This window comes from Ylistrum balloti, unplaced genomic scaffold (genome assembly GCF_031769215.1).
Source record: "Ylistrum balloti isolate Yb309-2 unplaced genomic scaffold, AGI_CSIRO_Ybal_v1 Utg370680, whole genome shotgun sequence".
NCBI classification, from domain to species: domain Eukaryota; kingdom Metazoa; phylum Mollusca; class Bivalvia; order Pectinida; family Pectinidae; genus Ylistrum; species Ylistrum balloti.
Genome location: NW_026782410.1, coordinates 139,434 through 244,390, shown reverse-complemented (window position 1 = coordinate 244,390; position 104,957 = coordinate 139,434). Strand labels below are relative to the sequence as shown.

The window sequence follows — 104,957 nt, the reverse complement described above, 5'->3', positions numbered from 1 at the left end:
TGGATGTGGATGGAAAGGGCACACAGGACATGAGACCTGGTGGCCCCTGTCTCTCCAGATACGCGACAACTGTTGTCGGTAGCCACACTTTGGACTGCAGGATACCCCTAAAGGACTGCAGAGCCAAATGAACAGTCTCATCTCGAGTACACTGATGTGCTCTGAGAGTTATTCGCCAGACCACTCCCCCATCGAGGTAAGCTCACATTCCTGTCATGAACGCGTCCATGAACAGGATCATAGAGGGGATAGGCTTGGTCAGAGGTACCCCATGGAAAACGTTCTCCTGAATGGTCCACCAGCAAGAGAACTCCCTGACCGACTGGGTAAGCGGGATCCAGGCCTCCTGGATGACGGAACCCAGTCAGACAGGAGGAACATCTGGAGAGGTCCGATGTGAATCCTCCCTAGGGGGACCACATATGCCAAGGAGTTGAGATACCCCAGAAAACTGAGGAACCAATGTACCTGGACAAGCGACCAAGTGATGAAAGTCAGAGCCAGAGCCCTGACCTTCTCAAACTTCTCCAGAGGTGGAAGGGCTAAGCCCCGAACCATGTCAAAATGGTTCCCCAGGAAGAAGAAGTCCTAATATGAAGGAACCTCTGACTTCTCTCTGGAAGGAATGAAGCCGACTCTGAGCAAGAGTTTCAGGACCAGACGAGTGTCCTTCACTAACGATTCCCACACCAAAAGAGGCATGAGGGAGTCGTCGAAATAGATGTGGACGTCTATTCTGCAGGAGTGAAGGAAACACCAGCAGCAACTTGGTGAACACCAAAGGAGCTGTCGTGAGCCCCAAGGGCATCTCTGCCTTGGCAGCATGGTCCCTACTTCCTCCTGGAGCACCCGTGCCCTTTCTGAATCCCCGGGAGGAGGAAAGAAACAAAAACGGCCAGGAGGCGAGGGACGAATCCTGAAGAAGGGGAATACCTAGACCCTCCCTGACCACCGACAAAAGCCCAAGCGTCCTCTGTAATATCCTGCCACTAGGAAAGGAAAGCAGAGAGACGTCCGCCCACAGGGAGTTCCGGATGGGGCAGATCGAGCCCCTGCCAGACCAGAGAATCGTCTGCCCACCCGGAGCCTGAGCCTGCAGGAGAAGGACATGAGCCCGGGAAAGGAGAACCACCGTCCACCCGGCCATACCCTTCGCCTTTAGCGGCCAAGAAGCAGAAATAGTCAGGAACCCTTCTTCTTGCCCCCAGGAGGTTTCTTACCCTTCCTACCCTTCCCCTTGTTGCCGTTGAAGTGAGGTTGGGACTTGGGCTGTGCAGAAAACTGAGCAGCCGAAGACTTCGCCTTCTTCTTAGGAGGCACTGACCCCTGCGAGGCACTGGCCTTCTCAGCCTGAAACCTCTTCACCAGAAGTGCTGAGGCGACCGAGTCCTCCTTCATATCCTTCTGAACCCAAGGAAGAGCTCCCCTGAACAGGGTAGAGCCCTAGAAGGGGGCATTCAACAAGCGGAAACGGTAGGGTTACTGGACTGGGCGGAATTTCAGAACTGAAAACTGCCTAGCCAACACGGCATTGACGAGCAGAGAACCTGCAAGGCTGCCGTGTCCTGTATGTCGGCCGTTCTGTCTCGGATAACCGACACTCAGGCAAATCGGATACCCTGTATAGACAAACTGTCAGGAAGTCTATGTATGACAGAACTTGGATGGAGAGGTGCAACATTCTCTCCATCCTGTGGTGCTCTTTGGGATCGAGCACCACCTGGTCCACTGATTTGCCGGGCCAGGCAGCCAGCTGTCTCAACTCCAGCTGTGCTGGTTGAGAGGCCAGCTGCCCATCATGTGTGGCATAGTCGGAAGCTGAAGCCTCCGACAATTCACCAACACCGAGCTGCAGACCGACAAACCCGAGAGCACGGGTAGAGAAGGAGTCCTTCTCTAAAACCGGAGCCCGGGCCGTGGCCAGAACCGAAGACATGATATTGCCTTCTGGCAGACACCGATCTGAGCGAACGGAAGCCCGAGGAGCCACCAGGGAACCCAGAAGGATGGTGGATTCAGGCGCCGACGATGCTGAGGCGGTGGGCAAACCTCCGCCCTGAGAATCCGGGAGATGTTGGCCCGGAGGACTCGCATCCCAGAAAGCACATGCTGAGCCTCAGCTTCAGCAGTCTCAGGGCCATCTTCCCCTTGTGAACCCTCTTGGCCCAGGAGAAAGATGAATGACATCGTCTTCCTCTGCCGAGCCCGCACCCTCGATGTCCATCTCCTCCTCAATAGAGACCGAAGTCCCCTTGGGAGGAACAGGGGCCGCCAGAGGAGCCATCTCCGCAGAGGGGAACTCCTCTTTATGGCATTTGGACGCAGCGCGACCAACAGCTGTAGCTGTAGGCTTGGGTCGGAGACCCGAAGCCGACCCCTGGGAACAGGAGACCGACGGGTCCGCGCTGGAGGCGGAAGTCCTTAAGGTCTGGCAAACCTTTATAGGACCGGCCAACAAGGCCCCCGAAGTAGCAGAACATTGGGGGGATTCCGCACTGCTATAACATCTCCTAGAGGAGAGACCAACCCCTATGGGTTCCACGAGTGAAGACCCATGGGGTAAAAACCCAAACCCCTGAGGGAATGGGAACGGTCCAGCGGGCCGGGAGTGACCCCAGAACTGGCCAAGATGGCCTGCCTGAGTCTGGGGCTGGACATCCTGTCCAAAGGACCAGGATGAACCGCCACTCCCACCAGGTGGAAACCCAGACATGTACAGGCTAAGCCCGTAACTGCTGAGTAACTGTTGGTACCCAAAACCATCCGCAGGTTGGCCTGGGCGACCCAGGAATAAGTGCCCGCAGGCACCCCTACTCCCTGAGCCCGGGGGAAAGGGAGACCGGAAACCGGACTCCTGGCCTGAAGCCCCAAACCCTTGGAGGAAAACCCCCTGGGAAACCCTGCACTGGGAAATCTGGATTGGGACGGAAGTCCCAGAGCCAGAAGCCTGTGAGGATGGGAAAACAGACCCCGCGCTGACACCAGGATTAGTGAACTCAAGTGTCACTAATCCCCGTAGCCACAGACAATCCTGACAAAAAGTCTGTGGCCCCTGAACCTATACCCGAAGGCACAGTTCCGGAGTCAAAGCGGCCCCCACCAACGACGCCACCTGGCGTGCCGAGGTCCCTGAAGGAATCAGAGACCTCGACCGGAAGTCCCTTTCCGACGGTAACACCGCCGCCTATCGAGAGCTACCGGCCAATTCGACCCTTGACTGCGCCGAGTCAGGGTCGGGCTGCCCCCCCCCTACTCCAGGACGCACCTGGACAGGGGGAGCCACCCCCTGCTGAAGGGCGGAGCTCGGTGGAACGAGAGCACCCCCAGCAGGAACGCTCTGGTTCAGAACTTCAGGAGGGAGGTCTTAAAAAGCTTACTTCCCTTACCGGAAGAAGAGGACGAATCCCTCTTCCGGCGGAAAGTAAGCTGGAAAGGCATGGGAGCCTAAGCAGCAGACTCCATGTGCAAACAAAGTTCACATAGTGAGGTCTGGCTGTAATGTCGGCAAATGGGACAGGTATCATGGGGTTCCCATTATCTATAGAAATAGGAACATCCATGCGCTGACCCCCGACGTAAACCCGGCACCTTTATCCAGCATCGAAACAATAAAAAATTGTAACAATGAAAACAAGGATAAAAAGTTTTCTAACAATCAAAAAACTACGAACGAGATCATAAAACCTACCGTACGCAGCAAGATTGTACTGCAAAAAAAGAAAACGGTCGTACAAAACGGCCGACAAAGCAGCAAGAAAACAATTTCAACTTCACGAAAATCCGAGTGACGAGACAAGTAGTCACTCACTCGAACACGCGGAGTAAAAACACGGCCGGAAACGAAGTTCTCGAACAATCAAAAAACTACGAACGAGAGCACAAAGCCTACCGTACGCAGCAAGATTGCACTGCATAAATAAAACGGCCGTACAACACGGCCGACAAAGCAGCAAGAAAACAAATTCCAACTTCACGCAAATCCGAGCAACGAGACAAGTAGTCACGCACTCGAATACGTGGAGGAAAAAAACGGCCGGAAATACGGTCAAAATAAACAAATGACAATACTTAATTTCACAATATAAGTTGGGAGATGGGTTTATAGACTACTAATAGAGTAACAATATACTCAAACGACAATGGCAGTACGAAGAGAAGGAGTAAGAAAAGCACTTAGCTCAGACACCTCCGCACTCGTCGGCAGCCATAAAGGTAAGAGGAAGGGAGATCACTCTGCGTTCCTGCCGTGATGGCTCATGGATCGTAGGGAGGGCGGGATTGTTTTTCTTTTGAATCTTTTGTTGTTGGAATACAAAGATGGGTGTAGGTACTGTATTTGCATACTAAAGTTATGGTAATTATTACTGAAATGAAATAGAAATTTTACAAAATAAGTTCAAGGTTCTGCAAAGATTTCCTTCTTTAGAATTAATCCCCACGCTCAGTAGACACTGGAGCCACTTCAGCCTTTGATAAGGATTCTAATCTAACTGTTGACAACTTCGATATTGGTATCTGTTGGAGTTACCTCCTAGTCACGAAAACATGCTTTTTATGCTTTCAGATGTGATTCTATCCCAGGTCTTTTTACACAAAATACGCAAATAAAAGTATTTCTGTCTCTGATTCTGTTGGTTTTCCATCATGGCATTTTATCATGGGAGAATAATTTGATTAGTGTAATGACTTTTAGAGATTTGTAAATGATGCCAAGATTACATTCGCCTTGTACATGTAGCTTAGTGGTTCGTGAACATCATCATTACAAATTAAGCTACTATGTAGTTGGATAGGCCAATGTTTAGTTGTATAAAACAATGTTTAGTTGGATAGGCCAATGTTAAGTTGTACAGGCCAATGTGTAGTTCTATAGGCCAATATTAAGTTGTACAGGCCAATGTGTAGTTGGTCAGGCCAATGTTTAGTTGGATAGGTCAATGTTTAGTTGGATAGGCCAATGTTAAGTTGTACAGGCCAATGTGTAGTTGTATAGGCCAATATTAAGTTGTACAGGCCAATGTTTAGTTGGTCAGGCCAATGTTTAGTTGTATAGGCCAATGTGTAGTTGGTCCGGCCAATGTTTAGTTGGATAGGCCAATGTTTAGTTGGTCAGGCCAATGTTTAGTTGTATAGGCCAATGTGTAGTTGGTCAGGTCAATGTGTAGTTGGATAAGTCAATGTTTAGTTGGATAGGCCAATGTGTAGTTGGTCAGGCCAATGTTTAGTTGGATTGGTCAATGTTTAGTTGGATAGGCCAATGTTAAGTTGTACAGGCCAATGTGTAGTTGTATAGGCCAATATTAAGTTGTACAGGCCAATGTTTAGTTGGTCAGGCCAATGTTTAGTTGTATAGGCCAATGTGTAGTTGGTCCGGCCAATGTTTAGTTGGATAGGCCAATGTTTAGTTGGTCAGGCCAATGTTTAGTTGTATAGGCCAATGTGTAGTTGGTCAGGTCAATGTGTAGTTGGATAGGTCAATGTTTAGTTGGATAGGCCAATGTGTAGTTGGATTGGTCAATGTTTAGTTGAATAGGTCAATGTTTAGTTGGATAGGCCAATGTGCAGTTGTATAGGCCAATGTTTAGTTGTACAAGCCAATGTTTAGTTGGTTAGGCCTGTGTAGTTGGACAGGCCAATGTGTAGTTGGATAGGCCAATGCGTAGTTGGATAGGCCAATATGTAGTTGTACAGGCCAATGTTTAGTTGCCAGGCCAATGTTTAGTTGTACAGGCCAAAGTTAGCTGGATAGGCCAATGTTTAGTTGTACATGCCAATGTTGAGTTGGTCAGTTCTGTCCTAGTGTGGAGATCATTTTCTACAAACAAGTTTATTCTGAATCAATAAAATTTAGTGTTAAGTAATGACGTTTTCTTACGACTCTTTGGTATAATCAGGTTCGATCTTGTTCTATGATGTTAAGATTGTTTGGCGTCTTTCAAAAATTTATGTTATCATTTCAATGCATGAAAACCCAACATATTCTGTGACTCCCCTTGATTAGAGTCAGATGTGTATGGAATTATTGGGTAAATTTCTTTAAAATTGTTCCTTTGAGTAAAATTGGATGTGTTTAAAGTTGTTACTGAATAATCCATAACTTAACACTTACTTAACACAAAGATTTGATATACCACGTATACATCTACATAGAATTTCTTTGCACTATAACTTTGGTATACACAGAGATACTGTTGGAGATTTCATTATCCTTATTCAAGCAGTAACATTTGAACACCTCGGTACACTCAGGATAATGTAGATATTTTTACAACTTTGTCAAGGCAGTTTGGATTGTATTTTAAAAAACAGATATTGAAGATGAGTTCAATGACATTTTGAAGGCAGTTTGGATTGTACCTTGTGAACATAGAGGTACTAAAGAGGAGTTCTGTGATTTAGTAGGCAGTTTAGATTGAACTATTACCTGTGATATACACAGGGATAGAAGATTTCTGTGACTTTGTTGGCGGTTTGGATCATACTTTGGTATACAAGGATCATAAAGATGATGTATCTTACTTTGCGAGAATATTACCTCATATTACCTGTCTTGGTTTTAGATTTCCACAGGGAATATGACTTTATATTATCCACAGAAATAAACTCATATTGCAAGTATGGATTCCATATGTCTACCAGAATATAGGCTCATAAGTTCCATCACAGGAATATAGCTTCTTATTTCCTGTCTGGATTCCATCACAGAAACATAGCCACATATTACCTGTCTGTATTCCATCACAGGAATATAGCCACATATTACCTGTCTGGATTCCATCACAGGAATATAGCCACATATTACCTGTCTGGATTCCATCACAGGAATACAGCTTCATATTACCTGTCTGGATTCCATCACAGGGATATAGCCACATATTACCTGTCTGGATTCCATCACAGGAATACAGCTTCATATTACCTGTGTGGATTCCATCACAGGAATATAGCCACATATTACCTGTCTGGATTCCATCACAGGAATAGTGCCACATATTACCTGTCTGGATTCCATCACAGGAATATAGCCATATATTACCTGTCTGAATTCAACCACAGGAATAAGCCACATATTACCTGTCTAGATTCCTTCACAGGAATATAGCTTCTTATTTCCTGTCTGGATTCCATCACAGAAACATAGCCACATATTACCTGTCTGTATTCCATCACAGGAATATAGCCACATATTACCTGTCTGAATTCCATCACAGGAATATAGCCACATATTACCTGTCTGGATTCCATCACAGAAACATAGCCACATATTACATGTCTGGATTCCATATGTCCACAAGACTAGAGAATATTAGTTCATATTACTGTCTAGTTTTCTAATCTATGACACTCAATCATTACAGTAATGTGTATGATATTTTTAGTTCCTGAAATAAAGTTGCAAACCTAACATCCGTCAGACATTTATTAGCTCCCATCCAATATTCTGATTGTGTGCATGATTAGAATTTACAACTTATAGAGGATGTACAAGCTGTTCAGTCTGTCTTTCTGATACCTGCTGGAAGTCATACATTATCTCAGAATGATATTAAAAGAACAGATTTGGGAAACTTCATGTGTGCGTTAAATATTGTGTGTTTATAGTTATAGTTGTGCTTGATCAATCTCTTGGTCTAACCAGTGTGGTAGTGAAATTCTTATTTTTATTTTTGTTGTTCCAAAAATTCCAAAGCCTTTCAGATTGTCAAAACGTTACGCCTCCCTAGATGGGAGATCTCAACAATTATTCCTCTGTTCTGTTTAGATGCAGAGGCTACTAAAAACTTTCAAGCATTATAAATGATTTGTAAATCAATTCAAAGATCTGATAGAGGTTAAACCTTCAATGTGAAGGTATATATGTGTGAAGATGTCTTATTGATAGTCCTGTTTAACCTGGTAGGGAGATCAGACCGATTTCCTACCCTAGCTGTCACATTTCTTTTCGACAAGGAGAAGCAACCTGTCAGCAAGAACATCCAACTGACTGCACATGAAATACACAGTTCAGATATCATTATACTCTTGCTGTTTCGAGACGGGAAATGAAATAAAGGAATGGATATGTGGTTGATGGGGCATGAAAGTGTTCTTTTTATAATGTTAAGTAATAAATGTTCAATGGTTAACACAGTGTGTTATAGAGCAATACAACATTTTCATTAAAAGTTATTATTGATCGTATTGTAAAAATAATTTTTGACAATAATCAGTTGATGTTTGAGATGTGTTAGCTAGTATAAGTCTGCATGCATAAAGGCCTACCTCAAAATAGAAAATGCCTACTAATAGCATCTTGGTTTAAAAATCAGATTATATCACTCATAATGAAGCCCATGATAAATCTTAGACCCACTACAATAATATTTTACAGGTTTGGGTCAGAGATGAAAGTAATAGCAGGTTCTTTCAGAATGTTAGAATTGAAATTAACCCCTTAGTTTTGACCTTTCACAAGGGCTATATTCCAACACAGTCACAACTGGGGTACCAGAACCATTGTTGAGTTACATAATCCTCCAAGACAGAACAGTTAGTGCTTTCACCTCCTAATGTCATTATAACGATGGCTGATTTAAAGGAAACAAATTTGTTAGTTCTTTTGCACTATATAAAACAATTTTTAAAAGTGTTTATTGGTTTCATTGTTTTTTCCTATGAAATTCAGGATTTAACCAAGAAACCCGTTTGTTTCAGAGAAAGGTTCCCCGGGGAAGAGATTGCACGGGGTAGAGCCACTGGGGTTTTATGTAAAGAAGGGGAATATGGATGGAGCAGTAGACAGACCACAAGGTACCACAGGCATGACTTTAACCAATCACATGCATGTCATACCATCTCCAAGGGCATGCTTAAGCACAATTAATGGGCATGTTTTGCACCATACAAAGACATGTTTAGTACTTGTATCATCAATAACTCTCTAGAGTGATATATTTTTACTTTATCGTGATAAGTATCATGTGTGAAACTCAGCAGTAAACTGATCCTAATTGTGAAAAATACTTTTATTCCTTGTTATCATATCCTACCAAGCAATAACAAATGTGTCTCTGATTGTATAGTACAAACATACATTACAGTCAATATCTCCATAGTAACATGTCTACATTTCCATAATAACATTTCTACATCTCTATGGTAACATGCCTGCATCTCCATAGTAACATGTCTATATATTCGTAGTTACTTGTCTACATCTCCATAGTAACATGTCTACATCTCCATAGTAACATGTCTATATATCCGTAGTCACTTGTCTACATCTCCATAGTAACATGTCTATATATCCTTAGTAACATGACCACATCTCCACAATAACATGTCTACATCTCCATAGTAACATGTCTACATCTCCAAAGAGTACATCTACAAAGAGTAAGTTGTCTATATCTCAATAAAGGAACATGTCTACATTTCCATTGTAATATATCTTTACATAACTCCATAGTCACATGTCTAATATCTCCATGATAACATGTCTACATGTCTCTATATCACCATGTTTACATTTGCATCTCCATAGTAACATGTTTACATATCTCCATTATAACATGTTGATTCATATTTCAATAAAAGCATATCTTCATATCTCCTTATTACTGGTAATATGTCTACATGTCTCTGTCTTTTAAGTAGCATGTCTGCATCTCCATATCTCTATGACAACATTTCTTAATCCATAGTAAAGTTTACAATTGTCTATAATGCCATTGTATCATATCTTAAGAATATAGTAATACAGAAATAGGTCTGTCTCTCCATACTGACATGTCTGTATTGCAAGAGTGACATTTCTAATTATGAATATTGATAGTAACATGTCTTTCTCTCAGTTACTTTAGTGACATATCTCCTTGATCCATAGAAACATGTCTAAATATCTCTGTAATAGCATGTCTACATTGCTGTGTAGTATTATATCTACATGTCTCCAATCTACACGTCTCCATAGTAACATATCTATATGTCTCCATAGGAACAATTTTTTGTTTATCTCTCTACAGTAACATGTCTACATCTCCACATAATAACATCATTTCTGTTTGTCTTCTAAATGACATGACTACAGGTATCCATACTATTGTCTAAATATATTCATAGACACATGTCTTTATGTTTCCATAGCAACATGTCTACCTATATCCACAGTAACACATCTATATGTCTCCATATTAACATATCTGCATGTCAACTTCAAAATATTTCTATATGTCTCAATGATAATTTATCTACAAATGTATATATTACCATGTCTACATGTTTCTGTAGTAATATGTCTGTATATATCCTTAGTAACAAGACTACGTATCTCCATAGAAACATGTCTACATGTCTATAATAACAAAATGCATGCATATATTTAATATGAAAGGAACTTGTTGTACAATGTATGTAACTGTTATATGTCTGTTTTAATTAGCAAGGTATTTTTTACACATACATTTTTCTGATCCCTTACTGATGTGTTTTCAGAAAATTTTACTTTAAATTAATGAATATGTTTTCTTAACAATGTCTGCTTTCTATGTCTGTGACTTAAAGTCTCGTCTGTCTTCACTTTTCAATGTTCTGTGCAACATGTACTCAAGTTTTTTTGTTTTTTTTTTTAATTTATGGGAACCTGTTGTTACCTTAAAAAGTGTGTTGATCAAATGCAGAAGTGGAGTGTTATGATGACCTAGTTCTCACTGTAGTGTGATAGTTTACCTAGCTGGTTTACTACAGTGTTTTGTCATCAATTTTTCATAATACCATATTTCAGCCTAAAATGGCACACAGGCAATAGCGAAAGTTGGCCCCATTCCCTTTACCTTAGTCTGGTGAATATGCATATTACAATTGTAAGGTTGTGATACATGACATCAATATTCTATTTATCTACTATGACACTACTACACAGGTCATACCTATATTCATTTACAAACATTCAAATTTATATTTAAAGTGAACTTAACTTCATATATTGTGTAATGATTACATAATGATATATGATGACAAAAAATAAAGTGTCTTTTTCTTTTCTTTTACAATTTATTTTGAAAGAGATGCAGCAACTGGACACAAATGTCATAAAAATGCCATGAATGATTGTTACATAACGTACATTATTGTGTCGTGGTATACAGCATGCAGATGTACACTTATTAACAACACCTTGGAATTAACAACACCTTGGAATCAAACTGATAACACATAAACAACATCAGAAATCATAAACAGCCAACTTTTGTTATATTTCAATATATGTTCTAAGTAATGTTCACACGGATATTTTTGCATGATAATTGAAGTAGTGGGGAAAGGGATAACCAGAGATATCTCTGTCCAGATGAAATCTCTGTCCAAATCTCTGTCCAGATGAAATCTCTGTCCAAATCTCTGTCCAAATGAAATCTCTGTCCAAATCTCTGTCCGAATCTCTGTCCAGATGAAATCTCTGTCCAAATCTCTGTCCAAATCTCTGTCCAGATGAAATCTCTGTCCAAATCTCTGTCCAAATCTCTGTCCAGATGAAATCTCTGTCCAAATCTCTGTCCAAATCTCTGTCCAGATGAAATCTCTGTCCAAATCTCTGTCCAGATGAAATCTCTGTCCAAATCTCTGTCCAGATGAAATCTCTGTCCGAATCTCTGTCCAGATAAACCCTTCCAGACAGATGACAGTGAAACTGAATGAAGGTTATAACATCCGAGACTGTTAAGCCTTCTTGTATGTAATTAACTACAAGTGTTAATTGGATGTTTGTTTATTTATGAACCTTTTGTTATCACAACGTAAGCAAAACAAACATGTTCTGGGACCACTGTTTTGATGTGTACAACAGTTTACCCTTCTTGTGCACACCACCCATACTATGTGCATCTATACATGTAAATCAGTCATTTCACCCTGTCTAGCAGATAATTTCATTATTGTAAGATATGTATTTATGTACATGTGAATATTTGTACTTGTATATGCAGATACTATCGTAACATTACCACATTTGGCCAGCCAAAGTACCTACTTGATAAAGACATTTGTATTGAAAAAGTATCGGAATCTCAACACGTCTTCATGTCCTTTTGTTTATATGTTTTTACTGCTGAATTGTCACTGGAATTCATATATTCTGTTAATTATTCTGGATATCTGCAGAATTCTCTTTTTTATGTTATGATTGTTTCTGAGGAGCTGAAATCAAGAAAAATCTTGAACACCTGTATAATCATATTCCATGTTATATGTTATCAGAAAATTATTTCATAACAGTAACAGCTGTTCTTATCATGATGTACGTACATATGTAACTCACCATACTTTGATGTGGATTTTCCATTATCCATTAATATAGTCTTATTTAAGCAGTTTTGTCTGTTCAAGTTTTGTCTATAGATATATAGTGTTCAGTTGAATATTTCACTTTCAATCAAGAGTGCTGCTAAAAACAGGATTAGAAGACAAGTGCTTGCCTTCTACACTACTGTTTACAGGTCAGCCATGGTCAGTCAAAGTAAAACTTTGATGTCGCATGTACTACAGCTCTGTTCATCTTATTAAATTTCTCAATCCTGTGTGACAAGTACTTTCGACTGCCGAAAAACAGGTATTGGGATATATTGAGAATCGTGATTTGAATGGTAGTGATTTTTAGATTATGATGTAACAGAATTTAACCAAAACGGAAATTGTGGCCAAAACCCTTTAAGAAGTTAGATAATTGAGTTCACATTGGCACTGTGATAGCAGACGTAGTTTAATTCGAAAGGATGATGTATGAGCTAGCTAGCTCATACCTGAGTATTGGTCTTAAGACCTTAAGTGTGATGGAAGGCCTAGGTCACGAATTTTAATGTTAAAGACTTGTTATCCTCCTGCACTGCAAGTGTGACAAGGATCCAGGACTAGTCTTCACTGCCGATTTGCTACACTGATGACTGACTATATATGTGCCAACAAGGCTTTCATTAGATTTACTGGATCAAGTGTGAACAAATAGGCACCATTAGGAGAAATAATGAGAAACAATTACTGCTTACCAACTGGCAATATATAGCATATCAGGTGGAGAGATGTGTGAAATCACAAGCTAAATCAGCCAACTTATTGTACAGAAAACTTCAAGAGATTTGCATTTATGAAGAATTGAATCCTCTCTGGAACACGAATAAGCATTGTCCATTTTTTTATGTTTTCCTTCCATAACATAAACAATTGCCATGATTTTGCAATGTCACATTATCAAAGAGGAGTTACTCTCTCTATTATTAATGTCAAAAATATTGCAATCTGTGATTGAATTATAATTAATTGATATAAATTTATATCTTTAGTTATTTTTGAAGTTATTTTTTCCATAATACAAAAAAGGGAGTGTATTCTTGGCATCTGCAACTACTTCATAGTTTATTAGTCTACACCCTTCAGATAGTGGGCTGTTCAAATTGTGGGCTGTTCAAATTGCATTTTTTCCAATATAGCACATGGTCCATGATCCATCCAGCTGTCCCTTAAAATGGGTGTTATTATTATTTTTTGAGAAATACTGGATCGGTCATTTTAGAAGGCCAAAGGCAGCCATTTTGGACTTCGACAGTAATAGATTGCTATTGCTGTTTCTAGAGAAGTACTGGATGGATAATTCTCAAATTTCATATCTACATTCCCTTTGTTCCTATTTTTTCACTGATTCAAGAAACAAAATGGCTATGAGGTGGCCATCCAAAATCTTGACAATGAAAATTTGTTATCACTATAGTTTGACATATTGGATGGATCCATGATATCAACATTTCCATTGATCTGTAGGTCTCACTTTTTCCAGCTGTTTTGTTTTTGGGACTGATTAGAATGTATGTTCATCAACACTACTTTATAAGAGGCACTGAATGGATATATATTTCTCAACTTTCATGTTAATTACCATTTCCATGGCCTCTAGTTGTGCCTTATTGATTTTGGGACATATCAGAAAAATAAAATGGCTGACAGATGACCATTATGGATTTGGAAGTTAGACATTATTGTCACTAATTCTTCAGAAGATTTTTGAAATTTCATAAAACAAAGGAGAGAAAAGAAGCATAGGGGTTTGTAGATCCCCCTTTTTAAAAAAAAACATGGCGTAAAGATCAAGCGATGATGGGCACCAAGATTTCTCTGGGATCTCTGTTTTTTGTATTATGTCAAAATAGATTCAAATAGATGAAAGTTAATCCTTAAAGGGATTCATATATTTAATTTTTCAGATATAAAAGAGATGTTACAATAATTGTATTTACTGTAGAGATGAATGAGATTTTATAAGAGAAAAGGCAATTATATATGTGATGTAAGCAAAAGCTCCAATGTTAAAATATATCAAGTGTCAAAGATGTAATACCCAACAAAGTAAAGACATTTTCCACTATTGTTTTCGTATTCCTAGCATATCGTCTTAAGACTGGAGGTTTAAGATTTAACCCACAATGATGATGTATTCTCATTCTTTGAAAGGAAGAAATGATATAGCTAGGCTAAGGAAAGTCGGAATAACCTTGGATGTTCATTAACAGGAAACGTACAAATACTTCATACTCGCTTATAATCTATCTAACTAATTGAAATTGTTGGGCTTGTGTATATCAAAGATGTAAAACACATGTATCTTATACTGAAAAGAAGGAACTTCGGATCACTTTTCTTTGATCGTTAGCCATTCATTACTGTCATCTGATTTTTAAAGCAATTTTCAGACTCACAATTTCTGAAGAACCACTGGATGAATACCTCTTACATCTGGTTACCTTGTAACCATCTTGATTTTGACGTTTAAAGCTTCTTGTCAGGAATTTTATGACCAGGATTGACTTTGCTTATCGTACTTGTGACTAAAGGATTTCTACAATGTACTGATAGAAGCATCAGAAAGGTTATGCACATCTTGGGTAATGTCAAGATTTTATTGTTGTGCATCAGAAATGAACTTGTCACTCGTTCAGGAAAGGGCTTTTAACTACTTACACATAACAAGCAGAATCTTTCCATTCATGGTAGCACTTAAATTTGTATGTTTTATTTTTGTATATATTGAGGGAAAAGACTTCAAAGTAAACATATCTTGAATGTTGACCTTTAAAGTTTATCATTTCTTTTTCGGAAAGTACAATTTAAGCTACAAATGGTTTTTCATATTCTTTATGAAGCATTAAGTAAGAGAAATTACAATAGGTCACAAGACAATATCTGATATGACATAATAACTAACTCAAATATCCAACAGCAATTTTAACCTTAATGATCCTACTGTTATTCTCTAAAATAAAATTTTTAAAAAGACCATTAAGATCAAACATGTATAGAGTTACAATGAGTATATCTTTTGATGTTTTCTTCTTTCATGATGAAGATATGAGTGCTGTTAATATTCTAGGAATTGGAATTTATATGTTTCAATCATGAAATATGCCTTCAGTAACCCAAAATTAGATATATATTAAGTCTTTAATTTTGTGAGATGTTGCATCAGGGTTCCATTAGAATCATATAGAGTAATATTCCATTCCTGTATACTAAAGTTGCTTTAAGTGTATAGGATTTGTAAACAAGAAAATTCTTCTCTCTGAGAGCTGGAAAACCTGTTTACTGCTGGCTGTAGAAAGAAATCTATGCAGCATCTTGAGCTGATGATATCTCTTACAAGCATCTAGATAGTAATCTAAAGTAGACTTGTTCTATTTTATCAAACACAATGAATTAAAAAAAGTACAGTTTTTCATGGCAGTGGTAGAATACATCTAAAAGATGCAGTAAAATATTCAAGATGTGGTTTTTATTTATGTTGTGTATGTACACTCCACTATGTAAATAGAATGCAGCCTTCCACAAGCACGACCTAACCGTATAAACAGTACTTCAGCAATACTCAGAGGTGTGTCACAGAAATTACTATTCTTGATTCTTTACAAGATAATGGGTCATGTATATCCATGTACATTTATTTGTTAATCAATTCCACAGAGTAGAGTCATTTCCTGGCAGAGATCTGAACATCTTTTAGGTTAAACTTCAATATCCCATTTACCTGTCTACTTAGGGTTTTATATATACATGTGTATTCTGTGGTTTGCCTACAGGAACTTAACAATTTCTGGCTAAAAGCTTCTGTAGAGATTAACTTGGTTCACCTTTTTGTATAGTGTCACAGCAAGAGGATTTCTTGTCACATGGAAGAGTGCTGAAATAGCTCTTGTCTGCTGGCTTTTGGCATCATCTTCTAGAGATAGTGCCCTGAAGTCTCAGAAACTGCACTTAAGTTTTCACCTCTTAAACAAATAACACATAGAAACCATTGGAGACCTCTCAGTTCTAGAAAGGACACAAGAGAGTGGTGGCACATTTACTTATTGACAATAAGGGAAAACACTCTTTCAAAAAGGACATATGGGGAAAGTTGACCATTAACCATAGATACCATGGGAAAACACAATCTTCCAGAAAGGGCACAAGAGAGAAATGGTCCATCAGCTCATACTGATACCATATGTTGTAGAAAGAGCACGTAAGCTGATACAAAACTATGTGAGAAAAATGAAAAATCAAGAAAGCGTTGACTAAAAACCATTTATAGTTATATACAGCACCACAAACCATCTATAGTTATATACAGCTCCACAGACCATTTATAGTTATATACAGCACAACAAACCATTTATAGTTATATACAGCAACACAAACCATCTATAGTTATATACAGCACCACAGACCATTTATAGTTATATACAGCACCACAGACCATTTATAGTTATATACAGCTCTACAAACCATTTATAGTTATATACAGCTCCACAAACCATTTATAGTTATATACAGCACCACAGACCATTTATAGTTATATACAGCACCACAAACCATTTATAGTTATATACAGCACCACAGACCATTTATAGTTATATACAGCACCACAGACCATTTATAGTTATATACAGCACCACACACCATTTATAGTTATATACAGCACCACAGACCATTTATAGTTATATACAGCACCACACACCATTTATAGTTATATACAGCACCACAGACCATTTATAGTTATATACAGCACAATAGACCATTTATAGTTATATACAGCACCACAGACCATTTATAGTTATATACAGCACCACACACCATTTATAGTTATATACAGCACCACACACCATTTATAGTTATATACAGCACCACAGACCATTTATAGTTATATACAGCACAATAGACCATTTATAGTTATATACAGCACCACAGACCATTTATAGTTATATACAGCACCACACACCATTTATAGTTATATACAGCACCACACACCATTTATAGTTATATACAGCACCACACACCATTTATAGTTATATACAGCACCACAGACCATTTATAGTTATATACAGCACCACACACCATTTATAGTTATATACAGCACCACAGCACCACAGACCATTTATAGTTATATACAGCACCATTTATAGTTATATACAGCACCACAGACCATTTATAGTTATATACAGCACCACAGACCATTTATAGTTATATACAGCACCACACATTTATAGTTATATACCATTTATAGTTATATACATCACTACAGACCATTTATAGTTATATACAACACCACAAACCATTTATAGTTATATACAGCACCACAAACCATTTATAGTTATATACAGCACCACAGACCATTTATAGTTATATACAGCACCACAGACCATTTATAGTTATATACAGCACCACACACCATTTATAGTTATATACAGCACCACACACCATTTATAGTTATATACAGCACCACACACCATTTATAGTTATATACAGCACCACAGACCATTTATAGTTATATACAGCACCACAGACCATTTATAGTTATATACAGCTCTACAAACCATTTATAGTTATATACAGCACCACAGACCATTTATAGTTATATACAGCACCACAAACCATTTATAGTTATATACAGCACCACAGACCATTTATAGTTATATACAGCACCACAGACCATTTATAGCTATATACAGCAACACAGACCATTTATAGTTATATACAGCACCACAGACCATTTATAGTTATATACAGCACCACAGACCATTTATATACAGAACCACAAACCATTTATAGTTATATACAGCACCACAGACCATTTATATACAGAACCACAAACCATTTATAGTTATATACAGCACCACAGACCATTTATATACAGCTCCACAAACCATTTATAGTTATATACAGCACCACAGACCATTTATAGTTATATACAGCACAATAGACCATTTATAGTTATATACAGCACAATAGACCATTTATAGTTATATACAGCACCACAAACTATTTATAGTTATATACAGCACCACAAACTATTTATAGTTATATACAACACCACAAACTATTTATAGTTATACACAACACCACAAACCATTTATAGTTATATACAACACCACAGACCATTTATATACAGCACCACAAACCATTTATAGTTATATACAGCACCACAGACCATTTATAGTTATATACAGCACCACAGACCATTTATATTTATATACAGCTCTACAGACCTTTTATATACAGAACCACAAACCATTTATAGTTATATACAGCACCACAGACCATTTATATACAGAACCACAAACCATTTATAGTTATACAACACCAAACCATCATGGATACAGTATCTGAGACTTCACCTGATGACAATTTTGAGTAAAAATTAGCTAGTGTGTGCCTTCAGATGAAAATTTGACAGATGAGAATCAATAAGAATCAGTTCCAATCAGTCTAGTGATAAAACCTATCAAACTTCAATAGAAACAGAAAAGATTTGAGATGATCTTATTCAAACCATGGAAGATAAATTTGATTAAAGTTATATTAAAGGGAAGGATTTTCTTTTTTAAAAAAGACGTTAACTTTGCTTGCTGAAACATCAGGATATATTAGACATTCTGTCCACAAATGTTAATATTACAGCAAATCTGGAGAAAGCCCTTCTTAGTCTTGCATTTGGAAAATATCAAAAGTTTGGAAAAACTCCAGATGTTGTCAAACAGAAATTCAATAATTTGCCAATCTGTGTTGAATCTGAAACAATCACATTTCATGCATATATTCATGATTTTCAAACCCAGTCAGTTTACCTTTTTTTGTCTTAGCACTTGCATTTTTATTTATTTTTTCCTTTTTTTAAATTAGCTGTGTTTTCAGTTGCCATAGCACCTTGAATAAATCCATATCTTTTCTTGTGAACAAGATCATTTTATTTCGAAACACTTTCTACAGGTTGGTTATGTCAATAGAATGAAAGATCAGCATCAGTATGCTCCACACTTCCCATTTTGTCTAATGAAGGTGACCAGATAGACGTCAAAATACCAAACGCAAATCTTCTACTGGCTGTGTTATAAGATGTTTCTTTTTAATATAATTTTATGTACGTTATGAAAATAACAAGGCAATAACATATAAGCTGTTGAGAATTTTTAGTTTTTGAAAGACTTTGATGAGTTGTTCAAATATTGATTTATCAATTTATTTTCAAGAAAAGTAAGGAAAATTACTCAATTGTAACAGTTTCATATAGTTTAAAACTTTCCATTTGGTCAAATTTAATGATTTCATAGCAAAGTTGTAGTTTAATGAAAAAACATACTCAGTAGCCATACACATTGAAACTCACATAAGATTCTAAGACAAAATTTAACATATTTTTACACAGTTTTCAATATAGCTACATGGAGAAAAAAACATTTTTCGAACTATTTTGTTTTAAAAGCATATCCTTTGATGTTGCGTATTGACCATTTGTGTGTCAGTTTAAATACTCATCATGATCTGAGACAGACTAAAGTAAAACAAAACAGTGGATTTTGTAAAACTGTGTTTTGAAATAATGTTCTGTTACAGACAAGTTGTTTATTCACAAGTCATATTTGATAGAAAGCATTTCATATATTTGTGATTAAGACAACACTAACCATTTCTTGTAGTCATCAAAAGTAGATCTATGTCTCTCTGTCAAGATGTATCTTCATCACAACTGTCATATACACGATCTATGATATATACTAAACAAAAAAATAAAGTTAACACTACTTTGTTCTGTGATTAATTAATTAGCCCCTTCATAAATCCTTACCAATCATGTACAAATAAAGTAATTGATCAATCTGATAAAACTGCAGTCATGGTTCATTATAAAACTTTGCGTTCAGTTGATTTTATTCGACTGTAAAGGACGTTGGGGTCAATTTCAAAGGTAACACCAATCAAAGGTATGGCCACCATTTGCGAAGTAAACAGCATTGCAGCGTCGTCGCATGGAACTCGTAAACCGGCGGATAATTCAAGGAGATATGTTGTTCCATTCAGCGATCAAGGCTTGGGCCAGCTCCTTCAAGTTTGACGGCTGATTTTGACGTTCTCTCACGCATCGCCCGAGAACATCCCAGACATGCTCAATCGGTGACAAATCATGGCATCTTAAGAATAGCAGAACCACTGGTCTTAAAATTTCGTCCCGATATTGAATGCCGGTTAAATTGCCATTTGACACAACAAGCCTGGTACGAGTCCCCCAACAAATACCACCCCAAACCATTACACTTCCGCTGACAAAGCGGTCACGTTCTGCGACGCAGCAGTTCGCAAAACGCTCCCCTCTTCGCCTCCACACTCTGCGCTTTCCATCACCGTGTTGCAGACAAAACCTGGACTCGTCTGAAAACAGAACATTGTTCCATTGTCGTAAGGCCCAACGACGGTGAACATGGGTCTAGTTACGCCGATTATTACGGTGACGTCGCAACAAATTTGGTCCAGTGTAGGGACACCGTGCTTTCAATTGGTAGGCCCTCAACCTGTTGCAGACTGTTTGGGGAGACACATGACGCCCAAACAATGTCCTTGTAGTCTCTACTGCGGTTACGAATTGATTGCGCAAGTGTATCAATCGTTTACACCAGTCATCCCTGGCGGTTGTTTTATGGGATCGGCCTCTTCGAGGACGATCGGATGTTGACCCAGTTTGGTTTAAACGACTTACCAAGTGGCAAATTGTCTTAACACTGCAACCAAAATGCCGTGCAACTCGATAGCGAGACTCCCCAGCCTGGATCATGCCTACAGCCCTTTCTCTCTATACTTGTGACAGTCGGGGCATAATGATAAAGTTGATAGATAGCAAGATTCGGTGATTTCTAAGTCTTAAGGATCTAACGAACAGTTGTCAGTTTGAATGTTTATGAAATTCAAGCGAAGATACAAGTTAGTCGCAGAAAACCTCGTGCAGCTCTTTCGCTAATACAGACTTTCACGCTTGAATGATTTTGGTAACCCCCTTGGATTTTGTAATGTAAAACATTACCATTTTCTAATATTGCACAAACGTCATTTTGTTTTCACTCATTTACAGGTATTCGCCAAGGAAACATGTTAACCTTTCTTTTTTTGTTGAGTATATGTCTCTTTGTCAGGGTATACCTTCATCACAACTGTCATATACAAGATCTATATATGTCCCTCTGTCAGGGTATACCTTCATCACAACTGTCATATACAAGATCTATATATGTCCCTCTGTCAGGGTATACCTTCATCACAACTGTCATATACAAGATCTATATATGTCCCTCTGTCAGGGTATACCTTCATCACAACTGTCATATACAAGATCTATGTGTCCCTCTGTCAGGGTATACCTTCATCACAACTGTCATATACAAGATCTATATATGTCCCTCTGTCAGGGTATACCTTCATCACAACTGTCATATACAAGATCTATATATGTCCCTCTGTCAGGGTATACCTTCATCACAACTGTCATATACAAGATCTATATATGTCCCTCTGTCAAGGTATACCTTCATCACAACTGTCATATACAAGATCTATGTGTCCCTCTGTCAGGGTATACCTTCATCACAACTGTCATATACAAGATCTATGTGTCCCTCTGTCAGGGTATACCTTCATCACAACTGTCATATACAAGATCTATATATGTCCCTCTGTCAAGGTATACCTTCATCACAACTGTCATATACAAGATCTATATATGTCCCTCTGTCAAGGTATACCTTCATCACAACTGTCATATACAAGATCTATATATGTCCCTCTGTCAGGGTATACCTTCATCACAACTGTCATATACAAGATCTATATATGTCCCTCTGTCAGGGTATACCTTCATCACAACTGTCATATACAAGATCTATATATGTCCCTCTGTCAGGGTATACCTTCATCACAACTGTCATATACAAGATCTATATATGTCCCTCTGTCAGGGTATACCTTCATCACAACTGTCATATACAAGATCTATATATGTCCCTCTGTCAGGGTATACCTTCATCATAGCTGTCACATACTATATCTGCCTCCCTCTGTCAGCTACTAACAACTCAAATGAAATACCGTACCAGCCAAAGATCGCTCCTATGAAATAATGTAACAGTAAATATCTCCCCAAGGAAATTCATCTTTGTCAGGAGACAACACAAATGCAACATGAAACATCATGCTGACAAGGAGCCATTCCAATCAAACATCACTCTGACAAGAAAACCACTCCAATCAAACATCACTCTGACAAGAAACCACTCCAATGAAACATAGTGCTGACAAGAAACCACTCCAATCAAACATCGTCATAATGAGAAACCACTTCAATCATACATCACTATGATGAGAAACCACTTCAATCAAAGATCACCATAATGAGAAACCACTCCAATGAAACATAGTGCTGACAAGAAACCACTCCAATCAAACATCGTCATAATGAGAAACCACTTCAATCAAACATTACCATGATGAGAAACCACTCCAATCAAACATCACTATGATGAGAAACCACTCCAATCAAACATCGTCATAATGAGAAACCACTCCAATCAAACATCGCCATGATGAGAAACCACTCCAATCAAACATCGTCATAATGAGAAACCACTCCAATCAAACATCACCATGATGAGAAACCACTCCAATCAAGCATTACATCATAACTGCATGACTACAATGATATCAATGAGACCATTAATTCAAGCACTTACCGGCCATTAAGACCACTATAGTTAAATTAGTGTAGAAAGACAGCTGTTAAAAGAGACCAGCTTTCTGGAAGAAACAGATAACTTTCATGAGTTTGGTATATTGTCAACAATGTCATCCTTGGAAAAACCAGCTATAGATGTTCAAACCATGTAATTTCAATACCAGGGTGATAATTATTGTATATGGTAGAACTTTGTTTGATAGATCAAATTGTGATGAACACACCAATGTAGTGTCGTAGAGTTTGACATTTCGATTCCTAGTGAAAATCTAACTATTCAAAGTTCAAATTGCATGAACAGAAGTTAAGTGTACTCTTTATTGCTTAAAGGCATAAAGCTACAGGAGCATCGACCACAAACCAATTTCCTGGAGCAGGGGATTATCAATGAGTAGCATCAGGTGATGGCTACTGAGTATACAACAATGTCGTGACATATAAACCTGGTTATTGAAAGAAACATAACAACTCCATTCAATGGCACCAAACTCTTGGACCACATTCTCACAGCCATCTGTCACTAGCAATGGAATATAGAGCTCCAGTCTTACAACCCTTTGTCATAGGCACCAGATTCAAGGACTCCAGACTCGCAACTCCCTATCACCAGCACTGAACTCAAAGTGCAGCAGTCTCACAGCGCACTGTCACCAGCACTGAACTAGAGGACTACATTCTCATATTCCCCTGTCACTGACACCTTGCAGGCTATGGGGCCCCAACTTCATGTCCCCCATCATTAGACTTTAGGACCACAAACTCACAACCTCCTTTCACTGGCATCAGACTCTAGTGCTACATTCTCACAATTCCTTGACACTGGCACCAAACTCTAGGACCAAAGACTTACAATTCTCTGCCATTAGCACTGAACTGTGCAATCCCACAATCCTCCGTCACCGGCATAGCTGACCTTTAGGGCTGCAGTCTTACAACTCCTTGCCACTGCAAGTGCTGAAACTGTAGGGCTGCAGTGTCAGCTCTCATAAAATCTCTACATAAATGTCCACATACAAATACATCTATAAATCCTGAACTGGAAAATAAGCTTATTGTTGAATAAATCCACCTTAATTATTCATTACTTGTGGTTTCACTAGTTTTTGTTTAAAGCTCTTCAAATGCCATTTGGAATAGAAAAATAACCTTAATTTAAGGGTTATCTCTTCTTTACAGAGACCTCACCCAATACTTATTGCAAATTGACACAAAGAAGACTTATTTAGAAGCACTAAAGGTAACAGCAGAGGCCTTACAGTACTCGGCATATCGTAGGTATGAAGGTGACCTTTGCCTAAGACACATGCTACAGCACATTACTCACCAACCTGACTTTCTCAATAAATCTCCCTCTGCTGGTGTCTACACCAACATCCGAGGATATCCTTAGCCCAAGAGAGGACTTAAAATTCACAGTCACTTCTAATGAGACTTAAAATCTTTCTTGTCACACTCTTTCTCTATTGGGTTATAGGTTTATAGGTGGAAACCTTGCACAAAATTCTGTAGTTTTTTTGCCCTATAGGTATAAAAAGTCTGTTCTCACAACTGAACATGTTTGCACAGCATGGGTGTACCTAATTAAAGATGGAGATTTCAATGGTTTATACTGGTCTTTAGTGGAGTATGGAGGAAATCACAGATATACTGTTCTATAGTCTATTACTCACCTGCTGGCTGTAGCACTTTTTTTTATTTTATCTACAACAAAAGTTAAGAAGTTTGAGTACAACTTATTTTCTATGTTCTTAAAAGTTCTGAACTTTGCACACGACAATGAACCAGTATTCAGTTGTCTTATGTTGTATCAGAAAAAGTTAAACCTCTTTACTTAAAGTGTTAGAACCAACAAAATGAACTGATTGTTCAAGGGAAGCAGTTCATCAGGTTGGTCTGAACTCTGAGGGACAATATGTTTGATTGATGTTATAGATATAACAGCCATTTTTATAACTGTTTTTTTAGGTCACCTGAGTTTAATGGTGACCTTTGCAATCACCTTCATCAGGTGTCGTGCCTCTGTAAACAATTTAACATTTTCAACTTCTCAAAAAGTCCAGATCAAATCTCATTAAAATTTTCCAGAAGTCTTCCTCGGCCTATGATGAACCAAAATTGTGAATTATACAGTCACCACCCTACATGGGCTTGAAAGGTAGGGTTGAAATGGGTCAAATTGACTCAGATTTCAAAATGTTCTTCTCAACACCCAGGTATGGTAGAGGTAAATGCTCTGGAAGCATGTTAATTGCCAAAATGAGTCTCACATTTCTTCCTGGAGAGGAACGTTTTTACTTTAATTTTCATAGAAAAATTGAATTTTTGAGCATAACATTGGTTTGTAAGAATTCTTAGTATAGGATGGCAGTTTTGATGGCATGCATGTATTGACACTGGCTTACTATATTCAGTGTCACAATTTCTGTTTCCTGACCCTTGATAACTATCCTTTAACCTTTATATTTAATATTGCTTATCTCAGATGGCCGCCAAGGCCACTAGACCTCTTGTTTATCTAAATGCCAAGAAATTGATACATTTGTCTGTCTGGATGTATGTAAGACATGTTAATAATAAGGAAAGCAGCCTGTTTACATCAGAAAGCTGCAGGATCAGAAAGACACCTCATCAAAATCATTTGAATGCTTGCAAGAGTTCATTGACTAGTTTTGACTGTTGATCAGTTTGTTATAATTTTTAAAAACAATTTTTCTGGGATTGGGTTGAAAATGCTTAATCTAAATTTTCATAGAGTGGTAACAATATGAATCAAATAGGCATCTGATACATGTATAACTGACATTAACATGTGAGGTTACAAGAGGTCTAGCCTTGCCTTGCTCCTTTCAAGAAGTGTAGACTTAGAGCAGTGTCTCTGAGATGTCAACACTGTTCATTCTGAATCTTCACCAAACCAGTTCGAGCTAGTGTGCTACTGCCTGATGATGTCCTTTCTAAAACTTAATAATGTTTTACTATGGTATCTATGAGTTATTGCTCTTGTGCCCTTCATAAGACCCCAGTGTTCTCCAATACTGTCTACTAGTTAATCAGCTACCGCCCTCTAAAAGCCCGTCAGGTGCTGTATAACGGTAAATGGTTTGTGGTGATTTCAGATTTTTGGAGCTCAATAACCATTAATGTTTTATGAGCAGTATAACATAAATGGTTTGTGGTGCACCATAAATAATTTGTGTATTGATGCCTTAAGCCCTCTAGGTAAACTAAGATATCCTTTGATTGTACCCAAACTAAGCACATGTGGTGAATGTAATACTTCGATGATTCAATGATTTTTCAGCTTAAAAATTGTGACATGTGTATCCTTAATCATAAATGGTGTGGCACACATCTTCACAGCAGGGAACAAGAGTTATACTAACTCAGATGCTAATACAGTCTCTATCATGTTTGAGCTTGAATAGTTGCTAGTTCATCCCCAACACAGGAAATCAGTGGGAGGCAGTCTGGCCTTTTCGGTTCACACCACCCACCACATACCCAACATTTCAGTAATTTGTGCGACTTCCATTATAATAAGGGATAATTTGGTGATTTTGGTACGGATTTCTGTCTTATGATGTCAACAATTGTTACCTATGATTTTACTATCATTAAAGATAGAACCTTCCCTAAATATGTAGAGAATGTGTTTCAGAATATACTTAAAATATCTTTGAGGTGGACATTGAAATACTCCCTAATAGTTATGAAATAATAGATGTATTTATCAATGCTTTTCAACTTCAGCATTTCAACATCTTCATTGCTACCAAATTGATGATGCTTAAGATTTTAGTGTCATTAATCATTCATTTTGCCTTAATTTCACAGATGTTGAGTTTTGATTGATAATTTGATACCTGTTGTTCTTTACCTTTAATTGTCTCACTTCCTGTATTTCAATCTTACCCAACATAATGTTTCCCTTTCTTAACTCAGTAATTATTTTCTCCATTTCCTACTTTATTTACTTCTCTTTTCATTGTTTTGAATTTATCATCATCCATCCCATATACTTTTGTAACTTATTAGATCACCTCGCCTGAGTTAACAAGTGAGTCTTATGACCAGGTTCAACAAGTTTCCCTGTAAACAACTTCATCTAAATAACCGAAAGGCCAAGAGTGGTGCTATTTGACTGGAAGGTCCCTTGGATGAAGCCCAACAAAGTTTGCAAAAAAAAGAGAAAGAAAAAAAAGAAACATATTCAAAGTCAATGGGACCAGATTGGTTACAACGTTCAAACGGCTTCTTCTGATGAACTTAGATATCTAGAATCAGGATGTTTGACAGCTAGATTCCTGGAATAAGTTTTTACCCATATTTAAGGACATAGGGGTCAAGTTGCTAAAACCTTTCAAACAACTTCTTCACATTGACCATGATTTTGAATATTGATTATGAGAAATTATTTTTACAAGCATAGATTACTGTGTAAGTGCTCATTGTGCCTCTTCTTTTTAGCCCACCTTCTGATCATGATATTCAAATTGGCCTGTGTCTGCCGTCAGTTCATCTTTAATCAATTCTTGTTTTCGATATTTTTGCAGAAGTTTAGAATGGATTATCTCGAGTTTCTTATGTAAATTTTCTTTAATTCCCGTGATGTGCATTGCCAATTTTGCGATTGATCATAAAAACAAAATGGCTGACAAGTGGCCTCTTTGGATTTTAACGATCAAAGTTTGTTATCACTATATCTTGAGAAGTGCTGTATGGATCTTTCTCAAATTTCATAGGTTGGTTACCCTTACTCCCTAGTTGTGACCTTTTGATTTAAGGATTGATTAAAAAAACAAAATGGCTGATGTGATGACAACCTTGGATTTAACAGATGAAGAATAGTATTTCTATTTTTAAACAGAATTTTCGAATTCCATATTCCTAAGAGCAAATACAGCGGAAAGCATGGAAAATTGGGAAAGCAATCCACATTCAAAGACCAATGAACATCAAACAACGGTGGCATGATAATATCTCTCCGGGTGGATCTCTTGTTATCTACTTCATCCCCCTCTGTCCACAAAGTTTCCCCATATCTTATCTCCATTTGATTCTTGTAACTATTTACTGTTGTCTTTTCTTTATCTCCACTCATCTATAACATTTCCACTTTCCATTTTTTACCCCACAGCCCGAAAGGGTGGATCACGCACGGCGTCCGTCCATCTGTCTTGCCGTCTGTCTGTCCATCCGTCCACAATTGCATGCGGCTTATTATCTCAAAAACTACATCACTGGTCATCACCATTTTCACTGGGGATGTTGGGCCTATGGACCAACACAACCCATTCTTGAGATAACTTTTCACTTACCCCAACCACACTTTTCCAACTTTATAATAAGGCTGTGGGGTATTGCCCACGTTTGCGGAGCTATTTTTCCTTCTTATTATATGTCATGCACTCTGCCCATTCCAATATCTCCATCTTCTATCTATCAACCTGGATTTTTATTCCTAAGCATTCATGTGTTTTCTATTATATATATATATATATGTATGATTCTTTCTGCTGTATCTTCTCTTCTTTATGTTCCCTCCTTGTTCTTCCTTCTTCTTTGCCTCCTTATATTTCCTTCCATATTTGTCTTTTCTCCTAATCTGTTGCAAAGTAATTAAAATCCCAAACATAAAGAAACAATATCTCAATCTGTTCCTTTTCTTTGCCACTCATTCATTTATTCTCTTCCTCACCATACACGCAAAAGATTGGTTGGTTTTCATACAGAGGACAGAAATATGGCTGACATTCCATGCATGGTGATAATAATGAGGTTCCCAAGATTTTAATTTACTTCTGAAACCATAGGGATTCTTGTCTGGACAATCAATTGATAAGAATATAAGTCTGATGTGTGATTGGGTCAATATTGTCCTATGTGTATATCCAATCTGATCAAAGACTAAATGAACCAATCAACAGTGTGGGCTACTAATTAGATTAATGTATTCATGGATGTCTGTCTCACCTAGCATCACAAGTTTGTTTTACCCAAATATCCTTTTTTTTTGCAAATATTCCAATCATTTAAACAGAACTCTCCCCATTGAATTTTTCTCTTTAGGAGTGTGTATAAATGCAGAATGATTTTTATTTTTCACCTATCCAATGGGGTTTTCTTATCATTGTGCTTTAAATTATCCTGCTCCATTCTGTTTTAATCAATGTCATGTCTTGAGAACTTCTCAACAGTTTTTGTTCACATTTGCCCAATAGTATCAGGTTCTACACCCAATATAAAGGAAGTTTACGGTCAACCGGTCACTGGTCACATGGGCATGTATAGCAGACATTTTCTTGTAGAAATCTTACATTGTATAAAATGACAGCTGTAGGAAAAGAACACTGGTCAATATTTAATGACTTCATTTCTTAATGACAAACTGATGATATCAGCTTACAAATATTGTGTCACATAATACTCAGACAGTCTAATATTTTCAATATTAATTGGCATGACCAAAAACTCAGTTTTAAGTAGGACAGTTTCCATGTTAACATGATTTCAGACTAGTTGTCATGGGAATGCCTGTTGCATGTTATATTTGTCTACTTCATGTAAACTTGAAATGTAACACCGCTGGAATATAGGTCACAGCAATTCTGGAGAATTAGAGGAAAAGTGAAATAAGAGTACAAGAAAACGCACACAGGAGATGGTCCAGTTCTATATAATGTTACATATACAGTGATGTGCTTATCATGTCATTTATGGCCTTTCAGTTGGCTTTGCTAGCACAAATCAAACAAGCCTGGTGTGCTCTCCTACATATAAAACATCTAGTTTGATTTAAATTTGATTTAATATAGATTGATTGAAATAAAAATCTTTCAAACTGGGTGCCAGGATCGATGCCATTATTGCTATGTTGGAAAGGCTGCCCATTTCATTCATGAATAGATTTTGATTCACATACCACACCTTTAAATAATAAACCATGAAGATTGCCTTTTGAATCTTTATACCCTCCTGATTATAGAGTCAAAGATATACAAAAATTAATGAAAACAAAGTACTTAAGACGAGGTGAAGCTTCTGTTGGTTGCACTTGGGGGTAATTTACCATAAACAAGGTAATAAAGAAATAATTATAGAACTGCTGAACTATAAAATTTCATGACTTTTTATTGAAATTTTAAGCATGTTTACGCAGTGCAACTATTGTATATTTAAGCTTACAATATTTGATGCTTGGATACAATGTATTTCATTATTCAGGACATATTCTCAACTATTGTGAAAAACAGTGTTCAGAACTGATGTTTTCATCATTTAGGTAAGCATGCAGTAAGAGGCTATGATCGATTTAGAATGGATGTAAAGTAATCAGAAAATGGAGGTGGTGTACTTATTGGTGTTACTACCAGCATCAGCAAGCTGTATGGATCCATCTCAAGGAGAATGAGTACCAGCATTCCACAACTAAGATTACCTACCAATGACTTACAGACACATTTTATTAAATAATGGAGATGTAATGTACAATACAAACTTATAAAAATACAAATATACGTTGACACAAAATGACAATGCATTATCCAGCACTTTACTGATCTCAGACTCTCCAATATTCCAAACATGATGGCTCCATTCAGTCTCTATCAAGGCTGAAAATCATACAAAACTATGATATATCAGTATACCTGGTGTGCTGTAAGTATTCAAGACCCGTGGTATCTGTGTTATTATCTGTTGTCAGGTGTGAAATTATTGCTTTTATGTGTGTGCAGCATCACTAATGTCATACAACAATTATTACTCTTGTGTGTTATACATCATCACTATAATCTCCTTAATCGCTATGACATGTGTTACCGTCATTATAACATGTGAAATCATCACCATTAAGTGTGACATCATCAATATCAGATGGGACATCATCACTATTAGGTGTGACATCATCACAATTAGATGTGACATCATCACTATTAGATTGACATCATCATAATTAATGTGACATCATCACCATTAAGTGTGATATCATCAATATCGGATGTGATATCATCACAATTATATGTGACATCATCACAATTAGATGTGACATCAACACAAATAGATGTGACATCATCCCTATTATGTGTTACATCATCACTATTAGGTGTGACATCATCACAATTAGATGTGACATCATCACTGATATTTGTTATATAAGATTTCTCTTAGGTTTTAGATTTCTGCGTGACTATATTTGACATGAAATCCATTGATTACCTTTGTAGAAACGTTTACTAATAAGATGCCATGCTTTATTACCACCACTATCTTAAGTGTTGTACTGGGACTAGAGTTCATACTAATCAAGAGCTCTATGACGATGGCATTCAGGAATGATATATTATAAAGTTTAAGGTCACACAATGTAGGATGTTCAGTTGTGTACAACTCAAGTAGCTGTGACTCTGATGTGTACCATTCCACACTGTTACATGTAAACAAAGGGAGATATGTTTCTAGTATTCTCGTGGGATTGTGAATCAACTCTAAAAGGGGATCTTGGATTTCTTTCCACAGATGCAATGGTAGGTTGTCTCCAACACTGCTTTATTTGAACTGAGTACATGAGCCAAAAATAAAGATGAAACTGTCATAGTGTAATAGGAACCACACAAATGTTATTAGTTGCAGTGTTGCTTTAGTAAAAATTCTCAGTGCTCGATGATATGTCGAGGTGTTTTTGTCCTACACGGCAATGAAGTCCCTACTTCTGAATCAGTCGAGTGCTAAATGTTGTTTGCAACTGTTTAATTCTATATAGAAATGTTGCCTTCCAACTCAATGTCCAATGCCTTCTGTTTTAAAATACATTTAAATACACTTGTGACAACATAAGCAATGCATTCATGTACCAGATTAATCAGTAGAAAGTTAAAAGACAATAGTCATGGTTATAATGTTGATAACTGACATTCCAGGGAACTCAAACCAAATGTACATTGTTGCATTCTAGGAAAATAAGTTCTGATTTTAACGTATATTTTGACTTTTCATCAGCAGCCATCTAAATACACTAAGTGAGGGTTTATTAAAACCAAGCATTGACTTCATTAGAAGGCTATAAATGTTCAGGTCTCAGTTTTTATGTCCATGTCCTTTTATGGGAGCCTATAATAATGTTACACATGTCCATCACAACTTGTCTCAAAAAAGGCAATATCCTGTTACTTTTAAATTAACTTTGTTTTTTTGGAGGTGGTAGGGATCTCAGAGGATAAGGCTTCCTAAGTCAAAGTCAAGTTCATGGCATATTACATGTTTGGGAAAGCAACAGTTACATGGAAACATGCATCCAAAGCACTGAAAGATTTTCTCAAAATTTAAGTTAGAAATTGGTTACTGGTTTTGATAGATGTAAAAATCAATTCAAAGATGTATTTACCGTTCCGAAGAAAATATCATGTCCTTGAATTAACATTTGTTTATTTTTTATTTCTTTTTACAATTGTTTTCCAATGAAAGTAAACTCCATGCAGAACACTGCACCCGGTTATTGACCGAGATAGACACTGACCACGATGGAAAGTCTGACAGATGTGATCGATTGACAGATAGGGCAAGTGCTATATGCTACCAGCCATTTTATTGCTGGGATATAAAATGGCAGACAACAAAATTTACATGAATCAAACACTGATGTAAATAATTCCAATAAATTCTATACAGTGGCTATCCCAAACTGAGGACATATTACACCATCACTCCTGCATGGTATTCTTGTCCAGCTCTATATTAAATGATCAGTCAAGTAGGATTAGCATGTTATCTAGTTAAGTGGATTTACACCTGGCGGCCAACTAAATGATTGATGACTTCCTGAACATCAGTAAACTTCATAAAAACCCTGGTTTTTCCACTACTCCCTTCACCAGCCCTGAAACAGAAGTTGTGATTATAGCTAACACTGTGGTGTTTTTAACCTTTAAGCCAACTTAACAAACATGAGACTATATAAGCAGACAGAATCAATTTATATACATTGTGTATGTGCTAATGTGAAGTTTGAAGTTGATGGAAATAAACAACTTTTTGGCCACTCTGCAGGATGCTTGATCAGTGTAAGAAGCTAAAAATACACCAGCCCTGCTGGAAAGCCAACAAAACACTTTTTTACGATGGATTTAAATCAATTTCTGTTTAATGATGTTTTGTAACAGATTAAACTATCGTAATCACTTTGTTGAGTCTAGACCAGGGGCTGCCTCGAACGACTTGCTCACTGCCAGCCACAGCAGTCTGACAACTGCATGATTTTCTCATTATACAATAATCAGTATATAAAATGTGGACACCTCTGTAGCAATATTATATATCAAAAGTCTGGAAATAGCTTAATGATATTTGATTGTAGAATATTGCTTCATATTATGTTAACATAGATAGCAAATCATACCTACCTATACCATGCATGTATCACATTTTGGGATAGTTTTACAGATGTTAAAAGTACTGAGTCTGTTTCTTGTTCTACATAACAGGATAGTTTTACAGGCCTGTAGATTATGAGTCTGTTTCTTGTTCTACATAATGGGATAGTTTTACAAGTCTGTCAGAGTACCAGGTCTGTTTCTTGTTCTACATAACTGGATAGTTTTACAGGTCTGTAGACTTCTGAGTCTGTTTCTTGTTCTACATAACGGGATAGTTTTACAGGTCTGTAGACTTCTGAGTCTGTTTCTTGTTCTACATAACGGGATAGTTTTACAAGTCTGTCAGAGTACTGAGTCTGTTTCTTGTTCTACATAACGGGATAGTTTTATAGGTCTGTAGATTACTGAGTCTGTTTCTTGTTCTACATAACATGATAGTATTACTGGTCTGTCAGAGTACCGAGTCTGTTTCGTGTTCTACATAACGGGATAGTTTTACAGGTCTGTCAGAGTACTGAGTCTGTTTCTTGTTCTACATAATGGGATAGTTTTACAGGTGTGTAGAGTACTGAGTCTGTTTCCTGTTCTACATAATGGGATAGTTTTACTGGTCTGACAGAGTACTGAGTCTGTTTCCTGTTCTACATAATGGGATAGTTTTACTGGTCTGACAGAGTACTGAGTCTGTTTCTTGTTCTACATAATGGGATAGTTTTACAGGTCTGTCAGAGTACCGGGTCTGTTTCTTGTTCTACATAACGGGATAGTTTTACAGGTCTGTCAGAGTACTGAGTCTGTTTCTTGTTCTACATAACGGGATAGTTTTACAGGTCTGTAGACTTCTGAGTCTGTTTCTTGTTCTACATAACGGGATAGTTTTACAGGCCTGTAGACTTCTGAGTCTGTTTCTTGTTCTACATAACGGGATAGTTTTACTGGTCTGTCAGAGTACCGAGTCTGTTTCGTGTTCTACATAACTGGATAGTTTTACAGATCTGTCAGAGTACTGAGTCTGTTTCTTGTTCTACATAACGGGATAGTTTTACAGGTCTGTCAGAGTACCGGGTCTGTTTCTTGTTCTACATAACGGGATAGTTTTACTGGTCTGTCAGAGTACTGAGTCTGTTTCTTGTTCTACATAACGGGATAGTTTTACAGGTCTGTAGAGTACTGAGTCTGTTTCTTGTTCTACATAAACTTTGATTTCTCCTACATATGGTATATATTTTGATCATTTATACTCCACTGGTAAATTGCAGGAATCTCTTCGTGATAACTTTGACCTCTTCATCAATATCTATTTTCTATACTGTCAACTGGTATGGCTTGACAACATGAAACAATCCACACAGGAAATCTATACATTTAGCATTTCAAAAAACAAAAACAAAAAAAAAAACAGACCTACAAGTTGCAATGTCGAAATAGATTATCTATGCTTTCATTTTGTATTCCCAGGTCAACTTAATGCAAGCTACTCTGTCTAATTTATTGCGTTGCCAGCATGTTGAAGCCCAAAACTTGTGAAGGCTGTATACCAAGGGTGTTGTTGAATTCCACAAGTTGCATCACTTGTATGTTCATAGGTCATGTATATATACAACCTATTTTCAATTTAGTTATCGAAACACTGATTAAAAAATGACAGAAATAGTTTGGAAATGCTTATCTGATCAGCAAGGTCATTGATACATTGGTTAGTTTGAATTATTTTTGAAAAATTGTGGTTACAGTAAGTATCAGATTGAATCGCATTGCATTGAGAGAATCATTCTCACTTGTGTGGGGACAAATCTCTATTCAGCTGTCATATAAAGTTAAAAAAAGATGTCTCTGTTGAGCTGTCAAATGGAGTGAGGAAGTCTGTTGAACTGTCATGTAAAGTTAAGATATCTCTGGTGATCTGTCATGTACAGTGAAGATATTATCTCTGTTGATATGTAATGTAAAGTGAGGGAATCTCTGTATGACTGTTGATTTGTAATGTAAAGTGACAAAATCTCTGTTTGACTGCCATGTAAATTGAAGAATTCTCTGTTTGACTGCCATGTTAAGTGAAGAAATCTCTGTTTGACTGCCTTGTAAATTGAAGAATTCTCTGTTTGACTGCCATGTTAAGTGAAGAAATCTCTCTTTCACTGCTATCTTAAGTAAGGAAATCTCTATTGATCTGTCACGTATAAAGGAAGAAAATACTGTCATGTGAACAGAATCTTAGTTCAAATCCAAATTAGATGAAACTAAGATAAAACTGAAAATGTGAATAGTAGAAACATACATACATTGAAACCTTCAGAAAAGTACAAGGGCAACAAGACCAGGTGTTTCAGAAGAGTAAACAGCATAACATGATAAATACTTTATCTTTGTGATGGTGTTAGTGGTGCTAGGAGATTGGAGAACACCACAGAAACATGATAAATACTTTATCTTTGTGATGGTGTTAGTGGTGCTAGGAGATTGGAGAACACCACAGAAACATGATAAATACTTTATCTTTGTGATGGTGTTAGTGGTGCTAGGAGATTGGAGAACACCACAGAAACATGATAAATACTAAATCTTTGTGATGGTGTTAGTGGTGCTAGGAGATTGGACAACATCACAGAAACATGATAAATACTTTATCTTTGTGATGGTGTTAGTGGTGCAAGGAGATTGGAGAACATCACAGAAACATGATAAAAACTTTATCTTTGTGATGGTGTTAGTGGTGCTAGGAGATTGGACAACATCACAGAAACATGATAAATACTTTATCTTTGTGATGGTGTTAGTGGTGCTAGGAGATTGGACAACATCACAGAAACATGATAAAAACTTTATCTTTGTGATGGTGTTAGTGGTGCGAGGAGATTGGAGGACATCACAGAAACATGATAAATACTTTATCTTTGTGATGGTGTTAGTGGTGCTAGGAGATTGGAGAACACCACAGAAACATGATAAAAACTAAATCTTTGTGATGGTGTTAGTGGTGCTAGGAGATTGGAGAACACCACAGAAACATGATAAATACTTTATCTTTGTGATGGTGTTAGTGGTGCTAGGAGATTGGAGAACACCACAGAAACATGATAAATACTTTATCTTTGTGATGGTGTTAGTGGTGCTAGGAGATTGGAGAACACCACAGAAACATGATAAATACTAAATCTTTGTGATGGTGTTAGTGGTGCTAGGAGATTGGACAACATCACAGAAACATGATAAATACTTTATCTTTGTGATGGTGTTAGTGGTGCAAGGAGATTGGAGAACATCACAGAAACATGATAAAAACTTTATCTTTGTGATGGTGTTAGTGGTGCTAGGAGATTGGACAACATCACAGAAACATGATAAATACTTTATCTTTGTGATGGTGTTAGTGGTGCTAGGAGATTGGAGAACACCACAGAAACATGATAAATACTTTATCTTTGTGATGGTGTTAGTGGTGCTAGGAGATTGGACAACATCACAGAAACATGATAAAAACTTTATCTTTGTGATGGTGTTAGTGGTGCTAGGAGATTGGAGAACACCACAGAAACATGATAAATACTTTATCTTTGTGATGGTGTTAGTGGTGCTAGGAGATTGGAGGACATCATAGAAACATGATAAAAACTATGTCTTTGTGATGGTGTTAGTGGTGCTAGGAGATTGGAAAACATCACAGAAACATGATAAATACTTTATCTTTGTGATGGTGTTAGTGGTGCGAGGAGATTGGAGGACATCACAGAAACATGATAAATACTTTATCTTTGTGATGGTGTTAGTGGTGCTAGGAGATTGGAGAACACCACAGAAACATGATAAATACTTTATCTTTGTGATGGTGTTAGTGGTGCTAGGAGATTGGAGAACACCACAGAAACATGATAAATACTAAATCTTTGTGATGGTGTTAGTGGTGCTAGGAGATTGGACAACATCACAGAAACATGATAAATACTTTATCTTTGTGATGGTGTTAGTGGTGCAAGGAGATTGGACAACATCACAGAAACATGATAAAAACTTTATCTTTGTGATGGTGTTAGTGGTGCTAGGAGATTGGACAACATCACAGAAACATGATAAATACTTTATCTTTGTGATGGTGTTAGTGGTGCTAGGAGATTGGAGAACACCACAGAAACATGATAAATACTTTATCTTTGTGATGGTGTTAGTGGTGCTAGGAGATTGGACAACATCACAGAAACATGATAAAAACTTTATCTTTGTGATGGTGTTAGTGGTGCTAGGAGATTGGAGGACATCACAGAAACATGATAAATACTTTATCTTTGTGATGGTGTTAGTGGTGCTAGGAGATTGGAGAACACCACAGAAACATGATAAATACTTTATCTTTGTGATGGTGTTAGTGGTGCTAGGAGATTGGAGGACATCATAGAAACATGATAAAAACTATGTCTTTGTGATGGTGTTAGTGGTGCTAGGAGATTGGAAAACATCACAGAAACATGATAAATACTTTATCTTTGTGATGGTGTTAGTGGTGCGAGGAGATTGGAGGACATCACAGAAACATGATAAATACTTTATCTTTGTGATGGTGTTAGTGGTGCTAGGAGATTGGAGGACATCACAGAAACATGATAAAAACTAAATCTTTGTGATGGTGTTAGTGGTGCTAGGAGATTGGAGAATACCACAGAAACATGATAAATACTATATCTTTGTGATGGTGTTAGTGGTGCTAATCGGTCTATGTGTAGACAGGTGGATTGATTGTATAACACCACAGTCACTCTAACTTGACCCTGGGAAGCAATTTATCACAGACTCAATAAATCCTACAAATGGACAAAAGCCTCCCTATAATTTATGGAGGGAAAATTTTGTCAAAGACAGCTAAAAGGAATGGTTTTCTCTTGGGTCATTAACAATGTCTGCTACCGACATCTGGGATTTCCTGAAGTGGCCATGGGATTGTCAATTTCTAAAAAATAAGCCATGCTTAAAGATTAAGATCTACAGAAACACTTTCAAATTTCAGCGCTACTTCATGTATGCATATGGCAATGATATCAACTGTGTGTTATGTGTATCCAGACATAGTGATTAAATCTTCCCGTACTCAAAACTGTTGCCTAACCCTCACAATGCTGTTACAATATATGAAGATTATTGTCTTCTGCTACCCAAAACTGTTGTCTAACCCTCACAACTGAACAGAACAGAATTTACCTTCTCTTTATAAGGATTACACTGTGTTTCACCAAGTAAGGAAGTTACCTTCTATTTATAAGGATTCCACTGTGGTTACATTAAGGACAGAAGTTACCTCCTCTTTATAAGGATTCCACTGTGGTTACACTAAGTACAGAGGTTACCTTCTCTTTATAAGGATTCAAGCGTGGTTACACTAAGGACAGAAGTTACCTCCTCTTTATAAGGATTCCACTGTGGTTACATTAAGGACAGAAGTTACCTCCTCTTTATAAGGATTCCACTGTGTTACATTAAGGACAGAAGTTATCTCCTCTTTATAAGGATTCCACTGTGGTTACATTAAGGACAGAAGTTACCTCCTCTTTATAAGGATTCCACTGTGGTTACATTAAGGACAGAAGTTACCTCCTCTTTATGAGGATTCAAGTGTGGTTACATTAAGGACAGAAGTTACCTCCTCTTTATGAGGATTCAAGTGTGGTTACACTAAGGACAGAAGTTACCTCCTCTTTATAAGGATTCCACTGTGGTTACATTAAGGACAGAAGTTACCTCCTCTTTATAAGGATTCCACTGTGGTTACATTAAGGACAGAAGTTACCTCCTCTTTATGAGGATTCAAGTGTGGTTACACTAAGGACAGAAGTTACCTCCTCTTTATAAGGATTCCACTGTGGTTACATTAAGGACAGAAGTTACCTCCTCTTTATAAGGATTCCACTGTGGTTACACTAAGGACAGAAGTTACCTCCTCTTTATGGGGATTCAAGTGTGGTTACACTAAGGACAGAAGTTACCTCCTCTTTATAAGGATTCCACTGTGGTTACATTAAGGACAGAAGTTACCTCCTCTTTATAAGGATTCCACTGTGGTTACATTAAGGACAGAAGTTACCTCCTCATTATGAGGATTCAAGTGTGGTTACACTAAGGACAGAAGTTACCTCCTCTTTATAAGGATTCCACTGTGGTTACATTAAGGACAGAAGTTACCTCCTCTTTATAAGGATTCCACTGTGGTTACACTAAGGACAGAAGTTACCTCCTCTTTATGGGGATTCAAGTGTGGTTACACTAAGGACAGAAGTTACCTCCTCTTTATAAGGATTCCACTGTGGTTACATTAAGGACAGAAGTTACCTCCTCTTTATAAGGATTCCACTGTGGTTACATTAAGGACAGAAGTTACCTCCTCATTATAAGGATTCCACTGTGGTTACATTAAGGACAGAAGTTACCTCCTCTTTATAAGGATTCCACTGTGGTTACATTAAGGACAGAAGTTACCTCCTCTTTATAAGGATTCCACTGTGGTTACATTAAGGACAGAAGTTACCTCCTCTTTATAAGGATTCCACTGTGGTTACACTAGGTACAGAAGTTACCTCCTCTTTATAAGGATTCCACTGTGGTTACACTAAGGACAGAAGTTACCTCCTCTTTATAAGGATTCCACTGTGGTTACATTAAGGACAGAAGTTACCGCCTCTTTATAAGGATTCCACTGTGGTTACATTAAGGACAGAAGTTACCTCCTCTTTATAAGGATTCCACTGTGGTTACACTAGGTACAGAAGTTACCTCCTCTTTATAAGGATTCCACTGTGTTACATTAAGGACAGAAGTTACCTCCTCTTTATAAGGATTCCACTGTTGTTACACGACATAGGTATAGTGGATTCCCTTTATCTAAGGTTTTTTTGACAATCGTCTGTAGTGGCTTACCATTAATTTTCAGTTTTCCAGGAAAGACCATATAATGTGAAATTCTACAGGAAATCTATAACCTATTTAAGTGGTCTAGGCACAACTTCTCAAAGTTGATAGACTGTGTGCTTACCATGGCATAGATTATAGCCTTATGGGAGATACAGACATGTGGCTGTTAAAATCAGTTCTGTCTCTTTCTGCCAATAAAAAGTGGAGCACCATGCTCTTGACATCTATTACCCCACCCAGACTTTGATTTTATGACTCTCACCAAAGAGTGTCATTTGTGAGGTAACTAGGTTTCTGTGACAACTAAGATCAAGAGAAATCGAAAGTCACCTTTTGTAAATAAAAATAGATACAATATGGAGACAAGATTATGGCCCAAAAGTTCACTTGTAGTAAACACTATGGAACCTTGAGAGACCAGAGATTCACCTGTAGCTGACACTAATGAACCTGGAGAGACCACAGATTCACCAGTAGCTGACACTAATGAACCTGGAGAGACCATAGATTCACCTGTAGCTGACACTAATGAACCTTGAGAGACCAGAGATTCACCTGTAGCTGACACTGGAAACCAACAGAAGCCACAGGTTCACCTGTAGCTGACACTAATGAACCTGGAGAGACCACAGATTCACCTGTAGCTGACACTGGAAACCAACTGAAGCCACAGGTTCACCTGTAGCTGACACTAATGAACCTTGAGAGACCACAGATTCACCTGTAACTGACACTAATGAACCTAGAGAGACCACAGATTCACATGTAGCTGACACTAATGAACCTGGAGAGACTAGAGATTCACCTGTAGCTGACACTAATGAACCTGGAGAGACCAGAGATTCTCCTGTAGCTGACAGTAATGAACCTGGAGAGACCACAGATTCACCTATAGCTGACACTAATGGACCTTGAGAGACCACAGATTCTCCTGTAGCTGACACTGTGGAAACCAACTGAAGCTACAGGTTCACCTGTAGCTTACATTAATGAACCTGGAGAGACCAGAGTTTCACCTGGAGCTGACACTGGAAACCAACAGAACCTTGAAAGACCAGAGTTTCACCTGTAGCTGACACTAATGAACCTTGAGAGACCACAGATACACCTGTAGCTGACTCTAATGAACCTTGAGAGACCACAGATACACCTGTAGCTGACACTAATGGACCTTGAGAGACCACAGATTCTCCTGTAGCTGACAGTAATGAAAATTGAGAGACCAGCGTTTCACCTGGAGCTGACACTAATGAACCTGGAGAGACCACAGATTCACCTGTAGCGGACACTGGAAACCAACTGAAGCCACAGGTTCACCTGTAGCTGACACTAATGAACCTGGAGAGACCACAGATTCTCCTGTAGCTGACACTGGAAACCAACAGAAGCCACAGGTTCACCTGTAGCTGACACTAATGAACCTGGAGAGACCACAGATTCTACTGTAGCTGACACTGAAAACCAACAGAAGCCACAGATTCACCTGTAACTGACACTAATGAACCTGGAGAGACCACAGATTCACCTGTAGCTGACACTAATGAACCTGGAGAGACCAGAGATTCTCCTGTAGCTGACAGTAATGAACCTGGAGAGACCACAGATTCACCTATAGCTGACACTAATGGACCTTGAGAGACCACAGATTCTCCTGTAGCTGACACTGTGGAAACCAACTGAAGCTACAGGTTCACCTGTAGCTTACACTAATGAACCTGGAGAGACCAGAGTTTCACCTGTAGCTGACACTAATGAACCTGGAGAGACCAGAGTTTCACCTGGAGCTGACACTGGAAACCAACAGAACCTTGAGAGACTAGAGTTTCACCTGTAGCTGACACTAATGAACCTTGAGAGACCACAGATACACCTGTAGCTGACTCTAATGAACCTTGAGAGACCACAGATACACCTGTAGCTGACACTAATGGACCTTGAGAGACCACAGATTCTCCTGTAGCTGACAGTAATGAAAATTGAGAGACCAGCGTTTCACCTGGAGCTGACACTGGAAACCAACAAAACCTTGAGAGACCAGAGTTTCACCTGTAGCTGACACTGGAAACCAACAGAAGCCACAGGTTCACCTGTAGCTGACACTAATGAACCTGGAGAGACCACAGATTCTCCTGTAGCTGACACTGGAAACCAACAGAAGCCACAGGTTCACCTGTAGCTGACACTAATGAACCTGGAGAGACCACAGATTCTACTGTAGCTGACACTGGAAACCAACAGAAGCCACAGGTTCACCTGTGCCTGTTACTGACACATTAGACATAATCTTCTTTTGACTCAGTAAAAGGAAAGTTATTCTTTTCAGCTGAGTACAAAATTGATCCAAATTGGATATATTGTTTCAGTAATATGAGTTGTCAGTTGTCAATTGAATCTGGCAAAGAAAAACATGGATAGGTTTTTGTCAGAAACGCATATCTGATTGTACTGTTTGTGTTCTCAATGACATACATGATGATTTGTCTGAATCAGCTAAATGGTAATCAATGAAGAATTTTCCAGTTTTAAACCAGCTAGTGTAAAGCATCCAAATTAAGTGAAAACTTGTTTCCCTGTAACGGTAGTGTCACAGGTTATGACATGGCTATCCATTTCGTTGTGATCCTTCTCCTATGTAAATTGCCTGAACAACATCATAACCAACACTTTTTGGTGAAAATCTGGCTTTCGTTTTTCTCTATAAGCATGTTAGCCAGTCTCTAGAGACATGTGTTTTTACAGTCTCCGTCAACAATGGAATTATGTCAAGGATATACTCCATTAGCATAGCAGTTAATAAAGGGACATACCATTATTTATGATCAGTTATGGGTAGATACCAAGGAAACAAGTCCACCAGTCTTGTAAGTTTATTGATGTTGGAATGCTTAGTAGTTAGTGTTCATGAGACCATTCACTCTACAAAAAAAAAAAAAAAATTACCGCAAACTTCTTTTTATAAATGGAAAAAGTAATTTATGGAATTGGAATGGAGTAAAATGAAAAAGAGCTGCGAATGTGTCAGAACTGGTGAATACATATTCAAATTTTGATAGTCACAATATTGGTAGGTTTATAGTTATGTGAAGGATGTGCTCTCTACTCCATCAGTCATGAGCTAATAATACCAAGGACATGTGCCACCAGCCTTGAGTTATCATCAGTCATGGCATATAATGTTAAAGATGTACTCCATCAATTGTGGGCTATATCTATCAAAGAAGTGGCTGTCAGTCCTGGGCATGTGTCCTTGCTTGTTCTTTGCCAAACTATATGTAATATCCCAGTTCTTTACCAGACTACACCACCTGGCCTGGCCTGGCCTGTCCTATGCCAAACCTACCAAGAATACAATGGACCCATTCCTGTTCTATGTCAAACCTTCTTTGCTGAATTACTCACCAGTCCTAATTTTTTTCTTAGCCAGAATATGAAGCCACTTGTCCTTGCTTTTTCCTTGCTGACCTATGCCACCTATCCTTGATTGTTCCTTGCCGACCTAAACCACCTACCCTTGATTGTTCTTAGTCAAGCTATGCCATGTACCTTTGCTTGTTCTTTGGACTTGCACTTTGCCACTTTGCCAATAACATGCAAAACTAGAGTTTTGTCTGACATGAAATACCTGTGCATATTGTAAGCCATGCTGACTCTGGTGTGTATTATTTCACCTTTAATCCAAACTAGTTCTTTATTAAAACTATTTCTGAGTAATTTGCTCTGAGTTAATGTTTCTCTTTAAACTGAACAAGTGATACAAAATGCCTCAAATGAGATGAAGGTGTCTTCACACAAAGTAATTATTGGAAAATTGAAAGGGTTAATAATTAAATCATTTTACAACTGTTCAGTAGGGGTATCATGCTGTATGATATGAACAAATTAGAAAGTTCATTAATTGTTATATATGTTTTATTTATTTCTGATACTTTTTCAGTTGATGGTAATTTTTGTTTACCTGTGTGATATCAGAGTCACCTCCATGTGGTGTGAACGATTTGAGGCACCAATACTTACAGACAAAATATACTTTATTGAAGTGTCACACATTTAAAAATACAAAATGTACAGCAATCAAATACTTATAAAGTATGTTAGAATGTTCTACCTGCATTTAAAATTTTAATTTCTAAAATTTAAAACACATTTTGAAAATCACAAATTTGCGTATGATATTAAAAATGCCAGAATCTTTTAGACAGTAACTTTAGCAATAGATTATCAAAGGGCACTTTAATTTATGACAAGATAGATTGTTTTTTAAAAAAAGGTGTTTAAAAAGTGCTGGCTATACTTAGAAACTTGGTGTAATGGTAACATAGGCCATGTTGGCTGGAAATACTGCATCTATTTTTGGCACTTTCCCAAATGCAAATAAATTTTATTTATGCAGTTTTATGATGTTTCATGATGATGTTAATCCAGCATAGCAAAATTTTTGAAAAAAGCTAAATTGAAAGTGATATCACCTATTTTAGTAACAAATCATACTGCAATTTGTGTATAATAGGATAGTTTGCATATCATTCACAAATTTCTGGTTCTTACCCAACCTGCTAGAGCTATATATGTCATGAAACTGAAAAAAAAACTGCTCGTATGTGTTGTCAGTTATTACCATGCTGCATATGGAAAACCTTTTTGTTGTTTTTCTGTAAGTCACCAAACTGTAAACAGCTAGAGTGTTCAGATAGTTTGTGTTACAATGTCTGGAGAAACAACCAACCCAGTGTTCAGATATAGATTTTGTTCAATTGTCCAGAGATTACTAAGCTTGATAGAATGTTGAATGATGAGGTTGCATTCCAGTGACCAGCCTCGCTTGTCTTGTTGTCATTTTTCTTTTAGAATTATAGCAGATGAGACAAGGTCCTAGGTCAGCATTGTGTCAACTGTGTCCAGATATAAGAGTCTGTCTGGTTTCAGACCTTGTAAAGAAAAACCACAATATTAGGAAATCTCACAAACACTTTCCGATACCTTGTAATGACGCAGTACTTTATACAATGACACAAGATCTGTTAAGTTTCATTGTACATTTATTTTTATTTCACTACAGAAAGATGGGGAAAGTTCCTAGAAGTCCTCCAATTATCATCTTTTCCTGTAAGAAATTCTAGACCATGATATGTGAAGATTTGTGTCAGAAAGTGTTGTAAAGTTGCATAAATGATGAGTGTGCTCCCTCTGTTTTGGAGAACAGAAGAATATTGAAAACCTTGACTGTCATTCATCCTTGTGTACCAGTATTCAAAAACGATTTTCCATAGAGTTTTGGGTTTGTGAAATCACAGTGAGAAAATGTTTCAGAAAAAAGTCAAGACAGTACATGTATATATATATATTTTTTTTCTTTTCCTTTTCTTTAAAAAAAACTTTTACATGTACTTGTATCAAGCAGACATGAATAAGAGAAAATGTAAATGAGGGATGGATGGTATAATAGAGAATATATATTTTATAGGGAATGATTGTTAGTAGTGACAATGTCTGCACTTTTACACATGTTTCCCAGTATACAAAGCATACCAAAACATCCAATATGCTGTCATTTGAGCATTATCTTCAACATCTTTTATGGGAAGCTATGTCTCATGTACTTTGTGTCACAATGATTATTAGACTTCATCTGTGACAAAGTATTTCTGGCAGAATCATGTTCCACATTCTAATCTTTAGTAAAGTTTCATCTTTTATGGTCCAATAAGTGTGAAGCATTTTAAAGGAAAACAGTATAGAACGACAGAATATTTACGATCTTATAATTACTCAGTGCTTCACAATAAGCTGATGTTCACTGTGCTCCCTGCTGATATAGGAAACAATGTTGGCTTAGAAAATGTAAGGCAGTCAACTAACACAAGGGAGGTAATCCTACAACAGCTCTTGATAGAAAATGCTATAGAGAACAAAGAAGAGTCTAGTAACAGAGATGTTAAGTAGAGGGTATGTGAGGGCAAAGTTAACAAGATTTTAAAAAGTTAAATGCTTTTGATTGAAAAAGAACTTGCATGAAATGAAAGTTTTAAGTGTTTACATTTTTAAAAAAATTTTATACACTCTTTGACGTATTATAGTATGGCATTGTCTGTCTCTCTGTCTGACTTTATATAAGATCTCCTCTCGCAGATATTAACCATTTTTTTTTTCAAATGCATAAGGTAATCATCATGACATGAAGTTGCGATTTCCTGAACAGCAGTTTGATTTGACTAATCAAAAGAGTTACTGGCTCTTGTTGTTTTTAAATGTTAAATCTTGTCTAGAGATCTCCTTTATCAGTCAGGAGATCTTCTTTCTGATTTCTTTCAAATTTGGTAGGATTAACCTCTATGACATGCAATTGTGTTTTTCTGACTAGCAGTTTGATCCAAATGTATTTGGAAGAGTTACTGCCCCTTGGCCTTTTTTCAGCATTCTAATCTTGCTCAGTAATCACCTCTCGGAGTTTTCAACTGATTTGTTTTAATCTTGATGTACTTTATATTCATTACATAATTTTTTTTTTCATAGATGGCATGATGATTTTGATCAGTTATGAAAGAGTTCATGATCTTTGCTTTTTCCAGTATTTTCAACATTTGAACATCTACTATTTCAGTTTTTAACCAATATCTTTGAATAGAATAGTTCTTATAACACAAACAGTTGAAATTTAGACCAACTGCCTGAAAAGGTTGTTTTCCCAGTAGACTATTTCGGAATTTTCCAAGTCAATGATATGATTTGGTGTGTGGAATGATCTGTAAGTGCAGATTTATTGATTTAGGACTGCGAATGTTTTCTCTCTAATCTAGTGAATTTTTTGCCTTCTTGGGCTTCCATGTCTATCTGATGTTTATTCAGTCAGACCCCAAATCTCATGCCTTTTTCTCCGATACATGATGCATCACAGTTCTTGCATCCCATTTTGTATACACATTCTGTGTCATTTTCTTTGGGCGTTTTATCCTTAGGGTGAACTAGGATATTTTGAAATTGCTTGTGAGGTTTCATGGCTGCTGGAATGCCATGACCACGGTAAATCCTCTTAATGGTCTCTGACAGGCCTTTGATGTAAGGGATGACAATTTGTCCTTTCATTTTGTGCTTTTCTTTGGTGTTTAGTCTCTTAGTCTTTTTGCTTGCATAAAATTCATTGTTAACGTTCTGGATTGCCCAATCAGGGTACCCACATGTTTCCATAGCACTATAGATGTGATTTTGTTCTTGCTTCTTCTCGTGTTCTTCTGTGGCAATCGTTTCACATCTGTTGCGTAAGGTTTATACAACGCCTAACTTCTGGTGTAAGCAGTGGTGCGATTGGAAGTTGAGGTGTGTATGTATTTCTTCCTAATATACCAACACTTTGATAGTACCAACATCTTTTTTTACTATGAAGGTGTCAAGGAATGGCAAAGCACCACAGTATTGATAAGCTCAGTCAAATCTTTTTGTGAACCTTTCTTTGTTATTTCCAATATGTCATTAACATACATAATTGACAGGGAAAGCAACCTTTTCAGGCCGTTGGTTAAGAAAGCCATCTAGACACGCCGCAGCAGGCCAGTACTTAATAGGGATGAGGGGGGCCACTGACTCGCACATCTATGACCAAGTATTAAACAAAGCGTAGCCAAATTAACTACAGTACATTTTTACCATATGGTGTATTTTTTTGTCTATAATCTGTTTACCATCTCGTCTTACCATTTTTTACCTTAGTGTACATAGAATTATAGTACAGACAAAAAACTTTGTTGATTTTATACCATCTTGTACACTATGTACATCTCTGCTAGTACACTCCACACTGGTCATTTGTGTGATGAAGGTGACCATGTAGTCATGAAAATGTCACACTCTAAATCTTCTACTGGTTGTGTTATAAGAACTTTTATTCTACTGACATTACCAATGTGAAAAAAATGTTTAAAAAAAACCAGAAAATCCTTGGAACTTGATACAATATTTCAGACAGTTATTGCCTTTTCTTCTTTTTTTTTTGGCTGCATTTTTGTTTTCCCATATCTCTTTAAATGTTGGGATGATTTAATTTATCATCTAAACATATAGCTCTGTTTTCTCTCTTGGCATTTTGACTCAAAATTACCAATTCTGTATATATTCATTTGAACATAGTAAGTAATGAATTTTTCTTTGGCAAGTACATTGTTTCACCCTGTAGTATTACATTACTGAATATGTGTACTCTTATAATCAGGAATTGAGGTAGCTGTAATGACATTCCTATCAGCATGTTTATGTTTCTGTATCAATATTGTGATATTTATAGAACTTGATGATAGGTGACTACCAATCTATGGACCCAGAACGTACAGCCTTTGTCAGCTGCTTAAATATCCATGTGAGTAAGATCATCGGTATATGACATGATCTGTGATATAATGAGATATTGATTCCCGTCCTTTCACATCGGTTTAATTTCTTTTACTCTTGGATTTACTTGTCTTTCTTGTGTTTACCAAGTTAAATCCTGATCTGCCTTCCAGTTTTACTGATGTGCATGATTCATAACATCTCTTGTCTATAAATTTCTGTTTCAGCACCATTTTCTTTTGGTGCCATTCTGTGTTTAAGGATGTTGTAATTGTACCTTTACCAATTTTTGGTTGGTGGTGAAGTATTATTGATTGTGGTAATATATACCTGATAAGTTATGAATATCCCACTTTAAAAGAGATATGACCTCTAACCTTTCCTTTGGTTCTTCAATTTCTTGATGACATCTTACCTCAAATTTTAAATGGTTATACTTTTTTGTACTGCTCAAGCTGTTTAATTTTCCAGATGTGTTCACTGCCCCATGAACGACATGTGTCTTGTTCTGTGACTGAGGTGTAATTTGAATGCCTTACTTCTCTCTGTCTGGCCTGATTTCTTTATCCACTCATTCGAGAAGTTATACGTTTCTCTCCGAATTGATTTCTGCCTCTCACTTGAGAAGTTGTAACTATCTTTGTGACCTCTTGTGGTGATTACACTTATATCCTATTTACATATCCAAAAAAAACAAGGTTTGCTTATATATATATCTATATACATATATATAGGAATAGTGCTCTCAGCTCTTGTCATATATTGACCATAAACATACTGATTTATTGTGGAGCTGCAGCCGGCTTAAGGCAAGCTCTATACATATACAAATTAGAAGTGTTGCTGATAGAAGGTTCATCCAAAAGTGAAACATGCTGGTGTCAGCCATGGATGATTTCTTGTAAAAAATGATGTGTCATATCTAGAAATTGACACTCTTTCATGAGGATCTTTCTTGCTGTAATCTATTTATTTTCTCATCAGCAGTGAAAGGGTATTGGAAAAGAAAGACAAAACAAATGAAATGCATGTCTCAACCCTTTGCTTTCTTAATCATGATGTTTGATTATTTTTTTCAAGTTCTTGATATTATGATGAGTACAGGAATGTACAGCTACTTACATGGTTCAAGAATGTCTGATAGGCATAGAAATAGGTCATCATGCAATGTAACTGGTATAGGCCACAACTAGTAGAAGTGAAGTTTAGGATGTCATCATTTTGTTTGATCTTGTATAAATGTATGTCAACATCCATTTTATATCTTGTTCAATGGGTATGATATCACAATATATTCATCATTGTACTGTTAACTCTCTGGTGGCACTTATCTTGCAAAGTCAGTTTCACTGGTGGCATTTGTCATGTTATGTTAATTTCAAAGATGGCTATGTTAACTTCACTGGAGGCTTTTGTCTTGCTATGTTAACTTCACTGCTGGCTATCGTCCTGTTATGTTAACTTCACTGGTGACTATCGCCTTGTTATGTAAACTTTACTGGTGGCTATCGCCCTGTTATGTAAACTTTACTGGTGGCAATCGTCCTGTTATGTAAACTTTACTGGTGGCTATCACCCTGTTATGTTAACTTCACTGGTGGCTATCGTCTTGTTATGTAAACTTCACTGCTGGCTATCATCTTGTTATGTAAACTTCACCGCTTGCTATCGTCCTGTTATGTTAACTTAACTGGTGGCAATCGTCCTGTTATGTTAACTTCATTGGTGGCTATCATCTTGTTATGTTAACTTCACTGCTGGCTATCATCTTGTCATGTTAACTTCACTGCTGGCTATTGTCCTGTTATGTTAACTTCACTGGTGGCTATCGTCCTGTTATGTTAACTTCACTGGTGGCTATCATCTTGTCATGTTAACTTCACTGGTGGCAATCATCTTGTTATGTTAACTTCACTGTTGGCTATCGTCCTGTTATGTAAACTTTACTGGTGTCTATTGTCCTGTTATGTAAACTTTACTGGTGGCTATCGTCTTGTTATGTTAACTTCACTGGTGGCTATCATCTTGCTATGGTCACTTCACTGGTGGCACTTGTCTTCCTTATGCCATGCCATAAACTCAGTGTATGATAATGGAAGATGTGACCAATGAAGCGTGGAACTGTGAGGATTAGCCTCATTCTCACGAGAACCAATTCATACCCAGTGTACTAGCACTCACCCACATGCCAAGGAGGTAAAACAAGATTAATGGTCCGATCTGGCTAAGGAACCAGCAAATTGTTTGTGACACGAATGTTCTCTGGGAGTAGACATGTGTGCGAGTTAGTGCTTCAGACTTGCATCAGGAACATGTTTTAGGCTTATAACTCTTAGCATGGTCAGTTAGCCAATTCACTTCTTTAACCAAGCTGATACAAAATGCTGCTGATATTTTATCTGAAGTCATAGACATAGGAAACTGACAATGTAACTTACTAACGGATGAGTAAATTAAGATACAGCTGAATTTCTTCTTCACATCCTTCAGCATCTTAAATATAAAACATTGTAGTGCATCAAGGTAACCATGGTTACAGGTCACCTGGTTCTCCTGACTTTCTGGCATTAATGCAAACATCATGCTTTAATTGGTTATTGAACATGATTTTGTTGTTCTTTGGCTTGATTTATTATGTAATGTACTTGTATTTGTGATGATGCATGTAATAATATGACAGAATGGTTTTAATTGTTCTAAACATTCTTCTGGTAGCGAGTTTAAGGGTTCTGTAGAAATTTCTTGATGATCCCAAAAGTGTGTTCAGATCTGTGTCTGATGTAATGGGTTGATGTGGCTTATCCATATTATGTTAAATACTGTCTCAGTTGTTTAGCTGACAGAGCAATACTTCTCTGGTTAAAGAGCCAGCTGGGTTATGACATATATATCATGGCTTATACCATATCCTGGATAACATCATGTCATGGGTTATCACATTATGAGTTATCAGGTTATCATATCCTAGATTATATCATGTCACGGGGTATCATGGGTTATCACATATCCTAGATTATTTTATGTCACGACAGTAATCAGGTTATCATATCCTAGATTATTTCATGTCACAGGGTATCACATTATGGGTTATCAGGTTATCATATCCTAGATTATTTCATGTCACGGGGTATCACAGTATGGGTAATCAGGTTATCATATCCTAGATTATTTCATGTCACAGGGTATCACATTATGGGTTATCAGGTTATCATATCCTAGATTATTTCATGTCACAGGGTATCACAGTATGAGTTATCAGGTTATCATAACCTAGATTATATCATGTCACAGGGTATCACATTATGGGTTATCAGGTTATCATAACCTAGATTATATCATGTCACGGGGTATCACAGTATGGGTTATCAGGTTATCATATCCTAGATTATTTCATGTCACAGGGTGTCACATTATGGGTTATCAGGTTATCATATCCTAGATTATATCATGTCACAGGGTATCACATTATGGGTTATCAGGTTATCATAACCTAGATTATATCATGTCACCGGGTATCACAGTATGGGTTATCAGGTTATCATATCCTAGATTATTTCATGTCACAGGGTATCACATTATGGGTTATCAGGTTATCATATCCTAGATTATTTCATGTCACAGGGTGTCACATTATGGGTTATCAGGTTATCATATCCTAGATTATATCATGTCACAGGGTATCACATTATGGGTTATCAGGTTATCATATCCTAGATTATTTCATGTCACAGGGTATCACATTATGGGTTATCAGGTTATCATATCCTAGATTATTTCATGTCACAGGGTATCACAGTATGGGTTATCAGGTTATCATAACCTAGATTATATCATGTCACAGGGTATCACATTATGGGTTATCAGGTTATCATAACCTAGATTATATCATGTCACAGGGTATCACATTATGGGTTATCAGGTTATATCATAGATTATGTCACATCATGAATTATATCACATTGTGGGTTATATTATGTCTTGATTTATATCATATAGGTTAGCATCACATCAGAAACTCAGGTTTGATTTGCAGTGGCACTCTCTAGCAAAGTGTTTGTTTTTCTTTCACAAATGCATATATGTAAGTTGAATTTTCGATGTGGCCAGGAGGCATGTCTCTGTTTATAGCGTTAGATAATAGGTCTGTAGAAGTAGATGGGCCTACACAAAATCACATTACCATCACTTACATTGTAATGGGACACTGTAGGTGTCCCCAGAGTGTAGATTATTTAATGTAGGATAATGGTAAATGGATTGGTTTTTTTTTAAGTTTTTTTTTTCATTTTTTTGTGTGCTGTAATCATTCTGATCATCAGACTTGAATTGATGAAATGTTTGGAGAATCTTTGATATTGGTTATTAAACCTTTACTTATAGCTTAGATAAGAGAACACTTCAGATGGTTGAGACAATAAGTGGAAAATGTGGGTGGGATTGTTTAGAGTGTTTAGAAAGTTAAATATCTTTAATTCTTTAAATAAAATGAGTGAAAAACGTTTAGACACTCGGTGGAAAAGCTGAGATAAGTTATAAAGTCAAAACTTTAAGACTGGGTATAGTACAATGTTAATAATTGGTTCAGTATAATGTTAAGACTGAGTACAGTACAATGTTAAGACTAGGTGCAGTACAATGTTAAGACTAGGTGCAGTATAATATTTAGACTGTGTGCAGTACAATGTTAAGACTGGGAACAGTACAATGTTAAGACTGGGTACAGTACAATGTTAAGACTAGGTGCAGTACAATATTAAGACTAGGTGCAGTACAATATTAAGACTGGGTGTAGTACAATGTTAAGACTTGGTGTAGTACAATGTTAAGACTGGGTACAGTACAATGTTAAGACTGTGTGCAGTACAATGTTAAGACTGTCAACACTCCAACCCCATCCCCGCCCTGAAAGGTGAGTGATTTATGCCCCAGGCCTAATGTTTTCAAATTTGGTTGCCATTGGAACAGATAAATCAGTTGGGTATTTTATTTGAAAATCAGAGCATTAGATTAATTTGGAATGTGTTTAGGGTACTGTTAAAGTGTCAAGTCCGTGTATCTTCATTTACAAACCATACGTACATATTGTACTCATGTCACAGCCCTCCATCTTGTATCAAAGAGGAACAATGATCATTATTATTAACCTCTGTAGAACAGTACTTACAGATAAAGCCATACAGTGCATGCTGAAAGATACACTCTAACACCATTACTACATTACCAAAACATTATTGATAAAAGGTAACATCTTTTGATGCACTTTAGAATTACTTGGGTATGCCTGCAGCATAACAATTAGTTAGTAATATATAAGATACTCACTTACAGTACTTGGTTCTGCATGTTTAGATATAAAAGAATTAAACATTGGAATATATTCTGGTATTGTTACCAGGACATGCTTGTATTTTGGAATGCTATTAGAAAATACTTATATTGCTAAAATAATCTTGCATTACAAAGGACAGATTAGGACAACATCTTCCAGGCATATACATGAACTTTTTTAAAAGAGAAATAATGGCTGTGTAACAGAGGGCATTACTCATTTCAATATCTCTGCTAGGATTCAAACCGGGGACCTATGGCTTACTAGTCTGATGTTTAACCAATCCTGCTAGAGAGGAGTTGTCTCTAGCTGAGGAGTATATTGCAGCTAGTATTTCCCAAGGGTTATGTACCCTTCCAGGAAATTACTTGTCCTCAAGTTCTGTGGGGTTTTAGTTGTGCTCTAATTATAAAAGTATTGCTAAGTATATAATTATCCAGGCAGTATCATTTTGGCAGGTATTTTATCAAGTTTTCATAAGAAAACACTTCAACATCATTAATAGATTAAATGCATATGTTATAGAATCACCAAAGTTACATTTACAGATACAGACTAATGCCATTTACCACTTTCTAACCAATTTTTCTTTTTTTACAGATAAGGCAGCTAACTGTGATCACAAGTTCTCCTTTAAAATGCAACAAAAGGGTACCTTCATGTCACCAGGCTTCCCAAACAAGTACCCTCAGGAAGTGGAGTGTAGTTATTTCTTCCATGCCTCTCCAGATGGTCGTATCAAAATCAGTTTTGACTACTTCAACCTGGAGGTGCGTTCAGATAAGGGGTATGTACAATTATAAACAAACAAATTATCTCTAGTTCAGGTTTGCACCTAAAGTAAGTCTATGGGTCAGGTATATACCAAAATAGAATCTCTGATCCAGGTACAATATACCAAAATAGAGTCTCTGATCCAGGTACAATATACCAAAATAGAGTCTCTGATCCAGGTACAATATACCAAAATAGAGTCTCTGATCCAGGTACAATATACCAAAATAGAGTCTCTGATCCAGGTACAATATACCAAAATAGAGTCTCTGATCCAGGTACAATATACCAAAATAGAGTCTCTGATCCAGGTACAATATACCAAAATAGAGTCTCTGATCCAGGTACAATATACCAAAATAGAGTCTCTGATCCAGGTACAATATACCAAAATAGAGTCTCTGATCTTATACCAAAATAGAGTCTCTGATCCAGGTACAATATACCAAAATAGAGTCTCTGATCCAGGTACAATATACCAAAATAGAACTCTGATCCAGGTACAATATACCAAAATAGAATCTCTGATCCAGGTACAATATACCAAAATAGAATCTCTGATCCAGGTACAATATACCAAAATAGAATCTCTGATCCAGGTACAATATACCAAAATAGAATCTCTGATCCAGGTACAATATACCAAAATAGAGTCTCTGATCCAGGTACAATATACCAAAATAGAGTCTCTGATCCAGGTACAATATACCAAAATAGAGTCTCTGATCCAGGTACAATATACCAAAATAGAGTCTCTGATCCAGGTACAATATACCAAAATAGAGTCTCTGATCCAGGTACAATATACCAAAATAGAGTCTCTGATCCAGGTACAATATACCAAAATAGAGTCTCTGATCCAGGTACAATATACCAAAATAGAGTCTCTGATCCAGGTACAATATACCAAAATAGAGTCTCTGATCCAGGTACAATATACCAAAATAGAGTCTCTGATCCAGGTACAATATACCAAAATAGAGTCTCTGATCCAGGTACAATATACCAAAATAGAGTCTCTGATCCAGGTACAATATACCAAAATAGAGTCTCTGATCCAGGTACAATATACCAAAATAGAGTCTCTGATCCAGGTACAATATACCAAAATAGAATCTCTGATCCAGGTACAATATACCAAAATAGAATCTCTGATCCAGGTACAATATACCAAAATAGAATCTCTGATCCAGGTACAATATACCAAAATAGAGTCTCTGATCCAGGTACAATATACCAAAATAGAGTCTCTGATCCAGGTACAATATACCAAAATAGAGTCTCTGATCCAGGTACAATATACCAAAATAGAGTCTCTGATCCAGGTACAATATACCAAAATAGAGTCTCTGATCCAGGTACAATATACCAAAATAGAATCTCTGATCCAGGTACAATATACCAAAATAGAATCTCTGATCCAGGTACAATATACCAAAATAGAATCTCTGATCCAGGTACAATATACCAAAATAGAATCTCTGATCCAGGTACAATATACCAAAATAGAATCTCTGATCCAGGTACAATATACCAAAATAGAATCTCTGATCCAGGTACAATATACCAAAATAGAATCTCTGATCCAGGTACAATATACCAAAATAGAATCTCTGATCCAGGTACAATATACCAAAATAGAATCTCTGATCCAGGTACAATATACCAAAATAGAATCTCTGATCCAGGTACAATATACCAAAATAGAATCTCTGATCCAGGTACAATATACCAAAATAGAATCTCTGATCCAGGTACGTACATCCAGTGTGTGTATGGTTTAATCATGTTCCTACTTCCATTAAATCTCTGGTTCAGGTACATATCTCCAGTAAATCTCTGGTTCAGGTACTCATCTCCAGTAAATCTCTGATTCAGGTACATATCTCCAGTAAATCTCTGGTTCAGGTACTCATCTCCAGTAAATCTCTGGTTCAGGTGCACATCTCCAGTAAATCTCTGGTTCAGGTACATATCTCCAGTAAATCTCTGGTTCAGGTACATATCTCCAGTAAATCTCTGGTTCAGGTACATGTCTCCAGTAAATCTCTGGTTCAGGAACATATCTCCAGTATGTCTCTGGTTCAGGTACATATCTCCAGTAAACATCTGGTTCAGGTACATATCTCCAGTAAACATCTGGTTCAGGTTCTCATTTCCATTAAATCTCTGGTTCAGGTACACATCTCCAGTAAATCTCTGGTTCAGGTACTCATCTCCAGTAAATCTCTGATTCAGGTACATATCTCCAGTAAATCTCTGGTTCAGGTACTCATCTCCAGTAAATCTCTGGTTCAGGTGCACATCTCCAGTAAATCTCTGGTTCAGGTACATATCTCCAGTAAATCTCTGGTTCAGGTACATATCTCCAGTAAATCTCTGGTTCAGGTACATGTCTCCAGTAAATCTCTGGTTCAGGAACATATCTCCAGTATGTCTCTGGTTCAGGTACATATCTCCAGTAAATCTCTGGTTCAGGAACATATCTCCAGTAAATCTCTGGTTCAGGTACATGTCTCCAGTAAATCTCTGGTTCAGGAACATACAGTCTAACCTGTATTTAATGGCCACTGTTGTGAAATTATGAAAGTGGCCTTTATAGAGAGGTGGCCTCTCAATTGAGGTTCCTTTTTTTCGAACCCAAGTTGCGGCAATTTGCACGTTGATATTTGAATACAGTTTAATAATAAGATATAAAACATCATCTGTTATTATTTATTATCTTGTTAGCAAGTAATTTGAAGAAAGACCAATCTTTATTTTATGACACAACTATAAATACAAAAGAACAAAATTGAAAGAAAGGCATGTACAAGTTTTAATGAAGCTATTGAAAAAAAGAGCGGATGTGCGATTGTTTCAAACGGCTGTCAATACATTCATTTGCTATCAGATCGTCAATCTCCATAAGACAAGACAGAATATCACATTTGCCCCCTGTATTGCAAACTTTTTCATTTTTGCCAAAGAATCAATAAAATCGTTCATTAACATAACTGGTTCGACTTCACTCTTGTCACATTCACTTTCGAGTGACCGCCTCCTGGAACCACTTCCAGGTTAAATCATTTATATCTTCATTTCCTGATTGATGTCTTTTTCTTTTCCTTTCACCGGACACATTATTTTCTATGTCCTCTAAAATTTCCGCTTTTCTTTGTAATATTTGGAGAACTTGCATCCTGCCAACACCGAGGTCTTTAGCAACGACCTGTGCACTTTTTTCAGTCTCAAGCATCGAAAGTGCATTGTAGCGCTCTTCAAGAGTTAAAGTTTTTTGTTTGCTGCTCATATTTCGAAGTGATTTGCCACAATAGTGATAATATACCTGTATTGTGTATACCAGTGACATAAATTAAATCAAACTCAATATAAGATGTATGGTGAATTTTGTTTACGTGCCATCAGCTGTTTTCTTTGTAGGAATGTTCACGTGGCGAGAAAACTTGTCAAATGACTTGTGGTCAAAACAGCCATTTATACAAAGTTCAATTGCAAGTTTGGGGAAGAAAAGGGTGGCCGCTGGCCATGTTAGACAGGTGGCCATTAGATTAGGTATCATTAATGAGCAAAAAGGATTGGGAGGGTCTGAAAACGGCCATTATAAGCAGGTGCCCGTCTAACTAAGGTGGCCATTATGACAGGTTAGACTGTATCTCCAGTAAATCTCTGGTTCAGGTGCACATCTCCAGTGAATCTCTGGTTCAGGTACATATCTCCAGTAAATCTCTGGTTCAGGTACATATCACCAGTAAATCTCTGGTTCAGGTGCACATCTCAAGTAAATCTCTGGTTCAGGTATATATCTCCAGTAAATTTCTGGTTCAGGTACATATCTCCAGTAAATCTCTGGTTCAGGTACATATCACCAGTAAATCTCTGGTTCAGGTGCACATCTCAAGTAAATCTCTGGTTCAGGTATATATCTCCAGTAAATTTCTGGTTCAGGTACATATCTCCAGTAAATCTCTGGTTCAGGTACATATCTCCAGTAAATCTCTGGTTCAGGTGCACATCTCAAGTAAATCTCTGGTTCAGGTATACATCTCCAGTAAATCTGTGGTTCAGGTATATATCTCCAGTAAATTTCTGGTTCAGGTACATATCTCCAGTAAATCTCTGGTTCAAGTACATATCACCAGTAAATCTCTGGTTCAGGTATACATCTCCAGTAAATCTGTGGTTCAGGTACATATCTCCAGTAAATCTCTGGTTCAGGTACATATCTCCAGTAAATCTCTGGTTCAGGTACATATCTCCAGTAAATCTCTGGTTCAGGTACATATCTCCAGTAAATCTCTGGTTCAGGTGCACATCTCCAGTAAATCTCTGGTTCAGGTACATATCTCCAGTAAATTTCTGGTTCAGGTACACATCTCCAGTAAATCTCTGGTTCAGGTACATATCTCCAGTAAATCTCTGGTTCAGGTACTCATCTCCAGTAAATCTCTGGTTCAGGTACACATCTCCAGTAAATCTCTGGTTCAGGTACATTTCTCCAGTAATTCTCTGGTTCAGGTACACATCCCAGTAAACATCTGGTTCAGGTACACATCTCCAGTAAATCTCTGGTTCAGGTACACATCCCAGTAAACATCTGGTTCAGGTACATATCTCCAGTAAATTTCTGGTTCAGGTACATATCTCCAGTAAATTTCTGGTTCAGGTATACATCTCCAGTAAATCTCTGGTTCAGGTACACATCCCAGTAAATCTCTGGTTCAGGTACATATCTCCAGTAAATCTTCTGGTTCAGGTACATATCTCCAGTAAATTTCTGGTTCAGGTATACATCTCCAGTAAGTCTCTGGTTCAGATAAGAACCTCCAGAATTTCAATGGTTGAGGTACATTTCTCCAGTACCTTTCTGGTTCAAGTACATACCTCAGTGCATCTATAGTTCAGACACATACCTCCAGAATTTATAAGGATCAGGTTAGAACCTCCATTGTGTCTATGGTTCAGGCATATATACTTTCAGTATATCTATATAGTTCAAGAGGCGACTGATTTTGGGATTTAAAGAAATCATGAAATGAACACCAATTTGATACATAAAGCTTATTTTAAAATATAGACATTTTAATGTGTTATAGATAGCCTTTCATTATTTTTCCGAACTCTCTTTAGCTTTGCTGGTTGCATGCATCACTTTCACCATGGTATATTTGTATATGACTGATACAGTAAAGTTATACCCGAGTTTTAATTTTGTCTGAAATACTTACCTGCTGTACACATGTTTGGTACTTTTGGGAGTTGTGTAGATTTACTGTGTACTTAAACTCTTACATAAAAATTGTGCTTACCTTGTATTTTATGCTGGAGCTTGGGGATATGGTATCACATTGAAAATTTAGACATTAAAATTTTTTATGTTTTTATCAACACTGAAAATTCTAACATCAAAGATTTTCTTATAAATCTGTCTATAAATGACATTTAAATGAGCAGAGCGAAGTGACAGTTATAGACAAAGTGTTGTCAACTTCTCAAAGTGAATTACGTTCTGGTTTGGCTACCTAATACAAAGGTGATTTTAGGGGCCAAAACAAGGGTCATTTATATTATTAATTACATGTAAATGCCTTGATATTTAATTTGTTACATATTTATTCTCCCTGTTCTACATGATTCTTGAAGCTGCAACAGGCAGCTTTGGCTGGCCTACTGTCACACTGGCTGGTTCATTATTCCAGGAAGTTCACACACATTATCAATATCTAGCCCTCCTTAAATTTCTGTTACATATACATTCCTTTATTGCAATAACTTAAGTGCTATACATCTATTTTCCCTAGAAGAGAGAGAGAAAAAAAAATAGACACCAAAAAATGCCACTTTGTTCTGCCATGCCTGGTTTTAATCTCATTTTCAGATAACCTTTAAAAAAATGTTGCCGAATTTCTCCAAAATTTTAATTTCCAAAATATTTTTACATGAAAGGGAATATATCTTCAGATTTCAGAAAGCTGGGAAAGCAATACCCAATCCCAAATATCACTTACATTCATATCTTGAGCCAAACAAAATATGTAAATCAGATATATTATAGAATGTGATAATTTCTCTCTCTTCTCAACATTTAACTGATTAAAATCAACTTATTATTACTGTAGGAAAACAAACAGCCAAGAAAAGGCACAAAATATAATTGAACAAACAAGAATAACCGTACAAAAATGGGCAGATGACAAAACAGCACTAACTCAACAAAAAATAGGTAAAGAATCAGTACAAGTAGCTGAAAAACCAAGTTTTAAATCATCTGTACACCGTCAGTAGTCGGTGATCGTCATCAAAGAAAAAAGAAGGAAAATCCTGGTATTGTTAAGGGTCATGTGATGGTTTGGAGGGCAGAATATTTTCATATTTTGTTCTTTGGGCTGCAGAAACGGTAATAAAACTGATGGCTATGATTTCTTAAAAAGACATCTTTTATTTGGGCTTTCTATGGATGTCAAAATTACATAATAATCAACAGAAATTATGGCCCCACCCAATATCTTCCCTGCTCAGACAGGCTATAGAGTCAACTGGTAAAACATGGTGAACACCATCTACACCACTGAAGGATAAGGCACCATAAGGCTCAGGAGCCAGTTTCTAAAATTACTTTATATTTCAAACAACCTGGTAGACTGCTTCATCCCAGGAGGGGATGCATGTTGCTCCCTCCCATTACCAGAACAGTGACGTTTGTCGAGGTGACAATGCCTACAAAAAGAACAATTCATAGAGATAGAAAATCTGTAACCACCCAACCATCCGTTATAAAGGGGACCTTTATAAACAGGTAATTGTTATATAAACGTGACAGGTTTAGGGCAGGTTCGGCTGATTAATGCAAATTAGACTGACTCTTTGGTAATGTCAGCACAATTATCCTTTACTTTTTTTTTAACATGGGATAAAGCTGGAACATATTCTCCTTTTCCCTATATTTGTCTTGTGAAATTGATCAATTATAAAACAATTTAGACACCCTCATGTGTAGGTGTATGTCAGGACATGGAATGTCAGTGTACAGTGATTAATGTTCAAATCTGAGTCCTGTTCAGGGCATGTAATGGTAATTTTACCTCTATCTGCAGGAGGTTTTCGCAGACGTTTAATTTCTGACATTCTGCGACAGCTGATTTTTGGAACACTGTATCTAAACTTTTAAGAGCACATTGCTTTTCAGCATATCGTTTTTGTTTAACCTTAGTAGCAATTAATTGGTACTCCTCAAAGGAGATGTTAGACATATTTCAGGATCTATGATTTAAGTAAGAACCAGATGTTTGACTTTCTGTGATGAAGGAACCAGAAGTTTGACACATTATGATGGAGGAACCAGATGTTTGACACATTGTGATGGAGGAACCAGAAGTTTGACACATTGTGATGGAGGAACCAGATGTTTGACACATTGTGATGGAGGAACCAGATGTTTGACACATTGTGATGGAGGAACCAGAAGTTTGACACATTGTAATGGAGGAACCAGATGTTTGACACATTGTGATGGAGGAACCAGATGTTTGACACATTGTAATGGAGGAACCAGATGTTTGACACATTGTGATGTAGGAACCAGATGTTTGACACATTGTGATGGAGGAACCAGATGTTTGACTCATTGTGATGGAGGAACCAGAAGTTTGACACATTGCGATGGAGGAACCAGATGTTTGACACATTGTGATGGAGGAACCAGAAGTTTGACACATTGCGATGGAGGAACATGATGTTTGACACATTGTGATGGAGGAACCAGAAGTTTGATACATTGTGATGGAGGAACCAGAAGTTTGACACATTGTGATGTAGGAACCAGATGTTTAACACATTGTGATGGAGGAACCAGGTGTTTGACACATTGTGATGGAGGAGCCATATGTTTGACACATTATGAAAAGTAGAAATCAGATGTTTGAAGTAAGAATCAGATATTTAATGACACATTTTGTGAAGTATTGACCAAATGTTTGACATATTTTGTGAAGTAGAAATAAGATGTTTGATACATTCCAAAGTAGGAACCAGACGTTCAATGACACATTCTAAGGAGTAGGGCAAAAAAAGAATATTTAAGGCTAAATTAACACATTCTGAAGTAGGAATCAGGTGGTTGACACATTCTGAAATAGTAACTACAGGCCCAGAGCCTGTAAGCCAGCAGACCATTTTTGACTCTCTGTGCAGTAGTAACAGTAAACCAGCTTATTCATTGTTGTAAAAACAGAGATAATATTGAAATCAGAAATAGTCTGACTAGCAGGCAGTGGGTTATAAAACAGTGTGCCATCTGTGCACCATTTAAATACAAATTCATAAAGTACAGTCTCTATTGCATAATTCCACCAAAGTCACTTTAAATTCCAAGGACGAATCCTTAATGTCAGCTCAAATGTAGGCCATATTTTCGTAGGCTTTCAGGAATTTTTGAAGTTAAAGTCTGCAATAACAGTATCTTTCCCAGAGGCTTATTAAACAACCCTGTCCTATTGTAAAGGTGCTGGTGATTAATCAGCACCAGTGTTGAATGTTGAGTAATTGTTTTCTTGATATTTCTAATTAAGCCCTGATTATTTTCTTTTAAATCACAATAAAAACTGTAAGCTGATGATAAAGTATGCACTCATATTTGTAAAGTTGATAGACCTTGAACTTGAATTGTAGACAGCTTTATAAAAGTCATCATTTTAACATCACCATGCAAATCTTATGGGCTAGGTATTAATGCACTGGGATGGATATGAAGAGAACTCAAAGAAACTATAACTTGGTATTAAAGGATTCTACAAAATATATGTTAACATTTACCACAGTCAGTGGGAGATGTAGAGACGTCCAGATCCCTACCCCAGTCAGTGGGAGATGTAGAGACGTCCAGTTTCCTACCCCAGTCTGTAGAGATGTAGAGATGTCCAGATTCCTACGCCAGTCAGTGGGAGATGTAGAGACGTCCAGATCCCTACCACAGTCAGTGGGAGATGTAGAGACGTCCAGATTCCTACCCCAGTCAGTGGGAGATGTAGAGACATCCAGATTCCTACCCCAGTCAGTGGGAGATGTAGAGCTTCTAGATTCCTATCCCAGTCAGTGGGAGATGTAGAGCTTCCAGATTCCTACCCCAGTCAGTGGGAGATGTAGAGATGTCCAGATCCCTACCACAGTCAGTGGGAGATGTAGAGACGATCCAGAGTTCTTCTAGATTCCTATCCCAGTCAGTGGGAGATGTAGAGCTTCCAGATTCCTACCCCAGTCAGTGGGAGATGTAGAGACGTCCAGATTCCTACCCCAGTCAGTGGGAGATGTAGAGACATCCAGATTCCTACCCCAGTCAGTGGGAGATGTAGAGATGTCCAGATTCCTACCCCAGTCAGTGGGAGACGTAGAGATGTCCAGATTCCTACCCCAGTCAGTGGGAGACGTAGAGATGTCCAGATTACTACCCCAGTCAGTGGGAGATGTAAAAACGTTCAGATTCCTACCCCAGTCAGTGGGAGATGTAAAAACGTTCAGATTCCTACCCCAGTCAGTGGGAGACATGGCGCATCAGAATCAAAGGGAGATGTTTTAACATCTAGAATGAGAATATAAAGGAGGTTATCAGATCCCTTTACAAGAGGAGATGTAGAGACTGAAGAAATTGACAAAAGGAATGTTTAAACTAGAACTTGAACTAGGTTTCAGAACTAATGCAAAAACAGGTCAGCTGTGTGGATTAATGCCTTTTGATATATTATAATAAAGAAAAGTATTGACTGTCGATAATATCTCGGAATATCTCCTTTCCATTCTTGGATAAAAAATATTCTAACCTAGGGACTAGACTGCACCTGATAAAGTTTGAAGAGTTCAGACTTTATGCATGGAACTGAGCTTATTATGGGATTATGGTATAGACTTTGTTTGAATTGCTACTGAATCTGCAATAGAATTTGGTTGGCATGGGCTTATTATTGAATAAATACGGTATATTTGAGAGAGATTGAAGAGCACCCTATGGACACATATCTAAACTGTATCAGATGGATATCACACCATACAAAGGATGGTAGACTTAACAATTAGACTATACTGCTGAATTCTGCAACAGAAAGACACTTCTGCTCCATGCTACTCTTTGATATCTGCCAATTTGGTTTGCTAAGCCAGGCATTATAGGGTACTTTGCCAGTTGTGTTGTAACCAATTCATCTCAAGTTTTCTCTGCACATAATTTGATTCAACAAAACATGCAATGTCATGATTTGGAGGAAGGGTAAAAATATTGTCGACTGAGTCTTGTTCAGTCAAATTTGATTCTCGAGGGAGACTTTTTCTGAACGTGATGTTTCTTCAACAATGAAAAGCTGAACATGTCCTCAAGGGTCATCCTATTGGAAGTGATAGGATCTTATTTCCCAGCCAATTTGAATGTCTATAGTGTACAAATTTGAATGTTGACTCCCAATGGAAATAGGCCATAGCATTAGTTGGATACAATCAATATTTTTATCTTTCTGGTCATGGAAACCTTCGACTATAAATATATTAGGGACTTGGCGGGTCAAGTCTGCTTGGGGTACTTACTAAGTCCCATAACTCTTGTCTCCATCTGATAAGACTTTCCCAGTGCTTAGTGCTTAACTAACCTATCATCTCTAAATCTTATTGCTTTTCCAGTCAATATACTGATGATATTTCATGTGAAAAAATAAACGCAAAATATCACAAATAAGCACCTTGAAACAGTTCTGGAATATAATGGTACGCAACATGCCAAGTTGATTGAGTGGTTGATGTATCTGACCACCCTCCACCTCTGGATCGAGGTCTAAAGAAGTACGTGGGGCAGTCGCCTGGTACTGGTTAGGGTTTTTCTGCGGGAACTCTATTTCCTCCACCACCCAAACCTGGCATGTTGTTGAATGACCCTTACTGTTAACAGGATGTAAAACCTTTGCCATACATCTGGTTATCACATTATTGCCATCCTTACCACATTAACATGGGGTTTTTTACCACCATTATGAGATCACTATACCAATATCATCATAATATTACTGTCCAATGCTCCCTAATCTACATTTAGCACAGATCAGTACACATCCCAATTCCATGGTGACAAGTAGTTAAAAAAAGATACAATGTGACTAAAAAGTCACGGTGCCCTGAAGATCAAATGAAAAGTGAAATGTCAGATAAGAGACCCAATGAAAGTCCAATTTAGATAAGGATTACTGGGGAGTTGACTGGAATTCCCATGCAAGTAATTTCATAAATGTTCATGTTTCATATCAAAGTCAGATTCTATTGGAAGATAGAGTCAGTCACCTAACTGAATTCACTGGAATGTGTCCTTGCCATCAGGATGCATTAGATAGAAGGCTGTCTGACTGTAGCTGGGCAATTAAAAAGGTTCTTCACCTTACTGCAGACAACCATACACAATTTCCTATCCAATTTCATCCTAACAACAGGCTTAACTATATATTGTTGATATTGTTTAACACATATGCACACTAGCCATTGTCAGGGACAATACAGAAGAATAAGAAACTACCTATATCACTTTATAATGCTTCAGCAAAGAAATTGGAGTTGATTATAGACTGTCATATCTAATCATTTCCAAGATTGTACAAAAGACACACAAGTGAACAGCACCTTCTAATACAATTTCAGAGTTAGATACAGTAGAGCCAAACAATGTAGAAAACTATATCTTACAGCTGTTTTGTCCTACTAATGTGATACTAAGGGCCAAAATTTTAAAGCCAAGGTGGCAACTGAGGAAATTCCAAAGTGATTGAAAAAAATGTTAAAATTTAGACGGGAAGGTGCATATAGTCTCATAATTCAATTAACTTTGTAATTTTCATATATCTGATAATATTACAGGAAGTGTGTCTGTATAGTCTGAATCATACCACTATTTAAATAAATTATATGCAGGTTGGGGCAAACCTTGGGGACTTAAAGTCCACCAACAGTGTCTATCACCTGCAATCTGCAACATTGTATGACGGACACAAAAGTGAATAGCACAGTTATAAACAGTTAAAGAAAGCCAAATAAATTTCAAATTGATTGTGCTGAATTTTGTGACAAATAATTTTATCAACTTGTTAAAACAAAATGCATGTTTAAGCTACAAACAACTGAAATACAGCCCTATATTTTATACCACACTCAGCCTGAAATCTTAAGTAAAACATATTTAAAAAGATGTTGTTGAAAATCTGAGTAAGTTTCTGATTGGCACTTGTAAGTTTTGTGATATGTCTTATAAAAATGAGATTCACTTCTCACAGACCAATAAAACTGGTAAAGCTAGTTACTGCAAATTCCACACTAATAACATGACAGAAGTGAATGGGTCCATGGTAGATAACTTTAGATAACAGCAGTTAGATAAGGAGACTTTGAGGACTTCATGGTTTTGTCAACTAACAAAAAAAATACCCTTCTATATCATATGTCTCTGCCATTACCATTGTACATTTTAGAAATATTACTAGCCATTGTCCAGCTTGGTTCTCACTTTTAGAAAATATCGTTAGCCATTGTCTGTCTTGTTTCTCACTTTTAGAAATATTGTTAGCCATTGTCCAGCTTGTTTGTCACTTTTAGAAATATCATTAGCCATTGTCTATCTTGTTTCTCACTTTTTGGAATATTATTAGCCATTGTCTATCTTGTTTCTCACTTTTAGAAACATAGTAAGTTTGCTAAATACTAATATTGATTTATTAAATATTATTGAAGATCTTTAGCCTGTATCTGGAGCTCTGATAACTTACTGCCCAGTGTCCAGTCATGATTTAATCCCCAGACAAGACACTGCACGCTGATTACTCTGGATATCATACAATGGGTCTTATGTCTGGTGTTCAGTCAGATAGTTACCAGCTACATGAACTACCAGAAGATCCTGTCATGGATGGATATATAATGGCCTTTAATTTGCCTAGACTTTTTAAAAATATATCATGAAATATACCACACAGCAATTCAAATCTTTGTTTTTTCGACTTGACATATTCCTTCAGTTTTTAGGAAGTGCTCAAACAGTATTCAGCAGTTCCCAAGGAAGATGATCGCCCAGTACTAGGGTTTAGGACACAAAGTTCAGATGGCAGTAGGATCATTATTCAGAAAGCAGAAATGTCAACCATATTGGTTAATCTGAATTCAGCAGACAAAAATAACTGGTCTTCCATTTAATCCATTGTCAATTTGATGTCAAGAAAAAAAGAAAGGTCAGCAGAAAAGAAAACGACAAATGATAGAATTTTAGATGGAATGTTTTATCTATGTTGTATAAAGGTTATATTGTGACAGATGGATAGACCAAGGCTTGGTTAAGGAAGGGAGGCAGACATCAAAATGGACCAGAATACATATTTGTCTTATTATCCACATCAGAGATGAGAGTTGTCATATCTATCATGTATTTAGGGATAGTATAAGCATGTAAGGGATGTCAGGGTCAGACATATAAAATGTAGGCAGATTTCTTGTCGGCTGGAATGGCTCGTGACATCATCTCATAATTTGAATGATTTTTGCAAGAGGAAATATTATTTGTTGTAGTGAAATGCTGTTAGTATACTTGTTCAGTTTATAAGGTACATTCAACCAGCAGCATGAATCCACTATGTTTAATGACTTCAACAGTCAAATTTTGATTATCTAAATCTTGAACAAAGAACACTGACTATAGGTAAATCAAATAAGTTTTATTCTATGTATAAATGAGGTACTGATTCAAAAATATTCATATGCCAATAACAACTTACTAAAAGGAAGAGCTGAGCTACTTTCAATCTTTTTTCAATAATAAAATCTGTTTCTTATTGTGATTTTGACCTGTAAGACACCTGTCACACAGATCAAAATATGAGATAAGTTATATGACACTTGTAAATCTAATGAAAAATATCAGGAATATGTGATTTTACACCTGACATTCTGATCAATATTAGGAATGAGTGGTTTGACATCTGTCATTCTAATCAATATCAGGAATGAATGGTTTGACATCTGTCATTCTAATCAATATCAGGAATGAGTGGTTTGACATCCGTCATTTCAATCGTATTAGGTATGAGCAATGTGACATTTGTCATTCTTTTCAATATCAGGAATGGGTGATAAGACACCTGTCATTCCGATCATATTCAGGAATGTGTCATGTGACAACTGTCATTCAAGTTGAAGTCAGGAAATTGTGATGTTACATGTGCCATGCCAATCCACATGAGGAATATGTGATGTCACACCTTTCATTCCATCTAATATCAGCAATGTGAAGGCTGAAACTTTTCATCCCAAACGAAATCAGCAATGTATGACACCTGTTTTCATTAATTATCAGGAATGTGCAATGTCGCACCTGTTTCCTAAATCTGAGTTGTAAAGTATGTTATACTTGTCATTGCATGCTGTCAGAAATGAACTAGGTGACACCTGTCATTGCTATCAGTTTCAAGAATGAATGGCATGACACCTGTCATTGCTATCAGTGTCAAGAATGAATGGTGTGACACCTGTGATTGTTATCTGTTTCAGAAAGGAATGGTGTGACACCTGTGATTGTTATCTGTGTCAGAAATGAATGATGTGACACCTGTGATTGCTCTCAGTGTCAAGAATGAATGATGTGACACCTGTCATTGCCCTCAGTGTCAAGAATGAATGGTGTGACACCTGTGATTGTTATCTGTGTCAGAAATGAATGGTGTGACACCTGCGATTGCTCTCAGTGTCAAGAATGAATGGTGTGACACCTGTGATTGTTATCTGTGTCAGAAATGAATGGTGTGACACCTGTGATTGTTATCAGTGTCAAGAATGAATGGTGTGACACCTGTGATTGTTATCAGTGTCAAGAATGAATGGTGTGACACCTATGATCGTTATCTGTGTCAGAAATGATGAATGTGACAGTTGATCTTGGGTATCACTATGTGACTCCTGTCAATCAGATCAAAATTAGACAAGTGTCGTGACTCTTATTGATCAGAAACTTGAGATTGTTATGTCCATACCTGTTTGTGATTCATTCTTGGATGTTAATGGAATGTTACAGTCTGTGTGAGAAATAAATGTTTACAAATTGTAATAGTTTTGTGTTAGGCATTATCTGCCAGACAGAAGCATGCAATACCACCTAAGGAAATTTAGTTGGTTTGCTTGCTGACTTTCATTACTTTACTGCATAACTTTCATCACAAGGAGGATTAAGACATTGATTTGAATGAGTTTTTTTACTGAGAGTCATGATCTCAGTTCTAATAGATAATATTTATCCTCTGCAAAACAGGTTTGTGGAGGATATTGAATTGGGCTTCCTCTGTCCATCCATCCATATGTCCATCCATCTGTGCATGGGCATTTTCCAGTTCAGAACTCTGAAACCATTCAAAATAAGTACTGTAGACTTTGTACAGGTACTAATGCTGTAGTAGTGGCTTTTGCTATAGAGAAGTTCTCCATTTAAAACTTTTTCTGTTACCATGGAAACAACATGGCCTAATTACAAACTCCAGCTTTTTCCAGACCAGAGCTCTAAAACCTTTAAGATTAATACTCAAAACTTTGTACAGTTATCAAGCTACTACTCTAGTAGTGCCTTTTGCTGTGGAGAAGATCTTCATTTAAATACTTTCACTGTTACCATGGAAACAGGCCAAATTACAACTATCAAGCTAGCTTTCTAATAGTGCCTGTAGGTATAGAGAAGTTTTTTTTTTTTTTTGTTACCATGGAAACAGGCAAGTCTACAAATTTTGCTGTTTCTTGAGCAAAATGTGAAAATTGTTTTAAGATCATCCTATCACTGTAGTGGTGCCTTTTGCCATGGACAAAGATTAGAAACGGAGTGGCAAAATAACTAATTTCATGGTTTCCAGAGCATGTTTCAGAGCTACACAAAACTATTTACACTTCATACAACCTACCATTCTCTTGGTGCAGTTATCTTACTGGAGGAGTTTACACTGTTGTCTGTCAAAAAAGCATGAAATTGGCAAGTTTTCCAAGTCTAAAAGTACACTTTGTCTAGAGTGACAGTATTCGTAGGAGTGAAAAAACTCCTAGGTAATTGTCAGCCTCCATTTATTTTTATTGTTTTCTCTATACAAGATTATACCTGTATAGGTATTTCTCTGACAATCCTTGGTTCAGTATTGATATCAGTCTGTCATTCATTGAAATAGTCATAAGGATTGTATTTGTATGAAGGTAACTTGTGGATTTTAAACTTAGAAATCAGCTAAATATGATAAGGATATTTTTGATATTTCAACACAAAGTGTTTTGAAAGGATTAAGAAAATTAGCCCGGTTAATTAAATAGCACAAGTACCATTGTCAAAGAAATAGCTAAATATTGAATATGTTGTACCAGGAAAAATCTGTTATGCTCCAGACAAGTGGGAAGAATAACATTAAGCTGTACATTCTGAGTAAAATAATATAAGATGCAGGATACAAATGACATACCAAATAAGGTTAGCAGATTACCACAAGGTTGGAACAATTTTGTAATCATAAAACATTTTCAGTGTTTTCCACAAGGAGTAGACAGTATAATTTATTTTGAGTTTCAGAGCATTTTGGCAAAAATTTTCAAAGATTGTTTGGAAATTAGATTAGAACCATGTGTGGCAGAGCAAAGTGGCAGATTGGTAGTTTCCTTACATGTAACAAACAGCCTTAAAGATTTTTCTCTTCTTAACAAAAAAATTAACAGCACTGCTAGTTGTTGCAATATGAAAATGATACATGTAATAAAACTTTAGGAAGAAATTGAGGCTTAGAGATTGAACATTAGACAGTGACAATGTGTCTGTACTTCCTGAATAATGAACCACCCACAGTGTTACTAGCAGCTTTGGCTTAGAGATGGGACACTAGACAGTGACAATGTGTTTGTACTTCCTGATGAATGAACCACCCACAGTGTTACTAGCAGCTTTGGCTTAGTGATTGAACACTAGACAGAGACAATGTGTCTGTTGGTACTTCCTGATGAATGAACCACCCACAGTGTTACTTGCAGCTTTGGCTTAGAGATTGAACACTAGACAGGGACAATGTGTTTGTACTTCCTGAAGAATGAACCACCCACAGTGTTACTTGCAGCTTTGGCTTAGAGATTGAACACTAGACAGGGACAATGTGTCTGTTTGTACTTCCTGATGAATGAACCACCTACAGTGTTACTTGCAGCTTTGGCTTAGAGATTGAACACTAGACAGTGACAATGTGTTTGTACTTCCTGAAGAATGAACCACCCACAGTGTTACTTGCAGCTTTGGCTTAGAGATTGAACACTAGACAGAGACAATGTGTCTGTTTGTACTTCCTGAAGAATGAACCACCCACAGTGTTACTAGCAGCTTTGGCTTAGAGATTGAACACTAGACAGTGACAATGTGTTTGTACTTCCTGAAGAATGAACCACCCACAGTGTTACTTGCAGCTTTGGCTTAGAGATTGAACACTAGACAGGGACAATGTGTCTGTTTGTACTTCCTGAAGAATGAACCACCCACAGTGTTACTTGCAGCTTTGGCTTAGAGATTGAACACTAGACAGAGACAATGTGTCTGTTTGTACTTCCTGAAGAATGAACCACCCACAGTGTTACTAGCAGCTTTGGCTTAGTGATTGAACACTAGACAATGACAATGTGTCTGTTTGTACTTCCTGAATAATGAACCCTCCACAGTGTTACTAGCAGCTTTGGCTTAGTGATTGAACACTAGACAATGACAATGTGTCTGTTTGTACTTCCTGAATAATGAACCCTCCACAGTGTTACTAGCAGCTTTGGCTTAGTGATTGAACACTAGACAATGACAATGTGTCTGTTTGTACTTCCTGAATAATGAACCCTCCACAGTGTTACTAGCAGCTTTGGCTTAGTGATTAGACACTAGACAATGACAATGTGTTTGTACTTCCTGATGAATGAACCACCCACAGTGTTACTAGCAGCTTTGGCTTAGAGATTGAACACTAGACAGTGACAATGTGTCTGTTTGTACTTCCTGATGAATGAACCACCCACAGTGTTACTTGCAGCTTTGGCTTAGAGATTGAACACTAGACAGTGACAATGTGTTTGTACTTCCTGAAGAATGAACCACCCACAGTGTTACTTGCAGCTTTGGCTTAGAGATTGAACACTAGACAATGACAATGTGTCTGTTTGTACTTCCTGAATAATGAACCCTCCACAGTGTTACTAGCAGCTTTGGCTTAGTGATTAGACACTAGACAATGACAATGTGTTTGTACTTCCTGATGAATGAACCACCCACAGTGTTACTAGCAGCTTTGGCTTAGAGATTGAACACTAGACAGTGACAATGTGTTTGTACTTCCTGATGAATGAACCACCCACAGTGTTACTAGCAGCTTTGGCTTAGAGATTGAACACTAGACAGGGACAATGTGTCTGTTTGTACTTCCTGAAGAATGAACCATCCACAGTGTTACTAGCAGCTTTGGCTTAGTGATTAGACACTAGACAGGGACAATGTGTCTGTTTGTACTTCCTGATGAATGAACCACCCACAGTGTTACTAGCAGCTTTGGCTTAGTGATTGAACACTAGACAGGGACAATGTGTCTGTTTGTACTTCCTGAATAATGAACCCTCCACAGTGTTACTAGCAGCTTTGGCTTAGTGATTAGACACTAGACATGGACAATGTGTCTGTTTGTACTTCCTGATGAATGAACCACCTACAGTGTTACTTGCAGCTTTGGCTTAGTGATTAGACACTAGACAGGGACAATGTGTCTGTTTGTACTTCCTGATGAATGAACCACCCACAGTGTTACTTGCAGCTTTGGCTTAGAGATTGAACACTAGACAGGGACAATGTGTCTGTTTGTACTTCCTGAAGAATGAACCACCCACAGTGTTACTAGCAGCTTTGGCTTAGTGATTGTGTCTGTTTGTAGACACTAGACAGGGACAATGTGTCTGTTTGTACTTCCTGATGAATGAACCACCTACAGTGTTACTTGCAGCTTTGGCTTAGAGATTGAACACTAGACAGGGACAATGTGTCTGTTTGTACTTCCTGATGAATGAACCACCCACAGTGTTACTAGCAGCTTTGGCTTAGAGATTGAACACTAGACAGGGACAATGTGTCTGTTTGTACTTCCTGATGAATGAACCACCCACAGTGTTACTTGCAGCTTTGGCTTAGAGATTGAACACTAGACAGGGACAATGTGTTTGTACTTCCTGAAGAATGAACCACCCACAGTGTTACTAGCAGCTTTGGCTTAGTGATTAGACACTAGACAGTGACAATGTGTCTGTTTGTACTTCCTGAAGAATGAACCATCCACAGTGTTACTAGCAGCTTTGGCTTAGTGATGGGACACTAGACAGTGACAATGTGTCTGTTTGTACTTCCTGAAGAATGAACCACCCACAGTGTTACTAGCAGCTTTGGCTTAGTGATTAGACACTAGACAATGACAATGTGTCTGTTTGTACTTCCTGAAGAATGAACCACCCACAGTGTTACTAGCAGTTTTGGCTTAGTGATTAGACACTAGACAATGACAATGTGTCTGTTTGTACTTCCTGAAGAATGAACCACCCACAGTGTTACTAGCAGCTTTGGCTTAGTGATTAGACACTAGACAGTGACAATGTGTTTGTACTTCCTGATGAATGAACCACCCACAGTGTTACTAGCAGCTTTGGCTTAGAGATGGGACACTAGACAGTGACAATGTGTTTGTACTTCCTGATGAATGAACCACCCACAGTGTTACTAGCAGCTTTGGCTTAGTGATTAGACACTAGACAGGGACAATGTGTCTGTTTGTACTTCCTGATGAATGAACCACCCACAGTGTTACTAGCAGCTTTGGCTTAGAGATTAGACACTAGACAGGGACAATGTGTCTGTTTGTACTTCCTGATGAATGAACCATCCACAGTGTTACTAGCAGCTTTGGCTTAGAGATTAGACACTAGACAGTGACAATGTGTTTGTACTTCCTGATGAATGAACCACCCACAGTGTTACTAGCAGCTTTGGCTTAGTGATTAGACACTAGACAGGGACAATGTGTCTGTTTGTACTTCCTGATGAATGAACCATCCACAGTGTTACTAGCAGCTTTGGCTTAGTGATTAGACACTAGACAGGGACAATGTGTCTGTTTGTACTTCCTGATGAATGAACCATCCACAGTGTTACTTGCAGCTTTGGCTTAGTGATTAGACACTAGACAATGTCAATGTGTCTGTTTGTACTTCCTGATGAATGAACCATCCACAGTGTTACTAGCAGCTTTGGCTTAGTGATTGAACACTAGACAGGGACAATGTGTCTGTTTGTACTTCCTGATGAATGAACCACCCACAGTGTTACTAGCAGCTTTGGCTTAGTGATTGAACACTAGACAGGGACAATGTGTCTGTTTGTACTTCCTGAAGAATGAACCATCCACAGTGTTACTTGCAGCCAAAGCTGCCAGTTACAGCTAAAAGAATTATGTAGAAGAGGCATGATAAAGATGTAATGAATCAATTAATGTATATACATGTGATTAATGATGTCATGTGTTTTTATTGTTTGTAAAGTTCTTTCATACTCCATGTTTGAGTGCAAAAAAATGACAGGAGAAGGTCATTGGTCTACCCCTTTACCCATGTGTAATCTGACCAAGTATGTTACACTGAGACATTGACAAGCAGCAGGTGGATCATGAGACATTAATACCATAAGATGGTACACATATAAGTATGCTATGTCTTACTTGTACATAACTTACTGCAGTAGTTCTCTTGGCAGACTTCAATATCAAAATATGTTCAAAAACATTTGTTTCACCCAAAGTTAACAGTGATGAGAGGAAGAAAAATGCACGAGATTCATTAATATTTTCTTCAAAGGACTGCTTATAAATACATCAATATAATGGAACTTCATGTTAAGAGAATTCTTAAATAGATGAAATTTTTATAAGAATTATATATATTTGAATATTTGTTTGTCTACATCAAAATACCACTACATGTATACTTAGTGGTGAACACCAGAAAATGATGGTTTTGTTTGTGGATCAACATCTTTTGTAAGACCTATTTACACTGTAATCGAAGGCACTCCAGTCAACCTTCTATACCAAGGGAGGTCAAGTGAACTAAAGGAGGATGAAGGTCATACCCTATTTACAGCACATACAAGTATTGACATTAATTCAGATGATTAACTTTGTTATATAGAAGAGTGTAGATTTTCTGTTAAAGATTTCCCAGGTTATGGGGTATATAAGATATTGCATGGTTTGGAGTAGAAAGGGATTTATTACACCCGAGTGTGTGTAATGTCTTGAGTAATGAGAAAGCATGCAATCCCAATTACCTGCGTACTCTTCACCTCGAAAAAACAGATGGATTGACTGCAAATAACTCATCTTGTCAGCCCCCACACTCTACCTTTTGTTTTCGGTACGGTTTAACTTGTGTGAGTACTTCTCAGTACTACAGAACTCTTGGCTCAATGTTTGTATCAGCCTGTCATTATCCATTATAATAGACACAGGGATTTTTGTCTATGAGCTCGAGGGTGATTTGTGGATTTAAGCTTAAATGAATATTATGAATATTTCAACACAAAATATTTTGAGAGGATTGAGAAAATCTAACAGTATGAATTGATGAAAGCTAGTGTCTATTAGATCACTCAAACTCCATTGTCACAGAAGGAGCAAAACATTGGTTAAAAAAGAGAGGATCTGTTCTGATGTTGAAAAGTGGTGTACATTCTGAGTGAAATATTTAATCAGACATGAAAAATCCCCGTTTTGAGGAAGTTAAGTACATATGTGTGTTCAGGTTTATCTTCTAGCCTTCAGGACAATATCGAGTGGTATACTGACCACCTGGGTTTTCCTCAGGAACTCCAGTTTCCTCCCACAGTAAGACCACCGGTACATTTCCATTCAGGCCAACAAGGGTGATTAATATAAGTTAGAAAAAGCTTGCTTTGCAATGGTAGTAAAGTAAACAAAGTTTAATTTTCATACAGAGGTCTTTTGAAATGTAGTTAACAACTGAAAAATAAAAAAGATGAGCACAGACTCCTGACGCCAGGTAGGCCAATAGTATATTCTATCTTCTACAGCTGGCTAACCAGTTGCTGCTCTTGTTTTATTTTTCTAAGTGAAATAGTTCATGATGTAGGATACTAAAACTATGAACTATTTCCTGTGTGTATCTTTCAAAGATTGGTATATTTGAATATTTTATTCGGTCAATAAGCTCCATGAAAGTTACACACTTTTCAAGAAAAGGAGGAGAGTGGCTCTACCTTCTTGCCAGAAGGAAAAGTATAAGATTATACAGCCGACTATGTGAAGAATGTGAAAATCAAGAATTTATAACAGCATTGTTTTAAATGTACATGTATGTAGATTATAATTAAAATTGATTTTTTCATTTGTATTATCAACTTTGTTATTACAAGCTTATTAATTAACTCCCTTTTACATGCAATAGCCTTCATTACTACAGCCTCTTGTACACAGCCCCTTTTCATGTCATGTCATCATTAGTATCTGTGAAAGAGGATTAAGTGTGCAGTGGACTATACTGCATGGTTCCTTTTTTTGTTTCAATTATTATAGAATGTATTACTGCAGTGCACAAGCACTAGTTAATATTCAAATACTAACCTGTTCAGAGCATGTGCAGTATTTGGTTATTAGCCTGCTTGTGCGTGACAATCAGATCATGTACATGTGATAAACAATAACCACATTAAATGTGACATGATCTTGAAAGAGAAAATCAGATTAACAATAACACTAATTCTTTCTAATTTGTCATTAAATCACATTTATTTGGAATGTTGATGAACATTGATAATAAATCCAGATGATTGTGAAATCATAATTGGAAGAGAGGAACATGGTTTTGTTGCATAAATATACTTAGGAATTTCTGTTTGTTCAGTTTTTTTGGTAGCTGCAGCACATCAGAAACATACTTGTTTTCCTGATCCATACTAGGTCATTTGTATGGTAAAACCATGTTGTTACAGTGACCCATTTGTGCCATATTAAGCTGTTGTTGTATATTCACATTAAACTATCAGCATACAAATGTTTCAAGCGAGACATTTACTAGATGGGTTATGTCCCCTGATAACATCAACATATCAATATTTAAGTCAGACATTCATTAGGTGGGTTATGTCCCCTGATAACATCAACGTATCAATATTTAAGTCAGACATTCATTAGGTGGGTTATGTCCCCTGATAACATCAGCTTTTCAATGTTTATAAGCCAGACATTTGCTAGGTGGGTTATGTCCCCTGATAACATCAACATATCAATATTTAAGTCAGACGTTCATTAGGTGGGTTATGTCCCCTGATAACATCAGCTTTTCAATGTTTATAAGCCAGACATTTGCTAGGTGGGTTATGTCCCCTGATAACATCAGCTTTTCAATGTTTATAAGCCAGACATTTACTAGGTGGGTTATGTCCCCTGATAACATCAACGTATCAATATTTAAGTCAGACATTCATTAGGTGGGTTATGTCCCCTGATAACATCAGCTTTTCAATGTTTATAAGCCAGACATTTGCTAGGTGGGTTATGTCCCCTGATAACATCAGCTTCTCAATGTTTATAAGCCAGGCATTTGCTAGGTGGGTTATGCCCTCTGACGACATCAGCTCATCATTGTTTCAGCTAGACATTCTAGGGTAGGTTATGCCCTCTGACGACATCAGCTCATCGTTGTTTCAGCTAGGCATTCTTGGGTGGGTTATTGCTCCAGCTCGATCGTTGCTATTGAGTCAGACATTGGCTATAGTTGAGTTATGTCCGGTGATAACATCAACTCATCAATATTCAAATCAGGAGACATTTACGTTTTGTTTGGTAAGTTGATTATAGATCTACCAGCTAAACTTTATTAAGTGAGTGACATGTTCTTTGATCAAATATGTTAAGTCAGCCATAAAGCTGTATAATAGTCAATGTTTCCAGTGGTCGGTCAGTTCTGGACAGGATATCTCATTAAACTTAAAGTATAGCTGATGATCAGAAAAATACAGGCAGAAACTAAACAAAAAATCCTGTGAAATATCATAAATCAAATTTGTCAATATCATAAATCAAATTTGTCAATATCATAAATTTTTGAATTTGCTATATGTGTAAATTTTCTTCTCTTAAATATAAGTAGCTTTATGCTTGTTAAGATAACACTTTTCAGCTTAATTAAAAATTGAATTGATCTGGTTTGTGAATAAATATCAGAATTTTTAAAATATAAACAATTGAAACATAGATATGATAGTAAATAATCTTAAAAAACATGTCCTAATAAAACATTTGTTGCTAAACCAACAGAATTTTCTTTTCAACTATTAACTCATTACTGTTCCAACTGCAACCTGTTTTATGAAAACCATGTTTTGGCAGAACTAATGTTTCAGACTCTCAATCTGAAGAAAGTGAGAGATATGTGGGAATAATCATACACAGTCCTGTGGAAAACTGTCATGAAACCTGTGGGATTCTCATTATTTATCCTGAAACTTGTGGAAAGCTGATTTATTCCACTGAAGCCAGCAACAATGACTGGCACTGGCCACTGTGAAATGGACAGCAGTTATACATTTGTATGTGTGATTCTGTGACAGTGTGGACATCATTGGGTGTGGAAACATCTCATTTGAGACACACTGATCCTTAGGGGACAACATCTGTAATTGGAAAGTGGACACTCAAGTCTCTGTCATGGAACTCAAATTAGTGCCAGTTAAGTAGATCTCAATAAAGATGGATGATGGCTTGTTACCTTTCTATATTACATTAGTGTTATATCAGCACTTCCTAATGATAAAGCAAAAAGGAATAAGGTATTGATATTTGTTGGAGACATTAATGTATTGGTCAGGATTGGTGGGTGTTTATCTATTCACCACTCAGATTTACAGTCTGTACATTTTAGAGTTAGTCATTTAGGCTATCAGGTTAGATATCTATGTAGTCATAGTTTCTTCTGGCAGTTTCTTTGTCATGTCAAGGGTAATGTCTTCTTGTCATCTCTTCTCAAGGGTAATGTCTTCTTGTCATCTCTTCTCAAGGGTAATGTCTTCTTGTCATCTCTTCTCAAGGGTAATGTCTTCTTGTCATCTCTTCTCAAGGAGGATGGCTTATTGTCATCTCTTCTCAAGGGTAATGTCTTCTTGTCATCTCTTCTCAAGGGTAATGTCTTCTCTCTTCTCAAGGGTAATGTCTTCTTGTCATCTCTTCTCAAGGGTAATGTCTTCTTGTCATCTCTTCTCAAGGGTAATGTCTTCTTGTCATCTCTTCTCAAGGGTAATGTCTTCTTGTCATCTCTTCTCAAGGGTAATGTCTTATCTCTTCTCAAGGGTAATGTCTTCTTGTCATCTCTTCTCAAGGGTAATGTCTTCTTGTCATCTCTTCTCAAGGGTAATGTCTTCTTGTCATCTCTTCTCAAGGGTAATGTCTTCTTGTCATCTCTTCTCAAGGGTAATGTCTTCTTGTCATCTCTTCTCAAGGGTAATGTCTTCTTGTCATCTCTTCTCAAGGGTAATGTCTTCTTGTCATCTCTTCTCAAGGGTAATGTCTTCTTGTCATCTCTTCTCAAGGGTAATGTCTTCTTGTCATCTCTTCTCAAGGGTAATGTCTTCTTGTCATCTCTTCTCAAGGGTAATGTCTTCTTGTCATCTCTTCTCAAGGGTAATGTCTTCTTGTCATCTCTTCTCAAGGGTAATGTCTTCTTGTCATCTCTTCTCAAGGGTAATGTCTTCTTGTCATCTCTTCTCAAGGGTAATGTCTTCTTGTCATCTCTTCTCAAGGGTAATGTCTTCTTGTCATCTCTTCTCAAGGGTAATGTCTTCTTGTCATCTCTTCTCAAGGAGGATGGCTTATTGTCATTTCAAGGAAGCTTTCTTTTTGTCATCTCAGAAGACATCTCCCTATCATCTCATTGAGAACGTACTCATGTCTTGTCAGGAGGTTGTCTTCATGTCTTGTCAGAAGCTTGTCTGTTTCTTGTCAGGAGACTGTCTTCTCGTCTTGCCAGGAGGATGTATTCATGTCTTGTCAGAAGCTTGTCTGTTTCTTGTCTGGAGACTGTCTCCTTGTTTTGTAATGAAACTGTATTCTTGTAAGGTCATGGAAACTGTCTCCCAGTCTTGTCTGGAGGCTGTCTCATTGTTTAGACAGGAGGCTGTCCTGTTATGTCAGGAGGCTGTTTGTGTTTTGTCAGAAGGCTGTCTCATTGTCTAGTCAGGAGGCTGTGACCTTATCATGTCGTTTTGTTTTGTCAGGAGGCTGTCTCCCTGTCTGTTCAGGATGCTGTCTGTGTCTTGTAAGGAGGCTGTCTCAGTACTTAGTCAGTAGACTGTCACCTTGTCCTGTCAGGAGAATGCCTCCTTGTCATCTCATCTCAGGGAGGATGTCTACATATCATTTCAGGCTGGCTTTCATTTTGTCATCTCAAAGATCCTATTGTCTTATCATCTCAGGAAGGCTGTCTTGTTATGTCAAGGAGTTCATCTTCTTGTTCTCAGAGAGGCCTTTTTCCAGTCACCTCACAAAGGCTGTCTTATCTTGTCAAAAAGGCTGTCTTGTTATGTCAAGGAGTTCATCTTCTTGTTATGTCAAGAAGGCTGTCAATTTCTTGTCATCTTACAAAGGCTGTCTTTTCTTATGAGGAAGTTTATCATGTCATCTCAGGTGTCAGTCGTCTTGTCACTTCAGGGAGTTAGTCTTCTATGTCATTTAGGTTGTCATATTGTTTCAGAGAGGCTGTCTTTTGTCATTTTAGGGAGGAGGATTTCAGTAATGTTTAATCCTACATAAGGATGACATGTATGGTTTGTGATCTATCAAGTCATGGAGATTTTCAGCATTCTACTGCACTATCAGCATCTCTCAAGGGTGGTGAATTTCTTGTCACCAAAACTTGTCCTGTACTGAAATCAATAGTTTTCAACTACATAAAAGTACAGATTACTGAATAACACCAGAATACTAAATGGATGTCTTTTGAAATTCAGTAAAAACCAACACGGGAAAAGTAATTGTATTGAAATTAAAAAAGAAAAGACAAATTATACATCTCTTTAACTGATTACAAATACAAATTGGCAGACAATCACTAGCCACTGTGGGATGTCAGTTATAGTGATGGTCCATCATTATGTGCATGCATTTTCATTAGTGATATCTGAATAGATTCATGTTTCAATGTCAGGTAGTGATTGGTCATACATTTTAGTGAGACCTCTTTGTCAGGCCAAGATGGGACTCTCTGAAATAACAATCACAGTTACTCTGACAACAAAACGTGTGACATGAACTGTCAAAAATAGGGCACAAACAGATGAACAAAGTGTTAGAACCCATTATAACTCTTCCAGCCAATTTCCGAAACATTTCTCAGGTTCTTGACAAGAATTAGCGCTTGTCAGTTGACTCCAACACGATCATTGGTGTGGACAATATGGCTGCCAGTCATTTTAAATGCATGCTGGGAGGACTGCCATCTAAGCTGACAGAACCAGCCTCAACACATGTAGAGCTCTTCAACAACACTGTACCCTATTGTACACAAGTATAATCTGGTATTGTCTGATTTTCAATTCAGATAACACTACCAATAGTTATATGTTGGCTAGTATTGTTAATGGTGTCATATCATCTCTTCTAACACAACCAATGTAGGTAGAACACAGCTGACCATACCGTAGTACATGAAACGAGGAAATCTGAAATGCTACCCATTGCAATATTTTTCACCTTTTGTTGTCATAATGTCATTTCAATTGTGATGTCACTTGGTGCAAAATATCTTTTTTTGTACATGAGACAAATCTCACATGCTGCCAAGTGTTAGACTTTTCTATCTTTTTCTGTCTATCCAGTACCTCTACCCAATATTTTGCACCAGCAAGGTTGGATTTTGGCTATGAAAGATTGTTATCAATAATTCCATAGAAGTACTAGAGAGCTCTTTCACAAAGTTCTTCTTGGTCTGTTGTTAAGCTCGTCTGTCTTTTGGACTGATCAATAAAAAAAGGCTGACAGGCAACGACCATTGACTGGCAATTGAAGATTATTATCGCTATTTCTTAAGTGGAATTTTCAAACTTCATATGATTATAAGCACAAAGACAAGAATGAAGAAAGGCAGAAAAGATCCAACTTTTAAAAAGTAAAGAAAGAGTAAAGGATGTTGGTCCCCAAGATCCGTCTGAGATCTCATCAAACATTGATGATATAATATACATGTTTTATAAACTTTTTGAAGACCTGTTTTCGTATTTTGGAATGTCTAGATCTGTTATTTATGATTTACAATGCAACATACTTGCAATGTCTATATGCACAGCACTTCTGAATCGTTGTTTGTGTTATAGGCCGAATACTTGATCTGCCAGAAGTTTAGGTATACATCTTTTGGATTTTAGGCTCCTCAGTGTGAGGCATTAATGTACTCCCTAAAAAGATTTTTCTGTCTCTCACAAATCATATAAAATTGTGTACATCAGAAATTCTATTCTATAACTCTCATATTTCTGTCCATTTTAGACAGATCATAAGTCTACGAACACTTATTGATAATTACACAATGAAGCCTAATGTAAAGTCATATGTTTTTGTGGGGCTCAATTTTGTGAGTTTTTTTTTTTTATTTTTTTTAAATGTTTCACAGACACTTGATTTGATGCATAAATAAATCTGAATATGTCCACAGATTTAGAGTACCCACAAAATCAATGAAAGTAAACCAGCCATTAAAATCAATGATAGGCCATTAAATTATTCATTAATTTACCCATCAGTATTTTAAAAATTTTTTTTGAAATTGTAACACAATATCAGTTGACTAGAATCATAACAAAATCACACAAACGTTGGGTCTCGTGTTTTGTGTGTTTGATTTATTTGAGGATGACATCTTGTGACAGCTCACTGACATTCAGGAGATGTTTTCTGCAGATATTTACCATATCGACTCTAAACATATGTCTTTATTGTAGACAATCAACTTTCTTGCTTACAAAAATACCAAAAGCATTTGTCTAGTGTACAGCTGAATGCCTCTAATCCATCCATGGTGGCGTGATGCACTGAATTTAGACTCTTGATATAAAAAAGGAAGTGTCTGGAAATACAGACAGAAGGCCTAGATATAAGTGTTATGACAACGGCTGGACACACAAGGTGTCGACCAGGGAGCATTACAGCACTTGAGGAAGAACCATAAGTCTGAAGCTAATTATATTCTGAATGTTAAACCCCTCATTAAATGCCTGACTTTAATGTGTGCTTGTCTTCCATTGACTGAATAAAGCTATTAAAGGATGTGTTAACACTAAGGTTTTACTAGACTTGTGCTATTTTTGCAGTTGTGTACCTCTCTTTGTTGGCAGTAAATACTCATAACCACATTTTGAATGCTTGGACAATTTTTCAATGGTCAGTCTTGTAATGCTGTATAACCAGAAGCTTTTTCCACTTGCTTGTCCATGGTCCCTTAATTGAACATTCTGTCTGGAGGACTGCAACTGTATACAAAAGTTTCCAGTCTCAAGTCTTATCTTTGGTAAATGTTACAATTATTAGGAAGTGTTTGTTACATACTGACACTCAGGAGTATTATCATGTGATCATTCACATTATTTATTCAGTGAGTGTTCTACATTGCCACTCTATCAAACAAATGGATACACATGTCATTGATGACCTTTGTGCATTATCTTTAAACTTTTTGCATTGTCCAGATAGTATTTTACTCTAAATCTCTGAATCATCTTATTTTTACAATGTTTCCAAACCACAGCTCTATGCAACTTTGATAAGCACGACTTTGACCTTTGTGACTAGTCTAGAGAGTGTTCCAGACCATGGTCTATTCACCCAATAGTGATTAACATGACTCTGACCTTTGTGACAAGTCTAGAGAGTGTTCCAGACTATAGCCAACCCACCCAATAGTGATTAACCTGACTTTGACCTTTGTGACAAGTCCAGAGAGTGTTCTATACCATAGCCAATCCACCCAATAGTGATTAACCTGACTTTGACCTTTGTGACTAGTCTAGAGAGTGTTCTATACCATAGCCAATCCACCCAATAGTGATTAACCTGACTTTGACCTTTGTGACTAGTTTAGAGAGTGTTCTATACCATAGCCAATCCACCCAATAGTGATTAACCTGACTTTGACCTTTGTGACTAGTCTAATGAGTGTTCTATACCATAGCCAATCCACCCAATAGTGATTAACCTGACTTTGACCTTTGTGACTAGTCTAATGAGGTGTGATTAACATGACTACCATAGCCAAGTCCACCCAATAGTGATTAACCTGACTTTGACCTTTGTGACTAGTAGAGAGTGTTCTATACCATAGCCAATCCACCCAATAGTGATTAACCTGACTTTGACCTTTGTGACTAGTCTAGAGAGTGTTCTATACCATAGCCAATCCACCCAATAGTGATTAACCTGACTTTGACCTTTGTGACTAGTCTAGAGAGTGTTCTATACCATAGCCAATCCACCCAATAGTGATTAACCTGACTTTGACCTTTGTAATAGCCATACCATAGCCAATCCACCCAATAGTGATTAACATGACTTTGACCTTTGTGACTAGATCAAAGTCTCTCATTCCAATAACACATCATTAAAAGTCCTGAGACAGTTTCAGACCATATCCATAGTTTCTCCTTCCAGTAGTAACATGTCCTTGATCTTAGTTAAGAGTTCTGTTTTAGATTGTGGAAGTCAAATGTCATAACAAAACTTTTGTGTAATCATAATCATCACAGTGTGTGATGACCATCTTATAAATATACTGTAAAATTTTAGCTTAAATATGGCATCTTCTACATCACTTCTTGTTATGCATTCCACATGATAAACTTTGATAAATGTGTCTGTGACCTTTGAACGTGGTTCTGAGAATACTACTTTTTTAACTTTGTACCAAATATACAGGCATCACACATATGTGAAATATGTTTCATAAGAAATTGTTTAAGCTCAATAGCAAGCAAAGCAATGATTTGACCTTTGACTTCTGGTGATAGTGCTTAGAAGTGACCTTATTGCTTCATAATGCTTCTAAACACACCCTCCAATCAGTAGAAATACTAAATCTAATTAGAGGGCAGATGTATTGATTGGACATCGGATTCCTGTTATTTACACGACATCATGTTAACCTGACTAGATGGTGGAAATTATCCTCCATTTAGAGCCAATTTTTTATAGTCATGGTAAAAGTAAATTGGAGTTAGAACAAGGATAACACATTCCGTTTTTTTTAAATAGAGAGGTACATGTATCAGATTCTGTCAGAAAGACTTCCAAAGCACTTCTCTACAGAACCTTAGAAATGATCAGTTTCTTATATCTTGATTTGGTACGACAAAATATCCCAGCTTAAATGTATAATTAGACTTTGAATTAAATTTTCTCTCTTCAAAACATTTGAAAATCACATTACTTTTTGTTTAAAGAGACTTCTGAATGCAAAAGAAAAATCCTCAGGGCCAAATCCAGGCTTTAGAAACATTCAGACCTGAACTTGTTTTTGAATCCTGGGGCCAGAATTGAGTGTCTTTGAACCTACTAATCATTACATATAAACGCAACACTTAATTGGCAATGTACATTTAATATAAATTACATTGATGTAGAGGATTCAGTGGTCACTCATTTCTCATTATTGCTACCCTATCTCTGTTTTGATGCGGGTTGTGTATTGATACCATTAGGTGTATCAGCCCCATGTCTTTGTAACCACCACTATAGAACTGCATGATCTGTTGGGATGTTGAGTCTCCGTCTCTCATAAATACCCCGTATTGTCACTATAATCTGTATTCTAGTTACATTTTATGAAATGGACAACAGTGCATGAAACTTTTTTCAAGCATGCCATCCCAGTTAAAGATTCAGTTTATCTTCCAGCAATCTGTCTTCCTGAAGAAATTGAAATCTGTTGGGATGTGATACTAATTACATGTATAATCACATGATCACAGGGACAAGGAAGTGAATAAAACACATTTTACCACTGTGTCACACCAATTTCAATTAAAGCTGAACTATTGTGTTTTTGCCTTCATAAAAGCTAAAAAGAACAATTGAAATTTGAGCTTTCTGTATTTATTCTGCAATAAGCCCATTATCGAAGGACATTCCAACAACAGTGATTCTGTACTTGTGGTCTAAACTCTGGTAGGGTCTTGTTACCAAGACCAGGTTTTTAGCAGAATTATAAGGGTAAATATTTATTTCCCATTATCCATCCTGAGATTGAATTCAGTTTGTGTACGTGTAGTATGATATCATTTCACTATACCAAAATCATAAAAATTCACTCATTGTCATGTTGCAGATGCCAGTTTGACTACATAGAGATTCACTATGTGAATGATGAAGGCTTTAAATCAGAAGCTGGGCGTTTTTGTGGCAGCGACACACCTGAAGAATTTGTGTCATTACAACCCAAAATGGAAATTGTCTTCAAGTCAGATTCCACCAAAGAACAGAATGGCTTCATAGCTCACTATGAGTTTCTTGGTGACAGTAAGTATACATCTAATGGATATTCTAAGGTGACTTGCTAGATTCTGACATTTTAGCTAGCTTTGTTATTGTCTGGATGGAACAATCAAAGGAGATAATGTCAAAAAAGGTATGGGAAATTTAAAACTCAACATGGTTAATTAAAGTGACGGAAGATAAAAATCTGAACATGGTTAATTATGGTAAAGAGATTGAGTAAGGAAGTTTTAATCTGGAAATGCTTGATAATTGTTCATAGCTGATTGCTGGTAATGTGGAGAGGATGCTCTGAACAGGGGGTGTTGATGGGATTGGGCACTTCTAAGATTGACTTTGGTAAGCAATGACTAATGACACAAGAAATGCATCCAGGGAGAGGAAAAAGATTGATAAAAAGTATAGGTTTTATCTGTAAGGACATCAAATAAGAATATTTTGATTAAGACGGCATTCCAATGTCTACCACAATTGTTGGTTAATGATGTAGTTTAACAGCAGGCTGTACAAGTCTTTTCTGCTTGGATGGGTAATTGTCGTTTTCATGAAACTCTAGCTGACCTCCATTTTGTAAATGGTTATTGGATGTTGATCCTCCTGGAGAGGGAGATATGGGGCTAGATATTGATGGGATCATGCAGGCTTCCTTCTAGACACACTGATTCCAGTGATTGACCACCACACCACCCACAGGCCTTCGTCCTAGTACACAAATCACCAACCAACCTTACTGCATCATCATTTTGAATGAATTTATAGTGTATGATATGTTTTTTTATATTTTTTGGTGTTTTGTCTTTATTTCTGCTTATTACTCAAAGAAATATTAATAATAAGCAAGTGCACTGAAAATGCTTTTGTTTTAAATTGTGACATGTGAACAGATATGTGTTTACAAATGGTATATGACGTGCCTGTTAGACTTTAAAGTGTCATTAATTAAACTATGAATTGACAGTATAGTTAGAATTTGTAGACATTGGATGACATGCTCACCATTTTGTTATTGGTATTTATTTAGACTGTTTACTGCAGCATTTTGTCTAGATTTATGTTCTAACAATGTATTCCTGGAGTCTTGCTTTAATAATTAAACTGAACTCTGACCTCTGAACACTGGATCAGTTGTGCTCTAACAACATGCTGGACTGCGACCTCTGAACTCTGGATCAGTTGTGCTCTAACAACATGCTGGACTGTGACCTCTGAACTCTGGATCAGTTGTACTCTAATATGCTGGACTGTGACCTCTGAAATCTGGATCAGTTGTACACTAACAACATGCTGGACTGTGACCTCTGAACTCTGGATCAGCCCTGTGCTAACAAATAAAATGGGTTCTCACCTCCTAGATTTGGAGTCTTACTCTAACAATAACTCACTCTTACCACTGCAGCAATGCTTAAACAAACTGGATTCTCAACTCTCTACTAATGCTGCATGCTCAAATAATATGGGCTCTATCCTTTGAGTTTTAAAGATCCAGGCTCTTACTAGCTCACCTTGAGTCAAAATGTCCAATTTCCACTTAAAGAATGAGGCAAGGGTCACGAATTTGTATTAATAAACACCTCAAGCAATGATATAGCAGCAGCCATGACTATACACTAGAGTCAATAGCAGTATGTTGTTCAACTCTGGTATAGGTGACTGAAAAAAAAGTTTTCTTCAAATGGTAACAAAAAATATCCAGACTATTGTGGAATATTATTATGAAAGTTAAAAGGCCTCTCCTTTCCAAAAAAAAAAGGACTTCAGGAACCGAATTACAGGACTGGTGAGTACAATTAATGTCAGGGAAATCCATTACCAAACATCCCTGTCTGGATTGTGGGTTTTCTGAACTATCAGCAGCTGGATTATCATGGGTCCACTGTATATAAAGATAACTTAATAGCAATGTTTGTTTCCTGTAAATGTCAGCTAGCTAGGTTACACAAAAAACCAATATTACATTTTATAGGTATAACAATATTTGTGTGTTTCAGACTGGCAGCCATTTGGTCCTTCCACTATAGGCTGTGGACCTGGTTACTTAACAGGGACTTCTGGGGTGATCAATTCGCCAAACTATCCAGCACTCTTTCCCACCTTAAGCCGCTGTTCATGGATCATCAAGGTCAAGGACACACACAAGATCTTGCTCCAGATTGTTGACATGGAAATCTCCAGTAGTAGTAGGTTTATTTGTAATGTTAGAAATATTGACATGAATTATACAAGTGAAATATATTAAAACAAGGATCTGAATTAGTATCACCATAGAATTGTAAAAAGTAATCTATAATTTATAGACAACAGCAGAATCCGGAGATTTAACCATAGCAACATTATTAACCTTGATCTACTTTGTGACACAGTTAAGGTAATAAAAGTGATGCTACCATGGTAACCAAACATTACTTCATAAAAATTAAGACTCTAATCATACTTTTCTGGAATTCCTGAGCTAATTGCTACTGCATGGTAGTCAAACATCTAGCTATGATATATTTTGTGTAAAATATTAAATTGCTTGCATCTCTACAGCAACAGTCCTTGTTGTATTTCAGTATATCCCTATAGTAAGTCTTGAGGATTAGACTTTAAAACTCTTTCAAAGGAAAGGAAATATATCAGCTCTCTTCTGATATTGCGTATTGCTTTTGCAGAAACGCATGCTGCCGTGGCACGCAAAACGCATGTACATGTCATTTGATTAATTCTCAGTATAAGTGCAACTCTGCAGTAGTGTCTAATTTTAAAGCTGAAAGGGAAGAACCTGGTGCTTAAGCCAATCTAATGAACTACACACTCTGTCACTATGCTTATATTTGGGATACACTCAACTGTTTTAGGTCTTTAAATTTTGGCATCTGACATTTTATAGACAATTCTTGTTGGAGAAGTAGTTGACATTTTTCAAGTTTAGGGTGTGTTGCTAGATTTGGAAATAGAATCATTAGACAGAAAATGTTCCATTTTCAGAAATTCTTGTAATGGTGGTGGATATCTCTTCATTAAGTGTCAATGTCAGTGTGTCACTGTGCTACTTAGAGATAATGAGCTGCCCAGGTTACAAGTACCGTAAATAAACAAATAAATGATTGTTAGGCTGCAGCTCTACATTTACCTATACATTGCATCAAAGTATTGCACATTTTATGAATAAGAGCATCATGTACATTCTCTTTCAGGAAGGTTTCATAGAAATACAGCAACATATTTCTTCATTAAATTCATCGAAATTGTAACACACTCAGGAGGAAGCAGGTGGAGTGAAATAATAGTGACTGCAGGCCTAAAGTAATTGATATAGGAGATATGTGGTGTTAGGTTCATACTGAATACATAGAAATGTGCGAAATATGTCAAGTGGGAGTAATTATTGACACTGAAAGATGTGGGGATTATGTGGAGTAGGGGAAATATTGACTACAAGAAAGGTGTAAGGGATATGTGGAGTAGGGGTTATATTGACTACCTGGAAGGTGTAAGGGATATGTGGAGGTGTAAGGGATATGTGGAGGTGTAAGGGATATGTGGAGTAGGGGTTATATTGACTACAAGGAAGGTGTAAGGGATATGTGGAGGTGTAAGGGATATGTGGAGGTGTAAGGGATATGTGGAGTAGGGGTTATATTGACTACCAGGAAGGTGTAAGGGATATGTGGAGGTGTAAGGGATATGTGGAGTAGGGGTTATATTGACTACCAGGAAGGTGTAAGGGATATGTGGAGGTGTAAGGGATATGTGGAGTAGGGGTTATATTGACTACCAGGAAGGTGTAAGGGATATGTGGAGGTGTAAGGGATATGTGGAGTAGGGGTTATATTGACTACCAGGAAGGTGTAAGGGATATGTGGAGGTGTAAGGGATATGTGGAGTAGGGGTTATATTGACTACCAGGAAGGTGTAAGGGATATGTGGAGTAGGATTATATTGAGTTATATTATATGGAGTATTTTTATAAATCTCTAGTATTTGAAGATTAGATGTTGGTTTTCCATAATAATAATGTTAATAATGTCTGCATGTAGTACTCAATAATTTTTTAAAAAGTCTCTTTCATAGCATGTTTTTTTTTTCAATATTTGATCGTTTAATAAAATTATTTATGACAGTAGTTTTTTAATTGAAATCTGAATAACACGTATCAAAAATGTCATTATAGATAGGCTTTAAAATAAGTACTCTGTAAGTCACTCTGCCATTATGGCTCAGAGTCTTAATACTTGTTTCAAACTTAACATTGATTGGTGATAGTGTTTTGTTCTGTACAGGGATGTATAGATCCCAAACTATTTGTTCATTTTTCTATGAAAACAGGAATATGACTTATATATTTGACCTTTTTTTAAGAGTGTTACCAGTTTTCATATTTTTTCAGTGTACTTCATGAGATATAAGTTACTGGTACTGTTTTCTTTTCAGAAAGTGATTCAAATTTTACACGATTAACTTCTGTTTCATGTGATCCATCAATTAGCTTGAAGCTTGATCTATGCAGTGTGTGGTCATTTCTATATCAATATATTCATTTCCTCCATTTGTAGAATTTCAAGATTACATTATGTGCTTGTGGCGTGATGATTCTACAAATTGAAAACTTGGCTTCATTAGCAGATGTGAATTTGTCATTTGTCAGAAAAGATTTGCTTCATTTGTCTCTGTTCAACCTTGAATGGACATGTACTGTTGCCATGGTCATGCTTTAATTACTAACATGATTTTCAACGATATCTCATTTTTGTTGACTACATATTCATTCATCTTTCTTCATTATAACGATAAGCTTTTTTAAGTGTTTAATTAGTGACTTTACATCCATTAAATTTGGTGACTTGGAACTGCTAATATCTCTTAACGTGTCTAAATGAAATTCTGTGAAACAGACTTTGACAAATTAGTTACAGAGTGGACTGGTTCAAGAAGTCAACAAACACAGATCATGTCCCTCAGAGGTCATAGGTTACCTATTACTGGTTCTAAAGGTCAAGATAGGAAGATGTCACCCAGAGGTCACAGCTAGGATAATTAATTACTAGTTCTTAAGATCCAAATACATGGATGTACTTCAGGGGTCATAGGGTACTTAATTACTGACTCTAAAGGTGAAGCATCATTAATTACAGAAAACAGCAAATGTGTTAATTGAAGTCAAGCTGAGGAACGGTTTATGGATTCTTAAAACCAAATCCCCAGGCAAATTTAAGATGTGTTATCTCCAGAAACATGCGAGACAATAAAATAACAGAATAGCACTGCTAGAAATTTGCTGATGTCATATTGTGTCAGGTTTTATATTAATCTCCGTAAAGATGATAAAAAGGAAGTGAAATGTTGCTGGAATACTGTGTTGGTACTGGAATGATATTTAATTTATATTCCGGGTTTATATGAGCTACTTTGTCCATCCATATATATATATCAGTTGTGTTAACAATTGATAGTTTCAGACATTAGTGACCTGTAAATGTTATGCGGACAGAGACTTAAATTGAGAACAAACTTCAATATTTCAATAAAATATTACCTAACTGTCCTGTTACTTGATAGTTGATAGTATAAGGATATCCAGAGTTTAACTTGAAATGACATTCTTCAGGCCAATTCTAAATACTTATGTATTTAGGATACTAAGCTGTTCAATGCTATATAATGAGTGAAATGTTATTTTGAATTTTCATGATTGCCTGTCAAATATGATTTAACAAATTATTGCAGAAAAATTGCTTGTCAAATTCTCTCAGAAAAAAGTTGTTGCCTATAATTATCATATAATTTGATGTTCCTCATAAGCTACAGTGACCTATTTAACTTGAAACTAGCTTGATTAATTGACCTTGGCCTTGATTAGTTGACCTTGGCCTTTCTTTGACCTGACTTTGACATTTTGTGTATGAATGCTGGTGGGAGGCACTGCCCAGGCATTGACTCTGCAGATTTCTTGTTTCTAGGCTCCTGCACAGATGCATTCCTTTTGTTCTTCAACGGGTTTGCCATCCCAGGAATGTATCCTGAAGAACGCTTCTGCGACACCCTGGAAAATGTCCCATTAGTTAAACGAGAGTTCTTGTCCACATCATCCAGAGTCGTTATCAGGTAGGGGGCCATGTTATACTGACAATTTGTACATGTTCTACATAGTTTGACCTCCTTTTGTCTTATTTGTAATGATGTATTGTTTCTCTTTAAACATCTATCTTTGCTGTTTACAGAATTGTTAAACTCCTGTCTGGGGAGTGTTAGCGAGACTATAAAGGCAGAGATGGAAGGTGTTACAATATGTAACATTAGGATGGCTATCATTGTAAAGGAATAAATCTAGACCATAGAACTACTCCCTAATTCCATTTCAGATTTAAAAGTTTAATTTATTTCAGAACATTCACCATTAAAAATACAATAACTAGAAATCATGGTTTCCTTGCCACAATTTTTGTGATTTATGAAGTAATTCCATTGAAGTTGGTGACAGTAATCTTTGGTTACTAAAAGCTTTGGGTTAGCACTATACATCCACTTAATGTTCTTCCATGGATTTCGGGGGTTTCAACCTGGATAAAAAGGCAATTTTGAATGGCAGATGAGGATGGTTAAATGTGGTATTACCATTAATTGCACCCATTGTAAACATTTTACTGACTCTGATTTTGTTTGCTGCATTAGGCTTACTTAGCAGATTTTAACTTTGACTTTAAACCAAAATGTGGGTTTTTGTTAAGAGTTCATGTTGCCTGCAGCATTCAAAACTGCAGTAGGAATAATTCTTTGTGTCAGTGCCATTAATCTTAGGGTTTAGAGGGCTTAAAGATAGATAACTATATTTGGCAGGATAGTCTAGAGAACAAATTTACAGGATATATCTTTTTAGTGATTTCTGCAGTTGTTTGGACAACTGTTGATATATACAAATGAATGTAAACTTTGGTAAAGGATGTTATGTAACATTTTGTCAATAATCTATAAAATCCATAAATTGAAATTCAGTATTTTAATTCAAGGACAATATTTTCAAAGTTTCCTATGAGTCTTTGCTTAGCATTGTAAGCATTAAACTTAAGAAATACCTGTATCATCTAATAGGGTTGAGATAACTTTGTTCAAGTCACACAGAGGTGATTGGTTATCTTTATCTCAGATTGTTTCTTCTGAAAAATACTGGAAATTGTTTTCATCAAGTTTATACCAGCTGGCACATCAGGTCATCAACAATATTGTCTACCAATATACAAAAAATTGATGATGTCCAATATTGACGTGATTAATCATCACGAAGTGATGATACAACCCTGACATAAAATGTGATATGAATGTGTTCTGTTGTCTGTTTCTTGAGCAAAAACATATTTTTACCCCAGAAATATCCACACAGAGTTCAGTCAGGGTAACATGTATCTCCACTTTCTGGTTCATGCTATTTTGTTTGTAACATTTCAAGGTTAGTGAGGCTCATTGACTTTATTGGTGATGGTCATCTGGGCTTCATATACAAATGAGAAATCTACCAAATCATGGTTAGATACTGTCATGTATTATTTGTATTGACTGATTGAATGCTTACAAGGAAATGGAGCATAAAAAGGATCCCTTACTTAAGGTGAGGACAGAGAAATATCTGTTCCTTGGTAGATAATTCACTGTCATCCCTAAAGGTAGAAAATATCCCAAGCAAAACTGGGTGTCTGCAACTGGGAAGTAGAATTTATACACTCTCTAATTTCCTTGTACTCTTTAGTCTTTGTCTTACTTTACTTTTGTATTGTTTCTATGGCACCTGATCATTGTCAGAATGACAGAATAAAATATCATGGTCCTGTGTCTACGCTAAAATATTCCATTGTGATAATAGTGCTTCAGAAACTAAGGTGATTCCATCATGTGACCACACTGATCCCATGCTGGTAAGGAAATGTTTCATTCCCAGAAGTAATCATTGCATATAAAATCAAACACAGATTACCCAATGGACAGATTAACTTAAATTTTTGTCAATATATCAGATTATAATGTCTGTTCCTCAGGTTTGAGTCTGGACCCTCCAGCTCTGCAAGGAAAACAGGATTTAAATTGATTTGGACAGCAGTATCCCTTGTCAAGCCAGGTCAGTGATCAGACATGCTAAATTATCATAGGTTCACATAGATTTATATGTAAGGTTCAGTATAATCTACATCATCTTAAAAGGTCAGGCATCAGAAATATCAGGAATCTTCAAGGTAACAGATCAGAAATATTAGATTTACAAAGATAGAGAATTCTAGGTCAGTACAATAGAAATATTAGATTTACAAGGATAGAGAATTCTAGGTCAGTACAATAGAGATATTAGGTTTACAAGGATACAGAATTCTAGGTCAGTACAATAGAGATATTAGGTTTACAAGGATACAGAATTCTAGGTCAGTACAATAGAGATATTAGATTTACAAGGATAGAGAATTCTAGGTCAGTACAACAGAAATATTAGGTTTACAAGGATACAGAATTCTAGGTCAGTACAATAGAAATATTAGATTTACAAGGATACAGAATTCTAGGTCAGTACAATAGAAATATTAGGTTAACAAGGATACAGAATTCTAGGTCAGTACAATAGAAATATTAGATTTACAAGGACACAGAATTCTAGGTCAGTACAATAGAAATATTAGGTTAACAAGGATACAGAATTCTAGGTCAGTACAATAGAAATATTAGATTTACAAGCATACAGAATTCTAGGTCAGTACAATAGAAATATTAGGTTAACAAGGATACAGAATTCTAGGTTTGTAAAATTACATCATGTTTTAGTGGCAATAGTGTTGTTTCTTTTATACTTTATAACTACATGACCTGTCTTTTATTTCTACATTATATCAGTTCATTTTCCACAGCCACAATGATGTTAGTTATGTAGAATATCAATATTTGTAATAAAGAATATATAATGGAACTGTTTGACTTGTGTTCTATTCTTAATCTTATTTTAGCAGGTGATTGCCATGGTTTCATGTGTTCTGGGAATGACAAGTGTTCTGATCGGTCCTCCTGTAGGAAATACTGTATAGATCAGTCACTGAGGTGTGACGGCAACCCTAACTGTGGTGAGGTGGATACCAGTGATGAAGACAAGTGTATGTATCAAATAACAACAACGCTTACAAGTTCATGTAACCCCATCCTCATCCGACAATACCCCCAACCCCTCCCCCTCCAAAAGGTCACCACAATATCATATGACCTCATGTTACCTCATCTCACAGTATAACCTATTAAAGGTCATATGACCTCATCTAATAGTAACTCATTCTAGGACTTGTAGATCTTATCTTAAAGTAGCCCTGAAGGTGAAACCCGGACAAGGTTACATAAATGCAATTAGCAGTAACTCTCACAAAGTCTTAACCTACACAAGGCCATGTCATGTGACAGTAACTCTACAAGCCCGCATGACTTAATCTGACAGCTAGTGACCTCACAAATCAGGTCTTACTGTACACACCACCAGATCATGTGACCTTACCTAACAGTCACCCTCACAAGTTGACAACCCACACAAGATCATATTTCCTCATTTCAAAGTTTACCTAGAAGACCTCATTAATGATGGGATCATCGATGTAATTATTTATATGTTGTAGGCCTCAGTAAAGTGTTGTGGATCACCATGTATGCAGTCTTGCCCTGTATCCTGATAGTAGCATCAATTGTGTTGATAGTCTTCTGCTACAAACGCCAACGCCGGAAGAAGCTGTACATTGAGAAGAAAGAGGCCCAAAGGAATGAACAAACTCACTGGGTTTCTCCACATATAAGAAGTATGGAACAAAGTCCAAACCCTGGCCGATCTACTACCATGTTGACAACTTCATTTGTATCTGCCAAACCTTTCACAGACATAGATTATAAAGACAATCCCGTTATTAAAGAAAACTTTGAAAATTCTAATAAAAGTGATAATTTATCGAATACAGTTAGCTCCGTGGAAAACACACCAAAAAAGATCATCAACAATAAAAAAAGTGCGGAGGTTGAAGAGAAAGAGATTGTTGTGCCCTCTATAGACAATAAAAAGGGATATAATAATGAAGAACCTCATGTTCAGTTTGAAATGGATACAATTCCAAACTTTAGAACACACCAGAAACGATCATCGTACCATCTTATGCAAGAACTGAATCTAGGAGAGAGTGAGATCATGATAGCTAAGATTTGACAGCTATTTACTACTAGGTTTGTTTCTGTAAAATATCTGTGCTGTGGTCACATGATGAACTTTCCATCATTTTGGTTCATTTATGAGGCAACTTGTTATACCTGTCCATGTTTTTATTTCAGACTTTATATGTGATATGACTAATATATTCCCAAATCATTTCTTATATTGGATCTGATTAAACTTATTGTGAGCTGATGAATGTCTGAGAATAGCATCTGAGATGTTTTCCTGCATGAAATAGTTGAGATTGAAATCTGGCACTAATTGTTCATAGTTTGGTCAGAGTTAACAAATGGTTTGTGAAAAATTCTAATTACTGTCACTGAACAAGCAAAGACTTTAAAGAGTTTTGGTCACGATTTTGGTTTTTGTTCAATTCCCTTACATCATATCTAAAAAGTTCTACCACCAATACTTGTTTTAGGCAGTCAAAATTTGTTGTGCATAAGTGAGAAATTTAATGAGGTGACTGATCACGTAGTACATGTGACATCAAAGTGTTTTTTAGACTGGCCATGTCTAATATGTACACAGTAGTATAGAAGACAGATACTTCTCATACAATCCTGTTGAAAGTGAAATTTTCTACTTTAACTAAACACTTTATATGATTTTACTAAAACTAAACGTATGTCCAAACAGTGGACCCTGAATATTATCCGTTTTGTTTTTATAGAGGCTGTAAGAGGTCCATAAAGAAACAAACTACCATTTAACACCTATAGTTAATTACATACTCAAAGGCTAAGCAATATCACAAGTTATAATCTTCATTTAATTTTGCTGTGATCTATTTGGAGGGGTTCATTTGGACAGAGATATCCATATCTCTCCACTTCTAAGAAAAAAATTCAGTTTTATTTGGTCCTGAAATATATCACTTTAATCGTTACTGAGAATATATATTGAAATATGAAAAAGTTAAGTTATTTTCCTATGGATTTGGTCATCAGTTTGATTTCGATCTGTATTTTTATAACATTTGCGATCACTAAATTTTAATTGTGAAAGAATTAAGTTAAAATAATAATTAACAGTACTTGTTGTAGATATAAGCTAAAAATCATTTCAGACAAGGTGATTAACATAGATACAGCTGTTTCTGTTGTTGCTCCCCTTTCAAAATGATTTTTTGAAAAAGAAAGAAAAAAAACCACTTTAGAATTTTTGTTGTTATACATCATTGTGTAAACAATAACTCTATACAAAGGTAGATTTAACTTTAAAACGATTTTGAACATCTGAAAATGAATGGAGGCGTGGCATGTGTCACAAAAGTAGTGTCTTATCAGGTATAAATAGAGTATCCCTATCGCCACAGTAACACTTTGATGTCATGTGTGACATGACCTTGTTTTGCAATCAAAATATAAATATTCACCAGATTAAGCTAAAGGGGATGGGACCAGCTTTCATAGTCGTCTGAAATGGAATGCTTCTTACTATATACATTATTGTATCATTTTAGATTGACATGAAATGTTGTGGCCAAAACCTTTTAAATCAAGATAATCATTCAATATATTTATTTGACCAGTCACAAAAATTTACAGATGTGCAATTTTAAAGAATGTTCCCAATTTTGTTTAATTCATATTTGAACATTTTTTACTAATCACTGTTTATATCTGACTAACCTTTGAATGACTGCAGCCTGAATGTTTGTCATTGTATGTACTGAATGTTTTATCATAGAAAAACCTTAGAATATAAGAATATGGACTGTGCTTCAAGATTGTATAGTAATTTAACTGGAGTTTTTTTGTATTTATCAGAAAAGCACCATGTGACAATGGGCTTAAAGACATAAGTGTTCGAGTGCAATGACACTCAAAAGCTAACAGACTTAAGTCAAGTAACATACATTGATTTTTAGTGAGAATATGATTAAAACAAAGGACAAGAGTCTATAAGCCCTTGGTTGTATGACTAAAGAGTTTCCAGGGTATTTAAATCCAAAATAAATCCATTCTAGCATTATCATATAACTGTCAAGTACAGTATGACTATATATGGACTACCACATATAAGCCGCATTGGCAGTTAACTTGCACACCCAAACCACGAGGAAAAAAGTTACAGTTATAATCCAGAAAAAACTATAGTCATGTCATGTATGACCTAAAAAAAACTCCACTCAATGAGATGTGAACAAGATTTTACAAATGATGTACATATGTTTGAATGAAAGTGTGTTTCCATCAGATTATGTAGAAATTGTATGTGTGTCCGAGATATTGATTTAGACAAGCGATGTTTTACACTTTTTATAATTTTCTTTCATTTCAAAATTCCATTATATTCATGAAATTATACTTTCATTTACCATGTTTCAATAAAACTTTATCAAAAAGGTTGGTAATGTTGATACATGCACCTAAATTGTTCAGAAATACCATTTCCTTTACATTTACCTGATGAAAGTGATCCTGATGTAAACATGCATGCAGTATGAAAAGAGAGATAACTCTTTGTTTTCAGTGTTAAATTATTTCCATTAATGCATTCCATAACTTAAAGAAATATGTTCGTTCATTTCCATAATTTTCTCTATCATCTTCTCTGTGTTTGTATGTTATACACAAACTCATAAGAGTTCTAGAAAATAGGTGGGACCATCACAATTTTGTGATCAAAATAGCTGATATTCAAATGATACATCAAACCTCAGTGTTTGGGATGGCATTGATGCTAAACAGTTTAAGAAAAAACATTTTTTATATGTGATTTATATTTGATTTCAAGATGAAAAAACAAACAAACAAAAACATTAGCATTACTGATATTTGTTAAGTCCCTTTTCCCAATATGTATCAAGCTTACAATTGTGTTATTCAATGCAGTCTTCTGGACTACAGTAATTTAATTATATGTTAAATCCCTTCTACCAATTGTTTGTTTTCAGAATAAAAATTGTAATATATTGACTAATTAGTGTTTTGTAGCAATGTTTCTGGTTTAACTGAAGCTGTTAGTAATTGAAGACAGCTCTATAAATTACAGTATCACTATGTGAGCAGTTATATCTGTCGATCTCTCAAAACAGTATTCTAAGGTGTCAGTTTAGACATCAGATCTGCTATTGTGCTACTTATTATCTTTGATCTAAAGAAACAGTGAAAACATTTATTGTGTTGATGAATCTGGTGTGGGAATTGTTTTATTGTCTCAAAAAACAAGGGACAATGTGAACTTTGTGGATATACTGAAATGTAAATCAAAATGAATTCAAAATTAAAACCTGTATGTAAGATTAAAACAGGGACATGTAAGAAGAAGAACCAGGGGGCTGGACCAAGTGTTCCTGAAAGTAAAGTATTTCAACTTGCAATTAACACTATCAGAACAAGTTGTGCTGTAAAGTCACAGTAATAACCACTACTACAGCCATTTTCTAATCAGTAATTAAGTTTACAACCAAATGTCTAGAATATGTATGGAAATATTTACAATTGATGACTACCTTCATCATTATCATTTACTTTTACCTTAACAGGTAGGGAAGATCTATTAATTAATTTTGTATCACTGTTTTTGAAAATTTGACAAATACCAAAATTTACATTGTGAAATCAAAAGCAAAAGATAAAAAATTTAGAAATATCAAATGTCAAACTGACATCTTGAAACCAGTTATACTGTCAGTTTACTTAATTTAGCACAGTCAAATTTTAGTTTGTTATCACCTTTTGTTAGTGCATCTGCAATAACTGTTTAATATAAACAACACACAGAAATTGCAATTAGTGCAAATCGTATTTCAGCACAATACTTTCAGGGCAAAAAGGTGATAAAATAAGGTATCAGCTGAAATATGTTCACAGTATACAACAAGTAAATATATACACAAAAATGTACCTTACACTGGAAAATTATACTGCCAAAGTATTATTTTGTTGTCCAAGCCGATCCAGAAAAAATGCAAGCATTTTGCCAGTTATAAACAAAATGCCAGACTTAATTGTTTGTTGATTATGAAACACAATAATTATATGAGGTGATGTTACCTGCAGCTGAACCAAATTCAGAGTGTGTTAAATCCTTCCGAGTTGTAATGATAAATCCATCTATTTTGCACCTTTTCAATATATGTCCAGAAAAATTTAATTATGTTGGGAAGCAATTGGTCTGACAGGTGATGTGAAAGATCCTGTGATTTAAGTTAATTCTCTTTCAACTTCATTTCCTCTTCTCACTTCTTGGTCATGAGTTCGCAGTCAACATAGGGTAGTCGCAAAATACTAGCCACAAGTTGGAGGTTTTTCCCTGGGAACTACAGCTTTCTTTCACCATCGAAAACTGACACGTCCTGAAATGATCCTGGCTGTTTTTTGGACGTAAAGCAACAATAAACAAAACTAAACTCTAACCCGACTGTATTTTGACCTTGAGATATGTTTATGTGTTTGTTTTGTTAGTTTGCGGGGTTCATGGTCCCATGAACAGCCAGGGTCAGGTTGAGATGGGGTCTCCTTGTAGTAGCTGGTGGCTACCTCACTGAAAACATACAGGAGGCATATGGTAACCAAAACAATTAGTGTAAATTGTCTCGACCAAGGACACAATTATGACAGCCTGGACCAGTCTATTTTGAGCTTCGCAAGAAACACAAACTGTCCATGTTGAACCATGTACAATAGATCAGTCTTCACTTAAGGATACATATAAGGCTAACACTCATGTGACTGATCCAGCCCCACCTGGTCATCAGATTGACATTGTGTAGTAGCGTATCCATAATCCGTCTGTCCAGATGTTCTGTTTTAGACTTCATATCATCAGGACAAACCAAGGTTATATGGAGCGAGATGAGACCCACTCAATGAAAGGCAGATTAGAGGGGAACACGACGTAATTTTCTAGTTTAAACATCAAGTGACTAGCAGGTGCTACTAGATAGATTTAATCGAGTTAACTCCACAGCAGTGATCAATACCTTCCATCAGATGTACCTTTTAGGTGTCAATAAATTAGTAAAGAGCTAATCAGTTTTCTTTTATAATAATTCTATGTATGAACACTAACATTAGTTAGTGAGGGATAACTAGTGTTTTTGTTAGATCATACACGTGATTACAGACAAGAAAATATTAAACCATGCTGACCAACAATGCCACAGTATGTTTAGGTCTTAATTGGCATTCATTGAAGAGAATTTCACAACTAACACTTTGACTAGTGTATCAAACTTACCAATATTTCTTAGTAATTCATAAAAGACAAAGATTTCAACCAACACATGCTTATTTGATGACAATCGGTATCTTCTACAGTCATAAGGCTTGATATAGATTTTATTATTTAAAAAAAAACTATGGTTATAATAATTGTTAAATGCTTGAAGTAAAATTATACCATGCCCACTTAAACATTTCCTTTTTAATAAATTACTAATTCATACTGCTGAAGATTAATTAGATATCCATTGTTAGGATGCTTAAAACTTTAGATCTCCTGAACAAATTCATCCTCATCAAATGTTGATGATGCGTCTTTCTATATGGTTGATTAGTCACATTGTGATTGCAAGCTAGATGGACTAAACTTATCTTGTGTTTGATGCTAGATGGAACAATCACACTGTCTCTGACACTTGTTACTAGCCACACCATGTCTGACACTAGATGGAACAATCACACTGTCTCTGACACTTGTTACTAGCCACACCATGTCTGACACTAGATGGAATAGTCAAACCATCCCTAACCCTTGTTACTAGCCACACCATGTCTGACACTAGATGGAACAATTACACTGTCTTTGACCCTTGTTACTAGCCACACCATGTCTGACACTAGATGGAACAATCACACTGTCTCTGACACATGTTACTAGCCACACCATGTCTGACACTAGATGGAATAGTCACACCATCCCTAACCCTTGATGGACTAGAGCCACACCCTGTCTGACACTAGATGGAACAGTCACACCATCCCTAACCCTTGTTACTAGCCACACCATGTCTGACACTAGATGGAACAATTACACTGTCTTTGACCCTTGTTACTAGCCACACCATGTCTGACACTAGATGGAACAATCACACTGTCTCTGACACTTGTTACTAGCCACACCATGTCTGACACTAGATGGAATAGTCACACCATCCCTAACCCTTGATGGACTAGAGCCACACCCTGTCTGACACTAGATGGAATAGTCACACTGTCTCTGACCCTTGTTACTAGCCACACCATGTCTGACACTAGATGGAACAGTCACACCATCCTTAACCCTTAATGGACTATAGCCACACCATGTCTGACACTAGATGGAACAATCACACTGTCTCTGACCCTTGTTACTAGCCACACCATGTCTGACACTAGATGGAACAATCACACTGTCTCTGACCCTTGTTACTAGCCACACCATGTCTGACACTAGATGGAACAGTCACACTGTCTCTGACACTTGTTACTAGCCACACCATGTCTGACACTAGATGGAACAGTCACACCATCCCTAACCCTTGATGGACTATAGCCACACCATGTCTGACACTAGATGGAACAGTCACATCATCCCTAACCCTTGATGGACTATAGCCACACCATGTCTGACACTAGATGGAACAGTCACATCATCCCTAACCCTTGATGGACTATAGCCACACCATGTCTGACACTAGATGGAACAGTCACACTGTCTCTGACCCTTGTTACTAGCCACACCATGTCTGACACTAGATGGAACAGTCACATCATCCCTAACCCTTGATGGACTATAGCCACACCCTGTCTGACACTAGATGGAACAGTCACACTGTCTCTGACCCTTGTTACTAGCCACACCATGTCTGACACTAGATGGAACAGTCACATCATCCCTAACCCTTGATGGACTATAGCCACACCCTGTCTGACACTAGATGGAACAGTCACATCATCCCTAACCCTTGATGGACTATAGCCACACCATGTCTGACACTAGATGGAACAGTCACACTGTCTCTGACCCTTGTTACTAGCCACACCATGTCTAACACTAGATGGAACAATCACACTGTCTCTGACCCTTGTTACTAGCCACACCATGTCTGACACTAGATGGAACAATCACACTGTCTCTGACCCTTGTTACTAGCCACACCATGTCTGACACTAGATGGAACAATTACACTGTCTTTGACCCTTGTTACTAGCCACACCATGTCTGACACTAGATGGAACAATCACACTGTCTCTGACCCTTGTTACTAGCCACACCATGTCTGACACTAGATGGAACAGTCACACCATCCCTAACCCTTGATGGACTAGAGCCACACCATGTCTGACACTAGATGGAATAGTCACACCATCCCTAACCCTTGATGGACTAGAGCCACACCATGTCTGACACTAGATGGAACAGTCACACCATCCCTAACCCTTGTTACTAGCCACACCATGTCTGACACTAGATGGAACAGTCACACCATCCCTAA

At 36.9% G+C, this 104,957-nt stretch overlaps 1 protein-coding gene across 1 annotated transcript; it reads left to right on the top strand.

Moving 5' to 3' along the window:
- Positions 1 to 8,694: 8,694 nt before the first annotated feature.
- On the top strand, positions 8,695 to 97,665 carry LOC132557497 (tolloid-like protein 2; the record flags this gene model as incomplete). The annotated part of the gene is made up of 8 exons (XM_060221987.1): positions 8,695 to 8,790; positions 54,554 to 54,740; positions 87,173 to 87,363; positions 89,328 to 89,516; positions 93,279 to 93,423; positions 95,346 to 95,425; positions 96,297 to 96,440; positions 96,948 to 97,665. Coding segments are annotated over 8 exons (1,607 nt in total), but the record flags the coding sequence as incomplete, so codon positions are not given.
- Between the last annotated feature and the right edge of the window lie 7,292 nt (positions 97,666 to 104,957).